The sequence below is a fragment of the Heloderma suspectum genome, chromosome 4 (assembly GCF_057233095.1).
Source record: "Heloderma suspectum isolate Gila_16-S chromosome 4, 16-S_ref, whole genome shotgun sequence".
NCBI classification, from domain to species: domain Eukaryota; kingdom Metazoa; phylum Chordata; class Lepidosauria; order Squamata; family Helodermatidae; genus Heloderma; species Heloderma suspectum.
The window spans coordinates 105,922,545-106,066,723 of NC_139461.1; the positions used below are offsets into that span (position 1 = coordinate 105,922,545).

General features: G+C 44.2%; 1 long non-coding RNA gene across 2 annotated transcripts; it reads left to right on the forward strand.

Moving 5' to 3' along the window:
- The first annotated feature begins 30,146 nt into the window (after positions 1 to 30,146).
- LOC146347242 (uncharacterized) lies at positions 30,147 to 79,438 on the forward strand. 2 transcript variants are annotated; one of them, XR_014789859.1, is made up of 6 exons: positions 30,147 to 30,344; positions 31,036 to 31,170; positions 37,350 to 37,453; positions 59,727 to 59,783; positions 71,465 to 71,564; positions 77,914 to 79,438. It is a non-coding gene; the product is annotated as an uncharacterized LOC146347242 (long non-coding RNA). The 2 variants fall into 2 exon arrangements; XR_014789860.1 differs by lacking the exon at positions 37,350 to 37,453 and having other exon boundaries at positions 30,180 to 30,344.
- The last annotated feature ends 64,741 nt before the right edge of the window (positions 79,439 to 144,179 follow it).

The window sequence follows — 144,179 nt, forward strand, 5'->3', positions numbered from 1 at the left end:
CTCATGATGTTTTTACTAGAGCATTGCAACTACATGAGAGCTTCAGCTAACCTGGTTTTAGACAGAGTGGGGCATTTTGCTTTTAGATTTATTTATGTTTTCCTTTTTGATTGTTAACATTGGAAATGTAACCATGAAAAGATAGCTGCCCCACAAGAGCAAATGAAATGTGATCCAACATGTAACATTCTTCAGATCCCAACATTTTTAAAGCCAGGGATGAAACCTTAGGAGCCTGGACAAAAGATTGTTTTTATGCTGGGCATTAGCCAGTATCTTGCATTGCATCATTTGTGTGCCGTTCCTTGATTCAAGGTTGTGTTCAGCAAGGTGATTCACTGGTGGGAACTGCTGGCTGGCCACTGTGGTGCAATTGAGGAGGAAAGGGGAAGCTGTCTTTTTACCAGAACCAGTCAGGGGGAAAGAGGTGTCCTACTCAGCACTATCTACGTGTGTGGTTCCTGCCTGGCTAGGAGTTCCTGTTGTGGACAATTGGTATCAGCAGAAACTGCTGTACAGTCAGAAATCACATGCTTGTGACAATCCTGACCAAGACTGAACATGGACTTGGACGCAATCTGTGGTTGAAGTCCACACAGTTCCAAGCTTGCAATGTGATTCACAGACCAAAAACAATGTGTGTGATCCTATGAAAAATGTGTGCTTTTGAAAAATGTGTACAAATATACTCAATGGGAGAAGAATACATACATTTCAAAGATGTGCACAAATGATTTGTACATTTTGAAAAACACACACACCAAAATACACATGGATTTCATGAAACAACAACAAAAAGACTACAGACTCGAGTCAGAACAAACTTTGGAGAACTTTGGTGAGTTTGAGTTTGGCTGATTCACACATCCCTAGCTGAGGGTGAAAGATAATGGTTTGCGTTAGGCCAGGACTTTCGAGCTTCTTTCAGCCTAAGGGCTGAATTCCTTTTCGAGATGTTGTCGGGGCCACATTCCAGTGGTGGGCAGGAATGAAGACAAAATGGACAGGGCCAAAATACCGACGTTAGTATAATTTATGTGGGGCTGCCCTTGAAGATAACCCAGAAGCTGCAGCTAGTGCAAAATGCAGCAGCTAGACTGTTGACCAGAACATCTTGCAAAGATCACATACCACCAGTCTTAAAGGAATTGCACTGGCTGCCGATATGCTTCTGGTCAAAATCCAGGGTGCTGGTGATGACATTTAAAGCCCTAAGCGACTTGGGACCTTAATATTGAAAGGACTGCCTCTCCCTATATATGCCTTCCTGACGACTGAGATCTGTTGGAGGGGTCCTCCTCTGCGTCCCACCAGTGCGAGACATACATTATGGTGGGACATGGGAGAGGGCCTTCTCTTCTGTGGCACTCCAGTTGTGGAATGTCCTCCCCTTGGAGGCCTGATTGGCGTAGACACTAGTTTCATTTCAGCACCAAGTTAAAAAATTGCTTTTTATCAAAAATGGCAGCAACAGCAAAGAGGTGCTGCAGCCAGGCCAGGTGGTCTCCAAGGGTTGGTTGACACTGGGACCTCTACTAGGATGTCAGCCTCAGCAGGTGTCCAATGATGCTGACCACTGATGCCTGTCCAGGAACTTCTCATGTGGTCCACCTATCCTACAAGGATCACCTGTCAAACATGAATGGTGGGATCCAACCACAGGGAATTGGTAACCACTTTTCACTGCTTATCTATTTACTGGATCATTGGCCATCCAGAAATGCTCATGGTGATTTCCCAGTCTGTGTACTCATGGGGGAGACCAATACTTATGTAGTCTTGCATACATTAAAAATATGCATCTCCCCCTCCCTAAACAGAGATTAAGCCCTGTGCTGGAAACAGAAACATATAATACAGATCTTAGTATATGGATCTTCCAACTCTACTAAATTGCTTCTAGTGCAGATTTTGAACATCATCTGTGTGAACTCTCTACGTCACATATGGAACACTGCCCATCCCCTACTGTTGTTGTTTATTCAGTCAGTCGCTTCCAACTCTTCGTGACTTCATGGACCAGCCCACACCAGAGCTTCCTGTCGGCCGTCGCCACCCCCAGCTCCCCCAAGGTCGAGTCCGTCACCTCCAGAATATCATCCATCCACCTTGCCCTTGGTCGGCCCCTCTTCCTTTTGCCTTCCACTTTCCCTAGCATCAGCGTCTTCTCCAGGGTATCCTGTCTTCTCATTATGTGGCCAAAGTACTTCAGTTTTGCCTTTAATATCATTCCCTCAAGTCAGCAGTCTGGCTTTATTTCCTGGAGTATGGACTGGTTGGATCTTCTTGCAGTCCAAGGCACTCTCAGAATTTTCCTCCAGCACCAAAACTAAATGGATCAGTACAACCATCCCCTATACAGGATGAAAAGCAGGGAGGGCCATGCCTGGGTATCCGGGCATCTTGAGCCCAACAATTAATTGCTGCTTTCCATTTAAGTATGAAGGGGTTATTCAGTAAAAGAGAGGAACTTCCAGTGCTTAGGGCCAGGGTGTTAATTTCAAGAACAGGGCTAACTAGCAGTGTTATTTATTTGAATTTGGCACCAGCATGGATCAAAAGCAAGGAAACAAGCACTAAGCAGCCGGATGAGAAGCCACTGGAGGATTTGGGCCTGGCAGATTTATGGAACTTTGGTTCAGCATGGATCAGTCTGGCTCTCTCTAGGGCTCCTGCGGCAGCAATCAATGAAAAGAACATCCACTCTGGTGGATGTCTGCCTGCTTAAAAAATGTTTTTACATTGAAACTAAGTAAATATATGAGGAGGACTCCAGTGGATTTCTTGCTTGCTTGCCACTACAGGACTCAGAAGTTCAAACCTACTTGTAGAAGAAATCAAAAGAATACTCTGATTTACTGTGTTATGGAAACAGTGACAATCCCTGCATAAAAATAAAAGGGAAAGGAAATAAAAGGAAACACATCTGGAAGGTGAGAGGAAAGTAGGAGGACAGCATCATGAAAGCTACAATTCTTTGGTAATACTCAAGTGGATTTTTACATTGAGAGCTGGGGTGCGGTGGGTAGATGGGGGAACTCTTGTCATCCTGTCCTATGCATTCATAACAGCTTGCAACAAATATCCCACTAGCAAACACCTGGTAGTAGAGATGAGAGCCAGGACCATCTCTGTGATGGTCATTCAGCTTGTAAAATTCAGAGTAGTTATATAAGTAAACGTGATTTTTTTCCCCCTTGATTGTATAAATTTCTCTCACCCTCTCTCTCTCTCGCTATATATATAGGGCGGGGGGAGAGGGAGAGAGAAAGGCAGCCATTTATCTACCTCACTCTGTGGAAGTTGTGCTTACTAATCAGCACAAACTGACTGAAAACTATAGCTGCTAAAGCATGGTTGTGCAAAAGGACCCTTAGTTATTCCTATCACAAGAATATCATGGTGTAGTGCACCATATTCCTATCACAGTACACAAGATGCTACTTTTCTTTTCTTTTTTTACCTTTCATTCATATAACTGACTCAGTCATCCATTTAAAGTGCATGGTGTTGATAGTTCAGACATAGACTGACAGAAAACATGGATGTAATCCTCACTGTCTTGAGGCAGGTGATATGGATAACTTGCACTGAAAAGATCACAGAGCCCCTTTCTTCCTTTGTGGTGTTATTTCATGTGGCTATGATGAGTCATGTGTGAATGATGCTAGCATGTGGGAGACACAGGGCATCTCTACACCAGCCTAAAATCCTACATTTAAAACGGGGCTTTCTGCTTCCGTTGTACATGCAGGATCACAATGACTCCCTTTTTCACGTGCTTGCTTTTTCCCCACCCCCTTCCCCCTCCTTCTCCCCGTATCTGAGTCTTCCATTATCTTTCATTGATCTTGCTCCTCTTCTTGACGTTTTAACTCTTTTCACAGAGGAAACTCAAGCGGAACACAATGGGGTAATTTGATAGCTCATATCTGTGATAGATTTAAAAACGGAACAAAGGGCATTTAGTGCAGGAGACACATTGAATAATAATGGCGTCATGTCAAGAGCCCGCAAACTTCCGTGAAGGATAAAAGCTCCATGTGAAGGAGCTCTAACTGATGGGCATTTCCTACCCAATGGGTAACAAGTCGAGATAGAGGGTGCTGATCACATGGGAAAAACTCACATGGTTGGCCCCACCCACACACTAGCTTCATCCACACACATATTGCAGCCACATGGAGTAAACATGTAAGAAAGCAGCTCCCATGCTACTGTGGCTACATGTGAAGGGGTGTGTGACACAGGCCTAGATTCCACAACTGTCAGCACATTACATCCAATCACTTGCACAAAATTGGTTTCTGAGACCTTTGAGGATGAAGAATTTTGCTGTGATTCTCATCTCTTGTGTCACATCAAAAGCAAAGGGGTGCATGAATTTCATAATCGACAGTGTAACTAAAGATCATCATACCTATAAAAGGTATTCAGTCAGCATTTGGTAGGAGGAGCTGTTGCCATGTCAGTTTCAGTGCATGTCCCCTTGTGCCTATTTTGTTATCTTTCATCCTGAATTTTCCTAGGTATCCTGAATTTCTGACCACGCAATAGAAAAATAAACCTGATGAGAGGTAAGAAGAGGCTAATGGAAATTACAATTCAAATGGGGGGGAGGGGGAGACTTCATTCTCTATTCCATGCAGTCTTCCTGCAGGCACACTGAAACAGAGAAAGCAAATGCAGTACATCCAAATATCACCAACATCCAACAATTTGGGTACTTAGAAATAGACAAATAAGCAGACAGTCATCCAGACAGATAGATGTGTGCATGAAACAGGAAGTGATGAACAACAGAAGAGCACATTTGTATTTTTGACTACCCTCGCCATTCTGCATATGTTTATGTTTGCATGATAGCTTTGCCTCCATCTAAATCAAATATTTGCAAATGGGGTAGGGCCTTAAGGGCTCCAAGATAATCCATGTGTAACAAAAATGTATGAGTTTACATGCAAATTCTGTATAAGTAGCATATGTTTTACATAATGGCAATAGCATGTGTTGACCAATCTAAAGCCATCCATTTTCATACGTTGCTCTTTGAATTGTAGACAACCTGCAGTGCCTCTTCAAGATCCCTGCAAGCCTGTAATTTGGGCATGTTACTCTTTGTATGCAGATCTTCCCAAAATACCTTCGAAAAGTGTTTGCATACTCTTCCAAGGCTACCGACATTTTAAAGTAAACTACTACCAAGTAAGTAAATAAGTTTAGAATTGCAGACTGGAACTTTGACCCTAAGCACGCACGCACGCACGTGCACACACACACACAGCAGATCCACTGGAACATGCACGGAGAAGCTGTGCCTACAAGAGATGATTCTTTTTTAAAAACCTAAAATCCCCCCATCAGCTATTTGGTAAGGAAGGAGAGGTGGGGAGTGGTGTGGGGAGTCCACACCTCTGGTCCACGCCCTCCTGAATGGTCACTAGATGTGATGTTTCTTTTCACAAAAGGGCATCACACACACTCTCCTGTCTAATGGATCAGAGAGGGGGACCACATGTGCAGCACCGAACTGCACAAAACGGTTTCCTATCCAGAGTTAGGGATACCTGCATTGAAGCCTGCTGCCATGTGCATAGCACTCTAGCTGGATTAAGGTAATATGCTTGCAAGTAAAATATGCTGTGGAGCCATTCAAACATATTTACCTATCCTCTGATTGTTACCCCAAAGATACTTATGGTCCCAACATGAGGAGTAACATTTGATCCAATTGTGTGCTGTGTTAGCAGACTAGTGCCACTTACTTCTGAAGGATGGGCAATGCCCTGCTGAGCACAATTATGGCCTCCTCCTCTTCCTGTATAGCGTTCTAGAAGCTTGAATAAAAATCTTGTACAAAGATTTTTTTAAAGAAACAGTCTCGGCCCACTGGTTTACAGAAACAAAACAATAAGAAAGCAGATGGAAAGGGAACAGGAAATCAAGCACATTCAGTGACTAATTCTTCGTAAAGTTATGTAACTATTTAAAGATCAGAAATGGCCATTTGTTGCCCCTATGGAATCATCCAGGGGACATGGTGGGATTCCAGGGCCTGTGGCATAGGGCAAAGCCTCTGCAAATGTCATTTACAGCCACAATGAGGAAGAAAACTGTCCCTGTCATGGAGGATGAAGCTTTGAAAAGGGTGAACAGACAGGTTTTCTGCACCTATTGCAGCCTTTGTGCATAAATTGGGTCCAATTCCCCCATCTGGAAGAGATGAGGTAAGGAGTGCCCAACCCAACCCACACGTGACACATGGATATCATCAACACACGCACACACACACACACGTTTCCCTAAACTTAAATATATTTGCCAGTTGCCAGCAAGGAAAATTCCCTGTGAATAAGTGAAGTACATCAGTGAGTCACTCATACAACTTCCAGACAGATAGCCAAATGTATGGGCATTCCTACATTAAAGAAAAAACCTGCAGTCCTCCTGTTGTGAAGCCTTTCCATGTTTACCAAGGGCTCCCAGACGACAGCCATGTGATTGCTGAGAGGGGAAGTTTTTAATTGCCAATGCTCCATACACCTCTATGAAACAGCGCCAGCTAGTGGCTGTTTTAATAGCGCAACAATGGCTATGCACAGTAAGGAAAATCCTGGATATTTTATTAGCTCATTATCTCTGGTCTCCTTAACATGGAATAACCAGGAAATACTACTGGAGGTTGACAATGTCATGAAAAGGACCCACAAACTTCTGTGAGTGACCCACCACAAGTGCACAATAAAAGCCTTGTGTGGTGGCGTCCTATTCACATGGGTTTTCCACATTATGAGTAGCTAGCATACTCATGTTAAGTAAGGGGCCACTCACAAATCATCAAAAATGAGGAAATGCATAATCAAATAAGAGGACAGAAGAGGGCACAGATTTGCATAAAATTTGCATATGCTAATTCACATGTATAGATACAACTTTAGAAAAAAATATTATAAACTAAATAGAAACACAGGACAGCCCTTCAAATAAGGGACTGTCCCCTGTAAAACTCATGGCCACTCTAATAGGTTGGCATGTCTGAAGCAGCCCTCCATCTCAGAGTGCAACTGAGACGGATTTGTAGGGTTAAAAAAATGTCCCTTTTGCATTTCCTTCTGAGGGTGAGGGTTATTCTTATTTTCCTTGGCTGACAGGGCCATTATAGTGTTGGCCTGGTCCCTGCAAAAGTTCTGTCTCCTGTGGGTAGAGGCCTTCCATTTATCAAGAGCTTCTGTAAAAAAAAGAAAAAAAGAAAAAAAAAGGAGTGTTAAACTCACATGAGGTCCTTCCAGGTAATCAGAACTTCCAGTACGAATGCGTTATACAATGTCTTTCTATTTTTTTCCAGGTCATGTCTCAGATCTAACCTTATCAGTGCAAGGCACTAGGTAAGCAGAGACCCTCTCTTTCTGTTCTTATTTAGTATACAATAGAAGTTCAGTGGGCCATAAAGTCTCCACCATTCAGGTTTTAATAATGGATGATCCTCTGCTCTTCCTCCCCCACCACTAGCTTTGCATGTGTAACCAAGCTGTGGTCAGATAACGCAGCTGGCCCTTTGTTTGGCACATTTGGTGAAGAAGAATGACCACGGGGAAGGGGTGGAATAGGGTGGAAAGCTTTGTTACTGTCATACACATTTCAGATATGCAAGGATTAGAGTTGCTCACTTATCTGATTTTGACAGCACACACAATTCCCCCCAAAACAAAAACAAAGCCTCCATTATGACCTGAATCCTAAAGCCACTCAATTTAGGACAGGGATGGATCTTGGATTTGTAAGGTGTAGACAGAAGCGGATATTATACAGCAGTTGAATTCCTTAAAAACACACACGAACCTCGCTGCTCCCTGACTCTTGACTGCCAGGGATTCCCAGTTAGGGTGGCCACTTCTGCATTGCCCCCACCCCCAAGGAAATGCATCACCAAAAAGGAAGACAAAAGAGGACATCTGTTTGCATAATATTCGCATATGGAAATGTATATGTATAGGTGCAAATTTAGAAATAATAACTGTTATTTAAATAGAAATATAAGACATTGCACCATAGTGGGAAAGACTGTGTCCAGGTGACCTGTGTGCCTGCTCAGTCTGTTGTTCAGGTACAAACTCTTGATGGGCAACTTCCAAGGCCCTTCCTCTCCCTCTTTGACTTTAAACCAGACTTGGACTGGACACCCCATCAAATATAGGATTGCCCTCCTGTAAAATAGGGCATCTGGCTACCCTAGTAACTTGTGGCAGATAATGTCTTAGCATGGAGCTTTCAGCTGCTTCTAAGGCTGGATCTACACTTACCGCCTTTTTTCGCTTCTAATGAGGTTTCACTGCCCGCCTTTCACATTACATAGTACCCGCCTCAAATTGGAACCGGAATTTCCCACTTCCGTGCTCCCGCTTTCAATACCCTGATATCCTGGTATTTCCCATTAATGTGCTCTGATTTTCCCCCTTCACTACTGTTTCCAGTCGTAGTCCCCTCCCCCGCCTGTCCATATACGGCAGTGTTTGTATTGCCCTCCTGTCCAATCACAGCTCTCAATGGCCCCATGTCTTCTTCCGGCTACTGATCTCATAGCTTCCTCAGCAGCCCCAATTTCCTCAGCAACAAGCAAAGGGCTGGATGTGTGTGTGCTTGTCTGATCTCGGAAGCTAAGCAGGGTCAGCCCCGGTCAGTAGTTGGATGGGTGACTATCTGGGAATCAGGCTTCCTGCACTGAGCAGCGGTTTGTTCTATCCCTTCAAATGAGATTAAGTTTTACCCCTCCTATCCCCTGCTCCGGATGTTTTTTTTTTTTTTTTAATTAAGACGTTATCCTCGCAGAATCGGGGCTTCTCCGCAATGTTTTTTTTTCTAATTCAGGCATGATCTTCGAAGATTCGAAGCTGTGAAACTTCACAACTTCGAAGCTTCAAAGATCATGCCTGAATTAGAAAAAAACAACATCACGGAGAAGCCCCGATTCTGCGAGGATAACGCCTGAATTTAAAAAAAAAACCATCCAGAACATGGGATAGGAGGGGGTAAAACTTAGTCTCATTTGAAGGGATAGAACAACCCCCTGCTCAATGCAGGAAGCCTGATTCCCAGATGGTCACCCATCCAACTACTGACCGGGGCCGACCCTGCTTAGCATCCGAGATCAGACAAGCATGCGCAGGAAAACAGCAGGAAAACAGCACAGCGCTCGAGTGTGAACTGAGCTCGCGCATTTGATGAAGCACTGCAATGGGGAAAATGGGTGCGTGTGAATAATCACGTTTTAATGCAAGAGCGTTTAACCCAACGGGACACCGAATTCATTGCGATGGCGGGCGCAATGTAGATTGGCCCTAAGATGGGTAGAAAATGGCAAGAGACCAAGAAAACAAAAATATCACAAACAACATTCACTCTCTTTGCACTTAAGAAAGTGACCACCTTCTACACAGTAGTGAATGTTCCCCAAAGAGTCTGCCAACCAGAAGGTCTAGACAGAAATCTTTCTTGAGATCTATGCCTTCTGTCATTCTAACCCCAAGAGCTTCAATGTGCAATGAAAGCTATTGGATAAAAAAAAAAAAGGCAGCAGAGTACAAAGTGCAGTCTCCAGCTGCTAGCCCACTGCTGTCACTGCTGCTTCTGGAAAAACCCAGGGGGGGTCTTCACGAGAATGGAATGAGAAGCATGTTGGAGGATTAGCCAGATTTTCATGGAATCAGCTTTGGTCCTCCAGGGACACACGAAGCAAGATAAACCGAGTTCAGTATACCTTTAAAATCTGGTTTTCCGGGGTCACACAGCACTTGAAAGGAACATACTTCCAGCGGGGGGAGGGAGGAGTAGAATGGAATGTCATGAACCTGGCAGGGGCTGCTCAACCAATGAGAGAAGTTTGTTTCCCACCCCTGTCCTGGTTCCCCCCTGCTACTACATTATTATGAATGAAGAGCAACTAATTTTGTTCATGTGTGCAGATTTTCCTGAAGAAGCCAAAATCCCCGGTTCTCTAGTGCAGCATTTGATGGCTTCACTTGAGAGCTTCCCTCCACCCCAATTTCACCCATATCAGCACTCTTCTCCAGAGTTATTGCTTCCAACCTCCCTCCTCCCTTTCTACTTCTCCTGGCTCCCAATGAGAAGCTCCAGTAAATCTGAAAGATCATTACTGTGATAAAGCGATAAAGTGGAGAAGGAACTTTACATAACAATAGAGAAACTACAGAACATCAAAGAAGCACAACATCGCAATAGCGAAAGAGCGTTTTATGACAAGTTACTAAAGTTAGCCTTTAACACTTTTACTGCAGGGGAGAAAGATTTTTTTCTTACTTCTAAGTAAACATGCACCAAAGGTGGGGGATACGTTAAAGATTAAAAGCAGGCTACCTAAGGGGAATGAGTGTCCCCACTACTGCAATAATGTGAGGGGGTCGCTGCTGCGCTCCTGGGGATTTTCTCAATGGGAAAATCTACTTCCATTTGGGAAACCAGAGGGAATGGGGCATCCCACCCCCTTGACCATGTCACTGCTAGGTCACTGAGGCATGCCCAGGATTTAATGTGGGGGAGGACACATGGCACACTGTGGTAAAACCGCCAGGGAGCCGCTTTCAGTAAAAAAGTCAGAGTAAAAGGAGTTTCAGAAAATGCGGCTTTTCAAGAGGGAAGCGGCTGGTTGACAGCAGATTGTTGACATCGTCATCTGTCATGAAGGAATTCAGACTGCTCTAACTTTGCATTAAATAGCTCGTGAAGACAGCCCCCCAAACATCTCTGCACCAGGAATTAGCCCCTCTTACCCTTGGATGTAGAAGGGAAAGTGATTTTTCCCACCCTACCCCTGGCATATGGCAATGGACACAAATCACTGTGCTGGAAGAATCCGCACACCAAAGCATCACGAAGCAGAGTTAATGAGGGATACAGTAGATATAGACTGCAGCATTGGAGGATGCTTAATAAAAATGCAAGGAGTTATCATCACCATTCTTTCCAGGGACAGACATTTTGGAAGAATAAAAACTCCACAGGAAAATGTGATTTGATGTCAGCTTGTGAGAGTCTTTGTTAAAGAAAAGAAGCATGGTATCTATCTATCTATCTATCTATCTATCATCTATAATTTATATCCCGCCTTTCTATTATGAATAGCACGCAAGCCAGCTAATAATGAGAACTTTGTTTAAAATTATTTTCCTGCATGTCAAATAACGGCTTGCTTTGTTACTTTCTTTCATTAGACCGAGGTTCAAAATGTATCTTGGTCTAATCAGATTAACTTCCCGTATCGTCAAAAGAAGGGGAACAGGCAGCTCAGCCTGCAGCAGGCTGCAACACCAGTGCAGGAGGCCCTTGAATTAATGCTGCTATTGGCAGGTCTCCCAGCATCAATGTCATGGCTAGGTGGGCAAGAGCTGCCTTTACAAAGAAGGGAAGTATTTAATAGAGTGTACTTAGCCTTGTTTTTATACGGGGAACAACTCAGCTGACTAGCCTTCTGCCATTATAAAAGGAACAGATGATCCAGCCAGGATTGTTGCAGGCTAGCTGGATTTGGGAATAGCGATGGGGCAGGTAGATCTAGATCTAGATTTGCAGGGCCTGCCCTTTTCAGCCCTGCGGTGGAAACTGCAGTCTTCACAGAGACCCAACATGCAGGGCCAGTATTAAGGGTAGGCATGGCTGGGCACCTGCCAAGGATCCGCGCAGCAGGGGGCCTACTGACAAGAGCCCCTTGGAGTTGCTCCTGCTTGTTGCAATCTGCTTGTTCGCTTGCATCTCACTCTGGCCCAACAGTGCCAGACAACAGTGGCAGTGAGAAGAAGGAGCAGTAGATGCCACTGACGACTTGCTCATTCGCTCTCTGTTAAGCAAGCAAGTAGTAGCAATGAGGAGGAAGAGGAGCAGCATAAATAGCAGCTGGTGAAAATGGTGGTGAGAAGGTAGACCCACTGAAGGAGGGGGTCCATTACAAGTGTCTTGTCGAAAGGCCCTCAAAAACCTGGACCTGGCGCTGCCAACATGGGCTCAAAACATTCCAAAAGGCCTCTAAGCTTCAGTGTGAAATATTACAACCTGAAAATATTGTTTGTAACGTCCTCCTTTTCCTTTAGAAAGTTCAGAGTGGTTTAATTGGGTTTCCCAGTTGTCTCCACAGGCACTGGTTCTGTTCATACACAGTGTGAGGCACAAGGTGTACCTGGGGCTGTTGCTGTTGCTCAGGTCTAATGTTAGCAGCCTGAAGAGAGCTCTGCCAACAGCCCAGCAGAGCTCATCAGTCAGTGCCCTTTTCTCCAGCACAATTGAATTTCAAACCTGAAGGCTCACCATCCCTGGTTGCTTTCCTCTGGTGGGACAGGCCTCACCGAGGCGGGAAACAAGTCTCGGAAAGTGGTTCCATCTGCACCCCTGCTTTAACAGCATATTGCCGGCTGGACAGGCCTTTGGCCCTCGCGCACTTCCTCCTCATGCACAGGGTTTACTAGCTTTCCAGCCTTGTCCCATAGTTTGCCTGTTTGGCTGAAATGGCATAAAACTATGATTTGCCTCAGACAAAGATGAGAAGGTAGTAATCACCACATGTGAGGAGGAAGAGGAGGAGGAGGAGGAGAGGCGTGGCGGGGGAACACATGACTGGACAGATCCACAGTGTTGTGAATAATGTTCTCTCCCCAAATTTAAACAGATTTTACCTGAAAAATCAGCCCTGTTCAAGTGTTGTGGCCAAACAGGGTCACTAAACACATGTAAGAGCCCCACAATTATGTCCCCACAATTCCACAATGTGGAATTTTGGTTGGTTCTAATAAACATATTGCCCAACTCTGGCTTTTGTGTTGGTTGCACTTTTTAAAAAAAGAAAAAGTCTTGTCCCAGCCTCCCTGTTCTCTACCTCATGTGAGTAGAACTCTCCATGCAATTGGGGATCCTGCTTTCTTCGGGGCATTAAAAAATTGCCTTATCATGTGAGCGTGGAATGGGGCTATGCTGCATAGCCCTGCCCCTGAGGTGCACATTACGTAGAGACCCCCACAGATGTTGCATAAACATCTGCAGAAGGGACAGAAGCCTGCCTTCTACAGATGTTTGCACCATATGAATGAATGTCACAGAAGGGCCTACATAATGCACACAGTATTGGGGTCACAGCTTTTTGGCATAGCCCCGTTCCCCACTCAGTCATATATTTAGGTAAGGCTGTTTTCAGACACCCAAATAAGGTTCAAGCAAATGTGAATGGAAGCCCCCTTCAGGCCTCCCTGCTTAATGTGGGGAGATCGGGGACTGAGGAAGCCCGGCCAGTGCACATTGCTCTGTGCCCCTTCCATATGTTTAGATACCCTGTTTGGATTATGTCTCAGTTTTCATAGAAGACCAAGAAGTTCCTTATGTAATTCTATGGTTCCCTCCTCCAGACCTTATTAGCATATTTACTAATTTGTTTATTAAATACATATCCTGCCCTCTGACACACTGAGCATTCAGGGCAGCCAAGACAGCTGCAAAAGTTCTCTAACAGGGGACATGAGAAGTAGGTTGCAGGCCTTACTCCCTGCATCACTATGGAAACCTGCTGGATGAAGAAGCTGCTGGCTTTCCCTCTGCAGCACCACAGCGCCACCACTGCAGATAGCAAAGGCTGGTACTGCAGCAACAAATTCAATAGTGATCAGGTGACATAGGGGAGCAATGGACGACCATCTGGTCCTATAAATCTGCTCACTCTGAGCACTTGTCACTCAGGTGCAGACTTAGCTGTTTTTTTTACTTCCTGCCCTCATTTGCTTGCTTGACACCAGGTCACCAACACGGACAATGAATCTACTCTCCGCAGAGAGCTGTTTGCCAATCCCAGTGGCTGCATTGTATAGTCTGAGAGATGTGCCCAAGGAGAATCCCATGCAATCTTGCAACAGAGGCTGGAGACAACTCTCTGGTTGCATGCACACTTTGAGAGTCAATCCCCATCATCCTTTGCAATACTGAAAGGGATCATAGGGTATAGCATGTCAGAGTGCATGTAGCTCCAGTGGGACCCCTTAAAAACTGCCATTTATTTTAATTTATTATATTTATATCTCACTTTTTTTCATCCAGGGAACCTAAGGCAGCTTAAATAATCCTCATCCTCCTCATTTTATCCTCACAACAACCCTCTGAGCTAGATTAGGCTGAGTCAGTGACTGGCCCAAAGTCACCCAGTGAGTTTCATGGCCAAGTGGGGTCTTGAACCGGGATCTCCTGAGTCCCAGTCCAACACTGGAACCATTACACCACCCTGCCCTGCCATCACAAGCAACAACTTGCTTTACTTTCCTGTGCAGTTGGAATGGACCTGAAGAAGCCTCTTCAGGAAGAAGCCCTTGCGGGGGGGGGGGTGTCTTTCAGATAGTTCTATTGCATGTACACTTGTGAACACACCACTGCACCAGAAACATCATGCAACCCTAAATGAGGGCTAAACAACAAGTGACGTTGGCAGACCTGTGCCTTTAAATGCAGATCTGCAACAATGTGTAAAATGGAGGGCTTGCAATTTAAAGTAAAAGAGGTGCCAACTGCTTTTCTCTCAGGATTTTTCTACTTGAATCCTTTAACCTGCACCTTTACCAAGGCTTCTGCATCCAGATTCTTTTTGAGATTAAAATCAGCTCCTTTTCACATGTTTTTTTTTCCAGGGTTTTTCTTTCTCTGCCTTTCTATATGTTCCATTACAAAACCACTAGGTGGTGCTGTGGTATAGCGGAATTGTGCAAATACACCAGGTTTTCATGTGTTCGCAGATATACCAGACTTTCCTCCCTAAAACCCACTTAAATAGTTGCAAAGCACAGGAGAGGCCCTGGAGGATGATGACAGCATGCACTCACTAAGTGAGGAATCACGAACACACAATAAATGCCTTGTGTAGAAAGGCTCTCTGCCTAGCTCACTTCTGGTGTCAATACCAGGCCGGGGGCGGTGGGGATGATGGGTTGCCAGGGGAAATGGTGGAAACCAGTGGGCACTGATGCAGCTAGGTCAGCTTTCCCCAACCCATGGCTTGCTGGCTGGGGCATGCTGGGAGTTATAGTCCAACACATCTGGAAGGCACCAGGTTGGGGAAAGCTGAGGTAGGTAAGTTTAGACCCTGGAGCGAATTGTCTTATCGGGGTCCCCTTTAGATGGCCATGGGTATTACTTCAGTTGTGAAGGCCAATTAACGTTTCTGTTCCCCACCACCACCATTACATGATTTACAACGGCTTCTACATTACTGATATATTAGAGCAAAAACAAAACACTTGTTTGCCAAACATGGAGTTTGGCATTTTAAACCATCATGACTGCATGAATATAATACAGTTTGTTTCTGTTGCCCTGATGCTAAATACATTTACGTTGGAATAATTACCATTTTGTTGTAGAAAAGGATAGTATTCTTTAAAGTAAAACTAATATGATGAGCATCTAGTTATAAAATGTTTTTTTTTAATTAGCCTAGATTAATTAACCCACGATTTGCCAGGGCCATATGCCACCACCATTTTGAATATGAAACTTCCAATTGGCCTGATCAGAGAGTATTCTGTGACGTGCAAACCTGGACACTAAGGGGTTAATCTTTGGTTAAGCCACACACAGTTAACCTACATTTACTTCTTAGGTTACCTGTGGGTTGTTTAACACACAATTGATTCAAAACAATCACTCCACTTGTAAGAAACCTGACAACACCACACTGGACCAGTTAATTATTCTTTTGCAAAGTTTATAGCATTTGATGGTACAATTATGCTAAATCATTTTGCAAAACACCTATATCAATTATAGACAGTCAATTTTTCAAACACAACAGTATCAGTTATACTTGGCAGTCAATTTTACAGAAAAGCTACATCTAGCAGTCTACAGCTACGAAGGGGAGGGGGCGGGCACCACGGTTTCCCGGCTGCAAGCTCCTAGTGCTGTCTACAAGCACGGAGCTGGGAAACCGAAAAACCCTACCTCGACGCTGTCTAGGGGACAAAGAATTGCTCTTTAAAAGCGCAATCCTATGCATGTTTAGACAGAAAAAAGTCTTATAACGCCTAACATGCCCCAGCCAGCATGGCTGGCTGGGGCATGCTGGGAGTTGTAGGACTTTTTTCTGTCTAAACATGCATAGGATTGTGCCCTAAGTTGATTAAAAACAAATACATACATAAAGCCTTACTAAATTAATCATTGCCCCAATTCTTTAATATTGTTCTTTTCCGTTCTCTGAAGTGCTGTGGAATTTTGGCACCTGAGCAGAAGAAACTGATTTTGTTTCAGATACACACACTGGCACCAAACTGTCCAGCCTGCACACAAAAGGAACATGAATAAGGCAGGCATGCGCTTGTTCCAAATATAGTTTCTTCCAGTAGGTTTGTGTTAGAATTTAAATGCTGTTGCTAGCAACAAGTCCTTCCGAAGTGTGCAAATGGCATGCCAGGAACAGCAAACAAGCAATGAATGATACTGGCAAAGGGTGGTGGTGGTGTGTGTGTGTGGGAATACCCTGCTGACGTTCTGGAGAATATGAAGTATTTGACGGCCATCTGTCAAGGCCCAGGAAAAAAGTGCCCTTGTGGTAGACATTCAGTAACAGAAAACGCTGGAGCAGAAAACACAAGTTACAGCATTTGGAAGAGAGCACATTTAACAAGGCAAGGCATGTTCTTTCTTTGCTTTAAATGAAACATCAACACATCTGTTCAGGGCTGCTCACTGTTCCATCCTTCCTTCCTTCTGTCCTTTTCCTCTCTGAATCTTAATTCAGAGATCATCTTCCTGCAATAGTAGCTGTCATTGTGCATTTGTGTGTTTGTTTTTGATTAACAGAATAGCTTTAAAACCTTGAATTTTAATCCATGCCAGCCTCCCCCAACCCTCCAGACATTTTGGACTAAAACTCCCATCAGCACCAGTCACCATGGCCAATGATCAGGAATAGTGAGACTTGTAGTCCAAAACATCCGTAGGGCACCACACTGGGGAAGGCTGCTCTGTGCTAATCCACAGCACTGGGATGAGACAGCCACCATAGGCTAGGGCCTTTGCTTTGCGTTGGAGCAGCTGTCTTAAAACTGTGTTCCTGAGGACCTTTGGGTTTCTTTGAAGATTATTAGGGGGTTCTCAAGGAGAAGGTGAGGAGGAGGCCCATACCTCCATGGCAGGGTACAAGCCTTGCGTGCAGAAGGACTTCAAGTTCAATCACTGGCATCTCCAGTTAAAAGCATCAAGAAGAAGCTGCTGGGAAAGATCTCTGCCTGAGTACCTAGAAAGCCACTGCTGGTCATAGATGGAACCACTAGATGGAAAAGTTGAAGTTCAGTGATGGGGGACAAGCTTTTCTGAAAGACACCACTACCATTTTTCTCAGCAATGTGCAGGTGTAGGGGTGCTCTCAACTCGCTGGTGATGAGATTCAACAGATTTGACTCGGAAGCTGTAGCTAGTGCAAAATGCAGCAGCTAGACTGTTGACTCATCTGGAGTACTGTGTCCATTTCTGGGTACCGCACTTGAAGAAGGATGAAGACAAGCTGGAGAGGGTTCAGAGAAGGGCACCAAAGATGATCAGGGGCCTGGAAACAAGCCCTATGAAGAGAGACTAAAAGAACTGGGCATGTTTAGCCTTGAGAAGAGAAGACTGAGGGGAGATATGATAGTGCTCTTCAAGTATTTGAAAGGTTGTCACAGGGAGGAAGGCCAGGATCTCTTCTCGATCATCCCAGAGTGCAGGACACGGAATAATGGGCTCAAGTGACAGGAAGCCAGATTCCGGCTGAACATCAGGAAAAACTTCCTGACTTTATGAGCAACACGACAATGGAACCAATTACCCAGGGAGGTGGTGGGCTCTCCCACACTGGAGGGATTCAAGATAAGGCTGGACAGCCATTTGTCAGGGATGCTGACTTGGATTCCTGCATTGAGCAGGGGCTTTTGATGGTCTCACAGGCCCCTTCCAACCCTACTATTCTATGATTCTATGGCTAGAACATTATGTAGGGTATTTCTACATTAAACAAACCCCCTGCAAAAACCCACATCCTTTCTGGAGCTTCCTGCTTTCGGTTTCTTTAGGATTAGGAAGGGCTTCTTTACACAGCAGCCATGTGGTTTGAACTGAGGGAGTGCCTCCCTCCCTCCCTGGCATGTATGCAAAGGAGTGGGGGGGGGAGTCTTATTTTTGTAGCTCTACTTCTGCTGTACTGTTTTCTCACAGCCCCCAGGAAACCTCTGAGTAGAGATAATACCATGGTATAGGTCTGCAATCCTGGGCACACTTACTTGGGAGTAAGCCACATTGAACTTAATAGGGTGCTCTGAAACAACAGAGGACGTGGCTTCTGAGCTTGGTGGGGTGGGGATCAGATGTGTCTCCTTCATTGCAGGGAGGCATTTTACCCTCTTCTCCCTCCGACTGAGAAATGCAATCGGCAGGCGATTCTTGCCCTCATGCCTGTCCAATCTGCTCGGGTCGCCTTCCCTGCAACCCCATTCCCATCCTCAATGCCTTTGTCATCCTAACTGCACCCCCAGCAACTGAAAACAAACGCCCACAGCAGGCAGATAGAGCAGTTTCTTCCGCTATGGGAGAATTTCACGTGGTCATGGTGCTCCTGTTCTGTGGGCTGGGAAAAATACTACATTTTTTGCGTCTGGGGAAAACATGGGATAGGCTGGGGAAAATGGCAGGAGATACCCTGGAGGGTAACGGTGGGAAGCGCCTGCAAACTTCCGTGACAGAGCTATCTCAACAGCAGGATAAAAGCTCCGTGTGATGAACCGCGTAAACATTATATAACACTAGTCTCAAAAGAATTGCAACTGCCTGCCAATACACTTCTGGTCGGAATTCAAGGTGCTAATGATGACATTTAAAGCCCTAAGCAGCTTGGGCCCTGTATATTTGAGGGTGTGCCTCCCCCTATATATGCCTGCCAAAGGACTGAGACCTGTTGGAGGAGCCCTCCTCTGCATCCCACCAGTGAGAGACATACACTATGGTGGAACATGGGAGTGGGCTTTTTCTGCTGTGGCACCCCAGTTATGGAATGCCCTCCCCTTGGAGGCCCGACTGGCACAGGAACTGGTTTCATGTTGGTGCCAAGTTAAAACATGGCTTTTTACCAAAGCCTTTGAGGGCAAATTGGATTCCCTGCGTTTGCACACTGTTTTAACTGTTTAATTGTTTTAGATTTAAAATTGGTATTAGCTAGCATAATTATTTAATATGTTTTTAGCTGTTAACATTATTTATTGTTTCATACTGTTTAAATTGATTTTATCTGTATACCACCCTGAGATCTTAATGATATAGGGTGAGATACAAATGTTTTAAATAAATAAATAAATAAATAGGCTTGGCCAGCAGCCCAGGTGAACTGTACACTCCAGAACATGCAGGGATTCTGTGGCAGAAGCTCAGGTATACTTCAGCAGATAGATCAGGGTGGAAAGAGTCCTCTTAAGATTTAGAGCAGTGATGGGGAATGTGTGGCCCTCCAGATATTATTGGACTGCGACTCCCATCATCCCTCACCATTGGCTGTGATGGCTAGGGCTGGTGGGATTGCAGTCCAATAACGTCTCGAGGGCCACACGTCCCCCACCCCTGATTTAAAGCTTGAGAAATACTGGTTTAGTGGCATGGCTATCTTGTTACTTGCCTTCAGTGTTTTCAGTGTTAAAAAGCACTGTCTACACATGTGATTTAGCTCAAAATGCACAGTAAAGAAATGTAGGCAACTATACCTTCTCCTACTTCCTGCTAGATTGAGGTCTTCCCTGCGCTGGTGTGGATAAGTCCTCAACCACTGTCAGCCTGACGCCCTTGTTGCATCTCTGCTGGATGAGTCAGCTGAGAATATCAGTTGTGTAATGGGAATAGGCCTCAACCACCTGCATGCCTATTTCCTTCTTAGGACTAAAGGGCTATCAGTGCAGTCGTATGCATGTTTAGACAGAAAAAAGTCCTACAACTCCCAGCATTCCCCAGCCAGCATGCTGGAAGTTGTAGGACTTTTTTCTGTCCATACATGCATAGGACTGCACCCGAAAATACCTTTGGTGTTAATCACGGGTACAAATGTGGGTGCTTATCCTGGCCTTTTTCAGTTTGTAGAAAAAGCTGTTATGGGCCCCTGATCCAGAATGTGCTCCTGATCTAAAACAGGGCCTTGCACCAGTTTTCTGCTACAAATGGTCCCCTATCTGGTTGCTACTTGCTGTCTGAGGTGCTCTTGTCAGTAACGATCACTGAATGCTCAGTAATGACCATTTTAGTAATGATCACTTTCAGTGACAAAAAGCAGCCAGAAGTGAGAGATTTTTAGCAGAAAAACAATGTAGGGCCCCAATCCAGATTGAGAGCATATTGTTGACTATTGCTGCTTTTTCTATAAAATAAAAATGACCATGTTAAATACCCTTGTTTAAATCCATAACTAATGACACATATAGTTTGGCTTTAACACTTTGAAACATTCTGCGCATTGACATTGTGCTGCCATCTTCCCCAAAGTTACAGTGCACAAAAACTAGTGCTTTCCCCCACACACATCCCTGCCCTGCCTTGCACAGCACATCAATCTGCAATGTCTTCTGTGATCATCTTGTAGCCAGTCTTACTGCAGCTCTGCTAGTTGCATTCTCGAGGAAAGAGATTTCTTCTTTGCTTGATCTCTGAGTTCCCTCCCACCACATGCATTACCTCAAAACACATTTGTTAACTTGAGTGGCATTTGTAAAACTGCAATCCCATTAACACAGCAAGTAATCTAATACATGAGCTGCTCATCAATCATTTAATTGGGAAATCTTGCTCCTCTCCCAGATGCTGCCTTTCAGCGGATACTATTGTGCTTCTCAAAAATTTGGGTAATTATAGGCCCTATCTATGTAGTGGGTAAGATTGGTTGGCTTCAGCCTCCTCCTCTCTTCTCCTGTAATGGCTTCACTGTATAGTAAATCACCCTCTTCACAGTGGGAAGGGACACATGTCAAACAGGAAAACTTTTAGAGCCACTTCCTACTATTGGCTTAAGAATGGAAATATTTCTAACAGCAACATTGCATGTATTTCCCACATGGACATACCCATGATACTATTTGAAATAGGAAATAGCCTTTGAAAATGGAAGTATCTTGGATACATAGTGGTTTTATAGCATGCTTTTTGTATCTGCCATAAATACCATGCTTTCTTGCAAAAAACCCAAAACATATTGTTTTCTAACCACCACACTCAAATACTGGACCCACCATTCAGTGAGTGCTGTAGGTTTTTGAGGGCTCTTGGGCAAGACACCCTCAATGGGCCCCCTCCCTCAGTGAGTCTACCTTCTCACCACCATTGTCACCAGCTGCTTTTGTTCCTCATCATCTTTCTCATCATTACTACTACTTGCTTAACAAGCAGAGAGCCAGCGAGCAGATAGGCAGTGGCGTCTACTGCTCCTTCTTCTCACCACCACCATTGTCCGGGGCAGAGCAGGCAGGTGAACAAGCAGGTTGCAGTGGTGAAGGGCATTTCTATATGAGGCTTTTATCCCATAACTTTACTGAGGGTTCTGTTTCTGGATTCTTTGCGGGATTAAGTTTGGCTCCTTTACACGTGCTTTTTCCCTGAAGTTTTTCTTTCTCTGCCTTTCTATATGTTTCACTATAAAACCACTAGAAGGTGCTGTGGTATAGCGCAATTACATGACACTCTCATTCCACCATTTCTAAATAAAACCAGACTTTTACTCATTAGGAAAAACACCGTGACAATGGTTACAAAACACAGGAGAGGCCCTGGAGGATGATAACATTGTGTAAGGGACCCACAAACACAAGTGAGTGAGTGAGAAAAAAAAGCACATAATAAAAACCTAGTGTAGAGAGGCTCTCAAGGGCTCTTGTCAGTGGGCCCCTGCTGGGGTGAGGGCCCTTGGCAGGTGTTCAGCCATGAGTACCCTTGACTCTGGCGCTCACACCATTTTCCATCCTCCCCACCACCTTGCACCAAAGGTAGCCACTACTTTACTACAGAAGACAAAGTCAACCTGTTATACCAGCCTTCCCCAACCAGGTGCCCTCCAGATGTTTTAGACTTCAGCTCCCATTAAATGTAATTAATGGGGAGAGAGATGACTCCTTGAGGTAGCCTTGGGGTTGTTCCCTTCCACTTAAGTCTGGATGATACATGTTCTTCCAGCACATTGGGGGACAGACAATGCTCAGCCTCCCCAAAGAGACTTGCATGGAGTTGAAACTGACTAGTTTCCAATAAAGCCTGGAGAATTCACCCAGAAATGACCCAGTTCACACATCACGGCTCCTATGGGTTGCTTAAACCATGGGTTAGTTGTGACCACATGAGAGAGCGTGCTGCCTCATGCTTGCTTGCCCTCTTCCACTTTGCAAAACAACCCTTTCCTCGGTTATTTGCCTTGACATCCAACTCCAGCACTCTGGGTTGTTACGGGAGAAACAACCCAGTTTTAACCCATGGTTTGTTCCTGGGTTGTTTCACAAAGCGGAAGAGTGCTTGGGAGGCAGCATGCTCACTCACTTCCATACGGTCACAACTACCGTGTGAGTAGTCATTACATGCGAACTGGACCAGAGACATGTCAACTGTCAAGGCAAACTATGAAGGGTTGCTGCATGGGGATTAAATTGACAAAAAGCCTCTCCACTCATGCACATATACATTCTAAAAACACAGGTTGGGTTTCTCACCAACAGTGATACAGGCACCTATGAGTCATCCAACCTAATTCCAGATAGCACTCCAAATTGTAATGCTCCCATTAGCTGGGGAAAGAATGGTATTTTTCACGGCTACAAAATACCTTCGTTAGAGAAGTGGATAACCCCCAAGAAATATTTCCTTTGCTGTGCAAGCAATTTGGATCCCACCAACAAAATGAGAAGCAGATGTGTTTGAATATGAACTGCTTGTCTGGAAAGGCCCAGATCCTAATCACATGACATAATTACTGCCCTGTACTCCTCTGTGCTGCATCTCCTGTGTTACAGATGCCCATGTAGCTTTCCTGGTGCAATTCCTTTTGGGCACAGACCCTTCCGATCCTATTAGCCACCGACTGGATCCCAGCACATGTTCCCCAAGGCTTCCAATCTTGTTTTTGTAAGTCGTCCTCTAGAATGAACATACAGTTCCCCCTTGAAGAGGCACTTTGTAAACAAAAAAATAATCTTCACAGAAATCAGCACAACCACAGAAGAAGTGAGATAAAATAGATGACTGTTCCATTTTAGAATGCACTTGCAGGTCCAAACAGTGTTGGCGCAACTTTTTCCACATCATCCTCAAACCACAGGTCTTTCAAACTGTGTATAACTCCTGAGCATTTCACATTTGAGGAGCCTTGCAAGTGCCTTGAGATGCCTTACCTAACAGTAAGTAACTAAAAGAAAAACCAAATGAAGAAATATTAACTTCATTCGTTGTAGGGTTTCAAGATGATTTCTCCTGAGATGCATAAGCTTCTGAATGCTTTACACATCAGGGGTCTTTCAGCCTAAAGGCCAAATTCAATTTCAGAGAAACTCTCTTGGGCCACATTCCATAGGTGGGCCTAAGGCAAAAGAGGCAAGGCCAAACACAAACAGCATATTATAGCTTAAAGCCCTTGTTGCCAGTAGCTAAACCTTAGGAGAAGCATTTCAACCTTTTAGAATGGGGGGGGGGGTGGCAGGGGAAAATACACAAAAGCCAGAAAACCACCAAATTATCAGTGGTTGGGGGAAAGGATATAGGGCCTGGGGAAGGGGTGTAGCCATCTGGGGAACCCCAAAGGGCTGGATTTGTCACCCAGGCCTGAGGTCCCCCATTCCTGAGCTAGGCCTCTGAGCCGATCCAGCAGGGCTCTTATGTTTTTATGAGTAAGTTGCGGATGGCTGGGGGAAAAAGCTCCATACCAAATTAGTACAGCCAATGACCAAATATAACCATAATCGCTTCTTCAGGAAAATGTATCCACTTATTTATTATACTTCTCTTACGGCCCAAATTTCAACACAGCAACAATGCTAAAACAAATGCTGAAACTCCATCTTAGATTACTAGAGGATTCACAGGCCTGCCTTTCAAGATTAAATTAGACAAAGATGTATTTTTACAGCATGTGCTGTGGTTGCTTTTTTACCTCATAGTAACAGAGATATTGGTGAGGAATAATCACATTTTGTCCTCAAAACGGGGTGGTGGTGGCGGCAGCATCCCATAATTGAACCGCCTGAAAAATTCCAACTTCCTGACTGTTAGAGCAACACCACAATGGAACCAATGACCAAGGGAGGTGGCGGGCTCTCCCACGCTGGAGGCATTCAAGATGAGGCTGGACAGCCATCTGTCGGGGATGCTCTGACTTGGATTCCTGCATTGAGCAGGGGGTTGGACTTGACAGTATTATAGGCCCCTTCCAACCCTACTATTCTATGATTCTTTGTTTGATCTGAAGCACAGTATGTGTTAATTGAGGGCAGTTGTCACCCTGTTCAGGTTTATTTCTTATACTGCCATTTCTTTGTTTGCCAGAAAGCTTCCCATCTCTTGTTGACAGAAATTGGTGCAATAAAAAGTGTTATCTTGTCTAATTTATCTTTTTCAGTCTCTGGAACCAAAGATGACCACAGGACTCCAGACAATGCAACCCGATAGCCATGTCTTTCAAGAGACAAGTACATGTTTTAGTAGGGCTCTTTTGGATGGCTGATTGTGATATCTACTCCAAAGTAAGTTCCACTGAATTCCATGGCGCTTACTTCTAAGTGAGTGTGTATGCTATGAACTGTATAGGATTATACAGCCTAAGGCTGTATATACATAACTGGGAATAAGTCTCATTAAGTTCAGTGGGACTTACATTAGAGTAGATGTCCATATGATTGTGCTGTAAGTGACTTCGGACACTACGTGTGTTTAGGACAAGACCAAGGTACTTTTGGTGGGAGACAAGAGGAGATTGGGGGATGTTGACCCAGTGTTGAATGGGGTACGGTTACCCTTGAAAGACCAGGTCCGCAGCCTGGGAGTCATTTTAGACTCCCAGCTGTCCATGGAGGCTCAGGTGTCAGCGGTGAGCCAGACAGCGCTATACCAACTCCATCTTATATGGCGGCTGAGCCCCTACCTTCCCAACCATCTGCTCCCATCGGTAGTACATGCCCTGGTCTCCTCTCGTCTAGACTACTGTAATGCACTGTACATGGGGTTACCGTTGAAGATGGTTCGGAAGCTGCAGCTGGTACAGAACGCTACGGCTCGCCTGATTAAAGGAAGCCACCTGCATGATCACATCACTTCGGTGATGAAGGAGTTGCACTGGTTACCAGTTGTTTTCTGGGCCAAATTCAAGGTGTTGGTTTTGACCTTTAAAACCCTATATAGTTCCAGCCCAGCCTATCTTAAGGAGTGCCTCCAGCAACACCAGACAGGCCTCTTAACAAGATCAGCCTTGGATGGCCTTCTCTCTTTCCCATCAGCCAGGACAGCTAGACTGGTGAGGACGAGGGAGAGGGCCTTCTCTGTGGTGGCCCCCACTCTGTGGAACTCCCTCCCTAGGGAACTCTGCCATGCCCCTTCTTTAATGAGCTTCCACCACACATTTAAAACGTGGTTGTTCAGTCAGGCAGTTGGGGTGGGTTAGGGTATTTTTCGAAATATGATGTTTTAGTGTAGAATGTTATTGTTTTAAAATTGTATTGCTATACATCGCCCAGAGTGGCTGGCTGACTGACCAAATGGGCAATTAAGAAAATCAATCAATCAATCTATGTTTAGACAGAGAAAAGGCCTACAACTCCCAACATTCCAGCCTCTGGATTGTGCCCTTAATCTTCACAGGACTTATAATTGCTTTGTGTCCATTGACCTGTCCCTGATGTTTAAAACCTAAAGACTGCAGATTATGTTGTTTGTGTTTCCTGATTGTATTTTCTGTTAATAATGGGGAAAGGCAGGGGGAAATTAACCAGACCAAAGATGATAATGATAATTTTAACACTCTGGGTAGGATTCAGAATCTGTAAACTATTCATAGTGTAGCAGATCCATGCAGACCCAAATACCAGAAGGAACAACCATGGGATAACATTCCTTATCATGGTGCCTAGCAAGGTAATTAGGCATTTGGGCAATCATGTTCAGACTATCACATTCACCACACAGCAAGTCCAGCCTCAGCAAGCCCATAACTGGAGAAAGGCCTGCTGCATAAGTGTCCTGCTTACAGTGGTGCAGAGACAGAGTTCCAAAGATCCAGTCCAAAACCAAGGTAAACATTCAGTACAAAGTCAAACACAGGAAGCACCTGAGAGGCACAGGAAACTACAAGGACCAACTCTGAGAGCTAACACTTCATCTCTCTAGAGGCTTTTAAGCCTGAACCTTCAGAGCCCCACCCAGAGCACAGCTGCAAGCCATTAGTGCTACCTGAGAAAAAGGTCCTTGTTCATGAGTATACCTTTACTCTCAAGGAGCCCCTATTCCTTAAGCAGGCACTTCTGCATCTGGCAGTTGATAGAGCCTTGACATGTAGACACCTGTGCTTCCTGGGGTGAGGCAGCTGTTTGGCCTCTGCCTCAGAATCTGAGAGGGGGCAAACTATGTTGTGAGGGTCAGGGTTGACAGCTCCCCCCCCCCCCAGGCCCAGTATCCTCTTGGTCTACCTCCAGGTCCTCAGACCCAGGCAGCTCCTCTGTAATGCTTGTCTCAGGGGGTTCAAGGACATCTTCCGAAGAGGAGCGCTCCAGAGGAGACATGACAATAAGAGAATCCCAAAGTGGGAGAGGGGTCACGCAGCCCTCACTGCATCTCATGTCTTACCAGGCTGTGTCCCAGGGGCTGGGAGGGAGGGGGAAAGGCCCACAATGTTGACCTGTCCCTGTGTTCCAGGGAGCAGTCAGTGGACACAAAGCGGTTATGAAGAACAAAGCTGGCGGAACCCTCCCATTTCCCCAGCCAAGACATTGGAGGGGAAATGTTGAGCCACAGATGCAGAAGGACCACTTTGAGAAAGGATGTTTGGATTGTGCTTACCAATAAGCAAAAGCTGTGTCTTTCATTCACTACATACTGAGCATCTGAAAAGGCAAGTAAGACAGAAGTAAAAGTGATTCCAACCACAGCAAAAGTCCTGCAAGGACATCTCTTGAAAAGAATTAGGATGGCATTTCATCCTACATCGAGCACTGAGTACCACAAGCCTCATAATTGTAAATGTAAAGCAGGAGCATTGAACGTCAGCTAAATCCAGCCCATCATGGGTCCCAATCCAGCTCTCTGGGGTTCCCTGATGGCCACACTGCTTCTCCTGGCCCCATAGAACTCAATGAAACAGTGCCATCTAGTCAGTGTTTTAGTAGCTCAACATCCCGACTTAAATAGATAGGTCATTATTTCCGGATCTTTTTGAGATGGAATAACCAGGAAATAACTCTGGATGTGCCCTGGAGGTTTACAGCATCATCTAAATGACCCGCAAACTTCCGTGAGCAATCTCAATAGTAGGATAAAAGCTCCGTGTGAAGAAGCTCATCATGTTTAACTATGGTTAGCAAAAATCAGAGAACCATACATGAGAGGGGAAAGGAGAGCAAATAAGCCCATGAGGATGCTCCTGATCCCAAAATCATGATCGAATGAATTTAGCCATTGTTATTTGAAGCTCTCGTTCAGCCTTCCCCAATCCGGTGCCCTCTAGATGTGTTGGAGCTTCTCCAAAATTGAATTTGCCCCTGAAAGAGGTTCCCCAGTCCTGGCCTATCTAATCCAGCATCCCATTTCCCACAAACCATATGCCTATAGGAAGCTCACAAGCAGTGAATCTACCTTTTCAGAGCCATTGTCACCAGTTGCTATTGCTCCTCATCCACTTTCTCATCATTGCTGCCACCTGATTTTGACAGCAGGACCTATGGGCAATAGCCCCAATGATAGGACTGTGCTGACTGGGGCATTATGGGAGTTCTAGTCCAAACATCTGGAGGACACCAGGTTGAGAAAGGCTGCTCTTGCCTTTCTTTCCCAGCATCAAGCAGGGAATATTTTGTCCCTTTGACTTAGAACAGTGGGCTGTTGCTTTCACATTTGAGTCCCACCCCTACTCCATTGAACTCAAGATGGCATAAAAAGGGCTTACATACTTTATACTCAATCTAACTCTGTGAGGTAGGTTAGGCTGGGAGTGGGAGGTCACCCAGTGAGCTAACTCATGTCTGAGTTAGGATTTAAGCCCACGTCTACCCAGCCAAAGTCCAACACTCTACCTATTATACTACATTTGCTCTGACTTTGTAAGAAAATTAATTGTAGAATATGGGTAAAATAAGAGGGTATCTTATACCAGAGCCAGTTGTGATGTAGTGGTTAGAGTGCTGGACTAAGACTCGAGGGATCCAAGTTCTAGGCCCCACTTGGGCCATGAAACTCACTGGGTGACTTTGGGCCAGTCACTGACTCTTAGCCTAACCTACCTTACAGGGTTGTTGTGAGGATAAAAAGGAGAAGAAGAGGACCATGTAAGCTGCCTTGGGTTCCTTGCAAGAAGAAAAATGGCAGGATATAAATGTAATAATAAATACATACATTAAAATAAAATAAAATACCAGGCCAGACTATTTGTTCATCTAGCCCAGCCTTCCCCAACCTGGTGCCCTTCAGTTATTTTGGACTTCAACTCCTATCAGCTCCAGCCAGCATGGCAAATGGTCATGAATGCTGGGAGTTGTAGTTCAAAACATCTGGTGGGCACAGTGCTGGGGAAGTTTGATCTGGCCCAGTATTTTTCTACTACTATGACTGCCAGCAGCTTTCCAGGATCTCATCATCTGCTTATTAGGTGGAGATGCCAGGGATCGAACCTGGGGCCTTCTGTATGCAAAGCAGGTGCTCTACCACTGAGCTATATTGCCTCCCTATAGCCTGGTCAACCTGAGGAGCAGAAGGCTGTCTGCATTGGAACTCCATGGCAAAAAAAAGGCTCACTATAAGCGTGTAGCTGCATTGTTGTTGTTTTTATCAGCCTGTTTGCATGTATACTGGCCATTTTATAAAAACATGGTCACAAATGCAGCCCAGTATAAAACACCGGTTCTTCGAATCCGGGCCTCAATGAGTTTGTCCCGAGCTTATCACTGAAATATCACTGGGGCTGACTGAAATACTTTCACTCAAATCTTGCCTGGATAGTGGTTTTACTTGTTTCCTTCGGGTGACATTTAGGTGGTTTGTACCTTCAAAGAGGCACATGCCTCCACAGTCTCTGTCAGGAAACCGTGTTGAGGCTCACCTACCATAAAAGCATAAGCTCTAGGCAGGGATGGTTTAGTCCCCATGCGCTTCAAGACCAAAAGACACAGATATCCTCATCTTGTTTTACAAATATCTGACTGCTGCTTTTCTGTAGGCACGCCTTGTGTTGAGAGATACTATCAAGGAGAATGCGTGGTCAAATTATTTATAGCTGTTGTGGTTTTCGCAATAGTACATGGTAACTGAATTATGTGAAACCGAGCCTAACAGAAATATTCTCCATTGAAGAATGTGTGACAGATTTTTTCCCCCTATGCTTATCTGGAAAAATATAGAGAAGTGGAACTAATTGACAGGAGTTAAGAAAGAAAGAAAGAAAGAAAGAAAGAAAAAAAGAAAGAAAGAAAGAAAGAAGCTATCGGTGTCTTTTGTTAGGTGACACGAGCCTTTCCCAACCTGATGTGTTTGGCTGCACTCCATCATCCCCAGAAAGCATGGCTAGCCAGTTTGGGAAGACTGGGTTACACTATTGTAGATAAACAGGATTTCATTTAAGAGTTAATATTTATTTTGAGGCAAAACAAACAATCAGCACTCCCACTACATGTGATGTAGCTGTTAGATTGTATCATTTCAGGCTGAAAGTGCAGGGATGGATGTTTGAATGATCCGTCCATATAGAAAGGAAGCAGGCCAGGCTAGAATCATTCTTCCTAACATCCAGTTTTCTATGAGCTGAGAGTTGTTGTTTTAACATGGGAGAACATTCAGTGACATGATTCGCCACCTGCGGTTGAAATGGTATGGTCTGGAAACAGTGTTACCATGCGAGGAGCTTAGCATCCGGGGTCAGCACTGTTGGGTGCCTGCCAAAGACCATGTCTCAATAAAAGGTCCCCTGCCAACCCCTTGAGCTTCCGGGTCCTTCTGCTCTTCCTCTGCTGTTCACCTACCCTCTCCGAGCAAGCAAGGAGAAGAGCAAGGAGAAGGAGTGTTTATTTCTGCACACTCTGTCTTCTTCCCCTGGTGCAGTGGGATCCAGAGGAGAGGCAAGCAAGTGAGCAGCAGCAACTGTGGTGAGGAAGAGGCTGTGGGTGTACCCAGGGAGGAGGGCCCACTGAGAGCAGGTTGCCCAAGAGCCCCTCACCCCATAAACCTGGAAAGGGCACTGACTGGAGAAGTTATTTGTCTAACTGGGCCTGAGCTTCCAAAACATCTGTTCTGCTCACAGCAATACTTTTTAAACATTGCCTTCTTTGCCTGCACATGCTCTAGCCTATATTTTACACATTAGCTGTCATGTTGTAAAATATCATATTTTCTTTGTCTGAAGAAAAACTCACAACTTAAACGTAAGATTCACTGAGCAAGCTACTTCACAAAACATAATGTTCTGTTGGCATTACAGCAACATTATTCCAGCCTCACAGGAAGCCACACAGGTGCAAATTCTTGAAAAGTGGAGGGTCATGCTAGGGTTTATGCCCATCTAAATCTAAATTACCAAACAATGGATTTAAGCAGAAGTTATTTACAGGTTGTATAAACCAATGTGTTTACATTCAAAGGTTTGCCTTAGTTTAGACTGAATTGAACAGAGGTCACTCATCAGTTTGCCTGTGACCAGATTAATTTTACTACATATAAAATAAAATATTGATAACAAAAGAAAAAATGCTAGGTACTATTAGTGCAGCTGTTCTTGTGTAGGTCATGTATTTTAAAGCTAGTGTACTGTGATTAAAGCTGGTGTTGTATTCTTTACAGAGGACAGCCCTCTATTTGAAGATGTCCTCTATTCGAAGAGAACAGGGGCATTGAAGAGGGCCCATCAACACTTAACACCTGGACAGCGGACAGTGCAGGCACACAGGCCGCCTTGTCACAGGCTTTCTTGCTACGGTGAGATGTATCATATTTCTATTTAAAATATAGTATATTATTTCTAAATGTGTACCTATGCATATAAGTTAGTACATGCACACTGAATCCAAATCCATGCCCTCTTTTGTTTTTGTTTTTTATTATGCATTTCCTCTTTTTTAGTGATGTGTAATTGGCTATCCTACTCAACATTAGGGGCTTCTCTCCCTCCCTTTTCCTATACAGGAAAATATAACACAGACATAATTGCATTGGCCTACCTTACAGGATCATTTCTATGGATTATTGAGGTAATATGATTTGAAACACTTTTGAGCACTTAGCAACAGTGCTCTACATACATACCAGGTATCATTATTAGGCACAATCCAGCAGATTGTAGGCACTCCTTCACCCCACGTTTAGGTTATTTGAGAGCTTAGTATTTGCTTAACTGTAGCCCAAACTGTTCAAAGTGCTTAATTTCAGATGGATTATGCCCAGAAAGAATTAGGAGGATTTTGGTTCTGAAGCTTTAGTCTTTGGATAATACTCATGGTGAAAGAAATATTCACCCCACACCACAACAAAAGAAAAAAAAGAAGTTTCTTGAGAGAGGCTAGACCTGACATTTTTACAAAAGAGTTGTTTGTTTTTATGATAGTTAAGGGTCACTAGAATTTTGTACATTACTACAAATAAATATTTTAGGAACCACATAAGAAGGGATTCCCAATGTGCTCTCATCCTATACTTTATTACAAACTTTGGTACATCCCCATTAGGTAGAATCACTGAATTCCTGAATTCATTACATTGATTTCTTATTCTCCTGGGAAACATCCTGAAATGCACCATAAAGAAATACCATCCTGTAACTCTGATTGGGCACAATCCAGACATAGTTAAGCACTTTTAAATCCCGTTGATTTCAGTGGGAGAGTTAAGTGTCAGTGTAAATTGCTGCAGTTGAAATCAAGGGAATTTTAAAGCATTTAACATGGCTTGATTGTGCCTATTACCTTTGAAATGGTGTTCCAGAAGTTCCCATGAGGAATGTAGTAATTTATATCAAAATGTATTTCTTTCCAACATCACAATAATTGCAGGGGAAACTGTCTCACTCAAATTAGGCAACCCTTTTCCAGATCTTACATACTGTATCAGCCACGTGGAATATTTTCTACCATACCTATTGAAAGGGAGCTTGCCCATAAGAGGAAAAAATATGCATATGATTTAACAAATCTTCTGTAATACTCAGCTAATGTGAATGGTAGTTTCTTTTTTTTCCTTCTAGTTAGTCATGTCCTCTGAGAGGGTGGGGGGATTGTTCTGCTATTGGCAGAAACCCCAGAGATTCCTGGCAAATTCCAGCATAAAAGCATTTCTCACAATACAATAATGTTCCACCCACTCATCCCCAGCACCACCTCAGTAACTACTCAGATAGCAAAAGGAAAGGAAAGGGTTGTTCTGCCTTTTCAACATATTGGCACAATTCTGTTATTGTTTGGGGGTTAGTCTGAATGACCTTCTTACTGCAAAGAAATTCAGGAACCGTTCGAGGTCTGTAATTCATGGGCAGTATCCAACAGGGCTGCCCCACCTTCACTGGTTCTGTTGAACCGCAGTTGTTTCTGGATTGGGACAAGTCAGCAGAGCTCCCTTCTGCGAGCTCTGCTGATATGCCCCAATCCAGAAACAAGTGTTTTATTTCATTTTGGATTATTTTTAGAAGCACAAAAGCCCCATTGCACAAGTGGAGTGTTCGCTGCTGCAAGAACATAGGCACAATAGGATACTACCCATAGACTCTAAGATTTCTGTAAATAGAGCTATCAGTGTGGATGTCCTGAGACAATATACTTCTGACCTGACAAAAGACAGTAGAGAGCTGGTAACATTCTGTTGATATGTTTCAATGGGAGCTAGGATGACCCAAGAAGGCATAGGTGATGGGCAGAGATGACTCATTTTTCTCCCCCCCACCCCCCAAACAAGGAGAGGGAGCAAGTGAGGTCTTTATATGCCACAGGAAATTAGTCAGTGCTGAAACTGAGGCTAAAAGGGGTAGAGGGCTGACTTACTCTCTGCAGGAAATCCTGTGGCGCGATGGGTTCCTCTAGAAATCTGATGGGGAACAGGAATCTGTTGGAGTGTTAATGCTGTGACATTCATCTTATGCTTAGCCTGTATATATGTGTAAAAAAACCTTATGTCACAGAAATGCCATACGTCTCCAGTAACCTACTTCCAAGGAACCCCCCCCCAAGTAAATGTTGGAACCCCTGAAATGTCTTACTGCTTGAAAGTGGGGTACATACATGTATCAATTTTGGGGGTAGATACATCTGGGGTACATGTCGTTGTTTATTCGGTCAGTCGCTTCCGACTGTTCGTGACTTCATGGACCAGCCCACGCCAGAGCTTCCTGTCAGCCATTGCCACCCCCAGCTCCCCCAAGGTCGAGTCCGTCACCTCCAGAATATCATCCATCCGTCTTGCCCTTGGTCGGCCCCTCTTCCTTTTGCCTTCCTCCTTCCCTAGCATCAGCATCTTCTCCAGGGCATCCTGTCTTCTCATTATGTGGCCAAAGTACTTCAGTTTTGCCTTTAATATCATTCCCTCAAGTGAGCAGTCTGGCTTTAGTTCCTGGAGTATGGACTGGTTGGATCTTCTTGCTAGGGATGTCAGAGAATTCCGCCACGGATCTTGGGGAGGCCGAATGTCAGCGCATTCGGCCCCCCGAAATCGGTGGCGGAACAGTCTGCCCCCCCGCCCCCCCCGGGACGAGACTTACCTGGGGCGGATCTTCCTGGCGGCAGCGGCTCCGACGGCGGCTCCAACGGCAGCTCTGGCGGCGGTTCAGCTGCAGCGGCCAGTCTTCTGACTGGCTGCCGCCGCCATTTCCAGTTAAAAAAAAAAAAAGTGATAGGCTACGTTATACATTACGTTACGTTAAGATGGTGAAAATAAGGGGAACACAAATATTTGAGTTCCCCTTATTTTCGCCGTCTTAGTCTACGTAAATCTTGACGTAGACTAAGACGTGCCAAAATAAGGAACGCAAATGGCGGCGGCCGTGGCCGCCGCCATTTGCGTACACATGTTTTGTTTTGTTTTTTAAGTCAGCTGTGATAGGCTACGTAAACATTTACGTAGCCTATCACGGCTGACTGCAGAGACACAAACGGCAGTGGCTACGGCCGCCGCCATTTGCGTCCCTGCTAGCTAGCGGCCGGATGTCCGGCTGCTGGCCAAGCCGGCTGGTGGCTCCACAGAATCCCTGCGGAGCAAAGCCAGCTGGCCAAGATTCCGGGGGGGGGGGAGGAATGGAGTGCCTCCCCCCCCATCCAGGATTCCGGGGGGAGGGACGGAGCGCCTTCCCCCCACCATCAACATAATCCGCGAAAGGTAAGTGCCTTTCGTACATCCCTACTTCTTGCAGTCCAAGGCACTCTCAAAATTTTCCTCCAGCACCACAGTTCAAAAACATCTATCTTCCTTCGCTCAGCCTTCCTTATGGTCCAGCTCTCGCAGCCATAGGTTACTACGGGGAATACCATTGCTTTCACTATGCGGACCTTTGTTGTCAGTGTGATGTCTCTGCTCTTAACTATTTTATCAAGATTTGTCATTGCTGTCCTCCCAAGAAGTAAACATTTTCTGATTTCCTGGCTGCAGTCAGCGTCTGCAGTAATCTTTGCGCCTAGAAAGACAAAGTCTGTCACTGCCTCCACATTTTCTCCCTCTATTTGACAGTTCTCAATCAAGCTGGTTGCCATAATCTTGGTTTTTTTGAGGTTTCACTGCAACCCAGCTTTTGCACTTCTTCTTTCACCTTTGTCATGAGGTTCCTCAGCTCCTCCTCGCTTTCAGCCATCAAGGTGGTATCATCTGCATATCTGAGATTGTTAATGTTTCTTCCAGCGATTTTAACTCCAGCCTTGGCTTCATCAAGCCCAGCACGTCGCATGATGTGTTCTGCGTACAGGTTGAATAGGTAGGGTGAGAGTATACAATCCTGCCGTACTCCTTTCCCAATCTTAAACCAGTCCGTTGTTCCGTGGTCTGTTCTTACCGTTGCTACTTGGTCGTTATACAGATTCCTCAGGAGGCAGACAAGATGACTTGGTATCCCCATACCACCAAGAACATGCCACAATTTGTTATGATCCACACAGTCAAAGGCTTTAGAATAGTCAATAAAACAGAAATAGATGTTTTTCTGAAACTCCCTGGCTTTCTCCATTATCCAGCAGATACTGGCAATTTGGTCTCTAGTTCCTCTGCCTTTTCTAAACCCACCTTGTACATCTGGCAATTCTCGTTCCATGAATTGCTGGAGTCTACCTTGCAAGATCTTGAGCATTACCTTACTGGCATGTGAAATAAGTGCCACTGTTCGATAGTTTGAACATTCTTTGGTGCTTCCCTTTTTTGGTATGGGGATACAAGTTGATCTTTTCCAATCTGTTGGCCATTCTTGTGTTTTCCAAATTTGCTGGCATATGGCATGCATCACCTTGACAGCATCATCTTGCAAGATTTTAAACAGTTCAGCTGGGATACCGTCATCTCCTGCTGCCTTGTTATTAGCAATGCTTCTTAAGGCCCATTCAACTTCACTCTTCAGGATGTCTGGCTCTAGCTCACTGACCACACCATCAAGTCTATCCCCGATATTATTATCCTGCCTATACAGATCTTCCATATATTCTTGCCACCTTTTCTTGATCTCTTCTGCTTCTGTTAGGTCCTTGCCATTTTTGTTTTTGATCATACCCATTTTTGCCTGGAATTTATCTCCGATGTTTCTAATTTTCTGGAAGAGGTCTCTTGTCCTTCCTATTCTATTATCTTCTTCCGCTTCCGCGCATTGCTTCTTTAAAAATAATTCCTTATCTCTTCTGGCTAACCTCTGGAATTTTGCATTTAATTGGGCATATCTCCCCCTATCACTGTTGCCTTTTGCTTTCCTTCTTTCTTGGGCTGCTTCCAGTGTCTCAGCAGACAGCCATCTTGCCTTCTTGGTTTTCTTTTTCTTTGAGATGTTGTTTGTTGCCGCCTCCTGAACAATGTTGCGAACTTCTGTCCGTAGTTCTTCCGGGACCCGATCTACTAAATCTAATCCCTTAAATCTATTCTTCACCTCCACTGCATATTCATTAGGAATATTAGTGAGCTCATATCTAACTGATCTGTGGGTCTTCCCTATTCTCTTTAGTCTGATTCTAAAATTGTGCAATAAGAAGTTCATGATCTGAACTACAATCAGCTCCAGGTCTTGTTTTTACCGACTGCATAGATGTCCACCACCTTTGGCTACAAAGGATGTAGTCAATCTGATTTCGGAGTCGACCGTCTGGTGAAGTCCATGTATAAAGTCGTCTCTTAGGTTGTTGGAAGAGAGTGCTTATTATGCACAGTGAGTTGTCTTGGAAAAATTCTATCAGCCTATGTCTTGCTTCATTTTGTTCTCCCAGACCATGCTTGCCTGTAATTCCAGGTGTCATTTGACTACCCACCTTAGCATTCCAGTCTCCTGTAATGAAAATAACATCTTTGTTTGGCATACTATCCAGTAGGTGCTGCAGATCCTCATAGAACTGATCTACTTCTGCTTCTTCAGCATCTGTGGTTGGGGCATATATTTGGATCACTGTGATGTTAAATGGCTTACCCTGAATTCGAATTGAGATCATTCTGTCATTTTTTGGATTGTATCCAAGCACTGCTTTAGCCACTTTATTATTAATTATGAAGGCTACTCTATTTCTTCTGTGGTCCTCTTGTCCACAGAAGTAGATCTGGTGGTCATTTGATGTGAAGTGGCCCATTCCAGTCCATTTCAGTTCACTGACAGCCAAAATGTCTATATTTAATCTTGACATCTCCCCAATAACCACATCCAATTTGCCCAGGTTCATAGGTCTTATATTCCAGGTTCCTATGGTGTGTTGATCTTTAGAACATCGGATTCATCGTTCACCACCAGCACCATCGGCTGCTAGCCGTCCTTTCGGCTTTGAGCTAGCTGCATCATCACATCTGGGGCTAGTTGAACTTATCCTCTGTTCCTCCCCAGTAGCATTTTGACCATCTTCCGACCTGGGAGTCCCATCTTCCGACGGTATACCGACATATCTGGTTGTATTGATCCATTTAGTTTTCATGGCAAGAATACTGAGGTGGGTTGCCGTTTCCTTCCCCAGGGATCGTATTTAGTCTGACCTCTCTGCCATGACCTTCCCGTCTTGGGTGTCCCTTCACGGTTTAGCTCATGATGTCATTGCTCAAGCTCCAGCACCACGACAAGGTAACGATCATACATGTATCAAAAAGCTTTCATGTTTGCTTTGTAGGAGCTTAAAGAAAAAAACAAAAATAAACATGCATTACAAAATGAGTATGAACCTTTTTACCATAGGTATTTGAGGAGTGGGGAGATCTATATATCTTGGCTGTATTGTTGAATTCTGGGTTGTCATGATGTGTGAGTGTAGCCATGCTAACAACCCATGGTTGGTTAACCACAAACAACCAAGAAAGAGAACCTATAATTTGTTGTTGGGTTGTGAACTCTGGATTGTTTAAACCTTGGGTTGTCATTATGTGTGAACCCAGAACCATGAGTTGTTCATGGGTTGTTTTGCCAGGCTACAGAGGCAGTGGGAAAGAGCGGTAAAAAAAAACCACCCGCTGGTCTCCATGACAGTAGTGCAGCACCACAAAGTCATTTGGGATGCAGAGAGGGAGTGGGCAAAGCAGGAGGGAAACGAACAACCCAGGGATTGAGAAAACAAACCACAGTTTGCTTAATCATCTGCCAGACAAACCCTGGGACGGGCAACAAATCATGGGTTAGCCTTATGCATGAACCAGGCCAGTGTCTTCCTATTTGGAAGGATCTAAAGTAGAGTTAGAGGGCCGCGGTGGCTTAGTGGTTAAGATGCTGAACTGCAGACTGGAAGGTCGACAGGTCAGCAGTTCGAGACCCGAGTGCTGCGTGACGGAGTGAGCTCCCATCTTCAGTCCCAGCTTCTGCCAACCTAGCAGTTTGAAAGCAAGAAATTGCAAGTAGATAAATAGGTACCGCCTCGGCGGGAAAGGTAACAGCGTTCCGTGCACCTCGGTGTTCAGTCACGCCAGCCACATGACCACAGAAGCGTCTTCGGACAGCGCTGGCTCTTCGGCTTAGAAACGGGGATGAGCACCACACCCTAGAGTCGGACACAACTGGTTGGGGACACCTTTACCTTTACCTTTAAAGTAGAGTTACTTTGGAAACTTAATATCAAATCCAGGGGATTCTGTAGAAGGAGGACCTGAGCAGATTAACTTAGATGAGGAACTGTTTTAACTTTGTAGTAACCATAACACAAAGAGTGAAAAGTTTATTTATTTAATTTCATTTCTGTACCACCCAATAGCCGAAGCTCTCTGGGCGGTTCACAAAAGTTCCCTTTACTACTGATTTATCACTCACTCAGACCTGCCAGCATTAGTTAATGTTCAGAGCATGACTTTCCATGCGCCGCACACACACACACACTTATTATCTCTCTCTCTCCTCCTCCCCCACCCCCCTTGCGTATGGCAGATTACAGAGCCACTCCTTCTCTTCTACAGAAGGAAAGTAGTAATAATAATGTAGAAAGTTCAGCCTCAGTTGTTTGCTCCTACATGAGTCAATATGACATGTTTCACATTCATCTGCTGATCTACCATCAACACAGGCCAGCGGTAAACTTTTAACAGGTTTCTGTAATAGCCACTGTGGCAGCATTGGAACATAGTTAAGTTGGTGAGCTTTTCCCTGACTTGGGTCTTCCAAGGAGATGTGGGCTGTTACAAAGGGCTGAGGGGATCAGAAGCTTTTGTGCATTCCTTATGGGTGCCATAATCAGGTTAAAGAGGTGGGAGTGGTGAGGGAGGCGAAAACCTTTGGAGGTCTTTTGTTTATCTTGAAATGACTCCCTTTCCCCCTTCGCCCCTGTCCTGTGCTATCTTTGCTGAGATAACACTTTTAAGACACTGCATACAAGGATGGATGGGTGTCCCCCACCCCCCACCCCAAATCAACCTCCACAAAAATGCTGGTTTTGGAGGGTTGCTTTATTTAGCCCAGACCTTAAGAAAAGTGAAATAAAATACAAAAAAAAACCCTGAAGTTAGCAGCACATCAATCACCTTGTGCCTTGTTTGCAAAGTGTGTGTAAGATGAGATAAAGGCAAGACAGTTTGACAAACTGCTAGCAGAAAGGGGGAGAGAGAAGGGGGGAAGGAAAACAAAAGGGAGGGAGGAAAGACGCACGTGCATTTGTGCACTCACACACACATGTACTCAACCAGTGGCCTTCCTCAGATGATGTCATAGGTTGTACAGAGCAGAGGAGCAAGAAGATAATATCCCTAAACTTTTCAGGGTCTGATTACTGCTACATACACCAAGTGCCTAATGCACTGTATGTAATAAATGTCCCAGTCACGAAGAGCATTGAGTCAGTTTGGGAGAGCAGCCAGAAAATCTCTCTAGCAGCCAGCAGATGAACTCAGACTCTAAAATATTTACATGATAGATGGCCAAGCCCAGGAGGATGGCCCCGTTATTACAGAATTTATCGCCTTCCCACAGTGAGCTGTGTTTTCTGCTTCTCAGTCCCCATGTGGTCGACTTTGCATACGTAGATGGTGATGTTACTTCATACAGATCTAAAGGAACTGATGCCACCACCAATGGTTTATTTATAGGCCACACTATAGGGTGGGATACACAGGCAAAACCAAACAAAAGGGAGACACTAAATTTGGAAAGTTGCTTTTGGTCACTATGGCCAGTTTAATTCTACCTCAACCTAGTTCAAATGGAATTAGGATACGTGCACAGCATACGTGCAATCCAACAAAGTTAAGTAACTTTTAAGGCCAATTGATTTCAATGGAAGATATATCTATCTGGATCATATATATGCTTACTTGGAAGTAAGATTTGCTGCGTTCTTAAGGTCTTACTCTGAAGAAAGTATGCACAGGATTGCAGCCTTAAGCATACTCATGAAGGGAGTTTCTATGGGGATAGGCAGCCGCCTCCTAACTAGGAAGCGACCGCCTATCCAATGCAGGGCAGGCGAAGTGCGGAGGGAATCGTCTCCTCCGCGCTTCTCCTGTCCTGCATTCGCGGCTAGACAGCCAATTTCGGCTGTCTAGCTGCAGGACGTCGGAGCGGTGTGGTGGCAGCCAGATGACACATAGGGTGTGTCATACTGGCATTTCTGCCCGCCCCACCCCCGGGAATGCCCCTTTTACGCCACTCCATGCGTGGGGCCATTCCGTTCTGCTTACGAGGCAGCACAGGAGGGCATGGGGGTTGGTTCTAGGATTGTGACCTTATTTGATTTATATCCTGTTTTTTTATCATCAGGCCCTTACAACATTTACAATGCAATTTAAACAACTTATTCCATGCTCCCCCCCACACATAACTTAGACCTCATTATGGAATGGATGATGTTTCTGCATCACTTTCCTATGTAAACCAATGGGACTGAAAAGTGTTTAACTTGGGCTGCATTTAGGTCAATCTAACAGCTTTATGGCAGCAAATGGCATCCACTACGCCATTTGCGTCCGGAGTTAGCCCTCACTCAGCCAGCGATACGGCATGGCAGTTGCGGCTGGACATATCGCCAGCGATGTGGAGCTGGCGGCCGGCTCCATGGGATCGTCACGGAGCAGAGCCGGCTCCTGAGGATTCCGGGGAGAAGGATGGATCGCCTCCCTTCGTGGGCGGATTCCCACCCAGATCAGCAGGTAGGAAATCCGCCCATCCCTACCTACCAGCACCCACCACAGAGTGCTGCTGTGTGGGGAACACAGAGGGCGCCATGCGGCCATGGTGGAGGCAGAAGGGGCTGCTATATAAGCCCTCTTGAGGGTGGGCATCTGCTGAATGGCCGGAAATGCCCAGCATGAGCCACTGTCATGGCCATGCACCTACCAGTGCAGAGGTAGAGGCCTCCCCACATCTCCACACCACTGCTTCATGAATCCCCTTTCTCAAACAGTGGCACTGAACAATCTGTGATAAAAGTGATCCATGCAAAAACTGGAGGTATTAGATAAGTCCCAATCATGATAGAAAGGTAGACCAGCCTTTCCCAACTTGGTGCCCTCCAGATGTGTTGGAATGCAACACCCATCATTCCAACTCCCTTCAACTCCCAATGGCCATGCTGGCTATGATGCCTTACCATGCATATATTATGCCTGTGCTAAAGGATCTACCGAACTAGGTTTAAGTCCTGTGCAACTCAGGACTATGTTACCTCAAGGAACATCTCCCTCTATACTAATTCCCAAGGCCGCTACATTCTCCAGGAGAGGCCCTCTCATCCATGCTGTGGCCTACATGTTTCTGTTTGGTGGCGATGCGGAGATGGGCCTTCTTTGAAGTGACACCCGTCCTGTGGTATGATTTCCCCTCTGAGGTCTATCAGGCCTCAACACTGGCATGTGGAATGTTTATTGGTGTTTACTGAAAACTTGTATTTATCTCAACTTTGGCTTTTCCCCCAGCCATAAGCTATCTTGGTACAAGCCTCATGATATTATTTTGTGTGCGTATGTATGTGTGTATGTAGTTTTTGTTTGATTTTATTCTTTTATAAAACCCTTTGGGATTTGTTTTCAAATGAGAAGTGGTATATAAATATTCCAAATAAATAAATAAGAAAGAAAAGAAAAAAGAAAGAAAGAAAGAGAAAACACCAGGAGGGCAAGTTGGGGAAGGCTGCCTTATAGAGATAGTTAATACTCAAAGTATTCAATTTGGAAAAGCAAAACCTATATTCCACCAGTGCTATTTATTCCCTTATGGCTGATAGCATTTGACTGCATACACAAGCCCTATAAACTGTAGTATCTCCCTTTGTCTCATCATCTGACAACCTGGTTCATCGGCCAGTGTGCTTTGTAAAGTTGCTGCCAATCCCATATCAGCTTGAGAAAAAACCCAAAAAACAATCTTTCAGGCTCATCTTGTCAAATACACGTCGAGCATTTTAAGAACAAAGGTGTTGGATGATTCTGTCTTGAGGCTGAACATGTTTTGCTGTTACCTATATCTGCCTCAGAAACGGAGAATTAACTGTAACAGAGGGCTGAATATCAGAAGAAAGAAAGAGAAATTATAGCATAATTATAGGAATGTACATTGGTTGCATTTTTACCAGGGCTGTGTTTCCACCAGCGATTTACTCCAACCTGGCTGCGCAGTGAGGTCTCTGTGTTTCCATGATGTCATGGACATTCAGCACCAGCATCATGGAAAAACTGCTTCTTCTGAGACTGAGATTTCCCTTTGAAAAATCATGGAGGACGGGTGAAGTGCCAGATGACTGGAGGAGGGCTAATGTTGTCCCTATCTTCAAAAGGGGGAAAAAGGAGGAACCTGGGAACTGCAGACCAGTCAGTCTGACATCAATCCCTGGGAAAATTCTGGAGCAGATGATAAAGCAATCCATCTGTAAGCACCTTGAAAACAATGCAGTGATTACTCGAAGCCAACACTGATTTGTCAAGAACAAATCCTGCCAGACGAATCTGATCGCATTTTTTGATCAGGTAACCTCCCTTGTGGACTGTGGGAATGCTGTGGACATAATATACCTTAATAATAATTATATTATTATTACTTAGCTGGTCCAGGGACTACAGAAGCAAGCAAGCGACCAGAGAGCGAGCGACCAGAGCAAGCGGACAGGGGGAGCAAACAGGAGTTGGCCAGGGGAATTCGGCAGGGGAGGTCAAGGGGGAGGCCCCTAACATTTTTTTTTTAACTAACTTTTTTCCATTTATTTGTCTTGTAACACACACTTTCACACAAGTGGGACTGTGCTTTTAACCTCTACTGAGTAGAGGAACAGGCACAGGCTAGTCTAGAACAATCACAAGCTAGACACAAAAAGGGAAAAGAGGCTATGGAAGGACAAGACTCTCCAGTGGTGGTGACCTGCAAGGTGTGTGCAATGTTTGTTTTCTTGCCTGAGAACAACATGGCCTACACCTGCAACAAGTGCAAGTTGATCACACTGCTGGAAGAAAAAGTAAGTGGACTGGAGCAGCAACTGTCGACCCTCCGGGGAATAAGAGAACACAAAGAGTTCTTGGACAGAATGGGGGAACTACAGCAGCAAAGGGAAGACCAGAAGCTTGAAGAGCAACAGCAAGATGAGGCAGTGGGAAATGCTGAGGTGAAGAAAAATGGAGTAGAGGATACACCTTGGAAAAGGGAGACAGTTAGGAGAAGAAGAACTAGACGCCACTCTGCACCAGTGGAAGCAGTGGAGCTGTGGAATCGATTCCAGGTACTTGCGGATGAGACTGGAGGACAGCCTGCAGAGGAAGAATCACAGGGGAACCTACATGAGGGTGAGCAAGAGGCTGAAGGTCAGTCAAACAGAGGCGATGAAACCCAGGCCTACAACAACAAGAAGAGAAGAGTGGTAGTAGTGGGAGACTCCTTGCTGCGTGGGATCGAGACCCAAGTATGTCGTGAAGACCCGTGGACTCGCCAGGTATGTTGTATCCCAGGAGGACGAATTAGAGACATGACTGAAAGGTTGCCTGAACTCATAAAGTCCGCTGACAGGTATCCCTTTCTTCTCATCCATGTGGGAACAAATGATACTGCCAAGCGTAGGCACGAAGAAATCACGTCAGACTTTGAAGCTCTGGGAAGGAAACTCAAGAACTTTGGGGCCCAGATAGTTTTCTCATCCATCCTTGCAGTAGTTAGAAGAGGGATAGAAAGGGAACGAAAAATACTCTGGGTGAATGACTGGCTACGAAGGTGGTGCCGATGAGAGAGATTTGGATTCTTGGACCACGGGCTATACTTCCTGGAAGATGGGCTGTTGGCAAGGGACGGGTTGCACCTCACAAAGGATGGGAAGAATGTGTTTGGCCACAGCATGAAGAATTTCATCAGGAGGGCTTTAAACTGAATCCTACGGGGAAGGGAGATGTAATGTTGGGGGTAACAATGGACGTAGGCGCATGCACTGCAACGGAGAGAACAGCTCTGATACCTCCCAATAATAGTCTTCAGACACATGTAGGAAGAAAGCCAGACTATGAAGCACATGGTCTTCGATGTCTATATGTTAATGCCCAGAGTATGGGAAACAAACAGAACAAACTTGAACTCTTAATACAAGAGGGAAATTATGACTTGATAGGTATAACTGAGACTTGGTGGGATGACTCTCATGACTGGAATACAGCAATTGAAGGATAATTTGTTCAAAAAGAACAGGAGGAACAGAAAGGGAGGTGGGGTTGCACTGTATGTGAAAATACATATCTCTGCAGAGAAATACAGGAGGATGAGCTTGGTAGTCCCATCGAGAGCATCTGGATCAAAATAAATGGAGCAAAGAATAAAAGGAACCTGGTGGTCGGAGTCTACTACCAGCCACCCAACCAAGGAGAAGATGAGGATGAAACTTTTGAAAAGCAAATAGCCAGTGTTTTAAGGAAGCATGATGTAGTAGTAATGGGGGACTTCAATTTCCCCAATATTTGTTGGGAGACAAATTCTGCAAAACATGGCCCCTAAAGGAAATTCCTGACTTGTGAGTTGTGTGGCGGATAACTTCCTCCTACAGAAAGTAGAGGAAGGAACTAGAGGATCGGCTATCCTTGACTTGATCCTAACCAACAGAGATGACTTAGTGGATGAAGTAGCAGTTACAGGAACTCTGGGGGAAAGCGACCATGTTGTACTTGAGTTCTTGGTTCTAAGGGAAGCAAAAGCCGAGTGCAGTCAAACGTGTACCCTGGATTTTAGGAAAGCTGATTTTAATAAACTCAGAACAATGATCAGTAGGTCCCATGGCAAGCGACGCTAATGGGGAAAGGAGTCCAAGATGGGTGGGAGCTTTTAAAAAAGGAAATTCTCAAGGCACAATCACAAACAATTCCAACAAGAAGAAAAGGTGGAAGACAACAGAAGAAGCCAATGTGGCTTCACAAAAAGCTTAGGGATGACCTGAAAACAAAAAAGGACACATATAGGAAGTGGAAAGAAGGCCAAATAACAAAGGAATAGTGCAGGCAGGTAGCACAGAATTGCAGGGATGGCATCAGGAAGGCTAAAGCTGAGAACGAGCTGAGGTTAGCGAGGGATGCTAAAAACAACAAAAAGGCTTTCTTCAGCTATGTGCAAGGCAGAGGAAAGAAATGGTGGTTCAGCTATTAAATAAGGATGGCAAAATGATAACGGATGACAAAGAAAAGGCAGAGGTGCTCAATTCCTACTTTGGCTCAGTCTTCTCCCAAAAGAGGGTCTATGACCCCTCTGGCAAAGGCGAAGTGTAGGCTGAAGGGGCAGGATTGCAGCTTGAGATCGATAGGCATATGGTCAAGGAACACCTAATTACTTTGAATGAGTTCAAATCTCCAGGGCCAGATGAACTGCATCCTAGAGTAATAAAGGAACTGGCAGAAGAACTCTCAGAACCGCTGTCTATTCTCTTTGAGAAATCATGGAGGACGGAGGAAGTGCCAGATGACTGGGGGAGGGCTAATGTTGTCCCTATCTTCAAAAAGGGTAAAAAGGAGGAACCTGGGAACTGCAGACCGGTCAGTCTGACATCAATCCCTGGGAAAATTCTGGAGCAGATGATAAAGCAATCCATCTGGAAGCACCTTGAAAACAATGCCGTGATTACTCGAAGCCAACATGGATTTGTCAAAAACAAGTCCTGCCAGACAAATCTGATCTCATTTTGTGATCAAGTAACCTCCCTTGTAGACCGTGGGAATGCTGTGGACATCATATACCTCGACTTCAGCAAAGCTTTCGACAAAGTGCCCCATGATATCCTGATGGGCAAACTAGCTCAAAGTGGGCTAGATGAAACAACGATCTGGTGGATCCACAGTTGGCTACAGAATCGGACTCAAAGAATGCTTATCAACAGGATCTTCTCAAACTGGGGAGAGGTAGCGAGTGGGGTACCGCAGGGCTCAGTCCTGGGCCCAGTGCTCTTCAACATTTTTATGAATGACTTGGAGGAGGAGGTGCAGGGAACGCTGATCAAATTTGCAGATGACACAAAATTGGGCGGGATAGCTAATACTTTGGAAGACAGAAACAAAATTCAAAGTGATCTTGATAGACTGGAGCGTTGGGCTGAAAACAACAGAATGAATTTTAATAGGGATAAATGCCAAGTTCTGCACCTAGGAAAAAGAAACCAAATGCACAGTTACAAGATGGGGGATACGTGGCTCAACAACACTACAAGCGAGAAAGATCTTGGAATTGTTGTCGATCACAAGCTGAATATGAGCCAACAATGTGATGTGGCTGCAAAAAAGGCCAATGCTCTTTTGGGCTGCATTAATAGAAGCATAGCTTCCGAATCCCAGGAAGTACTAGTTCCCCTCTACTCAGCACTGGTTAGGCCTCATCTGGAGTACTGTGTCCAGTTCTGGGCACCACACTTTAAGAAGGATGCAGACAAACTGGAGAGGCTTCAGAGGAGGGCAACAAAGATGATCAGAGGTCTGGAAACAAAGCCCTATGAAGAGAGACTGAAAGAACTGGGCATGTTTAGCCTTGAGAAGAGAAGACTGAGGGGAGATATGATAGCACTCTTCAAGTACTTGAAAGGTTGTCACAGAGAAGAAGGCCAGGATCTCTTCTTGATCATCCCAGAGTGCAGGACACAGAATAATGGGCTCAAGTGACAGGAAGCCAGATTCCGGCTGAACATCAGGAAAAACTTCCTGACTGTCAGAACAATACGACAATGGAACCAATTACCTAGGGAGGTGGTGGGCTCTCCCACACTGGAGGGATTCAAGATGAGTCTGGATAGCCATCTGTCAGGGGTGCTCTGACTTGGATTCCTGCATTGAGCAGGGGGCTGGACTCGATGGCCTTGTAGGCTCCTTCCAACCCTACTATTCTATGATTCTATGAGACTGCTTATAGCCTGCCTTTTTCTGCTTATTTCGGCTCCATTACTAACCTGTTTCCACAACCGCACTGGGTTTGGTGTCGTAGTCCTGCCCATGGGGCATGTAGCCCAGCCCTTGTGCGTGTGTCGCTCACCTGCCCATGACTGCACTGGAAGCAGCGTGTGAAGGAGAGGGGGAGATGATACTGGAGGAGCAGTCAGGTAGAGATGAAGAGATGCACACATAAGCACCCCTGACATGCAAGTGCAGTGTCCGCCCACCCTGATTATCCCTATGAAGTTCTCAGTCAAGGTGGCAGCAAGGAAATCAGGAGAGCCTCAAAGATGGCTTCATGGAGAGTCGTTAAAGCGCATCCCCGGTTTAGGGAAGAAAGAATTTAAAGGGAGGGGGGATGCTGCACACACAACTTTGCTTTTAAGCTCCTTCATTAAAGCGAAAGTGCACTTTAAAACTCACTTTAAAGGAAAAAACAAAAGGGCTGGAGCAGAGCAGAAGGGGGTGAGGGAGGCAGACATGAAGAGATGCACAACTAGTATATCATCCACTGGCTCTGTTCGCCATTTCCTCCCTGTGTATTTATTTCCCCTTTAGCACTTTGTCCCTCTTTGTGTGGGCGTGTGCTGTGCGTGTTACTTCTGAGTAAACCCATTGGCTGTAAGCCTTTCCTTTCCTGGGAGAAATTGCCATTGAAATCTATGTGGCTTGCTTCTGAGTAGGCATGAATAGGAGTGCATTGTAAGTGTGGTTAGAGTAGCAGTCTTAAGGTCTCCCATCGCCTTCTATGCATTTAGTTGGAACTTCCTCTTCCCATTGACTTCACTGATTGCTTCTTCTCCCTTTTGCTCACCAGTTTAATGGGCTTTTTTCCTCCTAGGTGATGGGGAAGTCTCCCTTCTCAGCCACGCAGGAGAAAGGCTTGACAGTTAGGATTTTAATGGGTATTAAAAGTGCTTTCGATTGGGAAGCCAGCCAGCCATTACTAGCCCACCTTGCAGGGTTGTTGGGAAGCCAAAATAAGGGGGCAGACCAACAACAGCGCTGGGGGGGGGAGCACGCCAGGTCTAATGAAGAAGGTGTCTCCATGAAGCGGTCACCTGGGGGGCGGAGCATTAAGGATGGGGATGGTGCACACACGACTTTGCTTAAAGGAAAAAACAAAAGGGCTCAGAAGGCATGGAGGAGACTGGCCAAAGCGGGAAACTGGAGCGGAGCAGAAGGGGGTGAGGGAGGGGGGAATCGGCAAGAGGAGGGGGCAGGAACACTGATGAGGTAATCATACCCAACCCAGACTCCACCAGGCCATCAAGAAAATAATTTGATTACAGCTCAGTGGAAACAGCACAGAGCCCCAGGCTACAGCAATAATAAGCTGGGTATTTAAGGTCTGTGGAAACAGGAGAAGGAGAAGATGTGGTTGGGGAAACATCACAACAAAGTTGCAAACAAAGTGAAGCTGATAGCGTGGAAACACACCCGAGGCCAGTTATCTATGTAAATGTATTTCCCTTTGAAAGAAGATAAGGGATATTGAACTTTTAATTCTGGATCATCTCTGCTCATTCCCGCATGGAATGCAAACTTTCTATTGTTTTTAAGATTGCCAACTTTTTTACTGCACCCTGCTACCATCATGCCATGAAACAAGAACAGGAACAGGCCAGGCTGGAGCTTTTTTCCTAGTCAGTTAGAAACCATAGTGGTCTCTTATATAATTAACTGGAACTGAGCTATGTTGCCCATTGGGGCTTCTCTACACCAGGCGTTTAACCCACACCTTTACTGGGGCTTCTGCTTCCGAATTCTTTGCAGGATTAAGACTGGTTCCTTTACACGTGGTTTGAGGGGGGATTTCCTTTGTCTGCAAGTTCTAGATGTGTCTCTATATCACTAGAGGGTGCTGTGATATAGCATGATTCTGGAAATTCACCAGCTGCTGGAATGCTTCAAAGTGCGATTGAAATTTATTACCACATTTTCCCCATTAAGGAAAAATGCTGGGATAAAGGTCATAAAGCATGGGAGAAACCCTGGAGGTTGACAACATCGTGTAAAGGACCCGCCAACTTCTGTGAGCAGAGTGGACAATCATGAGCACATGATAAAAGCCTCACGTAGAGAAGCCCATGGGGAGTAAAATCCAGAGCTAGGAGGACTGAGAAGCCACATGAAAATTCAGAGTACAATCTACCCAGAGTTAAGTACTATATAATCTGCTCATGTATTTACTCAGAAGTAAGTCCCACTGAGTTAAATAGGACTTATGGTGCTTCCTGATGGAGTGTTCCTAGCATTACCAATAAAAAAGCATTGTACATTTATTCTGTCTTTTCTTCCTTCTGGTAAGAAAAAAGACGGAAGAAGTGACGGGAAAACTAGGGATGTACGAAAGGTACTTACCTTTCGGGGATTATGCTGATGGTGCGGGGGGAGGCATTCCGTCCCTCCCCCCGGAATCCTCACCGGGGGGGGAGGCGCTCTGTTCCTCCCCCCCCAGAATCCTGGCCGGCCAGCTGTGCTCCGCAGCAATTCTGTGGACCCGCCGGCTGGCTCCGCCAGCAGCTGGACATCCGACCGCTGGCTGCCAGGGACGCAAATGGAGGTGGCCGTAGCCGCCGCCGTTTGCGTCCCTGCAGTCAGCCGTGATAGGCTACGTAAATCTTTACGTAGCCTATCACGGCTGATTAAAAAAAAAACAAAAAACGCACGTACGCAAATGGCGGCGGCCATGGCCGCCGCCATTTGCGTCCCTTATTTTGGGACGTCTTAGTCTACGTAAAAAATTACCTAGACTAAGACGGCGAAAATAAGGGGAACGCAAATAGCGTAGATGCTACGCTATTTGCGTTCCCCTTATTTTCGCCATCTTAGTCTACATAAATGTTTACGTAGACTAAGACGTGCCAAAATAAGGGATGCAAATGGCGGCGGCCATGGCCGCCGCCATTTGCGTACGTGCATTTTTTTTGTTTTAAGTCAGCCATGATAGGCTACGTAAAGATTTACGTAGCCTATCACGGTGTTTTTTAAAAAATCTAGCCGTAATAGGCTACGTAAATCTTTACGTAGCCTATCACGTTTGTTTGTTTTTAAATCTGGAAATGGCTGCCGCAGCCACCGCTGCCGCTGCTGCCACCAGGAAGATCTGCCCCAGGTAAGTCCCGTCCCGGGGTGGTGGGGGGGGGGTGGCGGGCCGTTCCGCCACCGATTTCGGGGGGCCGAATGCGCTGGCATTCAGCCTCCCCGAGATCCGTGGCGGAACTTTCATACATCTCTAGGGAAAACACAGAAGAGCTACAAACTGAACCTCCTGTAAAATTCCGTAAAGGCCTTGTCTGGAAGCACAAGGTAGTTTGCACAGCATTGTAGTTTTACAGACCAATCCTATAATCCAGGAGTGCAGAAGATCTTTCAGCCCAAGGGTTGAATTCCATTTTAGAGAAGCTCTTTGAAGTCACATTCCAAGGGTGAGTGGGGCCAAATCAAAAAGGGTGGGGTCAAAAACTAAAATGCTAGGAAATGTTAGTTTACTGCCAGTAACTAAGCCTTAGGAAGAGACATTTCAACCTTTTAGAATGGGTAAAAAAACTGCACAAAAACCAGGAACCACAAATGATTGGTGGTTGGGGGAAAGGGGTAGGGCCAGGGAAAGGGGGCATGGCCTTCTGCAGAGTCCTGAAAGGCCAGATTTGGCCCCTAGACCTGAAATTCTGTACCCCTGCTATAATCATTAATGTCTACATAAAAGAAAGTTATCCTGAGTTCAATGGGGCATACTCCCAGGTAGGTGGGTTTAGGATTGTAGCCTTAAAGTTTCAACAAATACAGTGGGAGTGAGTTAAGCACATGCTTCATATTCCATTGAAAACAATGGGATTTAAAAATGCTTGACTTTTGTGTCCTCACATCACAGTTTACATTTCTCCCATCCCTCTCCTGCTCTTTCAGCATATCCCTAAATCCTGTCTCTCCTGGCTTTCATTATTTAAATGCTGTTCACATGGAATGGCAATTACTATTTCATGTTTCATATATCTTTGTCCTAATATGGATTTATTTAGATCCAGCTAGGTGCTTTCCTTGTTGTCTCTGAAAATTCATGATATGCAATCCAGGCATCCTAAAATAAACTGAGCTTAATTTAGTTGCTGCCTTCTTGTGAGGTGCTACAGTCAAAATACCATTGTGCCTCAGCCTCAGTTTTTGACAAGCTCTTTTACTTTAGAGTAGATTTGAGGTTTCCTCCATGGCCTCAAGCACAACCCTTAATTTTGTCTGGATCAGATGACTATTGCTGCTGAGTCAGCCTTGTCTACTTATCTCCTCTACTTATTGAACCCAAAGTTCAGGTGACATTTCGTTTAGGGCCCTTTATCAATACACACTGTGAGTATTCACTGATGACCTTAATTCTTCCTGCTTTCTTTCCATTACTTATCATTCTAATTTTCACTTGGAATAATCTTCAACTGCAGTATTACTAATATAAATAAGGGTGTGTATAGATGTACCTGCAATGAGTGAATTTGTTTCTATTTCTTCTGTGGAATGAGCTTGACTTCCCTTCAGGTTTGCCCCCCAAATTACATACATACTTTGTTCCAGTTAGCCAGTTTCATCTTTGCCCCTCACCCACCCCACCTGCTTCAAGTGGGCTGTGTACTTTTCTTCTTATATTCTTTTCAAGCACTTTGCATGTTTTATCCGATTAAACATTTTTTGGGGGCTTCATTATGATTTTTCAATAGAGTCATTTAAAAACACACACTGGAAAACTGCTCCAAAGAAGTATGGAAGGTGGCCCCATGATTGTCACTAGGGCTGGCCAATCAGTGCTATGCACAGCCCCTTCAGTTGCTAACAGAAAGCGCTCAGTCTGCAGGGCACAGTCTGCAGAGAAAAGCATACATCTGCCCATAATGTGGTGAGTGTAATTCCATAGCAGGCTTCCTGGTAAAATTAGATACATCTTGGTGTACCCAAATACCAGCAAGAAGAATTGTTTGAAAATGAAAGTTTACTTCATCAGTATCAGTCAGGTTCAAGTGTTGTTTTTGCCATCTCTCTCACCTCGTTAACTGGTCACATAAGTGTTCTTGCATGAAGAGCAATGTGGAATGAGGGATAGTGGGTTTGTGGTTGGGAAGGACACTCTCATTAGGCCTGCTTAATCCAGGGGAAAAAAGCAGAAAGAGACATTGTGTGCTAACAGAATTCTCTTACACTGACATTGGATATGCTGTGCACTGTAAGGATGGCTGTACTCTTTTGGAAGCAGGCTCTTTGCTGATATTGGAGTTCTAATTCCACCAAAATTTAGAAATACTGATGTGGATTTCCTATAAGATTTCAGTGAATAGGGCTTTCAGTATGGGTTGGTAGCTTGTAATATTCAGGGGATGTGTCTCCACGGAAGCCAAGATGGCCCAAGAAGCCTAGGTGATGTTTGGAAGAGATGCTTCATCCTTATTCCCACCCTCATAGCCAGGACATGTGGGCAAGCTAGGCCTGTGAGTGAAAGGAAGCAAAGGACAAAGCTGCAGTCTGAGAGAGAAAGAGACACAGAGAGCTGAGTTTGAGGTCTGTAACATCTTAGGATGTTGGGTGTTCCCTTGGAGATATGTGGTTGGATCCAGATACTCAGAGTAGACCTATTGAAATCTATGAGACTTTAGTTAGTCCCATTTATTTCGGTGGGAATACTCCAAATATGACTAAGTCTGGATCCAATCCCTGATGAGGGAGCAGTGGACATTGCCTGTCTGTTGGAGTGTTTAAGCTAAGGGTCTTGAACGTCTTTCAGCCCAAGGGGCAAATTCAATTTTGGAGAAAATCTCGGGGGCCACATTCCAGTGCTGGGTGGGCCCAAAGGCAAAAGCTCAGAAAAACAAAAATAGCCGCATAGTTTAGCTTAAAGCTGTTACTGCCAGTAATTAAACCTCACGAAAGGCGTTTCAGCATTTTAGACTGGGGGGAAAGCTGCACTAAAGCCAGGAAACCACCAAACAATTGGCAGTGGGGGGGCAAGTGGGACAGGGGAAGGGGGCATGGCCATCTGGGGAACCCTGGAAAGCCAGATTAGGGCCCCTAGCTAGCTGGATTGGGGCCTCGGAATTTAGGCCATCCTGCCTTAGGTCATCCAGGTGTTGCCACTTCCACATGCCTGGACTAGCTTCCTTTAGGCCAGGAAACCACCAAATGATGGATGGTTGAGGGAAAGGGGATGGGGAACCATGTCAGTTCATCTGGAAAACCCAGATTGGGATGCCAAGTGAGTCGGATTTGGCCGCCAGGCCTGAGTTTCAACACCCCTGTTTTAAGCTGTGCAGAAACACTGCCTTCATCTATGCAGAAACATACACACTTGTTGCAGGTACGTCTATGCTCAACCCGTACATTTGTAAATAAACACAAATATTACAAACCACCTATAAGCTTCCAGTGACTTCCTTCCAAAGAGAGCCAAACCTGGTTAGCACTGTGCCCCTGGAATGTCTCACCACTCAGAGAACTGCAGTAAGCATAATGATACTTCTCTGAAACCTGGGATTACTGTTAGAGCATATGCACCACATCTGATATATTTAACCTGGTACACCTTAAATCTGGGAATTCAGTCATATGCTGTGTAGGAACTAGAAACTGCTTTCAAAATGGTAAAATAGAATTTTTACATCCAAAACAATCCAGTGCTGATACCTTGTCTTTTGCCAAAAGATTGTATAATTTGCTGGTTTGAGTGCAGCGTTTTGCCATTGGCAGCTAAAGCTCAATACACCTTGTTCTAAACTCTGGCTCTTAAATGACCTCAAATGAATATTCTTAGGTGTACAGCCAAAAATGTAAAGTGTAAATACAACAAAATGTGCATCATACTGTTACACTTATCAGGGAGTAATGAGTGAGTTCCCCTTTGAAAAATTTGTGAAATGGCCCTTTGCCCATAACCGTTCTGGATCAAAATACAGATTCTTTGCACTTCTGAGCAGAACACTGAAGATTCCTTTGCTTTAACCATTCTGTGGCTCCTACAGCCTGTTCCTACACCTTTTTGTTCTGAAGTCTGCTCGTTGGTTTATTTTCCTGTGTTTTCAGTCACTTGCTGATGAATTTATTGACTAAGCTTCAATCCTGGCCTCAGTGTCAGTTTTTACCAGCTGACAGTTTTTCATGGTTAAAAGCTTACAATTTGAGTGTGCATGTGCACTGATGAGTGATGTGTGGTGTGTGGAGTAACATTTTGCCACTTTTCACACATAAAGTTAGATGGGTGTACATTTGTCAAAGAATCTAAAGAGGTTTCTTTAGCTAGAAACCAAATGAAGAAAACATGGAAGCCAATCCAACAACATGCATTAAAGAGTGAAATGGATGGATGCGGCTTTCAGTCAGAACTTATCTAGGTGCCCATCTACACCCGGCTTTTACTCCGGGGTGGATGCTATCCCTCATGATAGATTACATAGTTGAGACTTCGCAGCCATCCATGGTTTTCACCCGGAAAATGCGGAATTCCAAGGAGTCATTTTGCTGTGACGATTTTCGTTTGCTACAGGTTTCCCTGTGCTTGTGAGCTGTCTGTCCCTTCCCCAAACCGACTTTGTATTTTGCAGTAGACGTGTTGTAGGCATGCATAGTGACACCCCTTTACTTCCTCCATCCCTTTGCAGCTGCGCAGTTACAGAGGCACAGAGGGGAGTTTTCATCTATTTAATCACACTTTCGCACATTTTTAGAGCTTTGTATCTTCGCAATGGTTGCTTTTGGACTCAGTACCCAAGGGTCGAGAGGGTCTTGGGGGAGGGCCAACACCACTCCAACCACCATTTTGGAGTGATGGCTAGGCACACAGTGCTCACACTTGTGAGTGCAAACCATCGCGAGAGTCTCAGGCTGGGGACCTGACAAACAAAACACCCGCTTTTTACCTTAAAAGGGACAGAAAGACATAGCAGAGCTCCTCAGATACAAAACAGCCATTGAAATGTCACACACACACACTCACGGGACTGCACAGCTACGCATTTCAGTATAACAGCAAAGAAAAAAGGGTACAGCGAGTCTGTTAGGTAAGCACACAGTACATCACTAGTGTATCGTAGGAAATGCTGATTCAAAGCTGCATTGCTGCGCAGTTGCGATGGGGTGGGGGGGTCAAAGCGGTGCCATATAGATCGGGCCTAGGTTTGAAATGTATATGTCTACAGTATGTATAAGGGCAGAAATGTAGGGCCATAGAAAAATAATTCAGCTTTTCCAAATGCCACTAGACGAGGGGTGCACAACCTGTGGCCCTTGGACACAGGTTGTGCAGGCCCTCCCCCTCCCCCCCCCCATTCTGGCTTATCAATCACAAGCAGCATGTTGGCTCTTCCCACCAGAAGGAATAGACAACTAATCAGAAACTAACCAAGAGGCAAAGCTTCACATTGCACTTGAACCCACCAGGAATCAGAATTCAGCAACAAACCCTGGCTTCAGACTATAGCTTATTAGGGGAGTGACAAACTAGGAGTCTCCTAGTCCAGACATACCACTAAGCTTTTGCTTCCTGGTTAATTTAGCCATGCCTGCTGATGGGAGTTGCCAAGCAGGACTGATTAGGCAGGGTGCATTAGCACACTGGTCATAGTAGTAAGCCAATTCTGGCTTATTGTAATGTGCAAACCTGGCCTGTGAGTCAGCTCTGGCAGAAACAGAGGTAGATAGATAGATAGATAGATAGATAGATAGATAGATGATAGATGGATGGGTGGGTGGATGGATGGATGGGGCTTAACTTGTTTTGCTTGGGGAAGCTCATTAGATGAGTTTAGTTTTTATCTTCAGGGTGCAGGCGAAGAGAAATTTGGGCTCAAGAAGGTAAGGGTTTGTTGATGACCAATGAAAGGGTTTTGATTTTCCCTTGAAATATCTAGAATGGCTCACGTGCTTTTGGTTTGACTAAGTTGTTTCCTTCCTACATGTCCCTGGTCTAGTTTCTACTCATTACTTCTGGAATAGTGATACTCCAGAAATGTGTTAATGTATCTGTGGTTTGTGGTAAGGTCACTCTAACAAAATTTTGAACAACTCCCTCACCAAATTATAATTTCCAGAATTGTATGGGAGAAGCCATGGCAGCCAAAACTGTATAAAAGTGATACAAATTATAGTTGATACATCAGTCAGCCATTGCCGTGAAATCAGTAGAAGCCTTTTGATGTGGAACCTCAGGTTCATATAGCTGAATACCCCATGAAGTAATCTGGGCCAAGCTGCTCTCTTTCACCTTAACAACCACCACAGGGTATTTGTGATGCCACATGAGATAAGAATTGTAAGGGGTTTTGTATGCAGAAAGCACTATAAAAAAGAAGGATAATATTTATTCATACATCAGAAGCCAAGAGCATCACGCATCTAAACATTTTCCATCTAAATATGCTTGTGGTCCCAATTTTCTCATTAATTTATGCACCTATGAAGTCATTTATAACATTTACACTGCAGTGTTATTTGAGCACTTTACATATCATTTTAATTTATCATTTTAAGACAATTGCCCCATTATCCACATAATTTTTCTCTCATATTTATTATATGCTAATACAAAAGAAAAAGAAAATTACTTCCAAATATTTTGATCAGGATTCTTTTCTTTCTTCAAGAGATAATGGAAACTGACAGGTTGTTGGAGTTGTGTGGGTTTTTTTTAAAGAACTCTTTTAATGCTGGGAGTAGTAATACAGCAATATGGCAAGATAATATATTGGAAGAGCTAGCAAAATATTGAACTAGTGTTTAAAACATGTGTAAGAGCTGAAAAAATGTCCTCTTCCATTTGCCCTTTTGGCAAAATTGTTTTGGTGGGGATGGGAAACAAAGGGAATAGCATGTGCAGACACACGCGCCGCACGCACACACACAACACTAATCAGAGATTTTACAAACCACCAAATCAAAAATGACTGTGAAATTCCAGCCAGAGAAGCTAACAGTGAGATTAAGTGGATTAGTCTACTGTAGAGGAATCTGAGGAATGCTGCCTGCATGTGCTTTTGTTGTGGGTTACTCAGAAGCAATGTTATGGTTTTACATCTCCCAGAAACATATGGATGAGAGTATTTTATTTTATTTTTTGCAAGTAGTAGCAGTTCCCTGGCATGTCATTTTGCTATTCCGAGGCTGCTGATTTCAGCAGATACGGAGCTGTGTTGTAAATTGAAAGCAAATCTCTCCACATTTAACACATCTCACTATCAAAGGCTACTCTGAACACAGAAGCAATCACACTGGCAAAGTCACCACCAGTTTTTAAAAACAGTGATGCAGCTTCAGTAAGGCACTTTCTTCCAAATACCATCCATACCACAAGTCCAGGATCAACAAATTTTATGTGAAGCTTGTTAGATTTTCTTTAAAAACAAAACTTTTATTTGCATTTTATCCACCTCACACTAACGTTGCCTTTTCTACCTTCTAAAGAGGCACAATCAATAACTCGCAACTCAGAAAACACTCCCCTTCCAGTGTGGTATAATGGATATACCATGTTGAATTAAGAGCAGAGAGCTCTGGGGGCCGATCTACATTGTGCCCGCCATCGCAATAAATTCGGTGTCCCATCGGGTTAAACGCTCTCGCATTAAAACGTGATTATTCACACGCACCCATTTTCCCTGTTGCAGTGCTTTATCGAATGTGTGAACTTGGCTATGCTGTTTTCCTGCGCATGCTTGTCTGATCTCGGATGCTAAGCAGGGTCGGTCCCAGTCAGTAGTTGGATGGGCCCCGCCTCGCCCGGCCGAAATTCAGGCCGGGGAGAAGCGCCCCGTCTCCCCGGCCGCGAAACAAAAAGTAAAAAAAAAAAAAAGACCCCGTGATAGTCTACGTGACGATTTACGTAGCCTATCACGGCTAGATTTCCAAAGTCAGCCGTGATAGGCTACGTAAATCGTCATGTAGCCTATCACGGGTGTGTTTATTTTTTTTTACTTTAGTTTTTTTTTTTTGCAATGGCGGCGGCGGCAGCCGGTCGGGAGACCGGCCGCCGCCCCCGCCTGTGCCGAACCGCCGCCGAACCGCCGCCGGGACCCGCCGCCGAGATGGACATTCGCCGAAGGTAAGTCCCGTCCCGGGGGGGGGGCGGGGGAGAAGTTCCCAACCAACTTTGGGGGGCCGAATGCGTCGGCGCTCAGCCTCCCGAAGATTCGGGGAGAAATTCTCCGCCATCCCTAGCGACCGCCTGGGAATCAGGTTGTGAAGCTTCACAGCTTTGAATCTTCGAAGATCATGCCTGAATTAGAAAAAAAAAAACATTGCGGAGAAGCCCCGATTCTGCGAGGATAACGCCTTAATTTTTTAAAAAAACATTCGGAGCGGGGGATAGGAGGGTGTAAAACTTAGTCTCATTTGAAGGGATAGAACAGCCCCCTGCTCAGTGCAGGGAACCTGATTCCCAGGCAGTCGCCAATCCAACTACTGACCGGGGCCGACCCTGCCTAGCTTCTGAGATCAGACAAGCGCGCGCACATCCAGCTCTTTGCTTGTTGCTGAGGAAACAGGGGCTGCTGAGGAAGCTATGCGATCAGTAGCCGGAAGAAGACATGGGGCCATCGAGAGCTGTGATTGGACAGGAGGGAAATATAAACACCGCCATATATGGACAGGCAGCAGAGGGGACTACGACCGGATATGGTAGCGAAGGTGAAAAATCAGAGCACATTAAGGGGAAATACCGGGATATTAGGGTATTGAAAGCAGGAGCACGGAAGTGAGAAATTCTGGTTCCAATTCGAGGCGGGTACTGCATAGTGTGAAAGGCAGGCGGTGAAACCTCATTGGAAGCAAAAAAAGGCGGTAAGTGTAGATCCAGCCTGGGTTGAAACTCCAATCAGCTATGATGCTATCTAGGGGCAGTACCCAATACAACACTACCGCTAACATAAATTACACTACACTAACTTAAACAACCTCTAGTGCAATGCCAATAGCACTTGCTGGTGTGACAGGTTTCCCCCCCAAACCCAGTGTGTCAGCAAGCACTATTGGCATTTCACCAGTGGTCGTTTACACTAACGCAATGTAATTTACTTTAGCAATAGTGTTGCATTGGATACTGCTCCAAGTGAACTTCGGCTAATTACTGTCTGTTGACCAAACTTACCTCATAGGATATTGTGTGAAGATATGATGGGGAGGGACTATGGAAAGAGAGAGTGCATGTAGAATTTAAAAAATGTAAAATACATTAATAATCACCCCCTCCCCACAACAGTACCAACTAAGAGCTTGGGGTTTTTTAAAAAAACTTTTTTTCAGCATGGCATCCTTTTGGGGAGGGGCCATAGTTCAGTGGTAAAGTGCATGTTTGACATGCATAAGGTCTCAACTTCAGCATTTTCAGTTTAAACAAACTCAGGGTTGGGAAAGGAGATCGTTGTCTGAGACGCCAGAGAAACATCCACCAGCTGGAGCCCACAACATGGCATCAGATGGACTGATGGCATGAATTGGTATAAAAAGGAATGTTTGTATCTTTCTCGCTACATACATGTCATTCTATATTTAGAAAGTTTCCTCAACTTTTCTTCTTTTGCTTCTACATAATTCGTAAACAGATTCCAGGTGATGAGGAAGCCTGGACTGGTTTCCATTCTCATGGTGGGTTTCAACTGGTGAGTAATCGCACCCCCATCCCCACCTGTGATGGCAATGTCTTATATCTTTAGAATTCTTTGTTGGGATGAAGGTATGTGATAATCCTTCCAAAACTGGGCTAAAACTCGCTTGGAAACTAATTTCAAAATCTTGCATTTGTGTGTTCTTGGTTGTTGTTGTTGTTTTGGTTTTTTGAATGGTCTAGAGTAGACTGTTATCAGTCTGTAATAATGTCAAATTTGGAGGGTTGTTTTTTTTTTCAGCTGAGGTCCCAAATGAAAAAAACAAGTTGTTATTTTTATTTAATTGACATATTGAATGTGCCATACATTAATGTGTAGCAAAAGAAAAATCATGCCAAGAAAACAACAACACAGTAGTGCCTCACAGAACCACCTATTCCAGGCCAGAATTAAGAGTGTATTAGCAGTCAGTAATAAATTAATACAGCCCTAGGAAATCTAAAGCCACTGACATAGTATCACTCATTTGGTTCTAAATGGAACTCTAGATAACCTACTTTGAACAGTAATGTGTTCTCAGCATGTGGGAATTAACTGCTCAATATAATAATAAGTACTATTGAATTTCCCATCTCGGTACAGATAAAGAGCAACTGTCACTAATAAAAAAAGAAAGAAAAGCAAAAGTAACAACAACCAAGTAGTAACAGTAACAGTAATAGAATGCTTTTTTTTTTGAAAAGCAAGCAAACCTGCTTTTGATTACATCCTTTAAATGTTATAGGTTAAAATAATCTTAAAGGGCTTAAAAACAGCAATTAAATCTTTCCATGCCTGCTTTCCAAGACTACAGCTGAGAAAACGAAAGCAGGCCTAAGTGCCACACCGTGCTAGTCTCGCTAATAACTCTCTGTGAAAAATCTCATTAATTCAGTCTGGCTCCTCAGATCAGCCGCTAAGGCCTTGTATTGTCAGTCATCCTCTGGCCTTTTCAGAATTTCCATAGCCTAACTAGCAGTGTCTCCATGGCAACCAAGCAGCTATGCTTTGCACATCCTTGGAACTTTTTGTTCTTGACAAAGCTTGAAAAATCACATGCAGCAAGGAGAGTTTAACACAGTGAACTAAATCCTGACCCACACTTAGAAAATGATAAACCCCAGCATACCAGCTTTATTAGAAATGATTTCCTTACAACCTACTTGGTTAAGCCAGCAAACGCCGTAACCAGACAGCAGAGTGAGAACACAGGTCCAGCCGAGAGAGAAATAAGCAAATCAACAAAGGAAAGTAGAGACACACTGTTGCAAACTACTCCTGGCTTTGACCACCATGTGCAAGTGCATAGAAGACCAAGTGAAAAAGTGTACTGTCATATTTTCCTAGAAACGTCATCCCCTTACAAACCTACTATGAATGTCCTAAACTGCACTTGACGCCAGTTTGTGTATCTGAAATAAAGCTGCCATCCCGTTGCCACCGTTGGCAGACAGTATAACCAAATAGAGGGGTCAGTCACTGATTTCATGCCATGTGTAATCCATTACCAAGGCCCTGCAAGGTGGCAACTTGCTATCTGGATGGATAATTGCTCTTCAGAAATCTAAAGCCTTTGTCCATGCACTGCTGAAATCTTTCCTATATGGTTAGTGAATAACCATAGTTGAAACATCACCTAAGGGAGGGGGGACTCTAGGGGGGAAAGAAAAACCCAGTCATAGATCAGCCTCTTCTTCCTGTCTGTACAAATGGAATTTGAATAGGGAAATAGGAAGTTGCCTTATACCAGGTCAACCTATTGTTTCTCTAGCCCAGTATTGTTCACTCTGACTGGCAGTGGCTGTCCGAGGTCTCCAGCGGAAGTCTTTCCCTTCTCCTGCTACCTGATCTTTATAACTGGAGTTGCTGAATATTGAACCCAGGAACAATGGTGGAGTGTTAAATTTTGAAGTGCAGGTGCTCATCATGACAGTTTCTATAGCCACACCCCCAAGGAGAGTCCAAAAATGAAAGCAGCTGTGTTGATCAATCTCTCTCTGTGTATAATATATATTCCTTTTGTAGGTCTTTTGTAAAGCCTATGGGTCTTAATTACCCGTTCAAGACCAGGCCACTCAAAATACTTTGCATTATAACAGGGGTAGCTCGCAGAAAAAAAAAAATTGTTTCTGGGCCCCCCCCCTTACAACTGTAAAGATTCCATCTAATCTCAGAGGGAACAGGGAAAACTGAAGGAGGTGAAAGATGGCATCATCATCCCGGCTAATCAGAAAGTTCCAGTGCTTTCACCCTGTGATCCCTGCATCCACTACACCACTGCCTGGGAAAGAATTTGTATGCAAAGTATGTGTTCTACTACTGAAGTATTGATGTTGGCAAAGGGCTGAAAGCTTACATATTAGACTATGATTTGATCATATATTTGCAAGCCAGAAGCTTATGTACATATGAGTTTTTTCAGCATTTCCATTCTGAATTTCCATTCAGAAAGAACAAAATGAGTTTTATTCTTTGGGATGGACATCTTTGGGATGCAATTCCTTCCCATAGATTCTCACACTTCAGAAACTATCTGTAGTCACTATTGTTATTATTTTTTATTATTTAAAAGATTTGTGATTCGCTTTTTAGGGTAAAACCTCCCAAGGCGGTATGCAGAAACATCTAAAACCGTAAAATATAATAAGTGGACAAGAACAATGACAAAACCCAAATTAACAATTAAAACCAGATAGCACCATATGTACAATGGGCCCAGTAGAGTCCTAACTCAATTATAGGCCCATGGTAAATAGATGAATCTTTAAAGTCCACTGGATGGCTTGTAATGATGGAACTTGGCTAACATCAATGAGAACAGAGTTCCACAAGTAGGTGAGATACTACCAAGAAGGCCCTGTCCTTTGTGCCTGCCAGCCTAATTGCTGTTATAGGCAAGTAATATCTGTTTAAAGGCAGGATTATAGCAATATACAGTCTTTGCTACAAAAAGACCACCAAGAGCGATCTCAACTAGCCCATCCTCTCCCCACTTTCACTGCAGGCATATTTTTCTGGGTTCCCCGTCTTTCCTAAAGGAGACAAAATCTTCAAACAGTAGCTCACCCAATGTTCTCCGTCCTTACTAGAAACAGAATGCCCTTGTACACTGCTACCCTTATCCCCAATCCCCCTGCTTTCATCTAGACCTCTAAGGCCCATTTCTCACAGAAATGGTAAACTGGTGTCTGGGCTATACCACTCCACATAGCAGGCAGGATTTGCATGATTGAACTTCCACCATATGAAAAAAACCTCTTTGCACATAGAGGGTGGGGTGGGGTGGGGTGGGGAGGCTAACCTAGAACTCTTCTTCCTGAAATCTAGTTTCCTATGTGGCGTGGATATTTATTTTTGGTCCAGAGGACCATTCAGTCAAGTGAGGTTCCACCAACAATCCAAAATGGTACAATCCAGACATAAGTTTATCACCTCTATGAGACATAGGCCTAATAGTCCAGTAACCTAACCCGGAACCTGTTTTGATTAAAGCCCCCATTGCACATTACTTGCCTGCCCCTACCAACTACTCGATAGTGTGGATGTCTAGTCATATATTACATATAAATGTAATAATAAATATAATAAATAAATATAGATGCATAGGCATCCCTGGATCATGGAACTCTGTGCAATGGGTGTTCCAGGATGAGGGGAAGCCTTCACGCATAGAAATATATGCACAAAGGGTTCCCCACCTCAGCACAGGGGAAGCTGTGTATCATTGGAGGTGAAGCAAGGCAGTGGCCCCATAGCCCCTGTTTACATGCTTTGTTCCTTCACAAAGCAGTTAGGGTGTAATCACTACACCAAAACAGTTGAGATTCCCCAGAAATTCACCCCTTCTTTGCATTAAACATTTCCAATATGTCCCATCTCATACATCTCCAGTAAAGGGCCTGTCCCGCCCAACCTGTTTATCAACAACAGGGGGTTTAGTACAGTCTGAGAAGGTAGACCCAATAAATCATTGATAAAAGAGCAAGCAAATAAGATCTTACATGTGTCTAAGACTAGCAGCAAATTGACATCCCCTCTCCATTCTGCTGATATAAATCAGGACATACAACTATCTTTCCCATTTCCAGAACTATTTCTTAAAAGATTAAAGTCCTAACTCTTGTCGACCACTTTTGGGCCTTTCCAAACAACCCAGCCACTTATCGTTTGGCAGTACAATACCAATGGTATTCCCTATGGCACTCACTGAGTGATTCAAAAGCCTGGTCTGGAAATGGTCTGGTTGAAACAGGTCCAGCTGGAAACAGTGTTTAAAATTGATTTTTGATTTTATGGACTTACTATCTTGATATTGACTTGTATGTTTCATCATGTGAACCACCATTGGAAAACTGCAGTGTTGAAAGGTGCCTAAAAAATGCATTCAATCAATCAGCTGATCAACATTTAGTCAATGACTAAAAAGAGAGGGCCAGTTCTTAACCCAGAGTGTCTGGATTCGAATGGCATGCTAACAACCTACATCAGGGCAATCATAGATTGTTAATTGAAAGTGGAAGTGACAAGTGTGCCGGAGAAAGCGTGCTCACTTGCCCCCACTAAATTTTGTTACATGCAAACTGGATCAGAGATTTGAGCCACCTAGTTCTAAGTCATGTGGACTAGCAAGTTGTGATATTACTAGTGATGTTGCCAAATTTCTCCTGCTCATAGTGTTCCACTGCATTACAAATTGAGTAGCATTTCTACCAAAAGTTAGGCATGTGCACACACAAAATTAATGTTAAACCCCTTCCTTTTGTTGAAACTTTTGACTGCTGTAAATTTTACAGTGTAAAACTATGTGAATGACAAAGCCAGCTGCGTTTTAGATGCATGCACAAAAGTTAATTACTGTTAAACCCCTTGCTCATGCTGAAATTCTTGTTGATTAATGTGAAGCTACGTGAACTACAAAGCCAGCTGTTTTATAGGCAGATGTGCAAAAGTTCTTCAGTGTTAAGTCCTGACTCTTGTGAAACGCTCACTAATTGCTGTGAACCATGAGATCAGACCACCTGATCAAGCAGCCTTTTATCTGACAAGTATCGTTTCTGTAGGGGTCAATCATCTTGATTGCTTCTTGAAAACTTTATATATGCTTGCTGTCCTCTATCCAGATCCAAAACTTCTCTCTTCTTCCTGGGTATGTTTGTTCAAGGAGGGGTGGGGGTTGAACTTCCAAGCAGTTCTCGGCTATGGCTGATCCTGGGGATAAAAAAAGCATAAAAAAAAAGCATAAAAAAAAAGAGAGTTGTAAACTGGCTCGTAATTTTTTGCATGTATATACTCAGAGTGCCACACACATGCAGGGGGCAGCATGATAGCAGTCTTTTTTTTTTTTCACCAATCACTCTCTGATGATGCTCATCATTGTCAACCCAGTTCTGAACTGAGCAGGGAGAAGGGGAGTTTGCCCATCTCCAGACATTACCAGTATATCAGGACAGGTGGCCTGGAGAATGGTAGTCAATGAATAGCTCAGACTGCAGAGCCAGGCCTGAATAAGCATCTCTATAAGACCTGATGGGACTCTATTGGCTTCTTCTGTCACCTGCTTCCTACTAGGCTGGGAGCTGTAGTACCACAGTGGTCATCTGCAGTAGTGGTGCTGCAACACAGTTCAAGTTAGGCCAGCAATTCCTTCTGTTAGTAAGTTGCCATGGATAGTAGTGAAAAGAGTAAGAGGCCTACAACAACAGCAACAACCCCTCCAGTATCTGATTTGATGCCCCTGGTACCTTACACAGTATTAAAAGACGGCAATGTTCTGCTTTCCGCTTAAATAATTCCATCATGACATAGGATCTTGAGATTAGGTGAACATTGTGACAGCAGCAGATTGTGGTGACAGCAGCAGTGTTGGAGAAAGACAGAAATTACTTCTAGGGGTTAAACTGAGGAAGAAGTTTTTTTTTAAAAAAACACCTTGCATTCTGTCTGCACTGCTCAGAGAACAGTTTTCTTGTAAACTTCAGCATAAGATTATTTCCAAGACACTGAAGACGTGCTTGTGCCTGCAAACTAAAACACAGCTGGCAGATCTAATTTTAGGCCTACCAGAGTTGGCAGTGTCCATTTAGCAACTGAAGTGTATATGGTTTCCAAGAGGTGAAATCCTACAGTAGCAATATATAATCAAGCAGTGTTGGCTGGAAGCCAGTGTAGAGCTAAACAGTGAATCTTTGATCCATGGATTACTATTGATCAGATTTGTATCTAAGGTGGCCACATACACATTGCCAAAAAGAGAGTAAATGCACCACTAAAAAATAGGATGAAAGGAGGCACAGATTTGCATAAAATTGCATTTGCTAATATATATATGCAGATGGACATGTAGAAATAATTCCTAGCTGTTTAGCTTAGAAAAAAGGCAAGTAAGGGGAGACATGCTAGAGAAGTATAAAATTATTAATGGCGAAAGCTGATAAGGAGGAAAACTTCCCCCTCTCTCATAATACTAGAACCTGAGATCATCCACTGAAACTGAATGGAAGTACATTCTGAAACTGAATGCACAGTGAAGTACACTGAAACTAAATGCAAGGAAGTACTTCTTCACACACAGTGCATAATTATGTAATGATGGCCACCAACAAGGCCAGTTTTAAAAGAAGATTAGACAAATTCATGGAGGATAAGGCTATCCATGACTAGTAGTCATGATGGATATATATTACCTCCAGTATCAGAGGCTGTATGCTTCTGACTACCAGTTGCTGGGGAAAATGGGAGGGATGGTGCTGTTGCACTCATGTCCTGCTTGTGGGCTTCCCATGGGCATCTGGTTGGCCACTGTGTGAACACAATGCTCAACTAGATAGGCCTTTGGTCTGATCCAGTTCAGACCTAATATGGTCCCCCATAATAGGGAAGACTGTGCCTCCTCAGTCTGCCATCCAGGTGCTAACTGTTGATGAGGAACTTCAAGGCCCTGCTGTTCCTTCTGATGGTTCTTGACCTTTAAACCAGACTTGGACTGGACAGCCCTTCGAGTACAGGATGCCTTCAAATAGAGTACTGTCCCCTGTTGTTGTTGTTGTTCAGTCGTTCAGTCGTGTCCGACTCTTCGTGACCCCATGGACCATAGCACGCCAGGCCTTCCTGTCCTGCGCTCTCTCCCGGAGCATGCTCAAGTTACTGTCCCCTGACAGCCCTTCAAATAGAGAACTGAAATAAGACACATGGCCACTTTATTGTATCCTACACTCCCTCCAAGCAATTTAAGGCAGCATACATGGTTTTTTTCCCATTTCATCCTAAACCACTGTGAAGTAGCTTGGGCTGAACGTAACTGGTCCAAGCTTTGTTCCTGAGCAGAAATCTCAAGCCAGGCATCTATATCTAAAGCTTGAATTATATCCATTATACCACACTATCGTCTCTATCTGGAATCATAACATTACATAAGAGGCAGTCACAGAGGTACCCACCTCCTTTCCTGCTAAATTCACATCATTGTGTAATGTATGTGGTCATTCTACTTTTGATGCTATCTAGGCAGCAGTGAGGGCATGTGCACACAAGACAGGGAGTGTCAGCTCAGTTGCCTTGGCAATGGAGACACACAAACAGTTACATAGAATATAGGTGGGCAATATATTCTGGGCAATATAAAGTATTGCCCTCAGCAGGGCTGGCTCAACCATTAGGCAGAGTGAGACAGCTGCTTCAAGCTGCTGATTTTGGGGGTCATGAAAGGGAAGGACATTACTTCATAGAATACTGTATTTTTACTGCCAGGGAAGGAGACAGTGTTTGAAGCATTTACAGTCTCCTGCCAAAATAACTTGACCGGCCTTGGGCACTATACTCCTTGATTGGGGGTCGGGAGTGGGGTGCCATTTGCTCCTCCTTAGGTATCAAGTTATCTTTGACCAGCCCTGGCCCTGAATGGTGCTATTTTGGCGACATAAGAATTGGCACTCTGAAAATGAGTTTGCTATTAGTATATTTGACATAAAGAAGCAGCAACAATTTTTTCCATAGCGGAAGACTATGTCTGTATGCTGTAGTCAACATGAAAATGGGGATGGGGTATCTTAAGTGCAACCTTGCTAGCTAAGTCTGACCCAGACCTGTCTTAAATGCATGTAGCAGACACTTCTCTTGCGAGTTCTCAGTGTGGCAGATGATAACTTTCATGACACTAGAGATAATCACTAATATATCGCTCCTCTCGTCTTGAATCACACGTCTGAGAAGCCTTCTGGGTAATTTATAGAAATAAAAATAGTCTACAGAACTGAAATAAAAGATATCAATGTGTAGCAACAGTAATGAAAGCAATTCATTTTCTGTCAACGCACTGACATTCTTAAGTTGTTGGGTTTTTTTAAACCAAGAGATCCTGAAAACATAAAGACATTAATTTTGCATGATAAAAGCAAATAAAGTAAGAACATATGTACTTAGGCTTACCCATATATTCCTGTAAGATTTCAAGGTCAAGTAATATCTTCATCCTTTGAAACATAATGTTTCCTCATTCAGTTCTGTCCGATATGGTTATTTCATCTAACACAGCGAGTCAGCAGGCAAAAAACCCCTAATAATTTGCTAGGTTTGTTGCATTTCAGCTGTTTTCAGCATACATAAATAAAAAACGTCTAGAAATGATTTAATACTCCTTTTCGGCAGCTGTGGTTGTAAAACTTTAAAATCTGCCAGCCAACCACTAGTAATGAAAAAATATTCCTTATTTTTTCTCCCCACTTCCCCTAAGGGGCCATCTCCCCAACCCGATACAGCTTGTTGAAGTCTATAAACAGTGGTGCTTCAGAAAGATGGCCAGGGCAGGTTTATGATGTAAGTTGGTTAGGCATATTAATAGGACAATTATGGGTTTATTAACTGCTCTTTACCTCACATTTACTAGCATACAGGAATTCGTGAAGATTGCAAATTTCCAAAATTATAAATATTTTCACAGTTATGAACAGCTGGTATTCAGAGGCTGGATGCTATATGCAAATGCATAAAGCATTTGTAGTTATATGACTGACTTTGATAGTTCCAGAAATGCAAGCATCATGTGAAAAGACATTTCCACTATTAAAGATAAATATTCTTTTTATCAATCTGTTGCAATTGCTGCTGTACTGGTCACCAGTTTATTTTAATAGAGGATCACGCTGTTAAAATTACATCCTTTGTTGTTATACCATCATAAGCTAAAGTAGTGGGCAGGGGGTCGGGGAGAATGAAACAAAATGCAGGAAACCCCTTAGAGATCTTGGGGTTATCCCTGTCATCAGTTTCACTCAATAGAACCAGCCTTTCTTATTTTAAAACAATCAAAAAGTGTAACATGAGGAATCCACATGGTTATGTGTTTTTATAGTAGGGAGAGATAATTCACTACAATAAATCTTCCTCCACGCCAATCCTTTCTGTTCTGAATTCAAGAAGGTAGGAATCTGAACACATGCATACAAGCTGTCTGTCTGTCTGTCTGTCTGTAGCCAGCAGACTTGATAAGAGGTTCATTATAATCCAGTACTGTCAGAAATGGTTCTGTAATGCTCTGCACAGGGGAAAACATCATTTATGTTTTCAGGCTGTGTGTGTGTGTGTGTGTGTTTAATTAAATGGGAAAAGAGTAAAAAAAAAACACCTTTCTTCAATGGTGCTAGGCAGCTGTTTCTTCTGAGATACGTTGTTCTTTTTTCTTTTTCTTTTTAAGACCTTGAATCTTTTGATAGCAGCCCTCTTAAGTGCTTTCCAGGTTAGGAGGATAAGAGAGAATAGATGGCAATCATGATGCCACTGGATGATAAAGCCAGAACGCAGACTAAACCCTCAGATCAATAGGAATGCAGACAGCTGTAACAGTGGACTGCCTGGTGTCTGTTCCAATTTGACTTCCTCTTTGGGCTGCATGCAGTAACATCAGCCTTTTGAATCATAGGATGTTTCCCTGTGTCCTAGAGCTGAGTGCCAGAGAGGGTCTGCAGAGGTAGTCGTCTGCTTAAACCAATATTATTTTTAAAATGAGGAAAATGAAAAACCCCAGCCATGCCAGTGCAGTATTTTATTTCTCTGGGTTTTTAGCCCACCTTAACCCTGAAGGTTTCAAAAGGTCACAGCATTTGGCAACAGAAATCAATGCTCAAATATAGCCAGAATCAAAAGTAATGCATGCAAGTGTACAATTTTTGACAGAAAGGTGGGATATAAATGTAATAAATAAATAGAAAGGAACAAGTGCAGGGGGGAAGGGGGGGAGGACATCGACACATCCTAATCTTTGCTTTCTCCCCCCCCCCATACAGCTTTTACCACTGCTGAAAAGATAAAATACTGTTCAGTTTTAAAAGCAGATTGCTACTTAAGCAGTGGCAACTGATGCAGTAAAATACCAAGCAAACTTTTAGCTGTAAAGTTATTTTCCACATGTATTTAATCATAGGTAACTCTTCAGAGTTTTAACCCATTGTTAGTTGTTGGGTTAAAACTTTGGGTTGTTTGTCCCTCAACAACCAGAGTTCCAGGTTCACACATAGGGATATCTGTCACTTGGAAATCTGGCCCTTTTAGGGCTCGACAGACTTCCACTGCCTGCCCAGCTTGGCTTGCATTTGTGAGCCAAGCTATGGGTTTTTCCTGAACTCTGGGGACTTTTTCCATATTTTCTTTGTGTGTGTCAGAGGCAATTTGCACCAACAGAGCGTTATGCACATTGTGGATAAAATTTGCATGAATTGCCATAATTTGCACAAATTGCAGCCACAATTTGCATAATTTGTACAAATCAAGCCCAAACCATTTCTGTAATTTTCACAAATTGCAGCTGTACTTTGTGCAGTTTGCACAAATTATGCAAATTTGCGCAAATTGCGGTAATTTCTACAAAAAACCCATGGCAAATCCACTAACCGGCTCAACTTGCTGCAGGCTGAGTGGGGCAGTTAGCAGAAAATGGACTGGCGTCCGGGTGGCACACCAATGAAAACCCATCAACACCCCTCAAACAGATTCCTCCAACATCCCTATTCACACATCACAACAAACAACCCCTGACCAGGGCATTCTTGGGTTGTTGATGAAAGCAGATGCAAAGCAGAAGCAGCAAGCGCACAGGAGGCAGCGTGTTCACTTGCTCCAGCATGGCCCTGTCAATTCATGGCTTAAACAACCCATTTATTGACATAAAGCGCAAACCAGATCAATATGTATGACTTCTTTAGACTTAAAATTGACCATCTGCTTTTTTTCCTTTCTTTTTTTACTTTAATGCAGTGGAGGGGCTCCAGGAATCTGAACTATCCTATGGGTCCCCACTCTCTGTCTAGGGGCCATAAAATTGCTCTCTAAATACCTGAACATTTACTGCTCTTTCATGACACCCCAAATCTGCATCCTGAGGCAGCTGCCTCTCTGCGCCTAATGGTAAGGCCAAAGCTAAATAGAGGAAAATGATAATAATCCCTCAAGTGGGGTTCCCCTAAGGTAGGGAGTTCCCACAGATCAGGGACCAGACCTGGTACAGCAAAGGGTTTACTGGAGATGTGGGAAGCAAGGCCAAGGAGCAAGTGGAGCCCTGGGGCGGAATTGGGAGAAGTGAGCCTTTAGGCAAGCCTGAACACATGCATTTTCTGGAATGTCTACTAATATGTGGAGCCACATTAAATGTGTAAAATTAATCTTATCCTACAATCATCAGTTGACACATTATTATCACCGTGTTTTAGAAACTGGAAAATCCTGAGAAATAGGAGCAATTTGGAGGTGGATGGACACCATGGGAGAGGAGAGAGAGAACAAAATATACTTGACTGGGAACCCCAGCAGGTAAAGCAACACCTTTATTATTGTTGTTGTTGTTCATTTTAAGCAGAAGCTTTGTGGATTTCCCTCTTGATTTCCCTGATGCTGATTCTTCCCACTGCAAGTCCTGATAAAAACACTTGATAATCTTGCTCATTCAGACCTTTCTGGTTTGACAGTCCTTGGAATCTTCCAGCGTGGAACCAGATCCCATCCTCGTGGAGCTGTATGAGAGAGTGTGAACTACTGTCTTTATCTGCCCCTGTTCTGTTAATGTTAATATTTTCCCCTCCTCACTTCTGCAACATGGGGATAATTAATATAATTAATATTGTACATATCTTGCTCTATGCAGCTGCTGTGCCCACTTTTTGTTTTTGTAAAACTCTCCAGCTGCTTTCAAGTGGTTCCTTTGAACCTGCCACAATACTGGCATTCCCCTCCCCCATCGCAGATTTGTTTCTCAGGCTATTGGATAATTATGGGGGGGGGGGGGTTGGAGTGACTGCCTTCTTACCCACACAGCAGCACTAGCCCTGATCCTGTCGAGAGGGAAGAGAGACTCTCTCCACAGCAGCCTTTCCCAACCTGGCTGGGGGATGTTGGGAGTTGTAGTTTGAGAGGGAGTGTAGCTCAGTAGTAGAACACATGCTTTGAATGCAGAAAATCCCAGGTTCAATCCCCAGCATCTCCAGGTAGGGCTAGGAAAGAATCCAGCCTGAAACGCTGGAGAGCTGCTGTCAGTCACCGCTTTTCTACATGAGGCTTTTAACTCGCACCATTACCGAGGCTTCTGCTTCCAGATTCTTTGCAGGATTAAGACTGGTTCCTTTACACATGCTTTTTTCTGGGGGGTTTCTTCTCTGCCTTTTTATACATTCCATTACACAGCCACTAGGTTCCACTGTGGTATAGTAGAACTGTGAAATTATAACACTATTGAGAAAAATACCAGACTTTCCTCCTTAGGGAACCCGCCCCCCCCCCCATGATAATGGGAGAGGCCCTGGAGGATGACACCGTCATGTAAAAGACATGCAAACTACTGTGAGTGAGCAATCACAGGCGCTGAATGAAAACCTTGTGTAGATAGGCTCTCCCTGTTGACAGTACTGGGCCATATGGACCAAGGGCCTGACTCAGTATGAGGGAGCTTCCTATGTTCCCTGTTGTTGTTGTTCAGTCATTCAGTTGTGTCCGACTCTTCGTGACCCCATGGACCATAGCACGCCAGGCCTTCCTGTCCTGCGCTCTCTCCCGGAGTGTGCTCAAGTTCATATTCATTGCATCAGTGATGCTATCTAGCCATCTCATCCTCTGCCATCACCTTCTCCTTTTGCCTTCAGTCTTTCCCAGCATCAGGGTCTTTTCCAGAGAGTTTTCTCTTCGCATTAGGTGGCCAAAATATTTGAGCTTCAGCTTCAGTATCTGTCCTTCCAATGAGCACTCAGGGTTGATTTCCTTTAGGATGTAGGGATGCACAAAAGTCATTTACCTGGTCTCGCAGCTTGCTTCGCGGTGGGGGGGAGGCGCTTCGCTGCTCCCCCCAAAGTTCAGGCCGGGGGGGGAGGCTTCCCTCCTCGCCGGCCGAAATTCAGGCCGGGGGGGAGGCTTCCCGCCTCACCCAGCCGAAATTCAGGCCGGGGGGGAGGCTTCCCGCCTCCCCGGCTGCGAACTTCAAAAAAAAAACCAAACAAATGCCCCTGTGATAGGCTACGTAACGATTAACGTAGCCTATCATGGCTAGATCTGCAAAGTCAGCCGTGATAGGCTACGTTAATCATCACGTAGCCTATCACGGGTGACTTTGGAAAAAAAAAAAGCGTGTACGCAAATGGCGGCCCCCATAGGGAGCCGCCATTCGCGTTCCTTATTTGGTCCCTGTAGTCTACATAAAGATTTACGTAGACTACGGTGAAAATAAGGGCAACGCTATCACAGGGGCGTTTTTTTTTTAAACTTTTCTTGTAATGGCGGCGGCGGCAGCCGGTTGAAAGACCGGCTGCCGCCCCCGCCCCTGACGAAGACCTGCCGAACCGCCACCGGGACCCGCCGCCGGGAGGGACATTCATGAAAGGTAAGTCCCATCCCGGGGGGGCGGGGGGCGGGGCGGCGGAGAATTTCTCCCCGAACAACCTTCGGAGGACCGAATGCGTTGGCACTCGGCCCCCCGAAGTTTCGGGAAGAAATTCTCCCCCATCCCTAGGATTGACTGATTTGACCTCCTTGTAGTCCAGGGGATTCGTAAGAGCCTTCTCCAGCATCACAGTTCGAAAGCATCAATTCTTCAGCGCTCAGCCTTCCTTATAGTCCAGCTCTCACAGCCATATGTTACTACTGGGAAAACCATAGCTTTGATTAGATGGACCTTTGTCGGCAAGGTGATGTCTCTGCTTCTTACTATGCTGTCTAGGTTTGCCATAGCTTTCCTCCCAAGGAGCAAGCGTCTTTTAATTTCATGGCTACAGTCACCATCTGCGGTGATCTTGGAGCCCAAGAAAATAAAATCTGTCACTGCTTCCATTTCTTCCCCTTCCATATGCCAGGAAGTGATGGGGCCAGATGCCATGATCTTAGTTTTTTTGATGTTGAGTTTCAAACCAGCTTTTGCACTCTCCTCTTTCACCCTCAACAACAGGCTCTTTAGATCCTCTTCGCTTTCTGCCATTAGGGTGGTATCATCTGCGTATATGAGGTTGTTGATAATTCTCCCGGCAATCTTAATTCCGACCTGTGATTCATCCAACCTGGCATTTCTCATGATGTACTCTGCATATAAGTTAAATAAGCAGGGCGACAATATGCAGCCTTGTCGTACTCCTTTCCCAATTTGGAACTAATCGGTTGTTCCATGTCTGGTTCTTACTGTTGCTTCTTGACCCTCGTACAGGTTTCTCAGGAGACAGGTAAGGTGGTCTGGCACCCCCATCTCTTTCAGAATTTGCCAGAGTTTGTTGTGATCCACACAATCAAAGGCTTTAGTGTAGTCAATGAAGCAGAAATAGACGTTTTTCTGGAATTCTCTTGCTTTCTCCATGATCCTGCGAAAGTTGGCGATTTGATCTCTGGTTCCTCTGCCTCTTCGAAACCCAGCTTGTACTTCCGGTAGTTCTCGGTTCACATGCTGCTGAAGCCTAGCTTGTAGGATTTTGAGCATCACCTTGCTGGCATGTGAAATGAGCGCAATTGTACAGTAGTTTGAACACTCTTTGGCGTTGCCCTTCTTTGGAATTGGAATGTAAACTGACCTTTCCCAGTCTTGTGGCCACTGCTGAGTGTTCCAAATTTGTTGGCATATTGAGTGCAGCACTTTAACAGCATCATCTTTTAGGATTTTAAATAGCTCAGCTGGAATACTGTAATCTCTGCTAGCTTTGTTGTTAGTAATGCTTCCTAAGGCCCACTTGACTTCACTCTCTAGGATGTCTGGCTCAAGTTCAGTGACCGTACTATCATGGCTATCAGGGACATTAAGATCTTTCCTGTATAGTTCTTCTGTGTATTCTTTCCACCTCTTCTTAATCTCATCTACTTCTGTTAGGTCCCTGCCTTCTTTGTCCTTTATCATGCCCATCTTTGCACAAAACGTTCCCTTGAGATCTCCGATTTTCTTGAAGAGATCTCTAGTCTTTCCCATTCTGTTGTTTTCCTCGATTTCTTTGCATTGTTCATTTAAAAAGGCCTTCTGTCTCTCCTTGCTATTCTCTGGAACTCTGCATTCAGTTGGATATATCTTCCCCTTTCTCCCTTGCTTTTTCGCTTCCCTTCTTTCCTCAGCTGCTTGTAATGCCTCATCAGGCAGCCACTTGGCTTTCTTGCATTTCTTTTTCTTTGGGATGGATTGAGTTGCTGCCTCCTGAACAATGTTACGGACCTCTGTCCATAGTTCCTCAGGTGCTCTGTCTATCAGGTCTAATCCCTTAAATCTATTCCTCACCTCCACTGTATATTCATAAGGGATATGATTGAGGTCATACCTGAATGGTTTAGTGGTTTTCCCTACGTTCTTCAATTTAAGCTGAAATTTTGCAACAAGAAGCTCATGATATGAGCCACAGTCAGCTCCAGGTCTTGTTTTTACTGACTGTATAGAGGTTCTCCATCTTTGGCTGCAAAGGACATAATCAATCTAGTCCAACACATTTGGAGGACACCAGGTTGGGTAAGACTGTTCTTTGGCCTCTTTGCTTCCATTTTCTGAATGAAAACAACTATATGTTCACTCCAGTCCTGGAAAGAAGCAACACACACCGTCCAAAGTGAGGGCAGGGGGAGTTCTTAAAATGGCAGAGCAATACTGTGGGTTGGGGATGGAGGTGGATACAGCTTTTTAAGTGTTGTATGAGTGGTCATATAGATAAGCAGCCATCCAGTACCAGGGACAATATGCCTCTCAACTTGAGTGGGAGGGTGCTGTTGTGCTCATGTCCTATCTGTGGGCTTCCCATTGGCATCTGGTTAGCCACTGTGGGCCAGAATGCTGGACCAGATAGGTCTTTGGCACTTTTTATTTGTTTGTTTGGTTGTTTATTACATTTCTATCCAAAGCTCTCTGGGCAATTCACAGCAGTTAAAACCATAAAATACAACATGATAAAATGTATGCGTAGAGGTTTTAAGAAGTTTAAAGCTACAGTATAAAATAATAATTTAAAAAACCTAGCAACAGTGAAAATATTTAAAATGCAGTAATAGATGTATGTTCTTAACTGCATGTAGTAGGGTGGGGGGAGAGACATGAAGGCTGCAAACCTGTACACACTTACCTGGGAGTAAGTCTCATTGAACTCAGTGGGACCTACTTCTAAGTAAGCATTCATAGGATTTGGCTGTAAACCCAGTTTCAGAACCGCTCTGTGCATGATGTGTGTGCGGTTTGGAGGAGCGTGTTGCTGCTCATGAACAGGGAAAGGTGGTAGCTCGGTGGCAGAGCACATGTTTTGCATGTAAAAGGTCCCAGGTTCAGCTCCTGGCATTGCCAGGTAGCGCTGGGAAAGGCTCCAGTCTGAAAACCTCGAGAGCCAGTGCCAATCAGCGTGGACAATACTGAGCTAGGTAGACCAAGGGTCTGACTTGGTATAAGGCAAATTAATATGCTGTATCCTAATAAGTGTCTATCACAGTCCCACCAAAACATGCACATACCCTTTGCAGAAGCACTGGTCACACTTCCAGAGGCTAGCCTCCCCAGGGTGCCTAGCAGGACTCAAAGAGACATTTAAGTCCCATAGGCAATAATGGGTCTAGAATAGCACCTTCTTTCTGAACAGCCATTGCCTGTATACAGCCACTTCCAAGCCCAGATACCCAAAAACCTAGTTAACAAACGGCTTGAACCAACATCATGCAAGCTGACTTCCGCTTGGACAGCTTCAAGCAGGGTCCTTGAAGTTGTCTGTCAACAGCTGTTGGACAGCAGGCTGAGCAAGGCACACTGGTCACCTGGTCACAGTGTTCCCCGCTATGGTGAGATGTATTGCATTTCTATTTAAATTATTAAATTACAGTAGTTCTTCCTAAATTTGCATCTGTACATATAAATTAGCATATGCAATTTTTATGCAAATCGGTGTCCTCTGTTGTCCTCTTTTTAGCAATGCATAAATGGCCATCCTAGCAGCAGCGTGTCATGTGTGAACATACACAGCATCACATCACACACAAATAAGCACAGGTGCAGCAGCTCCCCTTCTCACGCTGCTGCAGCCTGCTCTCTCCGGCAATGGCCATTTTCTTTTGGAAAGGAGGTACCACCGGGGAAGCTTCAGTCTTCTAAACAGAGTTGAAATTCTTGCCTTTAGTTAGACAACTGATTTAAAATGCAAGCTCTCAATGCTCATATGTTTATGAGTATGCAGTGGCTGGGATCCTAAATTACTGTGCTGTTCATGTAAGGTGGAAGGGCGATCCCCATAAATTCCTACTTCATATGCAGCCCGCTGCACCATCTTCTAAGCTCCTCCTGAGGATTCTCCACACCCAGGAACAGACGTTTGAGGAGTGTAGGGGGTTGGAAGCAAAGTTAGGGTCCAAGGCAATGGATGTTGTAGAAAACAAGTGAAAGGAACACCTTTGCAATATCCCTGAATCTTTGACAAGAGGAGAAAATGAAGATATATTTTTGGTGAGTACAAAAATAGTTGCAAACATGGACTGCAACATTCAAAATCTGCTGCAACTCAGCCATTCATCAGGAGAATTTTCTAACATTTGGAAAAATTATAACTGTCACAAAGCTGATTCTCCTTGCCAAAGTTTCTACTGATAGGACACATTGCCTTGATGTGATGTAATATAATATTCAGGCTTCATAACTGTTGTAGCTGTTTTAAATTTTGTATGTTTTGATTATTTTGTCTTTTTTTTTTTTTAGAAAGACATGTAAGACATTTCGATCATCCTCATCCTCATCAACCTTATCATCTGCAAAAGCCACTCATCTTAACTAAAGAGCTGTTTCCAGAGCTCAGTAATTAAGTTTATATTTGGAATCTGTTCAGCAAATTGTATTTTGAACAGTTTTACATCTGGTGGTTGTACACATTAGAGTGGCCTCTCCATTGATGATGATGAATCCTGTCCTTCCTCCACACAGCTCAGGATGATATACATGGCCCTCCACTGCTTTTATCTTGACAGCAACCCTGCGAAGTAGGTTAGAATGACTGATGGTGACCAATGCAAAGGCATCCTATTGAACTTCATGGCTGAGCAGGGATTTGAACCTGAGCCACCACGGTCAAAGATCAACTCTTTGTCCGCTACATCACACTGGCTCTTTTTCAGACTATCCTGGTACATAATTTGAAATATATACTTTGCATGAGCTTTGTGAACATAAACTGGCTGTAAAGAGATTTGAAACCCTACAAAAAGCATTATATTGTTTCATTATTGCTGGAATGTGTCATTTTGTTCCCTTACAGCCCATCACAACTCACAGACGACAAGGAGAACACTGTGAGCAAGGTATTTTGAAAGTTATTGATTATCTGTTGTGAAAATGTCAATAAATAAACTGCCCACGGACCCTGCATATGTTGGAGTCAGAATATTAACGTGGAGTCAGAATATTAACGAGTGCAAGATAAAAATGCAGTCCTGTCTACAGAAGAGCAAGCTCAATGTGTGTGGCAGAAGAAGAATGAGGAGTACTGACGTCCACTTCTCGGTCTTGGATAATTTCTTATTTACAGAGTGTAAAAATATTGCCACTTAGGTTAACAAACATTTGTGTTAAGCTTCATTCTTCACTCTGCCTAAAATGAAAGTGAACATTAAGTTACAGAAATTGTAAGTCCACCTATTAAAATGATAGCTACACCAACAGCTCCAAATGTAACAATAAAAATTGAAACAACGCGTGATTGGCCTTGCCAACCACATATGCAGGCAGGGGAAGATTCTCAATCTAAATACTGCAAGTCCATTATAATACTGTTCTTAATAATAACACTATAATGGACTAGCAGCATTCGGATTGAGAATCTCTCACATATTCATATTCATATTCATGTAATAATAATTTGCCTGGAATTTGATTTGCTTGGAGTTTGATATGTGGCAACTCAAGAGAGGGCGTTCTCTATACGGGAGGCAGTTCCACCCTGACTGTGGAACTGCCTCCCGTCTCATATATGAGTGGCACCAAATCCTACGAGCTTTCAGTGCCAGTTAAAGAGCAGTTTGTTTACCCAGGCTTTTGATTGAATTTTCCTCTCTTTTCTTTCGCTGCATCGAGTAAATTGTTAAATATCTGTTACTCTTCCCCCCTGTTTGATTATGTTTTTTGTCGATGTTGTATTATTTTACTGTGTTTTATTGTTTGTACCCCGCTTTGGGATTATTTTGTAATGAAAGGCATCTGAGAAATTTCTTAATGAATTATTGTTATTGTTATTGCTGCTGTTGTTATTATATTAGGATCAGCAGGGAGGTAAGAATTCTTAAAGGTATATGCCTTAACAGTGGTTGCAGTTCTACCCCCTATTTGATTGAGGCTGCAGCCCTGTATCTACTGTCCTGGGAGTAAGCCCCATTATATTTAATAGAATTTACTTCTGAGTAAAATATACAGGATTATACTGAGAGGTACTTTCTGACATAATTCTCACTGAAGTGATAAAGTGCCTAGGCTGTACCACTTCAGCTTGCGGGTGGGGACTCACATGCTTTGATGCTCCTCCCTCTATATAAAACATTAGAAGTCAGGAGAAGAGTGCTAACTCATTCTTGCCTCTGACATCTAGTTATCTACATCCAGGATGATTATTTTGTTTCTTTATTAGTATGGAAGAGTATTATTATGTCGTTTCCATCTACAGTCTGAAATAGTATAGCCCTGACACAAGTTTACCACCTCACTGAGAACTCGGCTTCTTTGCAGCGGCTCTCATCCTACTACATTTGCTCCTAGGTTGCTTATATATGTTTCTCCTAAGCTAAAGCAAACCCTGGAACTATGGTGAGCATTCTGTATTTAGCAAAGAGAGGTAAGTGGTTGGTGTACTGAAATAACGAACTATCCGTCACTGTAAGGGCAGTTCATGAGCTTACATTTTCCTAATTATATTTTGCAAGCACTTGTAGGAATGCAGCCAGAAAATGGTTGCAGACACACACATCTTGGTAATGGATAGAATAGTAAATGCAAGACTGTAATGTGTGTGAAGTCTCAGGGGAATGTGCAATTTGGCAGCTCATATGGGCGATTCATACTCTCACGCATCTACATCTTGATTATTAGCAGTTAAATGTGTGAACCAACTCCTTCGAAAAGCACTGTGTGTGATGAGATAATTACAAGAATGGCTGGACACCACCCTCACAAACCCACTGGGTCTGGGTTAGCGTGGCCTTCATGCTCCATGAGTATGTAGGTGCTCAATGTGAAACCCCGTGGGGCTGATGAGCTCTCCATTCCACCGCCAGTCCTCTCCTTTGCAAGGAAAGGGGGAATATCTGGCAGCAGAAGGGAGTGTAGCACCCTCCCCACTATCCCACGAGACTTACCTTGGGGAATATTGTAAGCCGAGGATGGTCCCTGAAGTCTTAAAGTGGTTGGCTATCCAGAGGGCAAAAAATAATAATGCAAAGGGTGTCTGTTTCCCACCCAGCAATCAGGGGCTGGACTACTAGTCCCATGATCCCTGGGCAGGAGAGGAAATACACAGCATCATTTGCAACCATAGAGAGGCCATTAAAGGAGGAGTGCGTATGAGCTGGTGCAAGAAGCCCAATTCGGGGTGGTGGTGCTGTTCCCACCTCCACTGGACTTTCACACTGACATTCAAACAGGGGTGTCTGCCCAGTCCTTAGTGTCATATCTATGTTACGAGCTATTCACATATGCAAATCACCTCTGCATGCTGAAGTTGTGAAATGATAAATATGTATGTGTGAATTGGGCCATATACTTCTATTTTACCATTGGAAAAATACACATCTCCAGCCTTTCGGGGACATTTAGCTAGCTAGACAGACTGATAGCAGCTCTTTTTCCATCCAAAGGTCCTAGGGTGGCCCTATCTCCTGCTTTACAGAGCGCAATCCTCTTTTTGAAGGGCTGTGCAGTCCAAGTCCGGCTGAAAGATAATGAACCCTAAGAATGGAGAGCCAGGGCCTTGAAGTTGTAGGCTGTGCAGCAGGTGATATGAACTGTATTTCTATTTAAATTCTAGTAATTATTTCTAAATTTGCATCTATTCATATAAGCTAGCAAATTTACATTTTATTCAGATCTGTGCCTTCTTTTGTGCTCTTTTTTTGGGGGGGTGATGCGTTTCTTTATTTTGGTGATGCGCGCAGGGCACCCTTAACAGTCTCCATGATTAACCCATTCCTCCGCAACGCATATGCCTAGCATCTCCTTAACAATAATACCACATGACACCCCGTATGCCAAAATAGAGGCTGGATTCTGGGTTGCTGTGTAAGCCAAGATTCCAATCATAATACCACAGTAGGACTCTTAGCATGAGATTTCACAAGGCTTACACACCACAGCAGCCTTGCCACTAGCTCTTTTCCACCTATTGTCTTTCAGTTCTGGTTGTTGTTGTTGTTGCTTAAGCCCAGCACATACTGTGGTTGCCCTTCTGGTGCTCCCCCCTTCTCCCCACCATCCAGCCCCGCCCTTTCCACCAGCGGAGTCTTTTGCATATTAGCAGCGTTTCATCCCATTGCATCAGGCCTCTTAATTGGGCCTTGCCAGCACTGATTCCCAACCCCTGTTCTCCTCCCTCTCCTTCCCCTGCCCTCCTTTCTCCCCATGACGTTTATAGGGATGTACCAAATCCATTGCGTTTCTGCATTTGAATGGAGCAGATAAAAGCAACTGCTTCAGGTTTTGGTTAATTGGAAAGGGCTCCTGGTTTTGAACTAAGGGGCAGGCCTAATCAGGGATAAGGAGGGGAGAGGGCAATTCTTTTCTTTATGAAAAATGTGGACCTCCCCACAGCCATTGCACTTCAGCTGCTGCCTCACAGATGGACCTTTTAATTGAATTTTCTTACAGGCCTGAGGGAGGGAGTTCATTTCAGGTCAGGTGAGACAACTGGAGTGAATCTAATGACAGAGGTTTCTTTTCAGCAGGAGCACCGCAAAAGTGTGTTGTTTTGTTTCAGCCCCTTCTATTGTGGGGGGGGGGGGAATTCAATTAAAAATAAATAAATAAACACACATAAGCACATAATGATTTCTAAATGTTAATGTTGCCTCCTTTCCTGCATAAGTGGCATCAAGGTCATTTGATGGAGAGATAATAGTTGCTTTGTGTTCTCTGCTGCTAATAGACACGAGCAAGGATGCTACAATTGTATATTCACAAAACATTGAGCTAGACTACAGATCTGCTTCAGGACAGGGATGTAAGCAGAATTGGGTGCTGGGCAGTTCTACATTTAGAAACCTGGCCAAACTGAAGCTGTAGCAGTTGGAGCCCCAGCAGTACAAATCCCAGCTCAGTCATACAAAGCTTTGGCCAACTTGCAAAGCTCCATCCCCAGACTCAAGTTTCCAATATGTGAAATGGAAATAAATATGATCTTGTGGTATTGTTGTAATGGTGAATAAGATTGTAAAGCACTTTGCAGCTTAGCCATGCCATATACCAGGGGTGGGCAACCTTGGGAGGTCCAGGGGGCATTTTCAAGCAACGCTTCCAAGCAACCCCATGGGCTGAACTCCTGCCGCCCCTGGTGCCCTATGGAATTTGGTAGTGGCAGCAACTCCACCACCACCACCACCACCACCAATTTACCATCAAATTTTTGGTTGCAGTCCACTACAGAATGCTATGATGGCCAAGTTTAACTTGAAAACAAGCTAAATGTGGCCATTGTAGCATTCTGTAGCAGTTTGCCACCAATTTTCATCAGCAAATTGACAATTTGCTTGCTGCCACAAATTTCACCAATGGCAGGAGGCTGTGGTGGCCACCTGAGGCCAGCAGGCTGTGTGTTGCCCACCCCCCACTATATATGAATGATAAATTGTATCTTTGGATTGCAGACCTATCAAATTCTGGAAAAGTGGTCATCTTAGCCATAAAGATGACTACAGGTTAGTCCACACATGCGTTGATTACTCTTCCCTTGATTGCTCAAAACTAGATCGCTCACTGCTGAACTTGTGAGCTGATGTGAGACAAGATTATTTTCTCTATAGCCTTTGATCTTAGATGGCTCATTCATACATGCAAGTCAACAACTGAAGCTGCAGTCACCATGTGACTTAAAGTGTGTGAATCAGCACATAGGTGAACTACGGCTGCCAAAGTGGCAAGTTTGGTAACCCCTAAAATTATTTTCCCTTTAGGTCACCGATGCATCAAAAGATGTGGCCATTGAGACTGAACAGGCGGTAGCATTCAGATGCCACTGAGTGGTGGGGAGGGGGGTCCATACCCTTATGGGCAGGCATCATGAGGCAGGGAGAGTCTGTATAGGCATGTAGTTGCTGACTGGCTTGCACAGCCCTCTAAGACCCACTGACATCACCACCCACATCTGCCAAGGTGCTCCTGGCCAATTAGAATCCACACAGCTTCACGCTGGTAACACAGCCTCCTTCTGTCACCAGTGCTGCCTCTTGATGTCCCCCAGTAAGGAAGTAAGGGACCCCTCCCAACAGTCATTGCTCAACAACAGCCAAGTACTACTTCCTGCCCCACAGCAATGGCTGCAACTTCCATGGTGTTGGGACACTTAAAGGAAAAACAATTCTCCAGGATGCCAACCCAAAGACTCACTGCAGCATGAACTTTCACCGGCCAGAGCTTCATAAAATGCAATGAAATCAGTTCTTGCTTACAAAAGCTCATGCTTTAATAAATTAGTCGCTCTTTAGAGTGCCACATACTCTTCTTAGTTATCCAAGTAAATTTATTTACACAGTGGTAAAGATATACAAGATAGTGAGCTTTTCTACACAAGGCTGTTAATACACTTTATCTACTTTTGGTTTCCTCACAGTGCTTCCTTTCATGCTTTTCTGCTACATAACCTCTAGGTGTCATTGTGGTATAGTGAGATAGAGCAAATACACAAGTGGAAATAACATTTGCTTTTGCTTTCTTTAAATATTACCACATTTTCCGTGCTCTTAAAAACCTCATGGAAAGTGCTGTTTACAAACAGAAGTGAAACTGGAGGGTCATGACGTCATCTAAAGAACCCGTAAACAACCATGAGTAGGGAATGGCATGCACACAATAAATGCCTCATGTAGAAAAGCTCAGTAAGTAATGTTCTTCTGATGTAATGACACTCTAATGATCTGGTCACATGAGACACCTGGCTATGCTCAGCAGCTCATACTATCAGACATAAGGGCCATAGTGCTGAAATACGGACCGAGCTTACATCGTTGTCCTTGCTTGCACTGGGGCCCCGCCCTAGCCCCAGCATGCTGGTGTTTGTTCCTTGTTCCTGTGTACAGCTCGCAACAGATTCATATGCAGAACCCTAAATACTGTTCAAGTAACTCAGCCGGATTATGTGTGCAGCTCTACATTTCTGCTTTTGAGTAGAAAATGGGTTTCCATAACAAATGGCCCTGTGATTATGGAATGATCTCCACAGTGAGGTCTGCCTGGTGCCAGCCTTGTTATCTTTTTGGCACAAGGTCCTCTACTCTCATGCGTTTGCCAGCACATAATAAGGTTTTTAATGGGGTCCTGGATTATTATTTTTTTACTGCTGATTGTTTAAATTGTTTAGATATATATGTGTGCACTTGTATTGTCTGTTTATATGTTAGTATGTAACTGGTTTTTATATTTTGTACAATATTGTATTTTTAAGGTTTTTAATCTTTGTAAACTGCCCACAGAGCTTTGGCTATTGGGCAGTACAGAAATGCAATAAATGGAAATGAAATGAGGTGAAATGCAGAGCTGGATGGTCCTTGCCAGGACGTCAGGAGCAATTCTGCCCATACAACTCTGTGCCATGTAAACTTGCAATCAAGCATGTGTGCAACCCACTTAGGCCAGCATATATTCACCTAATACAGTATATACATGTCCAAATGGTGATTGGTTGCAAATTCTTTCAAATTAAAAAAAGAAAGAAAAAGTTTTAAAATAGGCCAGTTGGGGCTATTCAGAAGTTGCTTCTATCACTGGACTGAATGAAGAAGCCTCTGCAAATATATGAACTCAGTGGGTGTGCACAAACCTATTTATTTATTTATTTTATTTCTATACCACCCAATAGCCGAAGCTCTCTGGGCAGTTCACAAAAATTAAAATCACAAAGTGCAACATAAACAATATAAAATATAAAAGCTTAAAACCACAAAATAAGAGTACAACCAGAATAAAACCTAGCAGCAGTGCAGAGATATAAAATACAGATTTAAAACACCAGAGCTAAAAGACTAGGAAGCTAAAATGCTAAAATACTGGGAGGATAAAAAGGTCTTCACCTGGTATTGGAAGGAGTACAATATAGGTGCCAGGTGAACCTCTCTAGGGAGCTCATTCCACAGCCAGGGTGTCATAGCAGAAAAGGCCCTCTTCCTTTGGCAGGGGCTTACAGAGAAGGACCCCTGAAGGTGATCTTAAGGTCTGGGCAGAAACATATGCACATATCCTACATACCAATCAGGATTTGTTGCCATTGTTTCCCCTTGCACACCCCCACCTTTGAGACACACTGGCCAGCAAATAAAATGCTAATTGTTTGTCTTGCCCTGTGCTTCAAGAAGGCTGCATCTTTTTACAAAACATTTGTAAGAACATAAGAAGAGCCATGCTTGGATCAGACCAAGGGTACATCTCATCTAGTATTCTGTTCACACAGTAGCCAACCAGTTGCCCGCGGGAAACCCACAAGCAGGACATGAGCAACCTCCCACCCATGTTCCCCAGCATCTGGTGTACATAAGCATACTGCCTCTGATACTGGAGGTAACATATAGCCATCAGGACTAGTAGCCATTGATAGCCTTCTCCTCCAGGAATTTGTCTAACCCCCTTTTAAAGAGATCCAAATTGGGGGCTATCACTGTGTCTTGTGGAAGTGAATTCCATAGTTTAACTTTACATTGTATGAAGAAGTACTTCCTTTTATCTGTCCTGAACCTCCCATCAATCAGCTTCATGGAATGACCCCAGGTTCCAGTATTATGAAAGAGGGAGAAAAATGTCCCCTTTTCTACACCATGCATAATTTTTTATGCCTCTATCATGTCTCCCCTCACTCACCTTTTCTCTAAGCTAAGCAGTCCCAGATGTTGTAACCTTTCCTCATAGGGGAGATGCTCCAGCCCCTTGATCATTTTAGTTGCCATTTTCTGCCCTTTTTACAATTCTATGATGTCCTTCTTTAGGTGTGGCAACCCCAACTGTACACAGTATTCTAAGTGTGGCTGCACCATAGATTTGTAAAAAGGGAGTATGATCTCGGTAGTTTTATTTTCAATTACTTTCCTAATTATGCCTATCATGGAATTTGCCTTTTTCCGCACACTGGGCTGACATTTTCATCAAGCTGTCCACCACACACCATGCTCTCTTTCTTGGTCAGTCACCGCTAGCTCAGATCCCACCAGCTTACATTTTTCATTGAATCCTAGAGTTGAATGGGACTTGTAGGCCATCTAGTCCCAACCCTCTGCTTGATGCAAGAAATCTGGAACTGGAGCATCCCTAACAGATGGCTGTCAAGGCTTTGCTTTAAGACCTCCACCGATGGATCATCCCTCTAGCTAACCGGTTTCATTGTCAGAATTGCTGTTACCATTGAGACTGTTCTCCTAATGATCATTGACCATCCTGTAATTTAAGCCTATTAGATCTAGTCCTGGCATCTGCAGAGAATAAATCTTTGAGCTCTTCCATATGATAGCCTTCCAGGGATTTGAAGAATGCGATTGTCTCCGCCTCAGTGATCTCTTCTCCAGACGAAATATACCCATTTCCTATAAACTTTGAAGCGCTGCATGTAAATTATTCAATAAATAATTACATTTGTGACCACCCACATTCCTTTTCTTTTTTTTAAGTGGAATCAATTTACAAGATGTTAATGAACTAATCCACAAGGAGGAGGAGGAGAAGGAGGAGGAGGAGGGAAGACTGTTAATGACATCACTGCTTTTCCAGCCAATCAGTACTACCAATGCAATTCCAGCCAATCAGGCATACTTACCACCAGCTTCTGCTGCAAACAAGAAGAACCAGTTTCTCTTGACCTTGATCTTGCAGAGAAGTGTGTATATTTGTACAAAAGGTGGCAAGTATCCCACCACAGTAGTGTGGCTAATGCACAGCCTCTCCATTCCAGCACTCATTTCTACATTTATAATGCTCTCTTCCAAATCTGAGGCTGAAAAATCCACTATTACTCTTTCTTTGGCCCATCCAACTTCTTCAAATGCTAGGTTTATTTTACGCTTAGCAGAACCCCAGTAAGCCATACTACCAAAATAATTTTGTAGGCAGAGTCTTACACCTGTGGAGACAACCTTTTATTTGGCTTTATTTGCCTGAGTGAAGGAACCACCGAGGATGCTCTTTAGCTTTTCTTTTATTACCCTTGTCTTTGTTCACCCACTTCTCAGAGCCCCAGATAGAAACAAACAAAGGCAACAAGCTGTTGGCATCCTGCTGTGAGCCAAAGGAAGAGGCTGCCTGGCGGGTCTGGCATCAGATGCATCCAGTCACCCATGGCCAAGAGCCTCATGGGCAGATGCTGCCATGTGGAAGGAGGGGTGAGGGCATTTGACCTGAAAATTTCAGCTGAGATATGCTGTCTAGGGCTGTACTTTTTCAAAAGGCAAGAAACAAACACACTGAATAGATCTGAAGGCACTGTTTTATAAAACCTGCCAGGGTAACTTCAAGCTTTCAAGATCCTTATTGGGTAAAACTAACTGCTAATTGCATCTCCTTTGTTTGTTCAAGATGCCTCATGCATCAAGACATGCAATAGGCCTAGTTTCCTTGCCAGTAAGTATGCTCATCAATTCTTATGTAGCGCAATATTATTATATGAAGGCCATATGGTTATATATGCACTGAAAGAAGTCTGGCTGAATAATGTGAAACCAGTACCACCATAACCATATAACTTCAGTTGGTCCAAAATAGGGCAGCAAGATTGTTAACAGCGACTGGCCAACGAGAACACATTATGCCAGTACTTTTTCAGCTGCACTGGTTGCCAGTCCATTTCCAGGCCCAATTCAAAGTGCTGGTATTAACATTCAAAGTCCTTAACAGCTTTGGTCCAGGTTATCTGAAGGATCGCCTCCTCCCATAGGTGCCTGCCCGGACCCTAAGATCATCCTCAGCAGCCCTCCTCCGTGAGCCCCTGCCAAAGGAAGTCAGGCTGGTAGCTACCAGGAAGAGGGCCTTTTCTGCTGTGGCACCCTGGCTGTGGAATGAGCTCCCTAGAGAGGTTCACCTGGCACCTATGTTGTATTCCTTCCGGCGCCAGGTGTAGACCTTTTTATTCTCCCAGGCATTTTAGCATTTTAGCTTCCTAGACTATTAGCTTTGGTGTTTTAAATCTGGATTTTAAATCTCTGCATTGCTGGAAGGTTTTATTCTGGCTGTATTGTTATACTGTGGTTTTAATGCTTTTATATTGTTTTATCCTGTGCTTTTTGGTTTTAGTTTTTGTAATCCGCTGAGAGAGCTTCGGCTATTGGGCGGTACAGGAATGAATAAAATAAAATAAGTAACAGTGTGGAACAAGAATCCTAGGGGAACTGGGAATTTCACTGAAGAATATTTTGAAATCAATCATGATTGCCTGTCATTATGTAACTGTGCAAAGTATTTCTAAAATTCGTGAAAGAACAGTCTAGATTCAGAGGCAGTATGCCACTGCATACCAGTTCCTGGGGGTTAGCAGTGGGAGAGAGCTAGTGCTCTTATGCTCTCTGTGTGGGCTGCCTTTAGGCCTTTGGTTAAGCTGCCATGTGCAGGAGGATGCTGTGGACTACGTGGGCCACTGGTCTGGTCCAGCAGGGCTCCCCTCATGTTATTAATATTTAACTTCAAATAACACCCCTGACTGTTATACACATAGGAAAACTGGGCACCGCTACTTCTGAATAGCATCTCTTATAATCTATCGTTTTTCCCCTGCCCTTCAGCCAATGGCAACTAACGGTATTTTTAAACGACACGATCATACAAAAAACCCGAAAAAACAATTTAAAGCAGAATAAAACAATAAATTGTGAAGCACACCACCATCGCCAGCAATCTGGCATTCTCTAGCCATGCCAAAAAGAAGAACCAAAGTATGCCTCAGCAGCACGCTACCTACCAACCAACAGAAAAACCAGTTTCCGGCCGTTCGGGCATATTGAAATTTTGTGAGCATATTGCATGGAATAAAAATCAGTGGTGCTTACTTCCAGGTAATATGTCTAGGATCAGGGTGTTAGACTTCTTTAAAACAGACTTGCATTAAGTGGAACACATTGCCAGCATTCATTTGCATAATCATAAATACTGCCATTTATAACTATAGTACTGCGAGAGCTCTGGCACTATTTTAATAGAACAAACCAATCATTTCTCCATGGTCTTAAGAGCAAGATTTTCCCCTGCTTTAACCAGACAGCATCTGATGTTTACATATAAAATATTTTTTAAAGCAATATACAACACTTTCCATATCCAAATGGAAGAATACTAGCAGATGCCCTGTTGCTTTTTAAAGGAACTGTTTCTTATTCTACAAAATCACAACTATATATGAGAGTTGTCTACTTCTGACTGGTTTAATCTCATCTGACCATTTTATCTGATTTCTGCCTTTTCCCCCCCATTTAGCTCAACATCTCTGTTACGCACCAGGTAATTTCCAATGGAAATATATTTTAGTTAATTGACATGTGCAAATAAACAAATAGCATGGGGTTCTTTTTCCACCTCTTGGGTTCATAAGAGGACACTAGACCTATTTAACACAGACAATACAGATTTGTAGCGTCCCATATTTTTCTGGCAATCCTTGTTTGTTTGTTTGTTTGTTTGTTTATGGTATTTCTATAGCACCTTTCTGAAGCACCTTTTTAAAAACAAAACAAAAATATCAGAAGCAATCAAATAAAAACACAGTAACTCACTAGAAACAACCTTAAAAATAACAATTTAAAATTGGTTTTGAACGCCCAAAGCTATAACTAGCATGGCAGGATACCCCTCAGTTCCCCCTTCCCATCTGGAGTTCATGCCTGCCTTCCACAAGTTAGGGAGTCCTGGCTGATACTTCCTTGCACTGTGGATCATTGCTCGTTTCTCCTGCATTCAGACAGAACCTGGGCACATGTTCTCCGTTGCTGTCGTCGTCGTCGTCATCATCATCTCCTCCTCCTTTTATTTCTTCTTCTATCAGGGGGTGGGAGCAGGGTGCTGGTACTGTCAGGCCCACAGCAGCATTCCCTTGTATGCCTCGCCTCGGCTCCAGGAAATTGGTACAAGATGCCAGGTAGGCCCTGGGGAAAAGTGAGTCAGGGTCCTGAGCATGCTACGAGGCAGCCTCTCTGGCCCTCGGAGTCTCTCTGGGGCAGCCACAGGTCACCGGCAGGCAGCAGGATGACACAGTCTCCCTGGGCTGTGCCCACAGTCTCCCTGGGCAGGTGGTCTCTCCTCCTTCCTCTCCTAACCAGGAGGCAGGGCTGCTGATACTCACGTGTTCAATGTTAATGTGTTCAATAGGTTTTTGCGCTGAGTGTTACCAGGACTACCAACAGGGCTGAAAAATGATGAAAGTTGTCTAGGCACCATGCAAGGGAATGATGACACTCGATAAATGAGGCCTTTGTTCAGATCACTAGAACAAAATGCGTCACTTTCTATGTAACGGGTGGCTCGTGACTTAGTCCCAATCACAAGTCCTAACCATCTTGAGGTTTTCCAGTCCAGGGTAGACCTGGGGGTATAGTCTGCCTCCTTCAGAGTTAATCAGAAACTGTTCTCTGCTCAGAGCAGGTGCAGATAGGCAATGTTTGCACATTCTTCTTCACCAAAGTATATACAGCAAAAAGTACACAAAAAGTAGTGTTTATGCTACAGTTTCCAAGCTGTTTTTATGTTCCTCTACATTTTGTATTTGTTTATTTACAGTCAGGGCCAGAAATATTGGAACAAGGATAACTGCTTTGGCAGTTGGCCTCTGTACACCACCACATTGAAGTTTATTTTATTTATTTATTAATTAAATTTATTAATTGCCCATCTGGCCAGTCACCCAGCCATTCTGGGCGATGTACAAAACAGTTCATACAATAAAATTCAACATTAAAAACATCACATTTCTAAAATTACCCTAGCCCACCCCAAATGCCTGCCTGAACAACCACATTTTTAATGTGTGGCGGAAGCTCATTAAAGAGGGGGCATGGCGGAGTTCTCTAGGGAGGGCGTTCCACAGAGTGGGGGCCACCACAGAGAAGCCCCTCTCCCTCGTCCTCACGAGGGAAGTTGAAAGGAAACACACCCAGATGGGAGCGAAGTCAGGACTTTCAGCTGTAATTCAGGGGGTCTGACAAAAGTGGGGCACTAACCATTCAGGAAGGACAGCCAGTGGCATACACACACACCCATCGTTGGTGGCTCATAAGTAATGGAACGAATGGCTGACAAGCAGCTGCATGGCCAGGTGTGGCCTGTTTCCTGGGTACCCCATGACCAATCAAGCAGAGAAAAGGCCTGGAGATGGTTCTGAGTGTTACATTTGCATTTGGTAGCTGTTCACCAGAACTCCCAACATGAGGCCCAAAGAGGTGTCCATGCGAGTGAAGGTGGCCCTCCTTAGGCTGAGGAAACAAAATAAACCCATCAGAGAGATAGCAAAAACAGTGGGAGTGGCCAACACATTTGGGACATCCTGAAAAAGAAGGAATTAATTGGCAAGCTCAGCAACAGCAAAAGGCCTGGAAGACCATGGAAGACAACTAAAGTAGATGACCGCAGAATTCTGCTCATGGTGAAGAGGAACCCTTTCACAACATCTAGCCAGGTCAAGAACGCTCTTGCGGAGGTAGGCATGTCATTGTCAACATCTACAGTCCAGAGACGGCTTTATGAATGTAAATACAGAGGCTTCACAACAAGGTGCAAACCACTGGCAACGCTCAAGAACCGAAAGGCCAGATTAGCCTTTGCCAGCAAACACCTAAAAAAGCCTGCCCACTTCTGGAATAAGATTCTTTGGACTGATGAAACCAAGATTAACTTGTACCAGAATGATGGGAAGAGAACAGTATGGAGAAGGAAAGGAACAGCTCAGGATCCAAAGCATACCCCATCATCTGTCAAACATGGTGGAGGCAGTGTTATGGCATGGGCATGTATGGCTGCCAATGGAACCGGGTCACTGGTGTTGATTGATGACCTGAGTGCTGATAAAAGCAGCAGGATGATTTCTGAAGTGTATAGGGCTATACTTTCTGCTCAGATTCAGCTGAATGCCGCCAAACTGATAGGACGCCGCTTCATATTGCAGATGGATAATGACCCAGAACATACAGCAAAAGCTATCCAAGAGTTTCTGAAGGCAAAGAAGTGGGATGTTCTTCAATGCCCAAGTCAGTCACCTGATCTCAACCCCATAGAGCATGCTTTTCACTTACTGAAGACAAGACTGAAGGCAGAAAGACCCACAAACAAGCAGCAGCTGAAGGTAGCTGCAGTAAAGGCCTGGCAAAGCATCTCGAGGGAGGAAACTCAGCATTTGGTCATGTCCATGATGTTGGTTTGTTCCATTACTTACGAGCCCCCAACGATGGGTGTGTGTGTGTGCATGCCACTGGCTGTCCTTCCTGAATGGTTAGTGTCCCACTTTTGTCACACCCCTTGCATTACAGCTGAAAGTCCTGACTTCGCTCCCATCTGGGTGTGCTTCCTTTCAACTTCAGTGTGGTGGTGTACAGAGGCCACCCGCCAAAGCAGTTATCCTTGTCCCGATATTTCTGGCCCCGACTGTACATGGGTATTAACATGCCATTTGATTAACAGAGCAGCAGGCTTGCAAAACAGGTTACATATTAACCAATAATAAAATACAGTAAAAGAGACAAAATCAGATTAAAAATGAAACAAATTAATTGGCTGGAAAGTTGGGAGACTGGGAGAGAATCAGCTGGAAGGACGTCCATGGGGATGACCTTCCAGAAAGTGGGAGCCACAGCCAAGAAAGCCCTAATCTAGCCTTCCCCAATGTAATGGCCTCCAGGCGTCTTGGACTACAACCTCCATAATCCCCAACCATTGTTCATGCTAGCTGGGCTGATGAGAGTTGTAATATAAAACAGGTAGAGGACACTGGGTTGGGGAAGACCACCCAAGATGTTGCCCCCACCACCTGACCTCCCCGCTAGATCGACACTGGAACAAGCACTAGTCCAAAGTTATTCAGGACTTGAATGGTCAAGACTAGAACAGAATACGACAACAGGAATATGAGTGATGTGTCTCTGTGCAATTTTGGAGTCAGTCTAATATGTTTTTGCTTTTATATTATCAGAAAAGAAGATAATTTCTTTATATTTTATTACAGTAGTCTCTGGAATCAGTGTGCGGGTCAGAGAAAAATGGATACCAGTTTACACTGACATGACAGGAGCAATAATAAAGCAGGATTACATGTCATCTATGAAAATACTATACGTGTCATTGTAAACCATTCATTGGTTTATGGATCCAGAGTCCCAGGGGGGTGTCAGAAATCCCTACAGCGTCTACAAGCACAGATTTTGCATTTGGACTGCGGTTGTAGTTGACAGGTGTGCAAAACACCATGCCTCTAGGCAGCTCCCCTGAGACCAGACAACTGGGGCTGCTAAGCAGCAACTTACCCATAGCTAAGTAATGAGATATTCAAATACTCCCGTGGTCACATCCCAAGTTTCCAGTGACATATCACTCAGTAACAATGTTTTTTGAGAAAATACAAATCCCGCGTAAACTGGCTTAATGCTGGCAGCAAACATTCCCACAAACGGAGGCCCAGTTAACATGACAGTAAAGACAGTGACATTGATCTGGTTCACCTGACATGACAGCCCACCATAGCTTAATTTACTTGTGGGGGCTATTGCGTCATGCCATGCAGGCACCATTTTTGCATGGTACTTGCGGGCGCCAGCTTGCCGTGTCATGAAAACCCGGGCAACAGGGGTTGTTTGAGGGTTAGACAACGCTCAAAAAACCCATGGCTTGTTTTACAGTTATTTGAGGGTTGTCTAACCCTCAAACAACCCCTGCTGTCTGGGTTTGCACAACATGACAAGCTATGGCAAGTCGGGCACCCACAAGCACCATGCAAAAATGGCACCCACAGGCACCTGACACAACACAACAGCTCCCATGGGTAAATGCAAACAGGCCCATTGAAAAGATTAAGGGCACAACCTGGGCTGTCCAACCGTATTTGGCAAGGCATGGAGACTCATATCTCCCTCCCCCCCAGCTCCCACTGCAATTCATTTGGATATCCATCAACTGGAGCCCTCATGCAGTGATGTGATAGGAATGAGCTGAACATGCAGAGGAACTTAGGCTGATTAGGGCATCCTGAGAAGAAGAGGAGGCTAAGAATCGCGGCAGCTGGCAACCAGAAGGGGAGCAGACTGGGGTCCCTATTTTCTGTTCCTTTTCTATGAAAGATGAGCCCCCAAACCCTGTAAGGTGGGCTGTTTGCCACAATCCTGCTTTCTGTTGGCTGTTTGCCACACTTCCAGCACCCCTAATATTCACCCTAGTGTCCAGGGCGAGGTGACCCCCAAAACCTATGGTTTGGGGTTCATTCTGGGAGAAGGGCCTGCTGCCAGCTAAACTCCTTAGTCACTGCCGAGTATCAGCCCATTTTCCATTTATATCTCTGTAGACCAGCATGTAGCGTGAAAGCACAATCTGCTCACGGGGGAAAGGAATCTTAGGGTGTCAAAACATACAGTCAAGCCCCACGTTCAAAATTCATAAGATTCATTAAGGTTCATCAAGTTACAGATAAAAATCAACTAGCGGTTCTCATGTACACAGCGTATCTATTAGCGTATCTTTTACTCTATTATGCCATTTTTAGAAGGATAAAACACACAACCTTTAGATGGAAAATTCTACTCATGGCTAAAAAGCTAGGCTAGAAAACTGATGAAGGACAGACCTCCTACGCTCCAATCCTACACATGTCTACTCAGAAGTAAGCCCCATTGAGTTCAACGGGACTTACTTTCTGGTAAGTGTGCATAGGATTGTAGTTGTAATGACATTTTCCTCAGCTGAGTACAAGGCGAAAGTGTTACAATCTCATGACTGCTAGTGACCTTTGTGGAATAATCTGCTGGTTTTATGTCTACCTCCTGAGGCTTGATGTTTTAATGTTGGCCTTGTAGAGTTTGTTGAGCCAATAAAAGCTTATCCCTTGACTTCCTTTGTTTTTCCTTTTTTACTCTGGCTTCCTAGCAGTTAAAAGTACATATCATAAAACAAACTGACACAACTAACATCTTTAAAAGGCCTTTTTTTTTAAAGCATGGAAAATTTGTCTTCTCTCACCTTGCCTTTTCTGAGATCCTAGGCCAGACATCCTGACTGGGGTTTATGGGAGCTGTAGTCCAATACATCGGGACAGCACCAGGTTGGGGAAGGCTGTCCTAGACATAAATATTAATAACTTCAGTAGTTCAAACCACGGAACCACTGTGGCAGGGGCAATGGATGGGGGATGAGGTGGTTTTAATTTTTGTGACCTGCCCAGAGAGCTTCGGCTATTGGGTGGTATAGAAATTTAATAAATAAATGAATAAAAATAAATACAATATCTCAGTGTTGTTTCAAAGTTTTAACCATCTCACTTTTTAGAAGAAAAGAAAAAGATGTACATTGTAAATTTGTTAAAGTCCCCTCTGAAAGATATGGAATGCAGTGTTTATGAAAAATGGTGGGAATTTGCAATAGGTTTCAATGTAATCACTAACAGTATTATGATTTAATAAAATGATTTAATATGGGAATATTAACCAGCTTAGCCCTGAAAGTTGCACTGAAAACCTAACATGTGCACAAAGTTAGTGCATATTTTTGTTTCATAGAGTTAATATACACTTTTATTTGTTTATGCGTGTGTCATCGTGGACTTAAACTTGGTAGATGTGGGTTCAAAACTTGACTTAAATGGTGGCTGTGGGCGAATGAGGGCATTTCTACATAAGGCTTCCCCCCACACACCTTTACCGAGGCTTCTGCTTCCGGATTCGTGGCATTATGATCAGCTCCTTTATATGTGCTTTTTTCCAGGGCATGTGTGTGTCTTTCTCTGCCTTGCTATATGTTTCATTATACAGCCACTAGATGGCACTGTCATATAGCAGAATTGCACAAGTACATGAAACTCTCATTCCACCATTTCTAAATAATACCAGACTTTTCCTCGTTAGGAAGAAAAACACGATAACTGTTGTAAAGCATGGGAGAGGCCCTAGAAGATGACAATGTGGTTTAAAGGATCTCCAAACTACCATGAGTGAGCAATCATGGGCATACAATAAAAACTTTGGGTAGAAAGGCTATGACTCATTGGCCTGGTTTGCACATCACAGCTACCTAGGGTTTAAACAAACTCTGCGTAATAGTGAATGATTGGAAATGACGGAGCGTGCTGGTTCCTGCCTGGCCACCACTCTCAGTGCGATAAACAGCCCACCTTATTAATTGGAAAACTGCTTTAAAATGTATACATTTGCAAAAGTGTGCACGAAAATGCAGACATTTTAAAAAATGCATACAAAAATGCATCTTTTATTAGTTTGAGATGGAAATTCACATGAAAGCCTGTAGAAAATGCACATGAAAGCCTGCACACGTTTGTGGGGCTGAAAAAAAATCACAATCTGATGTGGAAACAAGATGGTTGATCTTAGTAAGCCAGATCAACCTTACTAAATGAAGCTTAAAAGTGACAAAAATGAGAACCTTGGCAGATTTACCAATCCTTAGTTCCCTGCTGGGTGTGTCAGATTCTTAAAAGCATCAATTCACACCGCCATGCCTTGCAAAGATCAACCTTTCCCAACCATAGATATTGTTGGCATACAACTCTTATCATCCCTAACCACTGGCCATGCTGGCTGCAGATGTTATGAGTCACCTAGGGAGGTAGGGAAAGGCTGGGCCAAATGGTACATATACTCCAACATGCACAATTTACTAGGGACAGACTGTCCCTGGCCAGATCTACACCTTGTGTCATATCATTACAATCCCATCACGATAATGCTATATCCCTCTTGCGCATTTATACCTCACAGGACACACAATGACATTTGTTGTGGTATTTTGGATAATGTGGAATAGAAAGCAGGAAAGAATACTACAAGAGCGGTATATCGAATGTGTAATGTGCCCCAACAGTTATCAATGCACTATAAAGCAGTAGTGTAGATCTATCCTGTTTTTTCTCTGGTTTTTTCTTCTTGCAAATGCCTTGTTAAAAAAATGTTGTTAGCCAAAAGCTCCTAGAGGTGTCATTCTTCAAGGTTCAACTGGAACCCCATGTCTTAAAAATGTACATGTCATTTTAAGTGCAGGTGGCTGTGTCGCATCTTGAATGTGTGTGTAAAACACACATGCGTGCATGTATGTGCCACACAGCACAAAGCCTGCCGTTTCACATGCTGGCGACTGAGGCTCATTTGAGTGGTCAAGAACAGATTGTAGGACAGTGCTGTTTTTCTAGCTTACCTTTACCCTAGAAAACAAACTCCTTGGCTTTTTAAACCATACAAAAAACGCTCTTCCAGAGTAAATTAATATAACCGACAGAGCAGCCTTCAGCAATGTGAAATTGAGGAGGCACTGGGAGAGGTGGGGATGCTGGGATAATGATCAATCTGAGAATAGGGGTGTTACCATTGTGTCCCTATTTTCTTCTGTGATATGTTGGAAGGTAAGCTGTATCTGTAAAAAGGCTTTTTAGTTCTTCAGTTTTGTTTTTTAGGGCGCAATCCTATGGCTGCTAGACAGCGGCTAGATGGCCATAGGATTGGTCAGTTCCTGGAGAACCCCTTCCCCATCCCCTCCCCTGCCATCTCGTAGGCAGTGCGTATCGTCCCCGCACTCTGTGCTCGAAAGAGCAGCACAGAGTGGGGGAAAAGGGGCGTTCCTGGGGGAGGGTGGTGCAGGGAGTTTGGAAGTGCCGGTACGGCACTTCCCATGTATCATCTGGCCTCCCCACCCCATGCTTTGTGGTTCCGTGGCTAGACAGCCAAAATCAGCCGTCTACTCACGAATGCAGGGTGGCTGGAGTGTGAAGGAGATGATCCTCTCCGTGCTCTGCCCTCCTGCATTGGATAGGCAGTCGCCTCCGAGTTCGGAGGCGGTCGTCCATCCCCATAGGATTGCTCCCTCCATGTGTTATTGTGTTTTTATATTTCTACACTGCTGCTGGCTTTTGCTCTGGTTTTTTACTTTGGTTTTATTCTGTTTTAAACTTTTGAAGGTTTTATATTATGTTTTATCATGTTGAATTTTATGGTTTTAATTTTTGTGAACTGCCCAGAGAACTTTGGCTATTGAGCAGTATAGAAAAGTAATAAATACATGAAGTAAAGGGGGTGGGATTTGTGCCTTGCCAGGTGGCGGGGTTTGCTATCTGGCTGGAGAGGTCTGAGTTCTCTCTATTAAACATGAGCTGATGAAAGTGTGCTGGGGGTAGGGAAGCAGAACTGAACCTACCCAGCCTTTCCCAGGGCCAAACCAGATTGTACATGAAATGTGCTATTCGCATTTCATGCATCAATCATTTTTGTTTTAAAAAATAGTGGGGGGGCAGGAATCAGGATTAGGATTGTGGGATTCAGGGAGCAGGTGTTTAATCCTTCCTCCTCCTGTACAGTCACAATTAAAATTGTACTTGAAGCTGCCCCCTTTGGCATTCCAGACCTAGGTAGATCCAAAGATAGTTTGGTCCTTAGAACCAGCATATCTCTTTCAAATATTAACTGAGAAGCACTTCACATTTGATGCAGCAATTGTGTTTACTAAAGGCAAAGAGCAGTGTAGCTGCATGAAACGTCAATGTATGATGAACAGATGTGAATCCCTACACTCATGGGGAAATGTGCCAGGGAGCCCTGATTCGCCACAGCTCCTTGGCACATGTTCCCTCTGTGTTGAGGAAACTTCTGATGTTGGTTTATCTCCTTGGTCTTTTGGCATGGCCTGGTTGTTGATGAGAAGACACTTATGGGGTTTTGTACAGGGCTACCTACATAAATCAGCCTATGTGTAAAGTGTCCACCAGTGGTTTAGTGGAGGGGAAATGCAGACGAGCACACCTCCGGGACTTTTTCAGAGCAGTAGTGTTGATGTCATCTGCTGGAATAACAGGATAACTGATGGACTGCTATGGCAGTTGAATGCGATGATAACAAGGCTTTCAAGTTTTACTAATGTTTGTGATAGAGGAAGTCAGAGAATGAGGAAAATAATTAAGAAGAGGCTGAATACTTTACTTTTCTTTCATGGCATGGGTACTTCACTCTAGTAGTTGAAGTGGTAGTATTTCTATGCAAGATTGTTTCCATTTCTAATTAAAAGCTAAAGGTTGCATTTAAGCTGACTGAAGATCTTTTGTTAAAGCTCAATACTAGGGGTGTACAAAACCCACTAACTGTTCTGGTTGGGGGCGACTGCGGTGGGGGGGAGGCGATCTGTCCCTCCCCCCGGAATCCTGCCCTGCCGACTCCGCCCTACAGTGAGTCCGCGGAGCCGCCAGCTGGGCCCATCCGCAGCTGGACTTCCGTCTGCTGCCGGGCTGCGGCCGCAAATGGCATCCGGCATAAGGAATGCCATTTGCGTCCCTGCTCTTGTCGGTGTCGGTGATAGGCTATGTAAATGGTCTGCTACACCATTTGCGTCCCTGCTCTTTGCCGTGATAGGCTATGTAAATATTTATGTAGCCTATCACCGACAAGAGCAGGGACGCAAATGGAGTCCCCTACTCTGGACGCCATTTGCGGCCACAGTCTGGGGCAGCAGATGGAAGGCAGCAGCAGATGGACCCAGACCTGCCAGCAGCAGGTGGGGCCCATCCAGGGAGGATTTGGGGGTGGGGGGAGTAGTCCGTTCCGCCACAGACTCCAGGGTTCTAATTCTTTAGAATCCAGCCTCATTGGAGTCTATGGCGGATTTCTCCGCCATTCCTACTCAATACAGGACTGCAGTCATGCTGATTCTAATTAATTGGGCCTTTTGCTATGTCCTGCTGCTCTTTGGTGTGTATCTCATATGCTCAGTCATGAGGAGCTCCCACGCTGCAAAAGTTACCACTACATCACTGGTGTCCACATCAGCAAGCAGCCCAGAAGCACATGAGAAGCCATTTAACTTCGACTTGGTTTGCATGTCATGGCAGCAAATCGTGGGTTATTTAATCCACGGTTCATGGAGACACACGCTGCCTGCGAACTGCTTCCAGTTTCTATAAACAACCTCCAATCAGAAGCTGTGAGTGTGACATGCAAATCCAGTCTGTTAAGACATGCAAATCATGTCTTAACAACCCAGTGGTTAAGACATGATTTGTTGAAGGTTTTACAGCTGGGTTGTTTAGCCCATAATTTGCCACTGAATGCTGCTGTGATGTGCGAACAGCCACAATATTACAGCCCCTCTGTTGGCCCATGTTGCGGAAGCAGTTTTCAGTGGGAACTTTGCCACATATGAAATGGCCTTTGGGAAGATGGGGGCAACTTGAATATCAGCCCAATTTTAGACCTGATTCTGTGGCAAAACCTCTGGGGTCTGAGCACTCATTTTGCCAGTTCGCATCTAGTTCTTTATCCACTACTCCACCCTGATTCACTTCAAGACCACAACATTGCTGTGGGTTACTACAACCTATCCATACAACTGGAATAACAACTTTTGTTTTGCCTGCCTTGTCTAATCACTGTGACGCTTACTTCAGTGTTCTGAAATCACGAGATGAAAGAACCACAAAGGCCAGGCAGCTGTAGCCATTGGCCTTCAAAGCTTCTTCTGGTATTAATGAGCTATGTAAGACACTCCCTCCCACGCAGCACTCCCAGCCCCTGCTGCCCAGAGAACAGGAAATCAAGCCCAATGTTCCCTTCCTTGATATAACAATAATAGCAGTTCCTTTCATTTCAGTCCAGCTATACGTTTTTTTCCTGAGAGACAATTCCATATTTTAGGGCCCTCTGTTAATTTTGGTCTCTCTCCAGTTTGTGTAAAATCATTTCCCGCACTCACACTGCGGCTGCTGTGCTTTTTCCTATGGAGGTCTAGTCATATAATAGATATTGGGGGCGGGGGGGGGGGGATGACACACACATGTTTTGCCTCTTTCATCCTGTATGCTCCTTTTGATTGAGGGGATTGAGATCTTTTTTTTCAAAGTTGCAGCCTGTTTCTCCTTCTTCTGCTGCTACAGTAATTAAGGCAGCATGACTGTAAGAAAGGAAAAGGGAGAAGGCAAGCATCTGCACTACCTGTTTCTTAAATACAGCACCGTTCTTCCCAAAATGCGTCTCTATTTGTATTCTAGGGAAGGATGATACATTTGTTGTAAACCAGGGAAGTCTCCTGGCGTTGTGCTTCCCAAAAATGCTGTACTAAAAGTTCAAAGGATTTTGGCCCTGCTCAATACCTGTTTGCTGAATTTCTGCCCTCTGTCCTACCCCACTCCACCCTCACTCCCTGATCTGCAAGCCGTTGATACTTCTGCCATGTGGCTTGCAGCTCTCAGTGTTGGCCATCTGGTGACCCATCCAGAAAGCTTCTAAGATCAACTAGCAGGAGTGTTAAGCCTCTTTCACCCCAAGGGCTGGATTCAGTTTCAGGGAAACTCTTGAGGGCTGCATTCCAGTGGTGGTGGTGGGACAAAGGCAAAAGTGATAGGGTCCAAACCACAAGAAAGACGGCCATGGTTTAGCTTAAAGCTCTTAACTGCCAGTAACTAAGGCTGCCTTTACATTAAAGTAAAAATCCGCAGTAAAAATTACAGCGGGCTCCCAGACAGCGACAACATGATTGCTAAGAGGGGAAGTTTTTAATATTCAGAGTTCTATAGAGATAAATAAACTGCGCCATCTAGTGGCTGTTTTAATAGCATACCAATCCGACTTAAATAGTTCATTATTTCCGCATTATTTTGAGATGGAATGACCAGGAAATATCTCTGGATGTGCCCTGGAGGTTGATGACGTCATGAAAAGGACCTGCAAACGTCCGCGAGTGAGCAATCGCAATAGCAGGATAAAAGCTCCATGTGAAGAAGCCCAAAGCCCTAAGCCTTAGGAGACAGGCATTTCAGCTTTTAAGAATGGGGCAGGGTGGGGTAGAGGGGGCTGCACAAAAGCCAGGAAACTACCAAATTATTGATACTTGGGGGAAAGAGGGTGGGGCCCGGGGCATGGTTATCTAGGGAACCACAGAGGGCTGGGTTGGAGCCTTAGGAGGGTTGGATTTAGTCCGAGGTTCCCCACACCTGAACGAGTGGGCCCTGATGGATTATGTCTCCAAAGGCTAAACAAACAGAAACACACACACATGCAAGCCACACACAATCCAGCAAATACAAGAAAGTGATAGTGTAAATCAAACTAGAGTACTCTTGACATTTCTGTAATGGAGTTACTGATGGCTATATGCTACCTCCAGTATCAGGGCCAGTATGTTTATGTACACCAGTTGCTGGGGAACACAACTGAGGAAGTCTCCTATTACACTGAACTCATGTCCTGCTTGTGGGTTTCCACAGGCAGCTGGTTGGCCACTGTGTGAAGAGAATGCTGGTCTGGATGGACTCTTGGTCTGATCCAGCATGGTTCTTCTTATGTTTTTATGGGTGTAAAAATATTATGTCTATAGGAAAGTGATGTAACAAACTGCACTGTGGGCCTCACCCACACATTTTCAGCGTTGTTCACATTCTCTTATAGTGAGCAATAGGATGTCTTGACTCCCTCTGAAGCATTCATGAAAGTTCTACAGTGGCATAGGAGCAGAAGATGTGGAATGTCAGCTAGGGAGAGTGATCACTGCAAGAAGGGAAGAGCAGCTGGAGAAACTGAAATAACCCCTATCTTAACCTCAACCCAGGAGTTTCCTTTGCATGAAGTTCTGACTCTAAAGCAGGAGTGGAGAACATGTGGCCCTCCAGATGTCCTTGGACTGCAACTCCCATCAGCCCTAGCTAGTATAGTCAATGGAGTTGCAGTCCATCAACAACTGGAGGGCCACATGTTCCCCATCCCTGCTCTAAAGGAAATTCTGTGGTTATGGATTCAAATCCCAGCTAAACCCATGTTGCTGCTGATGGAGAGCGGGGGCTAAGTCACTTCCTTCAGTGTCCCAAAATCATTAGATGAGAGAACCACAAAGGCTGGCCTGTGGTCTTCGAAGCATCACCTTGTTGTAATGAGCAATGCAAGACACTCCCTCCTGGTGGCCAGTGAGGTGATTGTTTTTAAAACTCTCTGTGGTGTAAGTTTATCGATGGCTGTTAATGATGTCAGCCAAAGAAATGCTCAATGTTCAAAGGCAGTATCTGCCTCAATATTCGATGATGGGGACAGTCAACAGGGGATGACCCTCAGGATCGTACCCTGCTTGTAAAATTCCAGACATCTGACTGGTCACAATTAGGACAGGAAAACTGGACTGGATGGACCTTGATCTAATTCAGCCTTCCCCATTCTGGTGCCCTCCACATGTGTTGGACTGCAACTCCCATAATTCCCATTGGCCATGCTGGCTGGGAATTATGGGATTTGCAGTCCAGTGCATCTGGAGGGCACCAGGTTAGGGAAGACTGATCTAATTCATTAATGGACTTCTTCTGTTCTTAATGAAGTGTGCGGGTAATAATACTAACGAGGGGTGACATGAGACACATTATAACCTTGATAATATAAGAGCAAAATTAACTTTCATGGAAGATAGGCTGCTTTGGGTGATTCAGATTACCCCTTTGAGGCTAAAATCAGTGTAGTCCTTTCATATATAAACACGACAGGTGAATGGAATCTTTATTATGTATATGAATGAGGCAAGAGGATTAGTTTTTCAAAGAAGCTGAGGTGAAACTCTCCAAGACGTCACGTCATCATGACAGAAAGATTCGGAGTTATTTGTGCCAGTATTGGACAAGTGGGCAGATGAGGCTGGTATGACTAACAGAGCAGAAACAAGCGAGGACACGGAAGTGCAGTGGGCTGAGTCATGCATGGCTTTGAAGGGGAGCCCTGCCTCGCATGCAGATGGAGACAGATTTGGACAGACTCAAGGGCGAGGGAGGCAGAATGTCAGGCGAGAAAGGCAGACTTGGCAACGGCTGGGTTTTCACACGGACGGGCGTGGGCATCGGTGGATTGAGGAAGGTCACTAAGGGGACCGCTCCTCAGTGTTAGTCAAGATGGGAAGATGCCAGAAGCCTCAATGTGGCTTTTACTTACAAGGATACAGACGGGTGGGAATTAGAAGAAAAGCTTTGTAGTGAGCTTAAACTATTTTAAAAAGGTGAACTTGATTAAACACATTTTCTTTTTCTGAACATAAGACACAGGGTTACAGCATTACATAAATGTGGACTTTTATTGGGAAAGTAAACAAAATGGCAATTTCATGGTTAAATGTGAAGGGTGTTCCAGAGATAGGGAGGGATTAAAAGAGGGATGACAAGTTATTCTATGGGATGGCTGCTTCAGTTTCAGGGCGGAGTGGATATTGCTGTGAGAACTGAAGCACTGACAGGAGAGAGAGCAAGAGAGGGGAAGAAGGGAGCCTTACACCTGCCTTCCTAATGCTCTCTCCAAGCTCCTGGGGAGTGCACAGGGATCCTCAGCATCAGGGTAAAATGGAAAAACAGAGTAAAATACTTTCCTTGACCACAGCAAGGCTTCACTGGGCAAAGTGTACTGGAAGTGTGAGTGCAGAAAAGGAGCGCTCAGAGCCAAGAGTCCAGGATCAGTCAGGCTGAGTTTATTCTGGCAAACCCTCTTTTGGAATCGCTTCAAGTCTGGGGGTTCAGAGGTGGAAGAACAGGAAAACTTAATTAGGCATTCTATCTGTCAGCAAAACTCACAGAGGAGGACACACAGGGAAAACCCAGGGAAGGGGTCTTGAAAACAACTGTGTAGTGGTAGCTTTCGAAGTATAGGCCTCATCATGACAATCCCCAGAGCCACGACCCCAAGGAAAGTCCAAAAGTTCAGCATGCTGTGTTGAATCATATCAACAGACTAGTTCTAGCAGTTTTCATCTCCACCAGGAGCAAGTCTTTTGTAAAGCTAATTGGTCTTAATTGCCCATTCAATACCTATACCCCAAAATATTTTAATACAACAAGGAACAATGTATCGTTGCTGGGGAAATCCCATTGCTTAGCTGCTGTGAGAATTGCAGCTAAGCTCAGAGGGAAAAGGCAGATGCCATCAGCATCCCTGCTAATCCAAAAGACCAGGCACCGCCCTGGCTCCACTACACCACTCCTTGAGAAGCTTGTGAGGGGAGACGTGCTCAGTTCAGGAGTCCTAAAGGCCGTTTTGTCTTTGATTACAAATACTTACAAAAGAGCGGGGTACGGATGCAATGAATATGAACTTGAGCACGCTCCGGGAGAGAGCGCAGGACAGGAAGGCCTGGCGTGCTATGGTCCATGGGGTCACGAAGAGTCGGACACGACTGAACGACTGAACAACAACAACAACAAAGACCTGGAGTGGTGATTTCCAGGGGAACAAAGCAAGGATTGCCTTGTTCCTGTTTAACATAAGAAGCTTTAGGTGGGAGTTCAAAATGCTTCTTTTAAAGGATACTTGAAATCTCAGGATGCCCATAGCCAATCAATAAGTGATACAAGCCTTATTCACTTGTAATTTCCCTGACATGATTGCCACCGCTTGAGGGAAGAGTGTGGGGCAGGGTGCTTCCTGGCCCCATGCCCTCCCTCACATCCCCATTGCTGAGTTCATTGCCCTCCATGAGGTGGAGGGCAAAGGACCCCAGTAGAAAGCTGCAGATATCCAGGCCTCCAATACATGGAGGGGGACAAATCCGGTGACAGAGAAGCGAGGGGGCCAATACCAGGGGAAATGCCTCTGCTCTGCCCTACGCGGGATGGAAATTGCTTGAGAGCAATAACAAGTGAATAGGGCAACCTTTGATTAGATTATGTCTCAGAGGGAGATAGAGCATTTAATGATGTTGGGATGGGTGGGGGGTCCCACACAAGTGTATAGAGGGTGCGGACACTCCCTTGCCCATTTCAACTAAGGCTTTCAGTGGGAAACCTTGAAGTGCACTTTGTCATACTTTGCTAGTCTCTTGCTAGCTAACCTTCCCAGCCAAAATGTAGCCTTTTGAGCAAAGGTGCTTGTGAGTAAGCACTTAAAATGGTGGTGGAATATTGCTCTCTGGCAACAAGTTAGCTTTTAATTCAGAACCACAAAGGAGTAAATGGTCTGATACAAAAGTACTGCAAGTCTGAAGGACCAACAGACAACATGCAAATGTGAGCTGTGGTTAATTGCCCTATAGAAGAACTCTAACATGGGGGCATGTGTGGATGAACAGGTTCCAGTACTCTGGAAATACCACTGGTGTTACAATTCCTGTTGTGGCCTATACTCCCATGCATGGTTATTTATTTATTACATTTCTAATCCTCCCAATAACTAATGTTATCTGGGCGGATTACAAACAATTTAAAAACTAAAATGCCATATAGCAGTTAAAAAATAAAATAAAGTGCAAATATTTGAAGAATAAAATACGACATGATGCAAAACAATAAACAGCACTGGAATCAATAAAACAGCCATAATAACTAGAGCTAGGCCTCCAAAATACCTAGGAGAAAAGAAAGGTTGGTCCCCCCCACTAGAAGAAGGGAGTTTTATGTTCTTTCTCACTTCCTTTTGAAGCAGACAGTTGAGAACATTCTGGGCCAAAGGTTGTTTTGGAGGCATGGAATGCTACATCCCACCTTGTTGCATGATGAGCACGCTAGGAATTGTGGGCAGGCAATTCACCTCCACCTGAAACTTGATGCAGCATCCCAGTGTCTGAAAGTGGGGAGACACAATGCCTTTGCACTCCTGAGTCTTGTGTACTTCAGAAGCTCCAGATTGAAAATGTCCCCTGGTCATTGCTAAAAATATTAGGCCCTGATTTTGCAGACAAGGTTTTCTTTGTATGTGTCCGCTGAACAGATTTATTTGTTATGTTCATACCCTGCCTTTTCTCCGAGGAGCCCAAGACGGCTTACATGAGCCTCCTCCTCTCCACTTCATCCTCACAACAACCCTGTGAGGTAGGTTAGGCTGAGAATCAGTGACTGGCCCAAAGTCACACAGTGAGCTTCTATGGCTGAGCGGGAACTAGAACCTGGGTCTCCTGAATCCCAGTCCAACACCCTAACCACTGTGCTACACGGGCTTTCAGATGGTCAGTACTATCAACTGTGTGGTCGACAGATGATCAGCTATTGAAGAGTTCCCCTTATAAAGGGACCAAACTCAGCATGCATCACTTCTCCAAAGTGCAGACTTGGGTGCTGGGTGTAGAGGGTTGTTTTTTAAATCAAGTGCTGCACACACTTATATTTTTTATTTTTTATTATTAAATTTATTAATCGCCCATCTGGCTGGTCACCCAGCCACTCTGGGCGATGTAGAACATATAATAAAACAGTTTAAAACAATAAAATTCTACAATAAAAACATTTTCTAAAATACCCTAACCCACCCCAAATGCCTGCCTGAACAACAGTGTTTTTAATGCACGACGGAAGCTCATTAAAGAGGGGGCATGACGGAGTTCCCTAGGGAGGGAGTTCCACAGAGTGGGGGCCACCACAGAAAAGGCCCTCTCCCTCGTCCCCACCAGTCTAGCTGTCCTGGCTGATGGGACAGAGAGAAGGCCATCCGAGGCTGATCTTGTTAAGCGGCCTGTCTGGTGCTGCTGGAGGCGCTCCTTAAGATAGGCTGGGCCGAACCATATAGGGTTTTAAAGGTCAAAACCAACACCTTGAATTTGGCCCGGAAAACAACTGGTAACCAGTGCAACTCCTTCAGCACTGGAGTGATGTGATCTCGCCGGCGGCTGCCTTTAATCAGGTGAGCCACCGCGTTCTGTACCAGCTACAGTTTCCGAACCGTCTTCAAGGGTAACCCCACGTACAGCGCATTACAGTAGTCTAAAAGAGAGACTACTTGTACATGTGGAATTCATTCAGCAGGTCGATTTGTGAACTGAAGCCTGCTTCTCCACGTGGGTAGTCTGGCTGGATCAGGACAGTTATGTAAGAATATATTTAGATTCCACATTTGTTTCTCTTTTATTGCCATATCAGAAATGTTCAGTCTGCAACTAAAACAGATTTCATTTAGCAGCTTTCAAATTCATCCTGGGACCTGTAAGTCCAGTTGTGTTGCTTGGATGGATTTCCTGCATTAAGAAATCATTCAGGAGGCCAGATATTTCAGCTGGGTTGCATAGGCATGGCCATATGGGATTTATTACTGCATGTAGCCCTGTCTTTGGGATAGGTGGAATATAAACCAGCAGTGTGCTTTTTCCTATTTCTTTACTGGGGGGAGGGAGGGGAGAAATTCAAATGTGGTTTTGCTAACAAATTAAGCTGATGAAATCTCTGTATACATAGGCCATATTTGATAGAAAAATGCCGTTTTCATTCACTCACTTTTTAGATAATCTCAAATACTATTTTCATATATTATTGGCTATTATTCTGGAATAACAACCCCTTAATTAGCTTCAGCTTCTGATTTATTTATGCATTCAAGGAGAGAATCAGAGGCCAAAGTGAGTTGAAAGGGAAGGTGAGGAAGAACCTCTGACAAAACAAGAGCCCTTGACTGACCTCTCTTTCATCTTAGGAAAAGTGATAGTTATAAACAGTAGGTAAGTTGCTGTCACTTGTGTATATAGGTGGGAGGTGCACAGAGTTCACTGTAAGCAAAGATGACCTGAGAATTATTCAAGAAGGCTGCAAGAGTGTGTGGGGGAAACACCTCTGCTTATACCTGGGGCATCTGTACACCAGCCTAGAATCCTGCATTTAAAATGGGGCTTTCCGCTTCCGTTTTAAATGCAGGATCACAACGACTCCCTTTTTCACGTGCTTCCTTTCCCCCCAACCCCTACCCCTCCTTCTCCCTGTATCTGAGTCTTCCATTATCTTTCACTGATCTCATTCCTCTTCTTGCCACTTTTACTCTTTTCACTGAGGAAACTGAAGCGGAACACAACGGTGTGTGTGTGTGTGATTTGATAGCTCATTATCTGCGATCTATTTAAAAACGGAACAAAAAGGCATTTAGTGCAGTAGACGCCTTGAATGATCATGGTATCATGTCAAGAGCCTGCAAACTTCTGTGAAGGAGCAATCTCAATCGCAGGATAAAAGCTCAGTGTGAAGGAGCCCATGTTGGCCATTTGTTGAGTCAGAGTAACAACCTTGAGTGAATGCATACATACAGCTTGTTCTGTACATTTAAACAAGAGGAGGACAGGCTTATTTGCAAATCTGTTCCTCATAAAAGCTGCAATTTGTGTCATAAAGCTTAATTCACTTGCTTGTGTTCATGCATGGCCTTCTAGTTCAGGCTTGTTAATAGACACTCATCTGGTTATCTGTATGTCAAGGAAGGGCGTCTCTATGCAACCAGACATAAAAACCTTTGCACACTGGAAAAAGTTGGTTCTTTTTATTGTCAGTGTATCACAAATAACAAAAGCTTGTAAAAACTATTATGGACTAGTCACTTTGGTGGACTTATCTGCAAAACTGTTTTAGTTCCATGGAATTTTATTATTTCAAGAAACTCAACTTTGGGAGCTGTAAATTAAGATAGCCAAGAATATAGTAAATACCCAGTTACTCCTTCTCAAAGTTCAACACCAAACTGGTACAGACCAGTTGGCATACTCCCACTTGATTACACTAAAAGAATGTTTTGTGAAATTATTAGGATGGTGAGGAGCTAAGTTATATTATTCCACCCTTCCCCAAAATGGTGCATGCTAGTTGAAGGTATCTGGTTGGGGCAGGCTGCATTATTCAAACCAAATTAAATGTATTAAGTTATGCAGAAAATACGGCATGCAGTATTTTGCTGTTTCAAAATATAAATAAATATAGCTCTAAAACATGTTAATCAAGAATTAATTATGAATGTATTAATTGTTAACGACACCACATCAGCAAAGATCACCTCCCCACCCCGTTTCTGCAGTGAGGTGCCTCCCCTGGATCCCAGTGCCTTCTGTCAACAGAAGAAGCGCTTCCATTCACAGAATGGCTACTCTGGACCCAACCCACAATATGAATCTGATTTTATGCAAGCAAAGTTAAATTTCTGTGTATACCAAGACCGGTATCAGTTTCTGAAGCCTCAGGCCCAAGGCATCCCATTGCTTCCCATCCAACATTTCACATATGGAAATAAGTACACACTTGTTGCAACACCACAATTATCATATGAAGGATTACAACCTGAGGGGTTCTTACACACACACACACAGTTACACTTTGCTGATTGCTTGCCTTTGCCTTCTGCATGCTGTATTCATTTACTCTGCAATTATTATGTCTTCCACTAATTTAAAAGATAGGAGGGTGTTTGGTTAAAGATACACTAGAAAAGCATATGCCCTATTAAGGAGTTCAGTACCTGCAGTATAATAGACATGCATTGATCAGCTAAAACTGAAAATGAAACTGGGAGTGGCTGGAAGGAGGAAATGGCTAACCACAGAAAGATTTGCATAAAAGGGGGATGTGTCTGTAGCAGGCTAATCAAAGTATGAGAGGTGAAGCTTGCGTATAAGGAGCTGGCTGAGAGCAAGAGCTCATTCAGTGTGCTCAGGATGACAGCTGAGGTTGGTTACACATGCACCATCCACCTGCCTCCTCCTGAACAACATATGCACAGGTCACACACCACTGCCAATGCATGGGTAGGGTCAATATGAAGAGGGCCACTAATATGTGCATAGGGTTTCCTCCTCGGAGATTGTGATCAGAATTCCCGTCCTTGCATTGGAAACCCTATGGCAGGGGCCCCCAGACTTTTTGGGTTGGTGGGCACATTTGGAATTTTGAAAGAGTGTTGAGGGTGCTCTCACAAAACGGCTGTCATTGGGGGGGTGTCAAGAATGAAGGCCTGCTTCTGCCATGAGAAACAGCCGGGCTGTCTTATCCAAATCAACCACCCAGAGTTAAGCGTTATTTAATCGTTTCTCAGCTCTGCAACTCAAGGCCAGGCTCGGTCCATGTTAATTGGGAAAGATCCTGCCTCTTCTGAGGTGAGGGTGGTGTGCCCTGGGGCTGAGCTTCTATGTGCTCTGAATTGACATCTGAATTGTGCCTTGAGTTGCTAGGGCCAGACCTTAAATGGAGGGACTGAGGAAGAGGCGGGCTGTCCCCTTGTCCCTGATGATTTGGGGGGCACGTTGCAGTCTGGAGGCTATCCTGGAAGGCATGTATAGGACAGACTAGTTAGCTTTATTATTTTGCTCTTGGGAATGCGTATAAGGGCTCTCTGCATTTCTGAGCATTTCTTGTACTTGTAACCTGTAATTTCCTGTACAATCTGCTACCTCTCCCCTTCCCTTCCCCATTCCTCCTTCTCCTAATAAACTTTTCCCAACTTTTACGTGTTTCTGAATAACTTCAGTGCTATTTCAGTGCCTATTGGCCAGAGTGGGAGGCTACTAGGTTATTGTGGGAATCTGTGGCCAGGTTTGGCCAGTCCTACTTTGCAGGGTTGTTGGGTCTAGGCCCAACTATCCTTCATGGGGGCGGGGGGCTTGCCCATTCATAAAATGGCTGCTATGGGGATCATGGCTGGTCACAAAATATTCATGTCCTATAAGACAAACTGATGAGGCAAAAAGAAAAGTAACAACCTAAGTACAAGGCAGAGGTGGGGGATTCAGTTCCAAAACACAAATTCAACCCAAATAAAAGTGGCACTGGAGGACGACTCTTTACTTTGCAGCATGCCAGCCTCCCAGTTTATTTTAAAGAATCTTCTAAGAAATGAAATAAAGATCAAGAGGGGCAGGGAGCCTGGTGGGCACCCAGAGATGAGTCTGCAGGCACTTTGGTGCCCATGGGCACCACATTGGAGACCCCAGCCCTATGCACATAGCACGCAGCCCCTTCAGACAGCCAATCACACGCTGGTGTGAATGTGTGTGGCAGCATGCAGGGCGGTCTAGAGGGAGTGTGGCTGGCCTCATGGGTTCCTGCTTGCCCCTTCATGCGTTCAAACAGAATGCCATGAAGAGGGCTATAGTTGTCCCAGGATCAGTTATCAACAGTTCATAATATCCCTAAGGGGCTGCAGTGTATGAAAATTGGCAGGCTGTGTGGGCATAACTGCACATTGACACTAGAAACGATGCCTTTACTCCCCACTCCAAAATGTAACTTCTAGGGACCCCTGAGAAGGGAGCTGACAGTTCACGATTCCAACTTACACTAAGAATGTTACAAGACATCCCCAAAAAGACAAACACAGGGACAAAATAGGGGAGGTACCAGAAAACAGGGGCTGCCCTTGGAAAATAGCAACAAGGTGGAGTACATTCTGTTGTTTCAGGATGAAATGATAAAATATTTGATCTGATTAAGAGGGTGGTTATCAACTACTGAATAAATAACATAGTGAAGCCTAACGTCTCTGTTCTGCGGTTTTTTATGTCGTGTTTCAAGGTGAGCCAGAATACAAAGTGCCGTTATACATACCCCACATCTCTGAGCAGTGAGATGTGGGGTAATACCCAAGCACTTACTTGGGTAAGTGCTGCACCAAGGGTGCAGCACTTACCCAAGTTTGGAAGGACATCACTGGAGGCTTACTGGCATTTTGTAATAACTGCATTTATTTACAAAGACATAGGCTGAGCATAGCAGGAAGGACAGTTCAAGCACTCCAACACAGCCAAAGTCCACTGTTCCCATATCAGATATTTAGGGAGACAGCCAGCACCCCAAAATGCTGCTGGGTTGCCAATTCCAAAACTCAGCTCTCTGTGTCTTTCCTAGCCTAATCCAAATAGCAGGCTATTCTTCTTTTCACATAGAGACCTGGTTCGTACGATCATTGCAGCCCACCCTGGCTTATTACCCTTGGTAGGTTGTGGCACCCATGGGCACCAGGTTGCCAATCCAAGCTGCCATGGCTTCTTGTTACATGCGAAACCTAGCAAGGGTGGGTTCTTGGTAGGCATGTTGAAGGATTCCGTCCAGGGGGGTCAGGCCTGCCAAGCTCTGTGCAGCTCAGCAGCCTAGACTCCGGCTTGCTTGTCCGTGAGCTGGCCTGACTCAACAAGCATTAGTCAGCTTGCAGTCTTCCAGTCTTCCGCCACCGGCCAAACCCCTCGCACTCTCCTTGCTGATGCTGCTGACACCATCAAGGAGCGCATGAGGAATTGTGCACAGTGGTGGCAGCTGTGGGAGCCGGGCGGGGAAGCACCTTCCCACCCTGTTGCTGCCGCCGCCATCGAGCTACCGCCCCCTCTGCCGGGCATTGGAAGAGAGAAGAGCAGTTGCTCGGCAGTGACAGTGACAGCCCTGGTGCTTCCCTCCCAGGTCCTGCCCTGTGGCCGCTGCTGCTGCCGCCACCGCCAAGCAACCGCCCCTTTTTCTGCCAGTGCCTGACAGCGAGAGGGTTGGTTGCTCAGCAGCAAGGGGAATCGTTTTTCTTTTTGTTTCCATGGGTAAATTTGCTCAAATTACAGGGCTAATTTGCACAAATTATCTCTGTCATTTGAGCAAATTTACCTACAGAAACAAAACCCGAGTAAGTTCCCAGGTTTCTGGGGAAAGCCTCCAGCTTGGCTAACAAATGCAAGCTGAGACAGGGGTGGCAGGAAAATCCACGAGCCCAAAAAGGGCCAGATTTCCCTGTGACGGCCATCCCTAGTCACTGGGCTTGTTGACAAGCCACCCATAACCCATGAGCTGTTTTAGGGTTGTTGGTAGCTTGTTAACCACCCCAACAACCCACCCTTGCCAGCTTCACATGTAACGAGAAACTATGGCATGCCCTTGCCATGCCCTGAATATTAAAAATAGCGGCTACCGCAACAACAAGAACCACTGCTGGGAAATCCACCCATGGTGACTTCTCATTAAACCGGGCCAGAGAGACAGCTTGCCCCTTCCCCCTGGCTAATCCAGATGAGTCATCTCTCCTGACCATTGCATAGCCTTCTTAACTTCCAGGGAGACAACTCATCAGAACCCAATGGCCTATCCACACTCTTTTGTCAAGTCTGAGAAGCTGGCCAGGTGTTGCCTGGAGGCAACCCACACTGGTAGCCCAGCTCTCAGAATTCTACCAATCTATTTCCCCCTCTGCAAATGAATGGAGCGATTTCTCCAGTCACTTGTATAAGGGGCAGGGGGAAGGCACCAAAAATGGTTGGACTGGGGTGGAAGCCCCCCACCACCAAGGACTCTCAGGGCAACAATCTCCTTGGTGGGGTGGTGGTCTCCGACCCCCCTCTAGCTGATTTTCAACAGAGGGAGCACTTCTCCGTGCCCCACGCAAATGAATGGGAAAATTGCTCCATCTGCTTGCCTGGGGATGGAGAGGGAGAGAGAGAGAGGAGGAGGAGCCAGAGAGAGCGAGGTGGTGGTGGTGCTGATCTGAACTGGGACATCATAATATGGGGGATGGGTGTATAGCCTTCCCTCCACTTTCCATTCTCGCCATGAAAAGCCCTCTCCTACACTTCTATTTGCTACTTTGGGAGCAATATATAACTGTGCACAGCACATACAATCTCTTTCTCACAGTGTGAAATGGTACGGTCCAGGAAAAGCTGTTCTATGCAGTTCTGCCGATTATATAAGCTGGCTCACACTCAAAACTGCAGAGGCGGCATAAGGGAAAGAGTGGTGGTGAGGAAGAAAGGTATCACAGGTCTCGGCCATCTGCTGCTCAGCATTCATTTTAAGATGGTATGTTTTATGCTGATGGTCTTTCCTGTATCCCTGCTTTCCTTCTGATGGATATTGGTTTAAAACAAATAAATCAGTCCCAGCTTATAAACCCATACTTCTAGCTACCTCGATCTGCTTCTGATAGAGGGTAGAATGACCTTTACAGTTACAGTGCTGCTGCTGCCCCAAGTAAAATGCATCCTACCATGGCATCTGATAGCACCTGTCTGCAAAAACTTTGAAACAGCCTATAAAAAAACTGTATTGGCTTGGAACTTTGCCATGAACATTTCTCGAATTAAAAGCAAATATGCCTTCCTAGCAATGGAAAGGCCTCTCTCTCTCTCTCTTTTTTTTTTAAGATGCCCATTTAAGAATGTGAAAAGCAAGTTGTGAGAGGTGTTTTGTGTTGTTGTTGTTGTTGTTGTTGTTTTTAAAGCCATCCGGAAAAATCAAACTTGCTTTTGTTTGGAACCTACATGATGGAAATGATTAGTCACCAATGCAAACAGCTTGCTTTTTACGTCTGAGGTGGGGAGAACGAAGAATGTTGGTGACTGAGTTACAAGACAAATGAAACATTTTCACTGACAGTTTCAGTCAAGGAGATTCAGCCCTTGATTTCATTATAGATACGCAGGATTTTTTGCCAATTCAAGTGATTTCTTTGCATAAGAAGGGAAAGAATGGTTGGATGTAACAATGAAAGGCAGCAAAAAAAGCAATGATCTGGTATGTTTTTGAGAAATAGACAGGCTTGCTGTTATAAAAAAAACTACATTGAATTGGCTCCTGCTGTGTGGTCAAAGCCATGTTCTAAAGAACTGTTGTGTTGGGTATCAGAAAAACAGGCAAAGACAGGCCTTTCAAACACAACAGTATTTGATGGCTACGTCTTGAATCAATGCCACCTATGAGTCAGTACAGCAGGAAGAACAACAAGAGCCCAAATGGGTCTAAAAAGGACTAACTTTGAACCACAGCGCTCCCTGGCATGCATAACAAAAACTGGGGAATTTCAGAGAAGCACGGGGTAAAGGACAGGACCGAATCCCAGTGGCAGCTAGTTGGTGAAGGGCAGGGCAGCTAACAGTTAGGCAGAACCAAGGTGTCTGCTCCACAGCAGGAACCCACTGCAAAGAAAGAGCAAACCGAGGCATACAAATTAAGTTTAAGATCATGAGTGAAAAGCAAAGGGTGTGGGTATATCTGGGGGAGGGGGGGAATATATCTGACCTATACAACAACATAAAAACAGTCATAAAAACAACATAAAAAATGGAACCAATTACCTAGGGGGGTTCTCCCACACTGGAGGCATTCAAGATGAGGCTGGACAGCCACCTGTCAGGGATGCTTTGACTTGGATACCTGCATTGAGCAGGGGGTTGGACTCGATGTTCTTATAGGCCCCTTCCAACCCTACTATTCTATGATTCTATGAGTCCTCTGAGCCCACATTTGTCTGCTCCATCAGCAACCCATTCTACAGAAAAGGTAAACTGGGAAATGCAAATTCACTTAGAGGTCATGAGTTTGAAATAGAGGGTTGGAGGGGGATGTTTCTGACCCACAAAAACAACACAAAAGCAATCATTTGAGGCCGTATTTGTTGACTACAGCAGCAGCCCAGCCCCTTGCATAGAAAGAGCAAACACATTAACAGCACATTAACTTCAGCATCAAGAGTGCATAGGAGAGAGTTGGCAGGGGGGAAAGGTCCAGGCAGCAACAAAAAAAGCCCTCCTTTGAACCAACAATTTTCTGCTCAAGCAGCAACCCATTCATGCCTCGTTCTGCTTTCCAAGGAGAGGTATCTTCAAATAGGGCCATGTTCAAGGGAGGGCCTGTGGAGTTCTGACCCCCCGGGATATTTCAACCCCCTTCCCCCGCCCCTGCATTTTTTTTTAAACCTTTCCAGTGGTCTGACTAGTGAGTGCAAAAGCACTGGAATGACTGACTGGCACATGGAGCTTTTCTACACAAGGCTGTTAATTGGCTGTTAATCCACTGTATCTACTTTCAGTTCCATCGCAGAACTGAGATCCAAGCACTACTTCAGGAGTGTTTCCTTTCCTGCTTTTCCACTACATAACCTTTAGGTTGTGCAGTGGTATAGCAGAATAGCACAAATACACAAGTTAAAAAAGTGTTTTCTTTCACTTTTACAATTAAATACCACACTTTTTCTGCTCTAAAAAAATGGCCAAAAGTGCTATCTAGGCACAGAATAAAAACTGAGGGTCACCACATTATATGAATATAAGAAGAGCCCTGCTGGATCAGACCAAGGGTCCACCTAGTCCAGCATTCTGTTCACACTTATTGGGATGATGGAGAATTTCTGAGAATTTCTCCACGAATCTCGGTGAGGCCGAATGCCAACGCATTCGGCCCCCCGAAATTGGCGGTGAAATTCTCCGCCACCCCCCCCACCCCCCACCCCGGGATGGGACTTACCTCCTGCGAATGTCCCTCTTGGCGGCGGGTCCCAGCGGTGGTTCGGCGGCGGTTCGGCGGGGGCAGGGGCAGCAGCCGGTCTTCCGACCGGCTGCCGCCACCGCCATTACAGAATAAAGTAAAAAAAACCCAAAACCCCGTGATAGGCTACGTAACAATTAACATAGCCTATCACGGCTAGATTTCCAAAGTCAGCTGTGATAGGCTACGTTAATCGTCACGTAGCCTATCACAGGTGACTTTGGCAAAAAAAAAAAGCGCGTACGCAAATGGCAGTGGCCCATGGGCACCGCCATTTGCATTCCTTATTTTAGCACGTCTAGTCTACGTAAAGATTGACGTAGACTAGACGTGCCAAAATAAAGAACGCAAATGGCGGCACCCATGGGCCGCCGCCATTTGCGTATGCGCTTTCCCCCCCAAAGTCACCCGTGATAGGCTACGTGACGATTAACGTAGCCTATCACAGCTGACTTTGGAAATCTAGCCGTGATAGGCTACGTTAATCATTACGTAGCCTATCACAGGGTTTTGTTTTGTTTTTTTCCCTTTTTGTTTCGCGGCCGGGGAGACGGGGCGCTTCTCCCCGGCCTGAATTTCGGCCGGGCGATGCGGGACTCCTCCCCCCCTCGCCTGAACTTTGGGGGGAGAAGCGAAGTGCCTCCCCCCCACCGCGAAGCCAAGCTGCGAAAAGGTAAGTGACTTTCATACATCCCTCTTCACACAGTGGTCAGTAAGCTGTCGACCAGGAACCCACAAGCAGGGCACGAGTGCAACAGCACCCTCCCACCCATGTTCCCCAGCAACTGGTATATATAGGCATACTGCCTCTGATACTGGAGGCAGCTTTTAATTGCTCTTTTCTGTACTTTTTCCAGCTCTACAATATTTTGTTTTAGGTGTGGTGACCAGAACTGTACACAGGATTCTAAGTGTGGTCACACTATAGATTTGTATGAAGGCAGCATTTTATTTGCAGTTTTATTCTCAATTCCCTTCTTAATTATGCCTAATATGGAGTTTGCCTTTCTTTTCTTTTCTTTTTACAACGGCTGCATACTGGGCTGACATTTTCATCAATCTGTCCATCACAACCCAAGATCTCTTTCTTGGTAAGGCCCCACTAGCTCAGATCCCATCAGGTTATACTTGAAGATGGGAATTTTTGCCCTACATGCATCACTTTACACTTGCTTACATTGAACCGCATTTGCCATTTGGATGCCCATTCTCCCAGTTTGGAGAGATCCTTTTGGAGCTCCTCATAATCCCTTTTTGTTTTAACCACCCTAAATAATTTGTTTTTCTTGGCAAACTTGGCCACTTTGCTGCTCACTCCTAATTCCAGATCATTTATGAACAAGTTGAAAAGCCTTGGTCCTAATACAGATCTCTGTGGGACCCCACTATTTACACCCCTCCATTGGGAGAATTTACCATTTATTCCTACCTTCCACTTTCTGTTCTTTAACCTCTCCTCTTATTCCATGACTGTTAAGTTTGCTCAGGAATCTTTAGTGAAGGACCTTGTCAAAAGCCTTTTGGAAGTCCACGTAAACATTGTCTACCAGATCATCCCTGTCTACATGTCTACTGACCCTCTCAAATAACTCTAAAAGGTTAGTGAGACAGGTCTTACCTTTACAGAAGCCATGTTGATTCTTTTTCAGCAGGACTTATCTTTCTATATGCCTACTAATTTTATCTTTAATAATGCTTTCAATGAATTTATCCGAAAAAGACATTAGGCTAACTGGCCTGTAATTTCCCAAATGCTCTCTGCATTTTGAAAATTGGTGTTACATTGGCCATCTTCCAGTCCTCTGGCACAGAGGCTGATCTTAGGGCCATGTTGCATATGTTTTATCACGTTATATTTTGCGGCTTTACTTTTTGTCAGTTACCCAGAGAGCTTTGACTATTGGGCAGTATAGAAACATAACAAGTAAATAAAATGATGTAAACATTTAAAATAAATAAGCATTATAACTGCATTAACATTATTTTAATTAGTGAAATAACCTGAAACCTATTTAACTATTTAATTTTTTCTGTTTTACTTTGAAATGTCTGCCTAGTGTACCCATACACCACCACCCCATACCCACTGGCTAAAGGCCTGCTTTCAAACGATACCCCACTAAAGTCACAAAATGGAGCATCCCTGTAGTAGGTTTAGAAGTCATTCAAGACACCTGACAAAAGATCGGAGGTAGAGAACAACAAAGATTAAAGAACAGCAAGTTCTTCTTGTTGCTTGCATATTTTGTGTTCCTTTGTCAAGCACTCAGGCCTATGAAGGAAAAGGAAGTAAAATTAAGGCTAGAAAAGGCATTGATCATGACAGGAGAGAGTACAAGGAAAGGCGGTAGCACTGGCACGGCAGATGGTGAGACATAAAGAAACATGGCTCTGTAGAAATTATTGCAATAGCAGTGTAAGAAATGTACAGCTGGTGGGGGTTGTGACAGTATGTATAGTACCAGGGAGCGGTAAAGATGCAATAAGAAGGTGTAAATGGGGAGAGGAGAGCTCAGTCCCCTTCTCTTTTATTCCTGTCTGCTACAGCTGTTATAAAACTTGGGGTGATGGAGACAAATGTTGCATCTTCAATTTGTTGTTACTCTGAGCAAAAATGTCCCCACTCAGGTTCTTAGTCTTATTTGAAACTCTTATTTGTTGATGGATATGTAATTGTAAGTGTGGAATAATTGGCTGGATTCACACAACACGACAACCCATACTGAAAGGCTGAGTATGGGTTGAGTGTGGGTTGTTGTTGAACTGTAGGCTGTTGTTGAACCATGGGTTGTTATGTGGTGTGAATCTATCTGTGCTAACAAACCATGGTTTCTTAACTACGAGCAATCTACAGTTCACAACCCAACAACAAACCATGGGTTCTCTTCATGGGTTCTTCATGGTTAACAAACCATGGTTTGTTAGTGTGGCTGTGTTCACACAACAGAACAACCCCACTGTTCAACGACAACCCCCACTCAACCCATATTCAACCTTGAATACAGGTTGTCATCTTGTGTAAACCCAGTCACTGTTTATCCACCAGGGGGCCAACCAGGAGGTACCCACTGTCTCATTCTATCCCACCCACTTCCTCCTCCTGCCAACCCCTCTTCTGGGCTCCTCAGAAGCTCTTTGCAAATGTCCCACTACTATCAACACTCTTTAGCATTCTGGCTCTCAAAATAGGATTGCCTATCTCAGGGGTGGGCAACATGCGGCCCATGGGCTGCGTGCGACCCCTGCTACCCCCTTGCTGCTGCATTGCCAAAATTCATGGCAGCAAAAAAAACCCCAGTGGTTTACCTCTACAGAATGGTAAATAGGTCAAATTTCGCTTTAGTTCTCAAGCTAAATTTGACCTACTTAGTACTCTGTAGTATTCAGTGGCAAACCATTGGAATTATTATTATTATTATTATTATTATTATTATTATTATTATTATTATGGCCACCGCTGGTGCCTCATGGAGCACAGCCCATGCAGGGGGCATGGGTCTGGGTGGATCAAAAATGGTCCCCAGACCCTGTAAAGCTGCTCACTCCTGGCCTAATTGCACATTGCCAAGACCAGTTATTCTTCCATGTCCTATTGTCACTCTCATATGACTTTTGGTTTATTAACCCCAAAATTAAAAAGATGGACTTTATATCTGAGGCTGGGTGAACAGAAAGGTCTTCTCTCAGTACCCAAAAGACCACAAGGATGGTGCCAGGTGAATCTCTCTGGGAAGGATTTTCCATACACAGGGTGTCACTACCAGAAAAGCCTTCTCACTTCATTCAGCGGGGTCACTTGGAGTCAGGTGTCTGAAGAATTTAAGGCTCAGGTACAATAAAAACATAGCTTTAAAACAATGTGATGTATATATAAACTGTTCGTATTTCAAAATGGACTATCTTTTGGAATTAAAGCCATTTTATATTGTCTATTTCCTTGTTTCCTCAAAGGTCCTGATGGATCTTCCCTAAAAGCACTGACCCACGTTTAGAACTGGCAAACTTTGTTAATGACGAATCTAAATTTCCTGACCCAAAGACCCTCAAACATCTCCCAGGCTCGTTAATATAAATGAGGCTATCAAGTTGTTGTTTTTTAAAGACTTCACTTTGTATAATCCCAGGTTCCTCCTGATCAGCTTCCTGTCATATACTTCATGACAGGAAGAAGTACAGGCTTGGTTAACATTGTGTCCAGATTTGCTGAGTGAAGAATGAAAAGCATGAAGGAAAATGAACAATTGTTCTTCCACTTCAGCAGCCTTACCTATTCTTTCTATGGGCCATGATAGACTTTTAAGAGGAAACACTGGTATACAGAGAAATCCCCAGCTCCTACAATTGCTACTCAGTCTGCATATCAGCAAATTGCTTGTTATCTCCCAGATCCTCATCCAAGATCCTCATAGCAGGTCAGTGGGAATCATATCCACACACTTTGATGATCCATATCAATAATAATCTACATTTAGCCTTGTACTTAGTACTGTGGTATGTTTTGTATGTAAAAATAGTACCCCCAGATCTCCTCTTGTGAATGATGCCAAATTGCCCTAAATATAATAAAAAACACACAGAATGAAAGATTCCCTAAAGTGCTTACTGTATAATTTAAAACAGGACACAGACGTTTAACAGGAATGAAAACAGACCTAAGCACTGGGCAACTACCAACCATCAAAGAGTTGATATTTTGGTTCATGCATGGGACTTCCAGAGAGTGATAGTGAGGCAATATCTCTGCTACAGTTGTGCCTCTGTCCATTGATCGAGGTACCAATGGGACTTGACTGATTTTAAGTGCTAACATCTAATTATGACTGACAAAACCAGTGGCCACCCGACCATTGTTACATATGACTGAAATACAGCAATTCCTGGTGACACTTTGATTCTGCAGTGCAGTCAGCTCCCATCATCCTTTTGTGTCTCATATGTCTGACATGTGGATCAAACTCTCTCCATTGTGTTTTGCCTTTCTGAAGAGAACAAAGAGAAATTGACAATGAAGTGGCTGCCAGCCCTTTGCCATAGTCCATATATCTACCCAGCTGTCATTACGTAATCAAAGCAGCCCCACTAGCTGAGGGGAATATCTAAGAGGTGAGTGATTTAACTTGAAAAGTGTATGTGTATGTATGTATGTATATATATATATGCGCAGCACATATATAGAAACTCAATAGCTGCAGGAGGCTTTCAAATGTGCTTTGTAACCAAAGCATCTAGGTCTGGAGGAAATTCCCTTAACAAGAACAATCCCAAGTAGACACTTAACCCCTCACCTGTAAGAGAGGGGGAAATGTGCAGCTCTTCCACTGAACAAATGTATTGACTTATTAAATTATAAAAGACAGATCTCCTGCCAAGGGCTATCAAAATAAATGTGGGATGGGGGCAGGGGAAGAGATTCTCGAACACACACATGCATAGGTCCCAAAGTTGTTAAAATGGAAATGTACTGGAAATTCACAGTGAATAAAAGGTAAATACTTTATGCCTAAATCATAGAGACTGAGATCTTCCATTGAAACTATGGCAAGGAGCAAGCCATCTTGTGATGATGTACCATGGAAAACTTGAAATCCTCTTGTTTATGAAGCTATTCCTAGCCACTTGGCAATGCCACTGAAAAGCTACAGAAGTAAAGGACATGTGCTAGTGTGTGTGTGTGTGAGGGAGGGAGGGAGGGAGGGAGGGAGGGAGGGTGGTACAACGATTCCATTGCTAACTGACACCTGGTACAGAGGAGAAGTTTTCTTGAAAAAGCTGTTGCGCGTGAACTTAGACTGAGACCCATGAAGATAGCCAGATTATCCTGGGGCAATCTCTCTTGCCCTAAAATCTCTTGCCCTTGGGCATGCATATCAATTTATCTTGCCCTTGATCATGTGTATCAACTTGCCAAAGAATAGGGCACAGTTTTATTGGAATATGGGTAATAAAACTGTTGTCTGCACCCAAACTCTGACCTACATTTCGAAGGAACTAAAATGAATTTCTATGGAATATTCCAAAGGATGACTCCTTGGGGGATACTTACACCATAAACACAAACAGATTTGAACAGGATTAACTCCCATGCTCCCAAGGAAACCAAGTAATAGTTAAACCATCCATCTCAGCATCCTAACTACATTTACAGCAGTGTTCTGCTTCAGAGTTCCCTCAAGATTTTTGCCACTTTCCCGAGGAACAGCTCCTGGAACAAGCAGTGCCCCACATAAGGAGTGTCTTTGATGTCTCCCTCTCTGTTTTTCTTTATTGCATTTATAGCACATTTCACAATTTTGATGCACAATCTATATGCATGATTTATCCCTGTCATATAAGATAAGTTTGCCTGCAAAGATCTGATCACAATTACTCTCTTGCACACCATTTGTTGAATAGGCACCGATTTTGTAGTGTACATTTTCATACAATATATTAGCCAATGCAGGTCAGTGTTGTGAAATTTACAAATAAAGTTGAACTGTTTGTACTATTTTGATTCAGGTGTAACTGAGCAGATAGCCCATGACAGTTGACCCCGAGCCCAGCCACCAGAAGGTCACCTGGGTCGCCTGCCCCTAAATCTGACCCTGTCTTTCTCCCTTGTTTGGCTTACCCTCACTCACTGAAAAATATACTTAGGGTACAATCCTATGCATGTTTAGACAGAAAAAAGTCCTATAACTCCCAGCATGCCCCAGCCAGTTGCTAGGAGTTGCAGGACTTTTTTCTGTCCAAACGTGCATAGGATTGTGTCAGTAATCCCACATCATATGGTCCTTTCTAAATCCATAATTCAAGAGATTGAGGCTATTAACCTCTGGCTCTCTAGGGCATGGAGCACATGTGGTAGGAAGACATGACCAATCACAAGACATATATACCTGTATGATGAACATATGTGGCCTTCTTTCTATGACCACCATTGCAGATACGGACAAAGGGTTTTAATTATTTCTGGTCTCTTCAGTGACATTCAGCATTCTACCAAGAAGCTGCAATAGGTTTAAATGCCAGAAAAGCAAGCAGATAGATCTTCCTTCCAGCACCTCACCTTCATCCATCATTTGTCAACCCTCTCACTCTCCAATGCCTTTCCAAAAAGGGATCTTTGAGAATGGTAACCCAGCTGATGGCCCTGAAATTACAGTGCAATCCTTTAAGTGTCCACTCAGAAATAGGTCCAATTGAGTTCTACAGGGCTTACTCCCAGGTAAGTGAGTATAGGATTGCTGCCAGAATGCTTAAGATTTGGGAATATTACCAGCCCAGTTGTGTTGTTGCTGCAGATTGTGTGAATTTTGTTTACAACAAAAGAAATTTGTAATTCTAACACATATCAAATGATACATTGACCGAATATTTATATATCATCTCTTATTATCAAGGTGTAATATTACAAATATCTACAAAAACAAGCATTGCCAGTAGTCACCAAAGGATATTTCCTTTTTTATATACTGTCAATGGTATCGAGGGCCGAGGCGGGTAGAGACAAATGGCAAACTGGAATCAGAAAACCAGATCTGGAACGTTTTCTATTATGACTCTCGTAACCCCCCCTCCCGTTAGTAAAAGTGCTGTTTTGTGGCAGACCTTTTGGTGGGCAGATCAAAGTTAAAATACTGAAACAACAGTATGACTGACACTGGAAGTGGGGGATGTATTATTTCCTAATAAAACTACAAAGAGATGAATGATAACTTTGCAGTGCTGACACGTATTGATGCCTTGCATCAAAATCCCTTTATAAAGCTGTTTGAAGAACAGAGCTGCTCAACTTTTTGAAAGCCCTTGTTCAAAGAACTTTACAAACAGCTCACACTATTGATGAGAAGGGAGACAAAAGAGGCTGAAACATAGGAAAAATGATTTGCGAATACATTCCTTCTTACCCCCAAGTATTTCTCAAGAGTTTTCCCCTCAGAATGAATACAAAAGTCAATTGCAATTCAGAGTATGTTTGTATACTAGTGTATGTTTACATGAAGCAATATGTACAACATTGGTATTCCTGGATATTCCACCATCGATCTCCCCAAGGATAAGTCCCTAACAAAGAGTGGTTCTTCTTGGGATTGATCCCAAGGCACTGCACGGCCACACTGGCAACGACTGACAATGAAATGTGCATGGCAGAACTTGCACCACACCTTCCTTCAATCTGTGCTGACATCAAATCAGCTTCAGATGAAGGTGCTATTGCTAACAAGTCACAACATTTTTATTTCTCTGGATCATCTGGATGGTCCTCTGTCAAAGGAGCTCAAAAGAGAGAATTCCACCTTTGTTCAGGACTCACTTGCCAGTCCCACCCACTGACCTGGAAGTCATGTGGGCTGAACTGGCCTGGTTCAGACATCACAGCCAAGCCATAGTTTGGCAATTGTGGGCACCCTGGGGACTCACATGCTTGCCTTCCCATCCCCCATCCCCTCCTGTGTGCTTATTTGTTTCTCCACTCCCTGATTTGCTCAGTCTATAGTTTGTTAGGTGATCCAAATCAAACAAATTGTGGTTACTGCTAAACAGGAATGGCCTCCAACTGATGGTTTGAAGTAGGTTTGCATAGTATGGTTTGGGGGAGTTTCCTGGTTAGCACTAAACACTGTTGCCTGATTCAGATGTCAAATTATGATTTCATTTTTCCCATGAGGATTATCTTGCTCAGAATGTTTTGCTCACAAGTGGAGTATATAAAGCAGGGGTGCAGAACGTCAGGCCCACAGGCAAAATCCTGTCTCCTGTATCCCAATCTGGCCCTCCGGTTTCCCCAGATGGCCACACCCTTCCCTCCTCCCCCCAACTACTGATTGTTTGATAGTTTCCTGGCTTTTCTTCAGTTTTCCCCTGTTTTCTTCCCAAGATTGAAATGCCTCTCCTATGGCTTAGGCAGTAAGAACTGTAAGCTAAAATATGCTGGTATTTTTGGCCCTGCCCCCTTTTGTCTTTGACTGTGCCCCTCTTTGCATTCAGCCCCACCCATCACTGGAACGCAGTCCCCTAGAGTTTCTCCAAAATGGAATTCATACCTCAGGCTGAGAGACATTCTGCACCCCTGCTGGTCTAAAGACGTCTGACAGTAGATAGGACAAGTCTCTTACAATTCTGGTTAGGGCTCTTCCACCATTTTCCCCGTCCACTATTCAAAGTCCTGAGTAGGACTGCCAGTCTCTTGCAAGTCATTCTCCCTTTCCAGCTGGCACTAGTTGTGAGTTTCAGCATGGTTTTCTGGTTGGACCTGTAGGCTGCAACACACATTTTAAAATGGATACCCTTTCCCATCAGGGTTCAACTGAGGACTGGCCTGGAGATGAGAGCCTCACTCAGTTCTCCCAGTGCAAGCTGTTTTTCTCTTCTTTCTTCCTCTCCATGTTCCGTTCCCCCTCCCCCCCACCTTCTGCTGGGGCATTTTATGTCCAATTATTTTACAGTTCAGCTTTCCTTTTGCAGTGGTTTGAAAGCACTGCTAATGAATTTATGCAAATTAAAGTTCATTGGTATCTGAACCAAGCACGTGTTTCAACTTTATAGCTGTGTCTGGCTATCAAAGGTATCCTCTTTTGTCAGGTAGGAGATACTCAGGCTAGCTTGCAGCTGGGCCAGAGAGATAGAGCCAAGTTTTTGAAGAGAGACACAAGAAGAGACAAGTTGGGGTGGGGAGAGGGATACCCAATACGCTTCCTGAAGAGCAGACATTTGTATTTGTGGAGGGAATATTGCTAACCCCATTGCAACAGGGGGGGGGGGAGAAAGCTATACCAGGCCCAGCATCTACAAGCTGGCATAGCAACGTCAGTGAACATTAAAAAAGGATGGATTTGCTGCTTCATGCTATTAGAAATGACCACCCAACCCCAAACCCCCATCCTTGGGACTCTTATGTGGTCACACATTGCTTCTTGACATTCTCGTTTTTTACTGTTGCCATCCACACAAGGACGTATTACGAGAAAACACACAGACACACACAGACACGCTATATTCTGTAGGCCAGAATGTTTCTGTCTGATAACAGCATCTGATTTATATTGTCCACCTTTTCTTGTATTGTTTATTTTACATGTGGGCACACAGGTGTGATAAGCCAGGTATAAGTGGCTGTGGGGTATTTATCCATTATGTCATTTTAATTACAAGATAAAAGAAGAGTCAAGTTCAGGATGGTTTACAATATATCTGAAGGAAGAAAAGAAAGTTTCACACCTTCCACTTCTTTCTTTGAGTAGCAGGAAGTGCAGGTTGATAGATACAGACAGATACGTGCACACACACACACGCACACACCCCGCCCACACACACCATTCTTCCTTTGGTAACCTCCAAGCAATTTACATGAAGCTCCCACTCACCTCCCACCTAGGCATGGATCAGGTCCATGCCTTCTTAGCCTCACCACTGCTATACACTTATGTGCTTTCAGATCAATCACTAGGCCCCAGTGCTGCAGAATTAGTTTCTTTTGAAAAAGGAACACTGGAGATACGTCGTACATTTTTTTAAAAATCTGTTTGCAAATGTCCATGCTAGTGAGAAATAATTTGAAGGGTGAAGCAGCAAGCACAGACAGCCTGGATTCCCAAATGAATTGGTCCCAGCCCCTGAACTTAAGAAGCTCTGAGCACCTAAGACCAAATGACTTTTGCAGGCCTTTCTGTAGCATCTCACTCAGCCAGCAAACAAGCTCCCTCTTCTGACTTCACAAGAGTTTTTCTACATGAGGCTGTTACTTCACTGTGTCTAATTTTGGTTTCATCGCAGAATTGAGATCCAAGCATTACACGAAGAGTGTTTCCTTTCCTGCTTTTCCACTATATAACCTCTCGATGGCACTGTGGTATACCTGAATAGCACAATTACAAAAGTAGAAAAATGTTTTCTTTCACTTTCACAAATACCACCACATTCCCCCCACCCTCCAGTCAACAAAAATGCTGTTCAAAAACAGAAGCAAAACTGAAGGGTCATGATGTCATGTAAAGAACCAGAAAACAATCATGATTAGGGAATGATGAGTTCCCAACAGATGCTTTGGGCACATTTGCAACATACCTGGAGAGAGATAAGCAGCCCCTGAGGAAGGGAAGTCCTTTACGAATCACTTTGAGCATAATAAAAAATTTTTCAGGCACTTGAGAATACTTTCTATTCTGTTTTGGGCAAGAAGCACAGCCAACTGAATTAAGAATTAGCTCCACACTTGGTCGGTGGTGCTTCTTCAGTAAAGTCCAAAGCCACTTTAAGACTGTATTAAGTATATGGAAAGGAAGAACAGTCCATAATGTAGGATTTTAGGACTTTTCATACAGAACACTCAGAGTGTGACTGGAGTTGGCCCTTGCATATAATCACCCCAAATGATTATACAACATTGTACACTGTGTACAACAGTGTGCAAGTGAGCACACAGAATTCTGCAAAAGCAGGATATGCCCATTCTCATGTGTAAATCAGGGGATGCTCCATGCATGTAATGGGGATCCCCCCATTGTCCATGTAGTATTCTCTCAACACCAAAGAGTATGAGCCAGTGGAACTCCATGTTCAATACGTACATAATACATACATAAGACATTTATGTATGGAGCTATTGATGTCAGTATGCTTAGGATCGAAGTGTACAAACTCTTATTTCCTTTTCATAAACTGGTGGTACACTACACTCATAGAATGCCCACAGCCTCATGATCCACTTCCTCTGAAGAAACACTTCATTCTTCTCACTTTTGGAGAGAAAAGCGCCCAACATGATGCATCTGCTCAGATGACCAGATATGAACATTGCTTGAGATTCTCCTAGCTAGTGACACTATAGGCATCATAACTGCATTATATGTAGGGTCTTGTGTACTTGGTCTTGTAGGGTCTTGTGTACTTGGCTATATCACAGTGAAAAATTATAGGAACTAGATCTTGCCGTCAAAATGTATGTGTCAAAAAAAAAATCATTGGAGCGTACATAGGACCAACCTTCAGACTATTGGCACATCTAACCTGGTATTGTCAACTCTGATTGGCAGCAGCTCTCCTGGGTGACAATCAGAGGTCTTTCTCACCACCTGCTATTTGATCCTTTTAATATCTGAAGAAGTCAAGGACTGAACCTGGGTCTTTCTGCATGCAAAATGTGTGCTCTGTCACTGAACTATGGCTCCTCTATAAACAGCTAATGTCATCCCATAGATAGCACTGACCTTAGATGAAAAGCAGGCTTGCACATGCAAATATACTACTTGATTTTGTTAGGGCAAGTTTATCACTTGCAGGCTTTGGATACCAATCTGTAAAATGGGAATCATGAACTGAATCACAGTTCTTTTGGGAGGACAAATGGGTTAGTAGTTCTAGAGTGCTTTGTACGTTGCCAAATGCTATTAACAGCCATAGTAAACATCCAGCAATCTAATAAACGTTTGAAGTGTTGATTGTTCTGCAAGAGGCAGTATATTAAAGGCACAGTCTAGTGAAAAAGTAAAAGTGGAAACAAAAGCACACTGGGATGTCAATCTGAACTAAGAGAGGGGGAATTCTGAAAAGACCAGCATAGGAAGGATTAGCAGAAGGAGGAGGGCTTGGCGCACAAAAGATGAGCCCACTACTGCAGGTCCAGGAGGCAGCATGAAAGAGTCGCCATCCCCAATGGAACCGGTTCGAAGTACAGTTGGTGGCTGCTTCACACCTTACACATGTCATTTATGTATAATGGGTCAACCTGTTTCAGCCAGAGAGTCAGAATCCATTTCAGAGAAGCTCTCAGGGGCTGCATTCCAGTGGTGGGTGGGAACAGAGGCAAAAGGGGTGGGATGAGAAATACCAGCATGTTTTAGCTTAAAGTTCCTATTGCCAGTAACTGAGCCTTTGGAGAGGCATTTCAGCCTTTTAGAATGGGAGAAACTGCAGAAAAGCCGGGAAACCAGCAAACGATCGGTGGTCAGGGAAAGGGGGCACATCTATCTAGGGAACCTTGGAGGGTCGGATGGTGACCCCATACAGGCCGGATGTGGCCTGAGGTTCACCACGCCTGATTTATAACATTATCTGGATCCCACCTATCATCCTTCAAAAGGTGGCACACAACATCAAGGTGGCATACAGCATTATACAATATGAAAACTAAAACCAGACAGCATTAAAACGGAACCAGAGAACAAATAGCAGGCAAAAAATCTAAAACAAGTCAGAGGCCTGGCGGAATAAAAGTTTTAACCTCCTGACTAAAAGGTATCAGTGAAGGGGTCAACTGGGCCTCTCTTGACAGGGAGTTCCAGAATTTAGGTGCTGCAGCTACGAAGGCCCTGGCCCATGTTCCAGGCAACCGTGCCTCTGTCGATGGTGCTGTGCAGAGTGAGGCTTCTGATGCCAAATGCAGTGGGTGGGCAGATTTATGTGAGAAGACCTTCAAATATCTTCATCCATTTAGGACTTCGTAAGTACTCACTTTGAATGGTGCCCAAAAATGAACTAGAAGCCAGTGCAAATTAAACAAAACCAGAGGTATGATCCAAAAAGTGAACACCGGAAACAACTGTAGCTGCTATATTTTGCAGCTCCCCATAGAGCGAACTGCAGTTATCTAATCTGGATGCAACTACTAAAGTATGTGTAACAGTGGTCATTGCTGATATGGAAAGCACCTTCATATGGCTGAAACCCAGGTGTAAAATTACCACTTGAAACAACTCAACACAATTGTATTATATTGCCTGTGTTGTATAGCACATGTGGTTGCTCTATGTAGCAATGCACACATGCGTTTCTTGCTTTGGCCTGCCCAGAAATGTGTGCTGTCAAGGAAAGAGTCAGAACTCAAGCCAGGTCCTGAACTTTGGAGGGTAAGGCAGCACATCAGCTCTAGCCAAAGAAGAGAAATACAGGAAACTGGAGGGAGGGGAGGGGCAGGCAGGCACAGTATTCCAGTATTCCAGTTACCAGATCTTGATATGTAGCATTTTTCAGCTACCCACAAGAGTAGGAAAATTTTACCCTACATTATTTTGCTCCTCATGAAGTGAAGGTACGTGTAGAGGGTCCTAGAAAGTGGGAATATTTGAACCAGGTATCACATATTCTGTAATATGGTACAAGAGACCTAGGGTTTAGGGCGTGGAGAGCTGTAAGGCAATTTTTATGGCTAAAAATCATCCTACAACTCTAGGGTGAGGGACAGCCATTGACATTTGACAATTCCTGATAGGACCCTAAGCCAGAAAGACACATAGTTTGTTATGCAGTTGTGTTGGAGTCCTGAACTAAAGCAGTAGTGATGGCAAAGTTGGGCTGAAACCTCTCACGCTGTTACACGTGCATTAATCCAAAATTTGCACAGTTTTATCAGTCCAGCAAAAAGAGCAGTTCAAGGCAGGCAAAAGGTCAAGAGCACAGTGTTACCAGCCCCATAAAAAGACAGACAAAAAGCAGGGTCTTATCAGGAGTCCGCATCACAAGAGATCTGTCAAAGGAATAGTAAAATCAAAGAAGCAAAGTTCCACAGTACTAGAAGTTGGTATAAAGCTCTTCCAGGGACTAGTAAGTCCCAAGAAAAGGCTTATAAGCTGGAGCTTCCAAAGCCCCACCCAGGAATCAGCTGCAGCACATCAGAGTCTTCTGGAAGAAGTCCTCTTCATGAGGATAGCCCTACTCACAAGGAGTCCTTTACTCCCAAGTAGCCCAGTTGCTGCAGTTCTTGAGCCATGTACTTTGCCTCCAAGTGGCAGCCTGTGCCTCCACCTTCTGAAGCCAGTGAATTCTAAGGCTCAGCCTCCCCCTCTGAGACTATGGGCAAGGTATGGTCGTCGGGGGTCCTGCCTGGGGGTTCCTCAGGGTCCACTACTGTTGAAGGGTCTGGTGTAGCTTCCCCACTGATGCCAAAGGGTCCCACAAGGTCTTTAGGTGCTGTGATATAAGGATCTTCATTTGGCCTGGGCCTGGGCCAGGCATGATACTAGCACCACCTCCCACACCCTTCTGGAGGATCACACAACCCTCCGGATTAGATTTTCAGGGGACATAGGGACCAAAAGGAAGAGAGAAAATGAAAATTGCCTCCTCCTTCCATTCCACCCAAAGGATTCCTCTGCTGGATGAGAAACCTTCTGTGGACAGAAGAAGGCTAAAAATCTTCAGAAGAAGATCTGTGGACAGAAGAAGGCTAAAAATCACAGGGAAGAAGCCCTTCCATTCATGGGAGGCAAAGTCTAGATCCAACCCACTGATTTCAATAGGACTCAAGATGTGTCTAATTGGGTGCAGGACTGCAGCCTAGGAAGAAAAAACCAAAATCAAAAGAAAGCACAAAATAGCTACATAGTTTAGAAAGCCCTAGCTGATATTAATAAAACGATAGGATCATATTGTTAGCATGATCAAGCTTTGGAAGCAGATGTCACTTTCAGTAGATTTCTCTGCTTTCTTGCTGAGTTAATTGAGGGAATTCTTTGCATTTTAATGACTAGTGAATTAGTTCATACAAGGCCAATTGGCCAATAAATGGTCATCACTGAGAGAAATCAGAAAATCATGCCAAATGTGACCTGATGCAAACATGTTTCTCCTCAGCATTATGCAATGAAGAGAGGATATTTACTGTACATTGTGTCTCTTCCAAAGCTTAGCCAGTACTGCATACTCAGTGAACACTAGTCAATATTTGCAAACCCTACACAGATACATTCAGGCTATTGACTCAGAGGTCCTCACCCATGTTGAAAGTAAAACTTTTTTTAAAAAATAGCTTGGGCATTTAATAATATTTGCATGGACTGAAGTCACATTCCTAAGAATATGTTTCAAAGGGTTTTTTTATTATCATAAGGGCCATCTCATACATCTGTCATCCATAAACACAGTCCATATCATGGGGCAGTGGGGCTGTCTGTGTGTCTCACACCACAAGAATGGCCAAAGTCATGACACAGGACATAAACTACTAAGCCCAATTCCAGTGGAGGCTATCCAAGGTTCAGCACCTTGGATAGCTCCTTCAGAGTTCTGACTGAATCCCAGAATGGATTGATAGCCCCACATAAATCAGAGCCACCAGTCTCCACTGTTCAATTCCTATCATCCTGCCATCTCAAAAAATGGGTGGATGGATTGTATTAACTGGAGATTACACATGCATACACACACGCATGTAAACACCTGTGAAGGTTTGAGGCTTAAGACTCAAAGAAAAGGTTAGGCCTAGAGGCCTAGAAGTTTTTGTTGGGAGAGGGTATCCCTGACAGGAGTAGTTTCATTTCCCCAGTTAAGTTTCATTTCTTCAGGTTTGAAGCAGTACTTTCCGTTTTGAGGGAGGAGAGTATATAAAGAGAGTGAGAGAGCCAGTAAGAGTAGAGTCAGGGAGACCAGAGCCTGAAGAGGGAGCAGGAAGAAGCAGCCTAGAGGAGTCTAAGTACAGCTAGGGTAAAGGAACTTGAGTTTTGCAACTCTTATTTTCTTTAAGGCCTTTGTATCACTCAGCTTTATTGTGTAAATGTCTGTGGTTGTGATTTGCTTCTTTAATTTACCAGTAAACTGTTATGGTTAAACTGCGTGTCTAGAGTGTCAATCACCTCACATCTATAGCCTAAACCCCACATTACTGAAAAGGGGAAGGTAAAAGAAGGAAGGTGGGACTCTTAAGGAGGCAAGAGATCATTAAGGAGTTTCTCAGGAGGTCCAGGCCATAAGGGGAACCCTGACAACGCCACATTAAATAAGCCTGCAAAAGTTACTAGCTTGCCAATGTGTTTACTAGCCTGCTGGGAGTCGGCAGAGGAGGGGCTCAGAGCTCTGCTCCTCCTGCAGCAGCCAAGTGTATTTCTAGGCTGGGTACAGTGAACAGGGCTGCCCTCCTCTGGCAGTCCACTGATTAGTATGCTGTGCACAGAGGAGGACATTAAGGGTCCATCTCTCTTCCTGAAGCCCACTCCCTCACCTGCATGTTATTCCTTATTGCCTATGTGATAAGTTCCTATGGCTACCAAGCTACTGTTTAAATGCACCAGGTCTACATGATGGCAGGGATGGGCAGAAGGGGGATCTGAATCTCCTGGTAGATCTCTGGGTGATTTGCAATAGATTGCCAAGGATTTGTGACTCCCAATCATTTAACAATAGCAGCAGCAAAATGCCTCCCCACCCAAGGTGAAATGAAGAAAGCTCAGGGTAACCAGGAATTGATATTTGTGGGGAAGGACAGTAAGCTCCTTTCTGTTCTGTTCCGGGCTCAGAGTTATTTAATTCTAAGTGCATGTCCTTTGCACCAGACTCCATTTAATAGATCTTGGGATTCTAATACAAAACAAAGTAGATACCCAAAGCCTGAAGTTTGCCCATCGCTGCATTATGGTGACCTATCAGATCCGATGTGTGTGTGAATGAATTAATGAAATAAATAAATATTTAAGCTATTTCATTTCTACCAATTTACTTTTTAATTTCACCCTGCTTGTACATTTAGAGTGCAATCCTATGGCCGCTAGACAGCAGCTAGATAGCCATAGGATTTTTCATTTTCTGGGAACCAAGCTCGGAGCCAGTGCTTTGAGGCTGCATCCCAGAAAACCACCTCCCTGCCCCCTCCCGCACTGCCTCGTGGGTGGTGTGGTTCGTCCCTGGCTCCGTGCTCATAAGAGCAGCGCAAAGCAGGGGAAAGGAGGTGTTCTTGGGGGTGGGGAGGGGACAGCAGAAGCACTGTTATGCTTCCTATGTGCTGTCTGGACTCCCCCCACCCCGCTCTGAGGCACCCTGCCTACACAGCCAAAATCGGCCGTCTAGCCACAAAGCCAGGGTGGATGGAGCGTGGAGAAAATGCCCTCAGCACTCCACCCACCCTGCATTGGATAGTCGGTTGCCTCTGAGTTCAGAGGTGACCAACTATCCCCATAGGATTGTGCCCGCCTGCCTGCCTGCCTGCCTGCCTGCCTTTCTTTCTTTCTTTCTTTCTTTCTTTCTTTCTTTCTTTATATGCACACATGTATGTTGCCTTTTAGGATGCAGTACTCATGGCAGGGCAGATAGTAAAAAAAAATTCAATATAACATACAATATAAAAACACAAAATCTCACAAATTAACAACAGAACAAAAATAATTAACAATACAAATGACTTAGCAGCAGACAATTATTTAAAAACACAGGCCAGCTTAAAAATAAATAAAATACAGAATATGATACAGAAGGAAAAATTAAGAAGATTCACAGCAGATTCAAGGGAAAGCAATTTGGAAAATATGGGTTTTTAAAACTTCCTTAAAAGTCTGTAGGATTGAGGCCAACCATATCTCAGTGGGTGGAGAGTTCCAGAGCCTGAGAACTGCTCCTGAAAAGCCCCTGTCTTTCATGCCCACTGGCCAAACTGATCTTCCTGAGAGGCCTATGACCAGAACCTTTGAGGCACATCCTAATGGCCAGGTAGGTTTGTATGGGTTCAGGCAGCCCTTCAAGTAATCTGGTCCCGAGTCATTTAAGGCTTTAAAGGTCAACACCAGCATTTTGAACTGGGACCAGACACACACCAGTAAATGGTGTAACTGGTACAGAATTGGTTTTACATATTCTGATTGCCTGCCCCCCACCAGCACCCAGATGGCTGCCTTCTTCACGTGCTGATGTTTCCAGATCATCTTCAAAGGCAGCCCCAAGACAGTGCATTACAGTAGTCTAAGCTGGATGTGATTAGAACAGGGGTAACTGTGGCAAGGTCTGATTTCTTGAGATAGGGCTGCAGCCAGAATACCAGCCATTGCTGGTATGAGACACTCCTAGCCACAGATGCTACCCGCGCCTCAACAAATACAGAGGCCAGCAGAACTCCCAAGCTATGAACCTGGTCCTTCAGGAGAGGTGCAAAACCACCCAGAATTGATTGTATCACTCCATTCAAATCTACTGGCTTCCCCACTGTGCCTGCCTTGTATGGATTAGGTTTCAGCTTGTTCACCCTCATCCATCCCAAAACCTTCCCCAGCTTCACGGCTTCCCTAGAATTTGTAGGTGGAATTGAGAGGTAGAGCTGGGTATCATACTGGTGACACCACAGCCCAAATCCGTGGATGACTTCTCCCAACGGTTTCAGGTAAATGTTAAATAGCATGGGGGGCAAGATGGAAACTTGAGGTAACCCATAAGCCAAACACCATGAGGTAGAACAGAAATCCTGAAGCACCACCTTCTGAGACTCCAGGAAGGACTCGTGCCACTGCAACCCCATGCCTCCCAGATCCAACCCAGCAAAGCGGCCCAGAAGGATACCACGGCTGGTTATATTGGAAGCTACTGAAAGGTTCAAGAGGAGAAGTTGAACTCCACTCAAGTCATCCACCAGGGCATCAAGGCCATTTCCAAGCCAAAACAGGAACACAGAAAGCGGCCTTGGCTTACGGCAAGTCAGGCCACTGGTCAGTTTGGCAGTTATTGTTGACACTCCGGGGTTTCGGGCAGGACTCTTTCCAAGCCCTACCTGGAGATGCTGGGGATTGAACCTGGGACCTTCTGCCTACCAAGCATGTGCTCCACCACTGAGCTACAGCCCGAAGCTGGATTGGAACAGATCCAAATAATGATATCTGACCTTGAACAAAGCATAGCCTGTTTGTCTGCAACATAAAGAGGAGGGGAATATGAGGGCAGGTTAGTGCTCTGAAGATGTTCACAAAAGCCTGGATGGCTTAGGAAGGAGCTTGCACTTCCTATAGAGCAATTGTCCATACCTCCTTAAATGAGCCTTGTACAATAAATTCTGGCCTAATTTTGGAAGGCACACTGAGCATGGATTGGAAGACTCGCTGCCAAGAAGAAAGCCCCCGGGCCACCTTCCACGTACAGATCAGGGTGTCTCGGGACAAATGAAGTGCATTGCGTGCTCGACGACTACTAACTGCTTCCTTGGAAAAGAACACTCTGTAATCTTTGTGCCTGCAGCCAGTCAGAGTTGTGTAAAAGCACTGAACCCAGTTTCATAATATCGACAATACCAGTTGTATTTTTAGTTTCTGCCCAAGGGTATCTACTGAAAGGCAGTGTGGTATGGACATCACGTTTTTCTAGTAAAAAGCAAAGAATGAGAGGGACACAATACACCAGAGACTTTTCTCTCTGAAATGTAGTGGTAACACAAGTGAAAGGTATGTTTGCGACTTAGCTGCAGAGCGAGCCTTATCCTGAAACAGTGGGCAGTAATCGGCTTCATGTGGCAGATTCCTGAGAGATGTCATTTTCTTGCCCTTAATATCCGCCTCTGCATATCATTAAAAAAAATTAGTTTCAATCTGAATGCGTAGGTGTGTATGTCATTTGAATTTTTCACTTCAAGTTCAAAAGCGTTTCAAGCTAACAGTTTCACCTCAATCAAGCTGGGAGCTGTACTCATGCGTAAGCAGGATGTGGGACCATGTCTGCATGAGTGCCCCCATCTCGTGAATACAGTGTAGCATATAGTAGCTAAGCACTACTACGTAGTGTAGCTAAGCACAATTGAGAGCCAGTGTGGTGAAGTGGTTAGAGGATTGGACAGGGACTTGGGAGATCTGGGTTCTAGTCCCCACTTGGCCATGAAGCTCACTGGGTGACTTTGGGCCAGTCACTGACTCTCAGCCTAACCTACCTCACAGGGTTGTTGTGAGGATAAAATGGAGAGGAGGAGGGTCATGTAAGCTGCCTTACGAGAGGAAAAAAAGTGGGATATAAATGTAATAATAAATAATAAATAAATATAAAATAAATTCCTCAATCCTTTCACCTTGAGAGAAAAAAGGATAAGAGAAAAGCAAACATTGGGGCCTCATATATAGCTATATAGGCACACACCAGTACTCAGAGGGTCAGATGCAGCACCCATTTCACCTGGCTGGATTAGAGCCAACGTATGAGCCATCCTGCTACATGGGGTGATGACCTTTTGTTACAAAATGGCAAAAGTCAGAGTGTGGTCAATTAATATTTGAGCAGCCATAGTAAGCAAACCAATTAACACTATTATGGAAACACAGGGCCGAATCTAAGTCGACACTAGCGCTAAAAACGCTGGCTAACACTACTGGCGTTGCGGTAGGGGCTGGTTACGCTAGCACATCACAATTTACGCTAGCGCTAGTGTCGACTTGGATACTGCCCCAGATTTTTTTAAAGCATATTTTGTTAAAATGCTCTGAAATCAGGATGATATTCTAGGGAGTTTTCATACAAATTATTTCCAAAAGCCTTCCCTAAAAGGATAGCAAAAGGGAAGAAATTATACCCAGTGTTTAAAAGACAGAGATTTAACTAGAGTATGATCTTCGATCTGGAGGCATTTCCAAAGTAGGCCAGCTATGTTCCAGTTCACAGGTGTCCACAGCAATGTAATAGAGTTATTACAAAGGCCATTTTGCTGAAAACATGAGGACAAAGAGAGACAAATCGCAAGAAGCGCATTAAGACTAATAAAGCCGATTAGATGGAGGAGGAAATTCTTCCAAATTCTGGTGAACATTCCAGTGGATAATGTATTTACCAAATGGCTCACTAATACTAAGCTTTTCTTGAAGGATGATACTGAAACATCAGCAACCAAGAGCTGGATAGGTTAAAAATTATCTTCAGCCTATTCCAAGGCATGTCCATGTGTCCCGTCCCCCCACTCCTTATTCCTGCTTTCTGTCAGTATCATCCTTGAGTCAGCTGGTGTATTCTCTCATCTTTTTGATCAAGGTTGTAAGAGGAGAAGATCCAGTCCCACTAATTTCAAAAGAGCAACAACAGTGGGAAGCCTATAAAATCTTATTTTCAGCTTGTCCTAAGAAACAGAAAAGTGGAGGGGGGAGGAGCAAGAGATGTGGCACTGTGATGGCTGGTACAAAGGAGAAAATGGGAGCAGGGAGAGAAAATTGAAAAAAGCCGAGACCCTCCAAGACAGCTACTATATTTAGGATTGGGGGAGGGGCTGGGGGGAATAAGGACAGGGCATGTAATTTCAGGTCAACTTCACTGGCTAAATAAAGAAATCTACTTACCAGTCATCATTGGTTCCTTTGGTGTTTTCCATTAATATTTGCAAGAGGAAAAACAACCTAGCCAAACTTTCTTGAGTTGTAACAGAAGCTTCGCTGCTATCAAACCTTAGGATTATGTGACTAGTAGCTTCACAGCAAACATTTGGGGGAGCAAAGGAAGTATATGGCTGTAGCATGTAATATCTTGACATGTACAAAGCTTCCTGAGGGGATATCAAATGGCTATTAGTTTTAATTAGACAGAGAAGAGAAAAAAACAAAACAGAGGAACTGCTGGTTCTACGGAATGAATTTGATTCATTGGCCATAATCCAACTGCAGAAATGAAAAATATCCCCTTCTGCTCACCTGTTGGTGCCACATGTTTCCCTCAGCTCCTGTCCTTTCATATTTGAACTTCAGAGAAACACATTGGATTGCACATGTTTTTTAAAAAGTAATTAAGATTAATGGAAGTTTTGGGCTGTTACTTATACAGATGTTTCCCACTTAAAAATTGGATTGACTAGAGTAGGGGTAGGTAATGTGGTGCCCATGGGCATCAATATGCCCCAGACTCCTTCCTTCCTTGGTGTCCATAGAGACACCCTACTCCTCCTATTTTTTATTTTAAAAATATTTTTATATTTTCTTACTGGCAGCTGGGAAAATCCTAATCTGAAATGCTATTCTGTACTAAACCAGCCTCTTCTGTCTGAACTGCTGCTCAGTTTCCATAAAATGGTAGAGTCAAAAACCTTTATATTTACAGCCTTCCCCAACCTGGTACCCTCCCAGATGTGTTGGAGTACAACTTCCAGAATCCCCCAGCCAGCACAGCTGTCCAACACATCTGGGAGGGTGCCAGGTTGGGGAAGGCTGATTTACAAGAACTCCTAAAAGAATATACTCACTGCTTTAAAAAAAAAAAGAAGAAGAAAGAAAACGAGCTGTGCTACAAATCAAATATTCTTCTTGAATGATGGAGACTTCCAGTGTGTATCCTTCCTTGTTTTTATCAGCCACATGACTATCTGCTTTCTGCTGCAGCGGAAACATCTGGTCTGACCTGTCATATGAGACTGTAAAAAACAATTAAACATTAGCTCCTTTAATAACTAGTTCTCTCTCTCTCCCTCCCTCCCTCCCTCCCTCTTTTTTTTACTGCCTGAGGCCAAGATGGACCTAGCAAGTTCCAAAGCCTAATTAGCAAGGAAATACTTTTTAAATCATTTGTCTAAATATAGCTCCTGAGAGAGGAAAACCAGAAGCCAAATGAGTGTAAAGTCTTGTCATAACTATTTGAACAAGATAAAGGTTAGATCAAGTGCCTCTTGGTCAAATGGCAGTAAAGAGAGATCATAACCCAGTGAATCCTCCTTTCTTCATTTTGCTGCTGCTTTGCTCTGTTCCGCTCTGCTTATGGCTTTTTCCCGACTGCCACTTTTCATGTGGTTTTTGACATCCACAGAGAAAGCTGTCCCTTTTTTTATGCTCTTCTTGGTTTGTAACAGAAACAAATGTAAATCAAATCTTCTGTGTTTTAGTATTAGAGACCAAAGTGGGGAGTTTTAAAAGTTCAGCTGTATGTAGCAAAGCAACAAATGTTAAATTTGTTTTCTATGCTATTTTAGACACTTACCTTCCAAATAAGAGTACTCCTTGTCTTGCTAATCTCAGTCTGAAAGCAAAGCTGGGGACTCACTGAAAGCACTCACACTGCTTTGCCTTTTAAAAAGTTGTGTGTCGGGTTTAGAAAACCACAGTGTTAAGTAGGCTAGAGAATTGTGCTGAGCCAGTTGGCTTATTTATTAGGATCTTCGTATGGGGTCAAATTCAATTTAGTTGTTTCAGCTAGTTTCCAAGAGTATGTTCTGTTTTAGTGAAAGGAAATCTTTGTGGCAGCTAAAGTAAAGAGCACAGGAGACCACCTATAAATATCCCTACTGTTAAAAATCAACAGTGTGAAGCACCACCAACCATTTCACGGGAGTGTTATTTATCCAGTGATGAATTCAAGCCTACGGAGAAGTCCTTGCACAATATCCCATCCAGGAAGTAACACTCTACACATGTTCTGAGAAACTATCTAATTATTGTTTTACATGGTTTTGTGGTTGCTCACTGGGAATGCTGGACTCAAACTAAGTATGCACTGATGTAATCATAAAGACACTGGGGCTGTTCGCACAACACGACAACCCAACTGTTATTTAACCCACAGTGAGGTTGTGGTGCGAGTGGGGTGCATGTGGCCACCACTTTAAATATGCAACCCCCACTCGGGGGTTGTCGTGTCACGTGATCCTGGCAAGTGTGGGTTATGTGAGGGGTAAACAACCCATCTTTAACCCTCACATAACCCATGCTTACTGGTTTCGCACGACACGACAACCCCCGAGGGGGGGCTGTATATGCAACCTGGTGCTGTAGCTCACTGTAGATGACATAGCCCATGGCGAGCTGTAGTTTGTCATCCAAACCTGGTCAGTGGCTGCAAGCAAAGTCATGTTACTCTATAGATCACTACAAACTTTCCAGCATTTTGTTCCCAAATTAACATTTAAAAGCACAACAGCACATTTCATCAACAGCCTATATACTCTGAACAGCAGGGTCTGAAATCCTCTGATGTTCTGGAAGCACGATTGTCAGTTTGCCAGTTTTAACTGTCATTGTTCTGTATACACCCAGGCTGTGCTGAGACAAACATTTTTTCTAGAACAATGGAAATAACTTCCCTTTACCAGTAATGGAGCCCTGATCCTGTGCCAGTAGCTTGGCAACCATTAAGACATAATGTAGGAGAGGGAACAGGAAACTTCACAGCAGCAAGAAAAATGTGTGCTGTTTTCCTAATTTTGAATTGCAGACACATTCCTATGCACCATACAACTCAATGGCCTGGTTAGCATATAATGCCAATCTATGGTTCATTTAACCCATGGTTTCCTGCCCTACCCAGGGTTTGTCTGGCAACTGAACAAACCACATTCTTCCCCTCAATCCCTGGGTTGTTCGTTTCCCTTTTTCTTTGCCTGCTCCCTCCCTGTATCCCAAATGCTTTTGTGGTGCTGTAGTACTGGCATGCAGAGTGAATGGGTTTGTTTTTTTTATCCTCTCTTGTTCACCGACTCAATAGCCTGATGAAAAAACCAGCGAAGAACCCACAGTCCAACAATAAACCATAGATTCTCTTTCTGGGTGGTTTGTGGTTCACTAACCATGGTTTGTTAGTGCAGATGCGTTCACACATCACAACAACACAGAATTTAACAACCCATACCGTGGGTTAGCATTATGTGTGAACCAGGCCAATGAAGTGAGTAAATTGACTAAACCACAAACAGCATCTGGTCCAGTCAATTTCATTCCTAAAGGCCGCATGCAATTCTATGCACAGTTGCCCTAACCACAAGGTCTGCTAAACTTAGTGAGAGTTAAATGTTCTTAAGATCAGGACTGTGTAAATGTGCGCAGGACCAGGGTGTGATGAAAAAGTTGCTCTTTCTCTTCTTTTTAGAAGGCTACATCTAAAAAGATGTAGTATGAACCCATCCTTTAACATTATTTTTTAAATAATTAAAAACACTGCCAGAAATATTCTGAGATTTGTGCTATTGAGGATTATGTGTTATAAATTATAGCCACTATGCAATAGATGGCTGCAACCATCACACCAAAATCGCATACATTTGCTGAGGCAGCGCTGAGAATACCACTGGAGGCTTGATTCGGTTTTCTTAGGCCACAGGATGAAGCACCCCCCCAAACTAGTTTGGCCAGAGACTATGGTCACACAAAAGGAAGATGTATACCATTGGCAACGAAGCCCTTGAATACTCCCTCCAAGTCTTTGGAAAGCTATTTCCTAGATGCAGCCTCAGAAATCCTAATAGATGGCTGCACAGGGCACCCTAACCCAGTAATGCAGCTAGGGCTTGTCCTTGAGGCCAAAGTCCAGGGTCCCACAGAATGCCCCCCCCCCCATGATGACCCAGAGAGTGGCAAGTGAGGGCACAGCAGCAAACAGGACCAGTGTCGGGACAGCCGGGGCCCACTGTGACTGATGCTGCTCACGTGGTATATTCCCTTTCTTCTTATTTTTTAAAATATTTTCTCCTTTTCTTCAGCAAAATGGTGCTGAACACGTGAATGTGTTAAGCAGCAGAAGCGAACTCCACTTCATCCTGGTAGTTGTGATGGTGTTATGATTTAAAGCGAGTTTAAATATTTCTTTCTCTTTCTTTTTAATCAGGGTTGGCGAACATTTTCTTGTTTGTTTTTTGCTTTGTTCGAACGTATCAGGAATGCAGAAGCAGTTGTAAAGCACGGGATGGTGGGATGGAGAGAAATGTTATTTGTGTTCCTTACAACTGAAGTAATATGCCTGGCCATGTAAAAGGATCCCCATAAGACCATTAATTCCAGGATCTAAAATTACTTAGCTGCACTGCTGCCCTAACCATATGTAACCACGTTCTACTCCAAATCCCCCCACCCTGCCCAAGCTCCTTTACGTTAGGGCGCAATCCTATGCATGTTTAAACAGAAAAAAAGTCCAACAACTACCAGCATTCCCCAAAATGGGGAATGTTGGGAGCTGTAGGACTTTTTTCTGTCTAAACATGCATAGGATTGCACCCTTAAACACCCATATACACACCACTGGAGTTATGTTAATGCATTTGCGCATATCACGTAATTAGCTACCAGCAAACAACCAAGAA